The 119,048-nt window shown below is 38.5% G+C and overlaps 1 protein-coding gene and 2 long non-coding RNA genes across 4 annotated transcripts; 2 read left to right on the top strand and 1 right to left on the bottom strand.

The window, feature by feature from the left end:
• The first annotated feature begins 12,494 nt into the window (after window positions 1-12,494).
• On the top strand, window positions 12,495-101,734 carry LOC125236345 (proline dehydrogenase 1, mitochondrial). 2 transcript variants are annotated; one of them, XM_048143120.1, is made up of 12 exons: window positions 12,495-12,808; window positions 41,211-41,332; window positions 42,141-42,227; window positions 66,386-66,567; window positions 67,478-67,542; window positions 67,941-68,119; window positions 87,908-88,031; window positions 90,863-91,018; window positions 91,603-91,740; window positions 93,042-93,152; window positions 93,453-93,621; window positions 98,123-101,734. In XM_048143120.1, the coding sequence occupies exons 1-12, from the start codon at window positions 12,602-12,604 to the stop codon at window positions 98,326-98,328; spliced, it is 1,746 nt and encodes a 581-aa protein (XP_047999077.1). In that variant the 5' UTR covers window positions 12,495-12,601; the 3' UTR covers window positions 98,329-101,734. The 2 variants fall into 2 exon arrangements, with proteins under 2 accessions (XP_047999077.1, XP_047999078.1); XM_048143121.1 differs by lacking the exons at window positions 12,495-12,808; window positions 41,211-41,332; window positions 42,141-42,227; window positions 66,386-66,567 and adding an exon at window positions 66,678-66,744.
• An 8,352-nt stretch (window positions 101,735-110,086) lies between these two features.
• On the top strand, window positions 110,087-113,013 carry LOC125236357. The gene is made up of 4 exons (XR_007178198.1): window positions 110,087-110,451; window positions 110,549-110,788; window positions 111,397-111,575; window positions 112,393-113,013. It is a non-coding gene; the product is annotated as an uncharacterized LOC125236357 (long non-coding RNA).
• Window positions 113,014-113,541: 528 nt separating this feature from the next.
• Window positions 113,542-115,718, bottom strand: LOC125236358. The gene is made up of 4 exons (XR_007178199.1): window positions 115,405-115,718; window positions 115,071-115,318; window positions 114,352-114,505; window positions 113,542-113,673 (listed from the first exon to the last, which is right to left on the bottom strand). It is a non-coding gene; the product is annotated as an uncharacterized LOC125236358 (long non-coding RNA).
• Window positions 115,719-119,048: the final 3,330 nt, after the last annotated feature.

Raw genomic sequence — 119,048 nt, 5'->3', positions numbered from 1 at the left:
ACTATACGAACCAAGACGCGCGTTTTGTGTATGGCATGTTTTATACTGCTGGTTCTATTTTGTATTTTACGATGCTAAAATAAAATGTTAACTAACCGCGAACAAGCAAAACTTGTCATAATATAATGATTAAAAATACAATGAAATACCCAACTAGCAAAATAGTCTTGGATTGCGCACTTTATAAGAGTAGTGCGCTTATAGCACTCTAATATTTGTTTTAGAAAATGTTATGCTCTTATATTAGCCTTAGACAAGTTAGTACGCACTCTAGAACTCTCTGTCTCATTACTTAGTCTCATATGTGTATATAAGCGCATTTTATAATACTATTATAAGCCTCTTACTCTTACAATAACATTTACGTAGATTCATTGTTCTTGAGAGTAAATGTTCTTATAGTCCCCTTCTCTAAGTTTATTTGATTTTATAATGGTCCTAATAAATGCTCTTGTAAGAATGTCAGGCTAATATCTGCATAACATAAAAACACTATAAGTACATGCCTTTTTCATCTTATTCAAAACTATTATAAGATCAAAAGCAGTAGTTTAGTAAGATATTAGAGCGATATTGGATCATTTGATGTTATAATAGCCTTAATAAATGCTTTTGTAAGAACTTCAGACTAATATCAGCATAACATAAAAATACAATAGTGCATCTTTTTGTGACCTTATTTAAAGCTATTATGAGATCAATAGCAGTAATTTAGTTCGATATTAGCGTGATATAGAATAAACATACGTAAATAAACAATAGATGAGATCAATATAAAGTGATTAGACCTTAAATCGATTTTGGGAACACAATTGTAAATATACAACCATTTCACATCACCAACATTGCCATTTGAATAAAAAGTAAAAACAATAAGTATATTTGTTTTTATAGGGTCAAGTGATATAAAATCAGGTCAAGATAAAGAAAATGAGGTTTTACATAGGTAAAAAAAGGAACCCTAAATTAATTAAACATGGCCGTATCATTGGTATTCAAGAATGCTAAGCTTAAGTAAATGATCTTATAATAGTCTAATAGCGCACTGAAAAAATGCAACTATAACAATGGCGTCTTTTTACTGCAAATATAGAAATAAAATAATTACCTAACGAGAATACAAAATACTATTATTTGAGTGGGCGCATGAAATTTGAAGTGTAAATAAGGGTCCATTTTACAGTAAATAATATTTTCCAAATACTTACTGCGCAATATGAAGAAGCACCAAGGATAATAAACACGCTATTATAAGTTTATAAGTATTAAGTACCTACTAAATGGTAATTCGTACCTTCAGTGTTTATTTTGTCACAACATTTTTTTTATATTATCACGCTACAGACCAAGCGTACCGTGTTGTCGTACAAAAATCAAAATAAGCTTGTTTAGGCTCATAAGAGTCTAACGTTGGACCAAAATAAGCCTATGCAGGTTTATAAAATACTTACCTGAAAGCGATATTAGCCTAAGGAGGCTTACCTAAATTAGTTTTGGCATGATTACTGTAAAAGCAAACAGTATGCAATAAAAGTGATATTAGAACGATATTAAAATAAATACGCTTATAATTGTGCCCAAATCCAGGATTATACGATGATATAGAATCAATATAAAACCAAAAAAATGTAGTCTTGAGATCGTTGTAAGCGCGACTTTTGCTAGTTGGGTAGAACGCCTTTTTATTGGGCGACTATGTTATGTTTTAATATAACACGTTCGCTGCGGCAACGGGTCGATTCGGCCCCATGCAATATAAAAAAGCCACAGCGAAAGTGTTTCAGTATATTGTTGGCATCTCTAGTGTTGTTCCACTGTACACATTTATTATGAGAGAAATAATAGTAGAATTCATGTACGTCACTGTTATACTGTGAGGAAGAACACCACAAAGGAGCAATAGCTAGCTTGTAATTATTATTATGTGTAACTGACATTGTATTCTGATGTTTTTTGCGAGATATTGTACTGGATTGCTGTGTTACTTGTGATGAAATGGGCTTGTAGAAGGGCTTAAGGTCCTTTCCATCTGGAATTACATTAAAAATTCTGATTAAGGACGTTTTCCACATGAAGTATGAGGTACCGTAATTGCCTAGTGGAAAGTCTCATGTGGCTCCTAAATTAGCCTTTTATATTTAAGGATTTGGTTGGACATTACTACTCTTTTAAATTTCCGTTCGTCGATTTGATTTATTCAACTTATGTAGATTTGAATTGCTGTAAGTTTATCGAAGGCAATTTACGTAATACCGTATTATGCCAATTTGTCTGTAACAATCGAATAAGGCAAAAATCATGGGGTACCGGTCATAACCGGTACCCCATGATCATAACCCGCGTCACCAATTCCTGTGTATTTAATTATTCCAGGCCATTATTTATTTGTTCAACTTTTAAGGTCGCCCCACAGAAGTGTATTTGAACCATCAATACTTATGAAAAATAGTATCTCTGCGTAGTTGCGCCCATTTTACGTTACGCCATAGAGTTGACTAGACGTCGAAACTCTAGATATCTTGGGTCTCCCTTAATACCTTAAGGCCTTCTCTACCTGTCAACGACTGAGCTAAAAAAATCCCTATCGTAAGAACTTGTAGATTTGTTAGTTGTTACACAGCAATCTAGTACGATATCGCTTATTAGATCGATTATTTTACCAATGTATATATTCGGCTTTGAGTAAAGAAAATTCTAAATTCGAGATGTATATACGTAGGCGTGTGTCGCGGGTAGGCTCGGTGATAAGCTGCTATATTTATTTGCAATAAGTTTTTTTTTTTTGTAAAAAATACAGTCTCTGGGATGTAGTATGCCATATTGTGATTAGTTTAGCTACACGAAGTATTTTTCAAATAAAAGTATCTATGTATACATGATATAAACTTTGTTGTTTTATTCATAGGTTTTATTATTAGAAATTAGTGATATCTTCTTACCTCTTTATTATTCGTGTTTATAGATTTACAGGTTGTGACTTGCGGAAATTTTTTTATACACTGAAAAGTCCAGAATGATGGTGTTTTAGAATGACATGATGTTTTATAGTTAGTTGCTGTTCTCAAAGAAAGCTCACAAAAAATCCAATGTTACATTTTTTCATGCACAATTTTCGAAACTTGTATTTTCGCTAAACATATTGGTCCCCGATATAAATATGGACTAAGAGAGCTGCCAGATCTTCCTAACCTTTTGGCCGAAAAATAATCGTCGGGCCGAACCAGCTGATATGCAAACATTAAACGTCGATATATAGCAGGGGGAAATTAGCTAAAATTACGGCATAATTAATGGAAGGTTTTTTTAAATTGAAATATGTACGTTATAGACCGAAGTTATTTTTCATCAACCCTCCCCACTCCTCCCTCCTCTGCGTCACCCCTCTACCCTCCCTTAAAGTACCGAAAATGCGGTTTTTCTCGATTTCTGACAAAACTGTTGAAGATACAGAAAAAGCGCGTAGAAACGAAGTAATCCTTAATAAATTTACTACAAATCATTCATTAACACTTTGGTTCTAGCACTTATAGTTTACGCGTGATCCGTCACGAAAGTTGGTCCTTTGCTGCAATCTTCTTTAGTGAATGTTAAGTTTTCGCCCAAAATGCATACGAAATCGTCGAAATTTGTTTGATATAACTAAAATATTGTAACTCATGACTAAAATAAAATTAAGGGGGAAAAATCACTACCATGGGTGGAATTTCCAATATGTCTTGGAATTCCAGTAACTATTTAAGACGTAATATTTTCACGGTAGTAGTCGCTAGGAGTACCATTGATCTATATAGTGTATCTATGACTGGGGATGAGCTTTTGGTAGCTGTTGGTAGCCCTGGAGTATCAATCCAGTAGCCGTGAGTTCAAGTCCCACCCATGGTAGTGATTTTTCCCCCTGAAATTAATTTTCAGTTTATAATATTTTAGTAATATCAAACAGATTTCGTAAGCAATTTGGGAGAAAACTTAACATTCACTAAAGAAAATTGCAGTAAAGGACCAACTTTCGTGATGGATCACGCGAAACCTATAAGTGCTAGAACCAAAGTGTCAATGAACGATTTGTAGTAAATTTATCAAGGATTACTTTTTTCCTACACGCTTTTTCTGTATCTACAACGGTTTTGTCAGAAATCGCGAAAAACCGCATTTTCGGCTATTTAAGGGGGGGAAGAGGGGTGACGCAGAGGGGGAGGGATGGGGAGGGTTGATGAAAAATAATTTCGGCCTGTAATGTACATATCCCAATCAAAAAAAATCTTCCATTAATTATGCCAACATTTTCATACATAACTTTCCAGAAGCAACGGACTAATATACTATCTCTAGACTTTCTGTCTAAGGAAAGGAATTCCCTACATGCTTTCCTTTTTCAAATTTACGTACAGAAGTTTTGTTCTTACTATAAATACCACTTATCTCAATTACTTTCCCGTGAATGAATGAAATTAGATACTTTAGTCATATTGATAATGGTAAAGTACGTACTTCATTCGAGTGTTTGGGTAATCCAAACACGAGTGGTCGGTTTTACATAATAATTTTAATGAATCAATGGGTTTTTGGGCTTTTGAAATTGAAATAATACAAAACTTGCTTCAAATATGTTTTTTATCATGCAGAAATTACATATTTTTAAGTAAAAGGAAAAATTGAAAAATTCACACCTCCGGCGGGACTCGAACCTGCGACCTTTGGCCCCGGCAAGGCCAAAGGTCGCAGGTTCGAGTCCTGCCGGAGGTGTGAACTTTTCCATTTTTCCTTTAATTTAAAAATTTGCTCAAATAATTATAGTATTTGAGTTAATTTTCGGTTACATAACTTTGCTAACAATTACATATTTGCGGCACTTGCATTTGAGACATTTGGACCATGGTCATCAGACACCAAGCAGTTTTGAAGGAGGTTTCCACCAAACTTGTCTCGGTGTCTGGTGACTTACGCACGGCCAATTTCCTTGCACAACTGAGCCTAGCCATACAGCGAGGAAACGCGGCACGTCCTAGGGACGATGGCCCGGGCAAACGTAGAGTTACTATAATATTGATATAAGCTGTATTATGGGAATATTCAGTAGATAAATAATTATATAGGGTGAATCAACTTTTTCTTGCCTGTTATTGCCATGGTTACGGTCCCCTGAGTCACGCTGGTTTTATGCAAAATTATACTACTGAAATTATGAAAGCATGCATGTAGTCCATGTTTGTAGGTGGCAAATTAAGGAAAGGGCTTGTTAATGTTAACACCAGAGAAATGCATGATTGCATAGTTTAGGTAGCATCATTTTGCAAAAAACCAGCGTGACTCAGGGGACCGTAACCATGGCAATAACAGACAAGAAAAAGTTGATTCACCCATATATCAACATTTCGGAAAGGGGGGCGCCAGTTGTATCAACCACAGTAACACACATCAACGTCACTCATCAGGTGCCGTAGCCGATGGCATTTCTGCGACACGAAACGAAAACGAAACGCCGCGAAAGGTAGTCTGGCTCTGTCGCGTCGCGCCAATACGCAAGAGCGATAGAGATAGATAGCTACGAGCGTTTCGTTTCATCAGCGTTTGTGCCATTCGCCTACGCACCCAGAATCAGAAGTCTATAGAAACCATACAAAAACTAAGTCGGGTAACTTTGGTGTAGAGATGGGCCGAATATGGACTTTGCCGAATACGAATATTCGGCCGAACATTCGGTTCAGCTCTTACCGAACCGAACATTCGGCCGAATATTCGGTTACGCCATATTTTTAAAGCGAATGTTCAGATTAAAACTATGAAATGATTGATAATGGTTCTACATACTACAACTATGTTCTTATAATTTAGTGGATAACTAAAACTTAGTTAAAACAACTCTGAACTCTTAAACTATTGTTTTTTAACTTTATTACAAAACAATTGTGTTTATATTTTGACGCATTTTTAGTAGTTCCTTAGAATAGAAAGCTACTAAAATAGGAGCTTACTATCCAATGGAATACGTAAGATCTTCATAAGTTATTTACTTTGTTTATTCGGTAAATATTGCCGAATATGCCGAATACCGAATATTTACCGAATATATATTCTCTACTTTGGTGCAACCGATCCTTAAAAACATTATTGGTATTACATAATATTCATTTTGGAATATAGTCCAATTAAGGTTTAATTTATGTGTATTATTCTTGATGACAGAAAATGAACTAAGTGAATAGGTTAGGTACTCATAACTTCCACACCACAATAACAATGTGTTTCAATCATTTCATGTTATGACTAGATGTATGATATCATCTAAGAGAAACGCAAAAACCATTTACACACTTTTAGTCTGAGACTTGTATGTTAGCATCCATACTTACTAATATTATAAATAAGAAAGTGTGTGTGTCTGTTTGTTTGTCACGGCAAAACGGAGCGACGTATTGACGTGATTTTTTAAGTGGAGATAGTTGAAGGGATGGAGAGTGACATAGGCTACTTTTTGTCTCTTTCTAACCCCCCACTTCCCTAAAATGGGGGTTGGAAGTTTGTATGGAGCATTCTGAAATGTTCGAACTTAACGCGAGCGAAGCCACGGGCGAAAAGTAGTAAAGGAATAAATCAGGAAACATTAGTAAATGCGAGTTATTTGTAGTGACATCGTAGCTCGAGTTATTTGTAGCGTAAAGCACGCGTCAAATAGCGTAAATTATCAGTACTGCTACTTGTCAATAGATGTCGCGACGAACGAATAGTTTAATGCTCAACAATTTGTAGCTCGTATTATGTACAATACCTAGTATTCATCAGTAGGTATTCTATTTCAATTCCTTCTGCTTGTTATATAAGTTGTAAACTATTTTAATATTACATATTTGGCAGACGAGACACTTGACACCTAGTGTCGAGTAGTGGTACTGATAATTTACGCTATTTGACGCGTGATTGACGCGTGTTTTACGCTAGATGTCACTACAAATCACTCGCATTTACTGATGTATGGAGTTAGGTACAACTTTTTCCTTACCTACTTATTCCTTTAAGATGTTATGTCAAGAGCGTAGCTTGTGATTCTAATACAGATTCTGGGCATAAGTAACAGTAGACTCAAAAAGTAAGACTTAATTCTAAACTGTAAGCAACTGATAGAATCATAATGAAATGCCTAATTATTAATACAAATAATAGATTATCTACTATCCTTGTGGATTACATGCGCGGATCCAGGGGGGGGTCATGGGGGTCATGACCCCCCCCCTGGAGCCTAGGTTGGCCATACAAATAGACCACGTGACCCCCCCCTGGGGCCTGGGCCTTTACCACGTGACCCCCCCTGGAGACGAAGCTGGATCCGCGCTTGGTGGATTATCTCAGAAAACTTTGAACATTGATGGCCGAATAACCTCAAAAGAAACTACACCGGGGCCACAGAGAACCTCCTATAGAGTGGCAGTCTTGTATATTTGGTTCGCGATACGAGTCACCAGTGTTTGGGGTGCGAGGAGCGGGCGGGGAATGTGTTAAGCGCGCTGTGATTGGCCATTTCAAGGACGGCGGGCAGTCGCGCCAGATGAAAAGGGACAGAAGTATGACTGTCCCTCTACTGACGCGTAAGTGGCCAATGTAAGTTGACCTATGCCGGCTCTGAATAAATTATAAATATGACTTATTTGTGGAATGTAATGCCGTCTGTTTTTAAATTTGAGCTTCTTGTTACCTTTCCATACCATTTCACCACAGAACACCCCACTAGAAGCCAAATGCAAGCGATATTGTTCGAGACGCAAATCACCAATCCTTGCGGGGTGAGGCGGGCGCGCACGGTGCTGCCATTGGTCGTTTCAAATAATGGCGCGCCTTTATGATTAGCAGTAGGGATGGGAATGGGACATGTCTATTATAGACAATGGTACCGGTACCAGTACTGTGGTGAATTTGTTTTGCAACAAATTATAATATTATAATTAAATTATAATAAGGCCTAGTTACCCTTCGGGTTGGAAGGTCAGATGGCAGTCGCTTTCATAAAACTAGTGCCTACGCCAAATCTTGGTAGTAGTTTCCAAAGCGGACCCCAGGCTCCCATGAGCCGTGGCGAATGCCGATGCCGGGATAACGCAAGGAGGATGATAATTGTGATAGCATCTCAATAAAAATCATTCTAGTAACTAATAACTAAACTGTGCATTTTTACTTACGTTTACTAAGTTAAATAACCAACTAAATATTCTATACAGAATAACTAAATATACAGACTATACAGATTCTAGATAATTATTCACTATTACAAATCTGCTTTCTTTTATATTTCATAAAATGGTAGCACATGGTACGAACGGCAGTACGAAGTTCCCGCAACAGACATAAACTAACATGGCCCCATGCCTAGTCGTTTACGTGAAAGGGATAGCATATCACATTGTTAACTCGGTAAAGAGGGATGGACGCGCCTCGGCGCCGCTCAGCACAACCATATTGACCAGTATAAATGAACTCCGCGGACAATAAACAATATTCAACAAAATAATTAATTTGACTTAACCGTGGAATGTTGTTCCATCTTTTTTACATGTAGAAGTGTTAGAAGACTTGCCACACCACTTTATGCTGTAAGAGACCATTGTTTGCAACCAAAATTGATTATTTAAGATTTTTTCCCGAGCGGACACGGACACTGTTAGCGGGTCGTATACTTGGGCGCTACTGATCGGTGTCGCACGCGTTCAAACTTTTATAAACCTGATTTGTCGTATGCTTGGTGACCGCGAGTCGCCCTGTAAGGGCCATCTTGTTGTATTGATCTGTGCATTTCACACTACAGGTGGACATCTTTAAGGCATCAAAATACCCTTTTCCAATTTTTTTGTGCGAAAAACACGCGCTGCTTTCGGGTCTGTTACTTGGTCGATACTGATCGGGCACGGCGAGCGCCCGCGCTTATATCAGTGCAAATACTAGGAAGGCTGGCGACCGCGAGTCGTCTTGTAATAGATGTCTATAGGGGTTGGTCTGTGACCGGGGCACACAAAGATATCCCTAGTTTTCCTGTCTAATAATAAAAAGTAAATAATCTAGGTCAAATTCATAATTATAGTCCTGTAAGTTATAAAAAACTCACCGAGAAAGTAAAATGTGTCTCAGTAATGATGATTAATATTTATCGATGTTTCATTGCATTATTTACTAAGTACTTACTCTCTAGCATTGTCATCGCGAAGACGCGAAGTGCCCCCATCACGCATACCTAAAGGAAAACCATGATATTTTATGATATTAACCTCGCTTATGAAACTTATTTTATAATATTAGTTTTAGAATGATTCTCGATTAGCTTCACTAGACTTATATTGATCGGGATATAGACTAAATTTTAGAGCGAATGAGGGTAGATCGCGCGCTGTCTACACATTTGACATCCACCCGCCATCTTCAGTTTTCCGTGATCATGTCGATGCATGTAGCTGCCTCTAAATATCGGGCGCTCGACAACAATCTAAAGAGTGAAATAACATAATATCCGATATAAGTTCTAATGGAACTTATTTTTCCCCTCACTAGCTCGGAAACACGTGTTTTGTCCTTTAATACCAGCGGGTAAAAACGCATTTTATCCACTAGTGGGTAAAGTAATTTGACCTTGAATAAAGTCAAATTAAGTGCTTTAAAATTTATAAAAGTAGGTGAATCTAGTAATGAAGATGATTTACCACCTGTGCAACTACTGGAAGCAGTGATAAACGCATTTTTTGCGTTGTAGTTTCCTCGCTATAGTGAGGAGAAAAGTTTTGTGTTACACACGGGTGCAAATGTATTTTACTTCTCGTGTGTTAAAAAACTCGCAAGTTCAGGATTCTATTCTCGAACCACTCGCTTCGCTCGTGGTTCAACTATAGAATCCTTTCGCTTGCTCGTTTTTCAATTCCACACTCGGCGTTAAAATACAACTTTGCCCCCTTGTATAACAAATAACTATTACACACTTACTCTGAGACTTGTATGTTAGCATCCATACTTACTATACTTACTAATATTATAAATGAGAAAGTGTGTGTGTCTGTCAGTTTTTCACGGCAAAACGGAGCGACGTATTGACATGTTTTTTTAAGTGGAGATAGTTGAAGGGATGGAGAGTGACATAGGCTACTTTTTGTCTCTTTCTAACCCCCCACTTCCCTAAAATGGGGGTTGGAAGTTTGTATGGAGCATTCTGAAATTTTCGAACTTACGCGAGCGAAGCCGCGGGCGAAAACTAGTAAAGGAATAAATCAGAAAAGAGTTGTAACTCCAAACATTAGTAAATGCGAGTTATTTGTAGTGACATCGTAGCTCGAGTTATTTGTAGCGTAAAGCACACGTCAATCACGCGTCAAATAGCATAATAATAAAAGTAGGTGAATCTAGTAATGAAGATGATTTACCACCTGTGCAACTACTGGAAGCAGTGATAAACGCATTTTTTGCGTTGTAGTTTCCTCGCTATAGTGAGGAGAAAAGTTTTGTGTTACACACGGGTGCAAATGTATTTTACTTCTCGTGTGTTAAAAAACTCGCAAGTTCAGGATTCTATTCTCGAACCACTCGCTTCGCTCGTGGTTCAACTATAGAATCCTTTCACTTGCTCGTTTTTCAATTCCACACTCGGCGTTAAAATACAACTTTGCCCCCTTGTATAACAAATAACTATTAACTTTCAGTCATCTTTAAATACAATGGTTATAATTAGGGATGTACCGACTAGTCGCCGACTATCCGGCCATATTTGTAGTCGGCGATTAGTCGGCGACTAGTCGGCAAAAAAGGCCGATTAGTCGGTACTTGATAAGTAATAGGAAAACAGTACAAAAATAAATTAACGGATGATTTATGGTTATATTATGTACGTATTCGTTATGCCTTTGTTTGTCAAAAGAACAAATATCTGTAATTATAACAGAAATAAATGTCCTACCTAAGTCTATCGGTTTTATAGGCAGGATCACTATTTGAGGAGTGTCTTTTCAAAAGGGCTTATTTCCATTTTTTCTTTTTTTTAAACTATGAATGCAGTTTTTCTTAGTATAGAAAATTACGCGTAGTTTTGAGAATAACATTTACGCTACAAGGCCACAACAAAAGGGCTTAATTACCAAAAGTTTGCATCAAAAGTGCTTATTTCTCCAAAACATATGGTAATTAAATAATAGTTATTTAGGTACACATGTTACGTTTGATGTAATCATAGCATTAACGTCAACTTACAATATTAAAATTTTGCAAATTAAATATTAATTTCAAAATCAATACCGTGGAATTATGTTTTTCTCGATTTCCCAAAAAAATTTCAAAGTGGAAATAAGCCCTTTTGAAAAGACACTCCTCATTTATATAAAGCTAAACCATGGAAAATGTGTATAAATATTCTCATAAACCTTTGAACCTGAAAAAAAAACATTAAAAGCGCGAAAGAACCAAAAACGTCATTCAAACATTCTGGTGAATTTAGTCGAAAATTATGTTATGGCCGACTAGCCGACTAGTCGGCCGACTAATCGGCCATCCAGGCGCCGACTAGTCGGTAGTCGGCCTAGTCGGCCAAATCACTAGTCGGTACATCCCTAGTTATAATACGTTAGGGTAGGTAGGTTTAATTTATACTACTTCGGCGGCAAAACTGGCAAACAAAAGCATACAGCCCTCTTGAAGGTAATGAATGAATGCATGAGTCTCTGCTGATGCCTTCGACTCCTAGATAAGTTGCATGCATGTTTCCGACCCTAACGGTCCATAACTCTGGACCCTCGTTGAGCTCTGACAACCTTATTCATCGGCATAGATAACACTCTCAGGTCTAGGGATATTTGGTTGTGGTTTTCTATGAGGAGGAGATACTTCTACACTCTGAAGATATATAGAAGGTACATCGGCTTTGTTGTGCCCTACCACACAAATTGACATGGCATTTTCAAATAGAGGTATCTTTTGGACGTGATTAGGACATAAGCAATTAAGCACCCGGGTATAAAACAAGTCTAAAGTAGGCCCTATCCAACATACGGATTAATTTCTTATGGTGAAAAATAAGATGGTCGGACTTAGGTAGGTGTCTAATGTCTATGGAAAAGTAATTCGCCGTTTTAAAACGGTAGTGAAGGCTTCACAAATCCCTGAGCTTATCACGAACTAATCTAATTGTAGACAATCGCTACCGCCGATGCGAAGGATCGATCGGTCTAGACCACCGGGTAATTAGATTTGTTCCCCACCAGCGATCCAGACTTCCAGTGCATCCCATCCGGCGCCGACCGGTTCAAGAACCCGTTTATGTAATCCCCAAAAGATTTAGGTTATGGGCACGTTACGTAACCATTTTTGAGGTTAGTCTTTATACGGAGGCCGATTTTAAAGGTTTATTCGACCGCATAGGAAGTTGAAAACTTCATGGTGTTTTAACAGTTTAATTTTTTTGCGATACTAAGCGAAACGGCCAATGGCAAAGCGCGCCGTTGACACACCTCCGTGGGATTTATAATTGGAACGGCTGCGCGCGCCGGCAGTCGCGTATCGAGCGCGCGTCAGTGTCAGTTGAAGTCAGTTGTCAGGTGTCGGCCGCAGAGACCGCGCGTGTGTTCAGTGCAGTGAGTGGCGCTCCACCATGGCTCTGCTCAGACGATTGGCCGTCAACGCGCCCCGAGGCGCCCGCGCGCTCGCCTCGGCGCCGCCGCCGGCGCGCGACGAACTCGACCTAACCTTCAGCAGCCCCAAAGATGCCTTCAAGAGTAAAAAGACGAGCGAGCTGGTGCGCGCGTACCTCGTCTACCAGATTTGCTCGGTCAACTGGATCGTGGAAAACAACGACATGGTAAGTTAAAGTTACGTAATCTACAACATAAAATTGACATATTGCATTGCAAGTTCGATGGCGTTTAGTTTTTTGACGTGTTTTATTGTCGATCGATCGTTAGGATTGGGAATTACCAGGATGGCTAGGAGGTGACGGGAGTGAATGGATTTTTGATCGGTAGAAGAGCGCATGCGTTGTGTCTAGACGTGGGTACCAGAACTGGGTTTACGTAAGACGGGTAACTCGGCAAGTTAGCGGTGAACAGTAACTTGTGTAAGATGACGTGTGCTGGGAGTCGCAGACACTGAATGAGCGATGTTTCGTGGTCCACGTGGCTATTGTTATGTAAAGACATTGTCGGACCGTCTGGGAACATTTTGCCGGCTTTACGAGCCAACTCAGCCAACTGCCAGACAAGCTGAATAATCAATTCACTAATAATGGATGTAGTTTTTCAATAATCTGCTTTATTCAGAATCTGTGAATGTCACATTATATATTAAGAGTATGTTATGCTATAGACTTTTATAGTCAGGCTCAGGCAGGCACTTATGGTCGCGCGATAAATGATAAAACATCTGGCCGTCCCTATCGCACTTACTGATAGTGCGATAGGGACGGCCTGATATTTTATCGTCTATCACGCGACCATGCTACCCGTGCTGCCGGCGTATCATGCTGTCAATTTTATCACTTATCTACGTGGATAAGACATCTGTCACTCTCACTCTGACATACTTGCTAAAGCGTGACGGATGCTTTATCCACTTGGATAAGTGATAAAATTGGCAGCATGATACGCCGGCTGCCGGTCTATCATGCTTCCAATTTTATCACTTATCCACGCGGATAAGACAACTGTCACTCTCACACTGACATACTTGCCAAAGCGTGACGGATGCTTTATCCACGTGGATAAGTGATAAAATTGGAAGCATGATACGCCGGCTGGTCATGTAATATCATGAAGGCACGATGATAGTTTCAGTGAAAAACATTTAACACTTCTTTTTGGCACAGTAGAATAACAATTTTAATATAAAACATTCTTTATACAGTTAACTACTTACCTATTGGTACATTTGAAAATAGAACCTAGACTTTCCGTTTACAAACGCCAAAATGGTGCGATTTGAGGGTAGTCAGTAGCCCTCATCTGTTATCATTGACAGACACTAAATACTCAATGATAACAACGAAAACATAAGAGACGATTTTTTTTTTATCTAGCCTATAATGGTGTCCCACTGCTGGGCACAGGCCTCTCCCCTTAACCTCCATGACTCCCGGTTTAGTGCCTCTTCCGGCCAGTTGGTAAGGAAGGTGTCCAGGTGATCCCTCCATCTTCTTCTGGGCCTGCCGCGTCCGCGCTCTGTTTGTGGCATCCACTTGGTGGCTACACTAGCCCATCTGTCAGGATGCATGCGGCAGACGTGACCAGCCCAGTCCCATTTGAGCCTGGCAGTCCTCTCGCCGACGTCGGCAATGCGGGTTTTTGAACGCAGCGTGGTGTTCCGGATACGATCGGTCCTCTTCACACCTAGAATACTACGCTCAATAGCCCGTTGGCAAACCTTCAATTTGGACTTCTGACTAGGTAAGTGACCACGTTTGAGCACCGTAAGTCAGGACGGGCAGGATAGCGAAGAGACGAATAGCAATTCAAAATATGACGCAGTTGATTCCATCATAATTTGAATATTATGACCACAATCCACGATACAACATTTAAATCCTGAACAAATCTCCGACATATTGGACCGATTTTCATCAAACATGCCTAAGAACACTTCTGACTAATTCAGCTTTCAAAAAAAAAAAACGAATTCTAAATCGATTCATCGGTTCAAAAGTTACGATGCCACATACTGACAGACAGACAAGTCAAACTTAAAACACCCCGTCGTTTTTGCGTCAGGGGTTAAAAAGAAACAGCGTATGAATAAATATACATTTTACCCAAGCCAATTGCAAGCCATTGCCAATTTTTTACTGCAAAATTTTATATTCAGTCATAAAATTTTGCAGCTGGTCCATACAAGTCGATTCTCATCGGCTTGCCTAAAATTGATTACTAGTAAAGTATCTAATGTTAAATAGGGTAGGTCTCTTTTTGCTCAATGTTGCCTAGCAGAAATTTTCACCAGCCGCCACTGATATCTACCAACTTCTTTCAGAGAATAGTTCAGATTCACTTCACTGAATTAATAGGATCATTAATATTCAATGGCACAGCAAAAGAGTGTCGACCTTAAAAATGTCAATGACCCTAGTTTAGAAGGATCTAGCGATATTACTTCCGCAAGTTCTGCTCAAGAATTTACCGTAGGTACCACTCTATAATTATGTAAATAGTACATTGTGCAACAAGGGGAGGAAGTTGAATATTACTAACGAGAGTAAGTTAAATCGCGACGGCTTGCCGGAGCGATTTAAAGACTCGAGTTAGTAATATTCATACTCCCCGAGTTACACACAATGTTTTTCATCACATTCGCAATGTAAAAAATACGTAAATAGATGTAAAAAAGTTAAGTACGGTACAAGAAATTTCATTATTCCCTTGGGAGAACGATTTTTCTATAACTCACGCTCCGCCTGCGTGCAATAGCACATTTAAAGTGCGGGTGTGATGAAAAATTATAAATAAAGTAGCTAACCCGGTGAACTTCGTGTCGCGTAAAATATCTATCAATACAATAGTATTTTGGTGAATCAATAGTTATTTGTTATACAAGGGTGCAAAGTTGTATTTTAACGCCGAGTGTGGAATTGAAAAACGAGCAAGCGAAAGGATTCTTTAGTTGAACCACGAGCGAAGCGAGTGGTTCGAGAATAGAATCCTGAGCTTGCGAGTTTTTCAACACACGAGAAGTAAAATACATTTGCACTCGTGTGTAACACAAAATTTTTCCCCTCACTGTAGCGAGGAAAGTACAACGCAAAAAACGCCTTTATCACTGCTTCCAGTAGTTCCACAGGTGGTAAAACATCTTCATCACTAGATTAACCCACTTTTATCAATTTTAAAGCAGAAAATTTGCCTCTATTCAAGGTCAAATTACTTAATCCACTAGTGGATAAAATGCGTTTTAAAGGACAAAACACGTGTTTCCGAGCTAGTGAGGGGAAAATTATATTACAGACACTGAGACTACTGAGAGTAAAAACCTGATATACCCTTTCCACAATCAAATATATGAAAGAGGCGCGTTCCTAGCACACATTCTAAGCTCGTGTAGGTAAACGCGTACCATGCTTGTATGAGTGAAATATGACAGGTCGACTGTTCGCGCTTTTGACAGGCGGTAACTGTGAGGCAACCGAGAGGAGGTGGGCGGCACTTTCAGCGGGGAGCGGGAGTGGCCATACTGTACGATAGTACTCTTTATTGTACTGTGGTAGGGTTGACCGCTCTTGAATGTATTGTGCTTGTGCTAATGGTTAGAATTGTCAAATCTGCTTGCCATATTTACAACTAGGAGAACAGATCGATATAACTTAATATTTGACGATAAAACACCAGGGTGGCTAGCCGAATGGCACAATCGCTCACGAAACGCTCACGAAACGAAGCGCTAGTAGATATCTATCTCTATCGCGCTTGCGTATTGGCGCGACAGAGCCAGCGGCGTATCGCTTTCGTTTGGCATCGGAGAAATGCCATTCGGCTACGGGGCCAGGCAGGCAAGTATGGTCGCGCGATAAATGACAAAACATCTGCACGAGTAGCATGGTCGCGCGATAGACGATAAAATATCAGGCCGTCCCTATCGCACTATTAATAAGTGCGATAGGGATGGCCAGATGTTTTATCATTTATCGCGCGACCATAATTGCCTGCCTGGAGCCCGTTTCTCGAAAGGTACAAGCCTTGTATTACAAGTGCGCGAACTGTCAAATCGTATGGGTTGTCATGGAAACACTTGTAATACAAGGCTTGTACCTTTCGAGAAATGGGCCCCTGGCCGTCCCTATCGTACTTACAAATAGTGCGATAGGGACGGCCTGATGTTCCTGCTATTCAAAGATAATGATGCTAATGGAAACAACAGGCCGCGTTGCCAAGATACTTAACACAACTGTCATTGACATAGGCCTAGAGAGAGCCTAGCCAACATGTGCTACCACAACGAAACGATTTGTCTCTCACTCTTCCATACTCGACAGTGGCAGTTGCGTTTCGCTACAGATCGGTAAAAATTGGCATGTTGGCTACGAGCCTACGAGGTCAGGTACTTCACACTACAAACGATACAATTGTATCAGAAAATCCATGTTAGCTCAAGTACTCTTTATGACGTCACCACTCATTGTTACCGGTAAATGATTATAAAATCGGTTGACAACAGTTATGTAACCTAAAGAATTGACTTATATATTACTTCATAAGGACGTGGCATACGGGCATAGACGGCGATAGAAGGGGCCAGCTAATATTGCTGTGGAGACCTCGACTTTCCCAGCTGAAGTGTTGAAATACGAGCCAGATGGTCGGACTGTAAAAACAGACGGCAGGGCTGACCTGGCACAGAACCGCCGCATTTAGAACGGCATGGAAATCAATGAAAGACGCATAAATATGTTCAGCAATGGACGCAAATATGCCGAGAGGAAGAAGAACAAAATACGGGCGCCAAAAAGAACACGAATTCAGTCTATGCGACAAGACACATCGCTCTCCTGACGTGAACTCAATAACCCGTCGCATTGTAAATTGTAACCTTCCACTGAGGCGCATCAAACGAATATGCAGAGTCTAAATTATATGAATTGCTTTATCCTTTATTATGAAATCTTTGATCTGAATTTATTGTTATGATCTCGGAGATTCTTGAATGGAAAATCGGTCCACCGTCTCGACAGTCCAATATAAAATATTAATAACAATGTCTCCAATAATCGTAAAACAATTACCACTATTACCACAACAAAAGAAAAAAGCGTACACCCATCTGAATGGCCGGCAACGCACCTCGAACGTTTCTGGCGTTTCGGGCCGGTCCAAAGCCGGCAGTGATCGCTTATATCAGGCGACCTATCTGCTCGTTTGGCTTCTATCGCATAAAAGGATTTAATATATATTTATGTTATTTATTTGTTTCAAGTTATTAGCATGAAATAAAGCATTATTTTAAAGATAAGACCTTATGGCATGGTTATTTTCGGTTTTCCTTATTTTTCATCCGTTCTAGATAACAAGGCAAAATAACTGAATAATAAGTCATGTACTTACAAAAAATTTTGACGTTGGTATTGCCCCTACGACAATCCAGCTGAAACGTGAGTAGTTTCATATTAGAGATGGGCCGAATACGGACTGCCGAATACGAATATTCGACCGAACATTCGGTTAAAAGCTGTTACCGTAACGAACATTCGGCCGAATATTCGGTTGAGCCATATTTTAAATTCTGGCTTAGAGTTAAAAAAAAAAACGTTTCAATGATTGGTAATAAGGGGTACCTACACATTTATCTTACTAAGGCTCTTAATGTCCCTATAATTTAGAACATATAATTATAAATTGCATAAGAAAATTTTGGTTTTGATACGTTATTTTTACTTTTGGGAATTTTAGTTAAATATTAAGTGTTATTAACTAGATTTATCGAAAAAAAATTGTCCATTAAGAACAACTCAGTCAACAGATATTTCAAAAAACCTTTAAAATCGAGGTTCCGCTCTCGACTCTTTCCTCCTTCAAAACTTGATTAATCGGAACGAAATTTGAGAATCTGAATAACAATGAAATAATCTATGTCGGATAGTTTAGCTTTTTTGGTTAATTGTTACTAATCTTGAGTATCACACCTTTTTTTGCGCCACAATGAAAAAGGCCGTTTTTGGAAATTTTTGATTGGCTCTAGTCTTAAAAAAGCAGAATATCAAAACGGTCCGACACAGATAAAACCGGCCAAGAGCGTGTCGATGTCGGGCCACGCTCAGTGTAGGGTTCCGTAGTTTTCCGTATTTTTCTCAAAAACTACTGAACCTATCAAGTTCAAAACAATTTTCCTAGAAAGTCTTTATAAAGTTCTACTTTTGTGATTTTTTTCATATTTTTTAAACTTATGGTTCAAAAGTTAGAGGGGGGGGGGACGCACTTTTTTTCCTTTAGGAGCGATTATTTCCGAAAATATTAATATTATCAAAAAACGATCTTAGCAAACCCTTATTAATTTTTAAATACCTATCCAACAATATATCACACATTGGAGTTGAAATGAAAAAAAAAACAGCCTCCACTTTACATGTAGGGGGGGTACTCTAATAAAACATTTTTTTCCATTTTTTATTTTTGCACTTTGTTGGCGTGATTGATATACATATTGGTACCAAATTTCAGCTTTCTAGTGCTAACGGTTACTGAGATTATCCGCGGACGGACGGACGGACGGACAGACAGACATGGCGAAACTATAAGGGTTCCTAGTTGACTACGGAACCCTAAAAATGATAACAATCTGTGTTGAAAAAATCATTGATCTATCTTCAAAAACCAGGGAGGAAATAGTCGAGAGCGTTTGTATGGAGAATTTACCCCTACCGTATCGTCTTAAAATATTTTCATAGGAAGATAATTTAACTTGTCAAATAGAATTAATACAGGCGTGCGACCGTGGGTTTATGTCTTTACATATGTAAATAGACTACAGTAGCACAGTATCATAAATAATACTATCGTACAGTATGACCACTCTCTGCTTCCCGCTGAAAGCGCTGCCCACCTCCTCTCGGTTACCTTACAGTTACCGCCTGTCAACAACGCTACCAGTTAGACTTATATTGACCGGGATATAGACCGTGATTACCTTTTTGATTTTTGTCGAGCTCCCGATATTTCGACGCAGTTGCATGCATCATGATCACGGAACACCGTGATAACCGTGAATTATTCAAAACTCTTATTAACGCAACCAGTCTTATCTCATTCATACAAGCATGGTACGCGTTCACCTAGACCTGGGGCCTGTTTCTCGAAAGGTACAAGCCTTGTATTACAAGTGTGTTTCCATGACAACCCATACGATTTGACAGTTCGGGCACTTGTAATACAAGGCTTGTACCTTTCGAGAAACGGGCCCCAGCTTAGACTGTGTGCGTAGGAACGCGCTTTTTTCATATACACTATGTAACATACAATACAATACAATACAATACAATACTCTTTATTGCACACCTCACATAGTTTACAAGTAATACACAAGAAACAAAACAAATTAAACAGAGGTAACAACACACACATTAAACAGAGGTAACATAATTGCCGAAGATAAATCCTACGGCTTATACATTACCTTCTATAGTACCTTTAATTTTCATGGTGTTTATTTTAAAAAAAGGAAGTGGTATTCGTAACCGCTATTCGATACCGGTTATGCTCTTAAATGGATCACCGGCATTAAGCTAGGAACATACTACGCGGACGTCCGTCGTAAATCGACCGCGACCGCGACCGATCAGTGTGCACGGAACAAAACATCCAGCGAGCCAGATTGCGATCGGACGTCCATGCGCTCAAGGCCACGTCCACGTCCGTCGACCGATAGTTTGCACGGTTATGTGTAATTTCATTGTCCAGATTCCCGTCCGCGGTCGATTTACGACGGACGTCCGCGTAGTATGTTCCTAGCTTTAATGTTACATCCTGTATTTGATCGTCATTGTCCGAGGTGTGACAGTAGCCAGTAGGAATCTAATGTAAAATTAGCGCATTTGGTTCGTGACCGGCAACTTTTCGGCGTGCCAAGTATCCGGCGCGTGGAACGACAATTTAAAACAAGAAAAATCCGGCTTTTTCCAGTTCAAGGAAAATTTAAAATTTTGCTAAAGTTGTGTGATCTCGAAATTTACAAGCTTACGCCGCCATCTTTGATTTTTTTCATTTGAAATCCTTCCTACATCGGATCGGATAATTTGAAAACGCACTAATACTGCCGATTTGCTAGCCAAGTCATGAAATAATGTCAGACACAAAAACGGTTTCATGGCGTTCTCAGAAGTATTAGAAGAATCATATTTCTTAAGGGACATTCCAGTGGAATGCCTGTGAAGCAGATACAACGTTTTTATTACGGATTTATCGCCTTCCCAAACGGGGAAGGCAGAGCACATAAAACTGATCAAGTTTCAGTGCCAATCTTGGCTATTAGGGTGTTAAAATTGAAAGAAAACGAATGTTAAAATTACCACAGATATTACTTTAGGACGATTGAAGCGCTGGTAGCCTAGCGGTAAGTGCGTGCGACTTTCGTTCCGGAGGTCGCGGGTTCGAACCCCGGCTCGCACCAATGAGTTTTTCGGAACTTATGTGCGAAATGTCATTTGATATTTACCAGTCGCTTTTCGGTGAAGGAAAACATCGTGAGGAAACCGGACTAATTTCAATAAGGTCTAGTTACCCTTCGGGTTGGAAGGTCAGATGGCAGTCGCTTTCGTAAAACTAGTGCCTACGCCAAGTCTTGGGATTAGTTGTCAAAGCGGACCCCATGCTCCCATGAGCCGTGGCATATGCCGGGATAACGCAAGGAGGATGATGATTACTTTAGGACGGTTACAGACTGAATTTCAAATCTTGTTTATTTAAACTTTATTGCATACCTAATTTAAAAAAAAATACATATGGTGGACTAAATGCCTAATGGCATTCTAGTCAGTCAACTATCCGAGTCTTACCGAAAATAAAATAGACTTACCGTATCTCTTTTGAGTATTTTGACGAGCTTCTACGCAGGTTGCATTTTCCTATATTGTTATGTCTACCTACCTTAATTATTCTACATATGCATAACCTATATTTACATTCATGTGGGGCATCGTTATCGCTTTTATATTATCTTGACGGATTGCAGGAACTTTCGTAGCTCGTCTAAAAATAACTTTGTTGTTATTGTCGTGCCTTTCATAACAAAATGGATAGTAATTTGGATATTTTCCGGCGTTGGAAATGTTTTGGTTTGTTTGTTAGAATAAAGTCATAATTTGGTACACTTTTAATGACGAAATTAATTTACCTATGTGTGCTTTTATATGATTTATAATCATTGAATTTTTAAGTCAAAAATCAATAATAATTATTATTGTATATATTAAGCCCATTTATAATTAAATAAAAGTCAATATTGATAATCGGAATAAGAGGAATTTGAGGTTCTATTACTAGCGCTTTTCCTATTAAATATTGTTCCATGACTCGGAGGAAATATAGACTGGAGTAGCCTTTCAGTTACTTACCCCTCTGCCAAAAAACTTGAACAAATGTTCATAAAGTCACGTAAATACAATTTCACAATCGATTCATGCTCATTCACAGAATCGCCACGACACATATCACTGGTAATTAAAAAAGCCCGCGTGTGCTGTGAACACTTGTAATAAGCAATTAAGCACTCAAATACCTCAAGTTTGCAAAAAGATGGCATAATATTCCATTTGTAAGTAATTTTAATATTGTTGTATTACTGTTTTTATTATCTAAATGATAATATTTTTGTCATACGTCATCGAATATCGATTTATGTGATCGAATCGAATGCAATCGATTTGAAATTTGTTGGTGGGTAGAAATTACGTCACGAACACTCCCCACGAGACTTCGATTTTTTGCTGTTTAAGAAGTTACCTAATGGGGTTTAAAATAGGGTCGATATTTATATATCAATTTATTCATAAAAAGACGCACTCCTCACGAGACTTCATTTATATATTTTGTAAGAATTAACCTAATTGCAATTAGAATAGAGCATATAATAATATTGACAAGGATAATTGAAAATTAGAAAAATCACTTGACCGAGACTTAGTCGTAGAGATGCGGGCATGGTCGATAAAATACCAACTATCGATAAAAAAGTATGATTTGCAAACCTTGATCACACAATTCATTTGAAATATATTTGCAATTTTCCGAAAGAGAATGATTTGAGTTTTATTACATGTACTTAATAAACTTTTCACTTTGAACCAGTATTGATAACAGTTAATGAAGACTAAACCATTTCTAGTTTATTTATTTAACCAAGTTTGTCTATAAAGATTTAGTACCACCAACCGCAGTAAACGTTGTTGATTAGTTAGTCTGGAAATATAAATTAATGTTTTGTCAAAATGTCAAATATTTCTTTACCTACTAATCCTATTATCCATCGCTAGTCCACCCGCGTGATACCTACTATCCAGGATTGTCATTAGTGAATCTTAATATGATTATAATAGTGCCAAACATTAAACAGATCTAGAAAAAACAACGACATCATTAAAATTATAATTTACTTGATTAATTATTATCGACTTCAGTTATCGATGCCTGCCTCATCCCTATAGTTTGAGACACACACGTGCGCATTTAGTGTCCGTATACACTGTGTTTCTACGAGGTATTTCCATGTGTGATATGTCTGTGTGCATCATAATGAGCATGTGTTATTTTTTTATCATAATGTGCGTGTGTATTGACAATAATATTTTTTGCATTTGTGAGTACTCCTTTACATGTGTTATTTCCTCACCTTCCGCGAATCTTGGCAGAATTATTTGTACGTAGACGCAACATGAAGGCTACTCCAGTCTATATTTCCTCCGAGTTCCATGATTGTCAGGAAGATAATATAAGAGACCCCATTTATCATGCATATCTCGAATGACAGCTTTTTTATTTCCATATTTTTAACGAATCGGTCTACAAAAGCCATCAGAAAAGATGTGTCTCCAATGTTATACCTACCATAAATGATCTGCGATAGACGATAACGCCAGCGCCAATGATGATGATCAGTAGATACCTACTTAAAAAGCATCTTGAATCTAGAGGTATTTTCGACTGAAAAAACTACTACGTAATATCAGGCGAATTCAAATGCTAAGTAGACATTTAGCTTAGTAAAATATAACGTAGATGATTGCATACTAATGAAAACTTTTCATCCACACGCCACTGTAATGATTTTGCCGCTTGACCTGAAAGTATTTTGCTAACAACATTAGTGAAAAAAGATAAAAAAGAACCGCCTGAATACAATATGTTATTTTTCCAAATGACCTGAATGAGTTCCAAGCGTGTTGCAACACTTGTACATTTAACACGTGCACACATTTTTTATTTTGAGAAGAAAACTTTGGCATAGAACTTTTTCTTCAATTTGGCTCTAGCGTTGCCTAGCCACCTCTGCAAATCTTGCCTTAGTAACCAACTAAATGGGTATTTTCGCTGAAATACCAAAGGTAGTGGCGTCACAAGACTGTCTGCCGAGTACCTTTTAGTTACTTCCATGAGTTATACACAGAGTTCCTCAGAATGAGAGAAATTCAGGAAGATCAGATCAGGTATCACACAAAAAAAGCCTGTCAGATATTTCAAAAAGGCTGCATAACTTTTTTTATACTACAATATTTTGTACTCTCAACAACCAAGGAACCCTAGGCCACTCTACAACCATGTCAAAATGACAAGCAGTAAGCGATTTCTTACAATCTGATTTATAACGTCACTATGACATAGTTCTACAGTGGCCTAGGGTGCCAATTGGTTGACTGTTGTACAATCGTCAACGATATCGTAGTTTATATCTTTCGCTCTTTTGTATTGAAGCGACAGAGCCAGTTAAGTATCCACAGACCAACAAACTGTACTCTTTGCTAAAAAGCTAGCATTCGGCACATAAAAAAAAAATGCAATAAAAAGAAATCATTTATTCAGAAAAAAATAACCTGGCTACATTTATTACGGTGCCCGTCAAACTGTAAAAACAATTTGTTGGCGGAGACATGACCATTTAACTGAGCCTATTTATAAGCTATTACAGGTTTATTATGTATATGTATAATAATATGTTGTTTAGGTAGGTATCCGATCCATGTCATGTCCTTTGGCTCTAAAATGAATCTTTTTGCAAAGCTGTTGCCTTAGTATTCAGGTATTTTCGCTGAAATTCCTTGAGCAAGGTCGCACTGCCGGCGAGTGACAAGACTTGAATAATTACGTAAACTGCTCAAAGTAATGTCTCATTTTGTTCAATGCCGGCGTAGGCAGGTGTACGTCAGTGGTTTGTCGTCGGACACCTGCAGGGTTAGCACGTGATTGTCGCGAGAGTATGTCGCCGCGACTCGCGAGATAGACTACCCATTCTAATGTCATTAATACAGTTAGAAAAACACGTGATCTATCTCGCGGTGACATACTCTCGCGTCAATTATGTGCTAGGCCTACTGGCACGGCGAAATTGGTTTCTTTTATAATAATATTTCGTGAACTTTGTCGTTATTTAGTTTTAATTTTTATACGAATAACTTTGTGATATACTTAGTGACATTTTTTGGAGTCTATTTCTTCTTTTTTTTTTTTCATATAACTTGAAGGTTGTGACTGAGTCAGGTCGTTGTTTTATGCCTATTCTGCACGGTTTTTCGCTATCCTAAACTCTGTGCTTACTACTTACAAAAATGCAAAAACAAGGGATTGTAAAAAAAGGTAGAATCTCGAACAAATCGCATTTGCAATAATGACGTATTTGTTCAACATTGATTAATGTCGGTATTTAGTACAATCCAGGCGTACCTGGATTGTACTAAATACCGACATTAATCAATGTTGAACAAATACGTCATTATTGTCTTTAATTCCACGATAATATTATACATTGATACTTACTTAATTCTGCGTGGCTGACAACCACGTGGCGGCCAGTCGTATCCGGTATCTTCCACACTTCCACATTGAAATAATACACGGTGTAAAAATGAACTTTAAATGAATTCCGATTGTCAAAGATAAAATGGTCTCCTTTTTAAAAATAAAAAATGTAAGTTTGAGGATCGTAGAAATACAAAAAACTAGTCAATGAATAGGTATTGAATGTCCGCTGAGTATGAAAGACCTCGAGACAACTATACAGTTCTCGTGTCAATGAACTTGGATTGCGTGAAAAAAATTAACCAAACCGGTTTTCTGCTAACTGGGGGAAACTGTTGAACTGACCTGCCATACCTATGTTAACTTTAATTTATAAATAATAAAGAATAAAATGGCACTGCGAACGCTCATGCAGTCTGAACTCGTGATCCAGTATTCTGACGTTGGTTCGTTTTAAAATTCGATTTAGAATAAGAATAGCCATTCAGGAGATGGAGTTTTGCGCTGGCAATTTTATACTCCATAAATTATGCTAATTTGATGATTATTTCAAAGACATTAAGGTCCTATTAGACCGCAGCAGTAACTATAGCGAAGCTCGAATCACGCTAATCTAAATCGGTTGCGAGATTGCTCGTCAAATTCCAGGATCGGAAAACGCGATTTGAATAAATTCTACTCATTACAATGCTGGTTTTATGACTCATTTCGCGGTTGAGTCCAGTTTTAGGAGAGCAATGTACGCTGTGACGCGATCGCGCTCACTTGGTGCCCGTTACGTAACGAATACCAAGTACGGGTGACGTCGGCGGACGTAATATGTGTAGGTACTACATATGCGAAAAACGTGGCCTCCCAAAAAGAGCTAGCGATCGTTGCCAGAACAATCTTCTGTATTTTTACGATGACTAAGAAACTATTTATACTTCGAGTTATACTTTTAAAGTCTATTAAAATGTATGGGATAATTTTACATAAATCAACATAGTCCACGAGACCACAGTATAACAAAGAGTACTATCGTACAGTATGGCCACTCCCGCTCCCCGTTGAAAGTGCCACCCACCCCCTCTCGGTTACATCACAGTTACCGCCTGTCAAAAACGCGATCTGTTGACCTGTCATGTCTCACTCATACAAGCATGGTACGTGTTCACCTACACGAGCTTAGACTGTATGCTAGGAACGCGCCTCTTTCATATATTTGATCGCCAGTGTCCGAGGTGTGACGAGACACTAGTCTAGACGTCGATATACCTAGATATAATACCTATGTCTAGAGGTATGTTGGTGAGTGCTAAATACAGAAAACACGACGGTCAATATTCCGAACCAGTATATGTATTGATAGCAAAACAACCTTCACGTAATAAATGTACGAATCTGTATGTCAAACTACTTTTTCAGTACAGATGGTGTTTTTTTTACGCACTAGTGCGAGAAGTGGTTCATTATATGGCAGGTCGAAACTTCGGAGGTCCATCTGTACTGAAAAACGTCGTTCGATACACATGCGAAAAAGGTATTCGTAACTGGTGTCGATTTAAACTCCCTTCGGTCGTGTTTTAATTTATCGCCACTCGTTTCGAACTTCCTTTTTTAAGCACTCGTATCGTAATGTACTAATTTAATACATGTGAAAGTTTCAATGAAACAGGTTTAAAATAAGACTAAGTATAACTTCATATAGTTTTACCTAAGTGCGTTTTCATTATCCGATCTGATATCGTAGGACCGATATCCCATACATTTAAACCGCCATCTTTGATTTTTGCCTTTGAAATCGTTCCGACATAGACCGACGACAATGTGAAAACGCACTAAGACTGAAAGTCTATGTCTATATGTATAGAGCGATCTATGTAAATACTCTTAGCTTCGCCCCAGATTACATCGCTGACTACTTTCCCACCCCCCCAACCGTTGACCTAAATCCTTGCGACACACGAGTTACACTTTTTGGGCGTCCCAAACGTAAAGTTTGCGCCCTTTGACTCTACATCTTTACCATGAGTTTTGACGTTTCAGACTACGTCACTCTATGTATATCATACATGACACAGAAAATGTATGCTTTTAATGACAAATCTATCGCGCGAGCTCAGTGAAAATGCTCCTCGTTACGGGGCGAAACATGTCGAGCTATTTTCGACTATTTTTACGTGAGTGACCCGATTTTACATGTTTAAGACGCTGACAGCACCCAATGGCCTTGACGCTAGCGTACACTGTCTAATCGTATGGGAGTAAGTGAGAGCGCGATGTCAATGTCACTAAAAGAGGGCGAATAGGTATGAAAAGTGCGGAAAAATATTAAAATAAAATAGAAAGATGCATTATTTGTGCGAAATGTTTCGTTAGTGTTTTAGATATGTATATATTTGTTATTATAATATTAACTAAACACAACTAAGTGAATAATTGAACGACACACAACCGTTTAATGACGAACTCGAGAGTCTCGAGACCAATCTTTGCAATTTTTTTCTATCGAGCCGATTTCATTAAATCGTGTATCGACTCGAGTACGGCTATGTTCTTTGAAATATAATGAATAATAAACATATAATTTACTTGCCTCACTAAGACTAATAGTTTGTCTTAGAAACTGCGCAAGTAACATCAATTTTACGCTATTGGGTGTTGTCAGCCCCTTAATAAACTATACATATTTAATATAATATTTTACAGTGTTCATTGTAGGTATCACAAAATGTAATAGTACTACTTATGTAGTCCCTAGTATTAATCAATCACCTGTTTTACGATTTCACACTACAATTCATCATAAAAAAATCTGCACGGTAACTATTCATTAACGAACCGTCTGCATATACATAGAATTACAGTGAGTACTTACAGTGAGGTTGATTCTAACTCTAAACAATCGGTTATTGTATTGAACGGGTTTTGACGCAACCTAGACTATCTTCGCGGATTTCACTCGCGTCCCGTCTTTATGCCACGAAGGCACAGTGGGGCAAATCCCCACTGGGGGCCAATTGTAACTGATATTCTTTTCCATTCCAGTGTACACTAATTAGTAATGCAAACATTGTAAAACATGGGAAAAATGGATCACTTGTATTTGCCCCCATCCCAGTCGAAATTAGGCACGCCACACACAGTCTTAAAATTCATAATCTTAAGAGGCCTTATTCCTAAAGACGAGCGTTTTTGGCAAAATAGAACCTTTTTCATTCAAAATTATAAAGAAACTATAAATGATTATTAAAAAAATGATAATGTTCCTAAAAGTACATATCTTAAGCTAGAAAGTCAACTGGTACTACTTTAAAATATGTCTTTTTATACTTCCGAAAAATCAGTTTTTTCGGAAGACGTTTTCAATTTTCATAGTGGGATAGCTCGTTTAGAATCGTGATTGTGCTGTTAAAAATGTTATTTGGGGTAATAAATGATCACAATCCTATTTGTTATATCCTGTACGAGTTAGCTAATACTTTGACATTTTAAGATTTACTTGAAATGGTGGATAAATAACCTTCCGTATCCTCCCCATTTTTTCGATAAAAAGAGGTTTACATTATGTATTTTTCCTGCGATTCCTGCATTTTTTGTAACTCTTAAATAATATTATCCTAAACTAGAACTTCTTATTGACCTATAAGAAAAAAATCATACATATAAGACATACCTTTCTGTCGATAGATATGTTTTTAAAACACCTAAAATTCGAATAAAAGACACTGTGCTAACGCGAGCCCGCTCAGTCTGCGCCGAGCGCTCGAAGACAACGGACCTGCGTTTGATCGTCCGGCGCACCTAGCTTTCGTAAGCAGCTCGATAGTTCCGAGAAGTGACGTAAACTGCGACTAAACAAATCTTGATCCTTTTTACACCTTATGCAATTTTAGCATTCGACATGCTTTTCATATGATTTTGGATTTTAAGTTATACGTGAAGTTTGTTGAGAGTTTGAATTATTATTATATTTTGGGACCAGGATGAGGTTCTGGTTCTCATAATGATGGAGTCAGGCAGGAGATGTTCAACAGAACTGCTATTCTACTTATCATAACTCCACCATGTTTGGGCTCATTAGATTTGGGCTGATGAGCACCATCGATCTAGATGAGGTCCAAGGTCTCATGATGGAGTCAGGAGGTGGTCAACAGAACTGCTATTCTCCTCATCATAACCCCATCATGTTTGGGCTCATTAGATTTGGGCTGACGAGCACCATCGAACTAGATGAGGTCCAAGGTCTCATGATGGAGTCAGGAGGTGGTCAACAGAACTGCTATTCTCCTCATCATAACCCCATCATGTTTGGGCTCATTAGATTTGGGCTGACGAGCACCATCGAACTAGATGAGGTCCAGGGTCTCATGATGGAGTCAGGAGGTGGTCAACAGAACTGCTATTCTCCTCATCATAACCCCATCATGTTTGGGCTCATTAGATTTGGGCTGACGAGCACCACCGAACTAGATGAGGTCCAAGGTCTTATGACGGGGTCAGGAGGTGGCCAACAGAACTGCTATTCTCCTCATCATAACCCCATCATGTTCGGGCTCATTAGATTTGGGCTGACGAGCACCATCGAACTAGATGAGGTCCAAGGTCTCATGATGGAGTCAGGAGGTGGTCAACAGAACTGCTATTCTCCTCATCATAACCCCATCATGTTTGGGCTCATTAGATTTGGGCTGACGAGCACCATCGAACTAGATGAGGTCCAGGGTCTCATGATGGAGTCAGGAGGTGGTCAACAGAACTGCTATTCTCCTCATCATAACCCCATCATGTTTGGGCTCATTAGATTTGGGCTGACGAGTACCACCGAACTAGATGAGGTCCAAGGTCTTATGACGGGGTCAGGAGGTGGCCAACAGAACTGCTATTCTCCTCATCATAACCCCATCATGTTCGGGCTCATTAGATTTGGGCTGACGAGCACCATCGAACTAGATGAGGTCCAAGGTCTCATGATGGAGTCAGGAGGTGGTCAACAGAACTGCTATTCTCCTCATCATAACCCCATCATGTTTGGGCTCATTAGATTTGGGCTGACGAGCACCATCGAACTAGATTAGGTCCAGGGTCTCATGATGGAGTCAGGAGGTGGCCAACAGAACTGCTATTCTCCTCATCATAATCCCATCATGTTCGGGCTCATTAGATTTGGGCTGACGAGCACCATCGAACTAGACGAGGTCCAAGTTCTCATGATGGAGTCAGGAGGTGGTCAACAGAACTGCTATTCTCCTCATCATAACCCCATCATGTTTGGGCTCATTATAAATATGTGGAAGGTCGTTAATAATAATAAATGTTTTATTAGGGTACCCCTACATGTAAAGAGGGGGCAGATATTTTTTTTCATTTCAACCCCAACGTGTGATATATTGTTAGATAGGTATTTAAAAATGAATTAGGTTTTACTAAGATCGATTTTTGATAATTTTCATATTTTCGGAAATAATCGCTATAACTTTTGAACCATATGTTTAAAAATATGAAAAAAATCACAAAAGTAGAACTTTACAAAGACTTTCTTTGAAAATTTGTTTTGAACTTTATAGGTTAGTTTTTGAGAAAAATACGGAAAACTACGGAACCCTACACTGAGCGTGGCCCGACACGCTTTTGGCCGGTTTTTATTTTATTTTAATACTTTTCTGTGCTATTCATACATAGCCACCCTAGGGGATTCAGTATTGACAGCTTCTTTTTTTTCTTTCTGCATATATTTGTTTCCGCTTTTAAGTTTATTGTAAATGAGACTGCTTGCACTTACATTGAGATTATAATTACATAATGCTATTAAATTAAATCTAATGAAGCGTTGTTTTATTTCCTAAATCTCAAAACCCTTTAAATCGAATATGTATAGTAATGAGCAAAAATTTTACCGCAGGCTTTCCAAACCGACGATGCTTGATCAGCTACTTTTAGAACGAACATGTACACCGTGTCCAATAAGTCCGAATACTCACATTTTACCTCAGTTCTAAAGATATAGGGATCACAGGGTGGCTAGCCGAATGGCACAATCGCTCACGAAACGCTCACGAAACGAAGCGCTAGTAGATATCTATCTCTATCGCGCTTGCGTATTGGCGCGACAGAGCCAGCGGCGTATCGCTTTCGTTTGGCGTCGGAGAAATGCCATTCGGCTACGGGGCCAGGCCATCAAATTCTTATTTAAACTGAAGAGTATATTCCTTTTAATAAAATACAAGCACAAAGTTCATGAAATTTCCGAAGTGTCTAAGAAAAACAAAGAGGTAAAGTGCCAACAAAATACTTGCTCGGCACGCAGGTGACGAGTTATTTTTTATAAGCAGAATCTGTATGTGATAAAACAGACGCCACGTGTCCAAAATAAACTATTATGGGTACCGAGGATAGATAACGTTCCGGGCAGCTAGAAAAATGTGCCTAGGTTCCAGAGCTCACCATCGGCCCAGGTGTGGGATGCAGTATGTAAGCGAGGTAAACTACCTTCAGTACTTACAGATAAAAGCGTTAAAATCAACGTTTTTTTCTTTAAAACCAAGGTTTTGGAGAAAAAAATGCCTTAAAGTTAAAAAGGATGCTTGGGAATGAGTATCATGTGTCCCAACAAGACGCACCTCTAGCACATTCGGCAAATGGTATTCTAGCGTAGTTTCAGACTAATTTGGCAGTTTTTTATCCGAAACATGAGTGGCCACCCAGGCCTCCAGGTTTAGGCGTATTAGACTACTTTGTATGGTCATACATGCTTTGAAGACTAAATTTTTATAAAATCATAAACCTCAAACCATTTCAAAAAGATTATTGAGAGTATTTGGGATGAAATGTGAAGAAAACGGTGCGTGCCGCGTGTGATCCGTTTGAGAAGCGTTTGAGGCTGGTAAACAAGTTAATGCTGGAGTTATTCCAAAACATTTGTTGTGAATGTAGTAAATAAGAGTGCCATTCATAAAATATAATAATAATGTAGTAACTATTTGTTCATTTTGTTTTATTGGCTATTTGTGCTGTATTCAAACTTATTGGACACGGTGTACATATTTTGATTTTCACCCTTTAAAATGTTTCTAAGACGCAACGTTTTGCAAATTTGGTCACGTCATGCACAGTTAAACTGTGGAATGAATTGTCGCCAGCGGTATTTCCGGACCAATGCGACCATCAAACCTTCAAGAAAAGAGCGTACATCCATCTTAAAGGCCGGCAACGCACCTCCAACACTTCTGGTGCTTCTGGTGTCCATGGGCGGCAGTGATCGCTTACCATCAGGCAGCCTATCTGCTCGTTTGCCTCCTATCCCATAAAAAAACGTTTAATATTTAAAAAAAAAAAAAACCGCCGCCTTTCGGGTTGTGGTGAAAGCCACTTGCGAATGTTGGATTATGTAGAAATGTGTAGGTATTTTTTAAAACTGCTTTTAATGCTTTAATTATTTGATGGCAACACAAATCAATATACGTATAACGCTAAGGTTTGAGGAGTTTCTCAATTCCTCATGAATCCGATTATAAGAAATCGAAGCTTGACAAACTTTGACTTGAAAACTCAATAATTATGCTTAACAAACATAACTAAATAAATGTCACTGTTCTGAACTTAAATGCATGCTTTTCTTACAAAAATACCAAAGTCACTATGAGTGTGCCGTTCAGATTTGAGGAGTTCGGTTCTGACCATCATCAGCAGTTCCACTGCACCAAATGTCACTGTTCCGGACGTAAGTGCATGCTGTTCTTATAAAAATACCAAAGTCACTATAAGCGTGCCGTTCAGATTTGAAGAGTTTGGTTCTGAGTGTTCTGACCATCATCAGCAGTTCCACTGCACCAAATATCACTGTTCTGGACTGGACGTAAGTGCATGATGTTCTTATAAGAATACCAAAGTCACTATAAGTGTTCCGTTCAGATTTGAGAAGATCGGTTCTGATCTGACCATCATCAGCAGTTCCACTGCACCAAATGTCACTGTTCTGGACGAAAGTGCATGCTGTTCTTATAAAAATACCAAAGTCACTATAAGCGTGCCGTTCAGATTTGAGAAGTTCCGTTCTGGCCATCATCAGCAGTTCCACTGCACCAAATGTCACTGTTTCGTACCTAAATGCATGCTGTTCCTTTAAAAACACAAAAATCACCATACGTATGCCTTTCAGATTCGAGGAGTTCCCTCGATTACTCCAGGATCCCATCATCAGAACTGGGTTCTGAGAAAAATGGGACCAATCTGTATTCATATACATTCAATATTTTTTTTTTTATCGGTCCAGGGTGGCTAGCCGAATGGCACAATCGCTCACGAAACGAAGCGCTAGTAGATATCTATCTCTATCGCGCTTGCGTATTGGCGCGACAGAGCCAGCGGCGTATCGCTTTCGTTTGGCGTCGGAGAAATGCCATTCGGCTACGGGGCCAGTAACAACGGAGATATCGAGGAACAAACATAAAAAAATGAAAAAAAAAAAAAAAAAACATACAGACGAATTGAGAACCTCGCCTCAAATCTCTCAGATTTGAGGCGACGGTTAAAAAGTGACACATCATGAGCAGTTCTAATGCACCAAATGTCACTGTTCTGGACGTAAGTGCATGCTGTTCTTATAAAAATATCAAAGTCAGTATAACTGTGATAATTTCCGAAAATATTAATATTATCAAAAAACGATCTTAGTAAACCCTTATTCATTTTTAAATACCTATCCAAAAATATATCACACGTTGGGGTTGGAATGAAAAAAAAAATCAGCCCCCACTTTACACTTTACACTAATAAAACATTTTTTTCCATTTTTCATTTTTGCACTTTGTTGACGTGATTGATATACATATTGTTACTAAATTTCAGCTTTCTAGTGCTTACGGTTACTGAGATTATCCGCGGACGGACGGACGGACGGACGGACGGACGGACGGATGGACAGACAGACATGGCGAAACTATAAGAGTTCCTAGTTGACTACGGAACCCTAAAAAACAGAAATCACTATTAAGGTCAGGTGGGGTAAGGGGGACTATGGGGGAAGGGAAACACTGATCGGTAACTCTGAATTCATAGACTGTAGCTGGGTCATTTGGTGGTCGGTAAGGTACTACCTAGGATTTAGTTCCGAAACAAAAACAAAAATAGCGCTAGCTCTAAGGAGTGTGCGTACTTGACAAAAACAAAAAATCAGTTGTCGTGCTACAAGACCACGAGTTGGACGAGTATTATTTGTGTAGTGATTTGGGTAGCAAAAAGTCATGTCCGAAGACTTTTGATATCTGTAAATATTCCTTTATATGTTTAATGTTCATGTCTGGTATTTGAATTTGAGAAAACTATGCTGTAAATATGAAAATTCAACGTGATTCATAACACAACCTACAAATGACATACCGGGGTAACGGGAACTACCATAGCCGGGGTAAGTGGAACATATGTTTCCTTTTCCCGATTTCAGGGGTCATGAACATTTTCAGAGACACATATTCTATAAGTACAGAAATTTTGTATTGATCCAAGCTTCAGTATTTTAAATACGAATAATTACTAATAATTAATAGTCGTTTTTTAATTTGCAGTACTGAAATTTGAATTTTCGAAAAAAACTTGTAAAAAAATATTTAAAAACAATTATAATTTTTAGTTAACCACCCCTGTCTCAAGTCCATATGTTCCCCTTACCCCGAATTTCAATTTATGTAAATATTTTCTATTTTAAACTATATGTCAAAGAACCAAAGTCTCCATTTGATTGGTGATGTTTTTTTTAATTTACATTACCGGTATAATCCACACTAGCAGCAATACTTTAAGATTTTAGCGAAGTGTTTCCCTTACCCCAAAACTCGGGAAAGGGAAACGGCAGGACCAGCCTAAACATTTTATAAATTTCCAGCTACATGCAATAAAGCTAGTTTAAAAATTAATTTCGCCCTAGAAAGCAGACTTAAAGAAGCATACTTTGTGTCGGTCAAGATGAATATACGACATTAAATAAAGTGATTAGAGCTCGATGTAAAATATAAAAACCGGCCAAGTGCGAGTCGGGCTCGCGCACAAAGGGTTCCGTAGCAGCAAATATAATAAACTTATTATGTCAATTTATACACCTGCCAAAATTACAGTTAAATCAACCTATCTCAAAAACTATAAGAGATACTTTGATCAAACCAAAAATCGTTGAAAGAGTTAATTAGCATGCATCACCTCTATTTTTTTTAGAATTTTATACCCCGTAGTTATAAAAATAGAGGGGGGGGACATACTTTTTACGACTTTGAGAGCTGATATCTCAAAAACCGTTCACTTTAAGAAAAATGTTTTTTAGAAAACTTTATATCATTTTAAAAGACCTTTCCATTGATACCCCACACGGGTATGTACATCGAAAAAAAAATTTTCATCCCTCAGTTACATGTATGGGGGCCCCACCCCCAATTCTTTTTTTTTTTACTATTTAGTGTCATAATTTTGTAGCGGTTCATACAACACATATTCCCATCAAATTTCATCACTGTAGTACTTATAGTTTCCGAGTAAATCGGCTGTGACAGACGGACAGACGGACAGACGGACAGACGGACATGACGAAACTATAAGGGTTCCGTTTTTGCCATTTTGGCTACGGAACCCTAAAAAATGAAGTATGTTTCCCTTACCCCACCTGACCTTAAACTATTCTCTAATTTCAAGTTCCTAACTAAAATTTTCCTAATAAAAAAAAACAAATTGATCCCGCTACAAACTTTCACCCCCTTTTTCCCTCTACTAGGGTTGTAAATTTTCATAATCGATTCTTATCTCTTCGAAATTTTGTTAATGCAATCTATACAAATTTCGACTTTCTAGCTTTCGTAGTTTCGGCTCAGTGGTGTTGGTTGTTGAATCAATCAATTAGGAAACCTGAATTTATATATGTACATGTAGACTAATACTATACTTTTACTACATTCATATACCTTATTTACTACTACCATACCATGAATATGAAATTAAATAAAGAGTCCCCATATAAAATTGAAAATTATGTTATTAGCAATTTAATTCAAAACTATCAAGATTATTCGTGTCTGCGTTGAAACGCGCGTTGAGTTGCCGGTGCTCGCGTACCGAGCGCCAACGCCATCTATCGATGGCCGTTTCGTGAAATTGATGAGCGCTCTAAGGAGTAAGGGGTCTTAAAAAATCATAATCTTACAAAAATCAGATGGAGTGCACGGAGTTCCGTACAATTTCACGACTGTCCACACACACTCTTGTTTTTTAAGATTATGAATTTTCAGATTGATCTGACAGATTGCATACAAGTATTTTTTTTAAGATTATGAATTTTAAGACTGTCTCTTGCCGGCCTTATCCCGCTGTACCAAAAGATATGTGATCTATGTCACAGCGACATAATGTCGCGCCAATCATGTGCTATCCCTGCTGTAGCATATTCGTAGGTATGTGCTTATACACGGTGATCCTGAGGAAACGGAATAATTTAACAGCGTATTCCCGATCCCATTTTAATACTAAAAGGCCTTATAAACTTTTCTGGATTTCGCTTAGTTTCAGAGTTATTACCAAATGACAAAAAAATAAAATGTCAAAAAGTGAGAAGTAAAACCTTTCAAAATGAGGTTTTTAGAAAAAACGTTTAAACTCATTTTAAGTGCCACTTTTATGAATAAAATTTACTTTTTATGTAAAAATACAGTTAAAAAAATTACAAAAAATATTTTTTTTTGGCTTGTAGATAACATTTCTTTCTTTCGTTTGGCATCAGAAATGCGTGGTTAAAATTATTCCATTTCATGGGCACATGCTATACATACACACAGTTCAATCTCCCAGCGGCCTTGCCCAAACTGATGAATCAAATCTACGGCCCTGCCCTTGACATTGTTTATGCCGATACCCTGCCTACTACGTCTATGGAATGTGACGTGGTAATAATGCCTAGATCGTAAATTCGTAATACTGATTGGTAGTGGTGTTCTAATTTAAAATGATTGTACCAATTTTCAACGTGTACTGAAATAAGTGGGGATTCGTTTAAGAGCGTATTCGGAATAGTCATATAGGAAAAAGTAAAAAAAAAAAATTTTTGATTCGAAAAACTTTTTTTAACGGCATTATTGGTTATCGAAATTTTGTATGCATAAAATAATACATTACGACACAAGTGCGTAAAAAAGGAAGTTCGAAACGAGTGGCGATAAATTAAAACACGACCGAAGGGAGTGTTTTAAATCGACACGAGTTACGAATTTCCTTTTCGCACGTGTATCGCGACGTTTTTCAGTACAAATGGCCATCCGAAGTTTCGACCTGACATATAATGAACCTACACTGCATACCTATTACCTACACCACACATGACCACGTGGGTATGCCACAGCTGTACAGTGTATTGCGAATCGCTATTATTACTTACTGATCATTCCCTTAAAATGGATACTCATATATTATGTTTTTACACCTTGTACCTTATAGTTATGTAAAATAATTATGTCGATAAGACTGCCACATTTTTTTTCTCCATTTTCTTGTAATATCAAATTTAAAACCTTGTTACTTTTACTTGTTCATTCTCCTAAATACTCACACAACCACGTGGGTATGCCACATGCCACAGCTGTATAATGTAATTGTATTCCGATTTTCGCCACGACCGCGGGCGCGTTGCTAATGCTGTCACGCTGTTGCTATGCGATGCTCCGGCATCACGAGACTGCCAATGAGGTGATTATGTGAAAAACTCGGAAAACCTGTATGCCCTTGACCAAACGTATTAATTAGTATATTCTTTATTTATTGAGCTGCTGCAAATAAGGACGGATAAAAGTTTTGAATGATCACGGTTATTTTCATTAGACTTAAATTGACACCGGGGATATAGACCGTGATATGTAATGATTTTGATCAAAAAGGTAATCACGGTGTATATCCCGGTCAATATAAGTCTATGGATGGTTAAAACCTATATTGCACTCGGGAGCGACCAAAACGAACATTTCACTTCACGAATGAGGTAGTCACTGAGCCACTCGACGACTAAATGGAATTGAATGCATTAATGTACCTAGGGAGTAGGTACGCTATATTCCAAAAACGTAGCTAAATTATCCATACTAATATTATAAATGGGAAAGTGTGTGTCTGTTTGTTTATCCGTCTTTCACAGCAAAACGGAGCCACGAATTGACGAGATTTTTTAAGTGGAGATAGTTGAAGGGATGGAGAGTGACATAGGCTACTTTTTGTCTCTTTCTAACGCGAGCGAAGCCGCCGCGCAAAAGCTAGTAAGTATATATTTTTCCTTTTTGGACTTACAGATATGGAAATACAAAACCCATGTAGACTTTCTTAATCTGCAAAAAATAGGATCAATATTTTCTGACTTGTTTCTTACTGGAAAAGTTTTATACAATTCTTAAAAAAACTATGATCAGGCGAGAAATATTTCCAATTTTTGAGCCAATCAGTTGCATTAGACATGTTTAAAAAGCAATATTCCACTGCAAGGCCACCGAGTCTCATGACCGGATAGACGAATCCTATTAGGTAACATAAATAGCTAAGGCTAAGGACATTTTGAGGACGTTCTGCCATTGACCTTGAGATGCCGCTTGGCAGGTGCTAGTATTACGGTAACACCGCGTTAGGCCGTTTTCACATTATCCGATCCGATATCGGATGTCGGAAGGATTTCAATAGAAAAAATCCAAGATGGCGCCTGTAATGTATGGGATATCGGTCCGACATCCGATATCGGATCGGATAATGTGAAATGGATGGTTTTATCGACGTGATAAAATAACGGCAGCGGACTTCATTCAGCTTAGCACAACTTGCGCTCTCGAACCTGGGTCCATAGGTCCATACCATTGTATCGACATCGACTCGCGCACGAGAGCGCACGCAGTGCTAGACTGTATACTAAGTCATGTATGAAAAGGAAACTTTCCTTCTAGTCAAATCAGCTTCTTGTTAACCCCCGACGAAAAAACGATGTCTGTCTGTCTGTCTGTCTGTTTGTTTGTCTGTCTGTGTGTTTTTGTCTGTGGCATCGTAGCTCCCGAACTGATGACCCGTTTTAGATTTAGTTTTTTTTTGTCTGAAAGCTGAGTTAGTCGGGAGTGTTCTTAGCCATGTTTCATGAAAATCGGTCTACTATGTCGCAGTCGGAAGTTTTTTCAAAATTTTAATTTTGTGGTTAGGTTATTTTTAAGAACTGCCAAAACTAATGTGAACGATTTGCTAATATCGAATTAATATGAAATCGTGTTGAGTGATGTCACTCACATTATATATTTCTATCCGACTTATTAAATAGATAATATAATAATAAATAGACTATCTATATACTCAGCGACAGTCAAGCGGCACTCAAAGCTTTCACATCGCCCATCAGAGTTACCTCTAGACTGGTATTAAACGGCATCCAAGCTCTTAACAAGCTTGGAAGGCAAAACAAGGTGCAACTGGTATGGATACCGGGGCACGAAGGCTTCATTGGCAATGAAAACGCTGATGAACTTGCCAAGGCCGGATCTGAAGACAACTTCATAGGTCCGGAACCTTATGTGGGCCTTTCACAAGGAACCATTAGAATATGGCTATGAAAGACCAAACAAAGGCTAGTCACCAAAAAGAGTGGGATGCCCTGGTTGGTCTGAAGCACTCAAAGCTCTTTATGCAGAGGGTAGACTCTGGATGGAGCAAAAAGCTAGGGAAGCTAGGCAAAAGACACCTCCAAATTATAACGGGGGTGTTCACAGGCCATTACGGGGTCAAAGGAATTTTGGCCAAGATGGGACACGCCGACAACACTGATTGTCGCATGTGTGGCGAAGAGGAAGAGACCGTCAGACATTTAATGTGTGAATGTCACGCCCTCGCCAGACAAAGAATGAAGAACTTCGGAGCAGGCTACCTGGCACCGAAGGACTTCAGAGAGCTACCCATGAGCCTCATCATCCGATACGTGGAAATGGTCGAGAAGCTCCTGAATAGCTGAAGGATCTTAGGATCGTAGGGGGTAATTGCACAAAAGATACCGATGGGTCGAAGTGTATCCGTAAGGGCCCCCGCAGATTTAAGATAAGAAGATAAGATAAATAGATAATATATTATTGGATTTTATAATTATAATATCTGATGCTTTATTTTGTGCATCGTTTATAATATTTTAGAGCAAGTACAGGCAAAAGTTCCCTATTCATGGGTATTAAAAGTGATCAATATCTATTTAGGTATTTATTTACGGCCCGATTGATTTTAATATTCTTATCTCCTAACTTACCTACGTATTTTAGAAAGTAACTGGCATATTGCACACGGCACAGTATGAAGACTGTATATGTTTGGCATTGAACTTGGCTTTACGATCGCCAATGCCGGTTGGTAACACATGTTACCTAACTATGCGCGTTGAGCGTACAGTCAGCAGCAGAAGTAGCGTAGCGGGCAAGGTGTTCAAAATAAACTTGACACGATCTTATTTTTAAGGCAATAAGAGCTTATTAATATATGTAGGGAACAAATAAAATTATTTTATTAAATATATTTTGATTTGATTTTCGCCTTTAGAGTTGGTCAAAGGCGCCTAGCCTTCAGAGATAACATACACTAGATAAATTTCGACGGGTACCTCGGCGGTCGGGGTGGTGTAGCGGCTTAGCACGTCAGCCGCGATAGCTGGAGACCCGCGTTCGATTCCCGGCTCCGCCACCAGTAGGCTTCATCGCTTTTTCTGTAGTATATGGTATCTATTTCAGTTTATAGGTTAATGTTTGTCTTATGTGTTTAACGATGATTTCTTTGTTTGCGCAGCTGATGAAGCGGACGAGGCAGCTAATCGGCAAGAAGCTCTTCGAAATGATCATGAAAGCGACGTTCTACGGACAGTTCGTCGCTGGCGAAGACCAGAACAAGATCCGACCCACAGTTGACAGGTGAATACATAGACATACATACATATAATCACGTCTGTATCCCATAAAGGGGTAGGCAGAGCACGTGAACTACTCAAGTTTCAGTGCCACTCTTGGCAAAATGGGGTTGAAAGAAATCCAAATATTTTGTGACATTGCAGTGACAGGTTGCCAGCATCTCGCCTACGCCACAATTTAACCCATATCCCACAGTCGACTTCTCCGACACCCACGGGAAGAAAGGGGGTGGCGAAATTCTTAAGCCGTCCCCCGTGGCGTGACAGAGCCAGACTACCTTTCGCGCCGTTTCATTTTCATTTCGCGTCGTAGAAATGACATTTGGCTACGGGGCCAGACCAGTAAAAATGTAAGAAACAGAAAATTACGGTAATAGTTGCTCAATATCTCTAAAAACACAATTTTGCCGAGACAGCCTTGCAACTTGTAGGTATAGATACTTATTCAAAGGTCTTATAAGGTGGAGCAATTTTCCTTATAATTTTTCATGTGTGACGTCATATTATTAGGTAAATATCTCACCCTGAGCTCTTTTGATTATACCAACTTAGACTTTATCCGTCTATACGGACTACGGAGTTACATATCGTCACTACTTTGAAAAAAATCTCGTATCTCACGCTGCTCCTTAAAGTTAAAACGCAGTAAGTCTATATGCATTCCATAAAATTTCTTTATCAGTGACAGACGAAGATACAAGTTTTTTTAAAAGTAGTGGCGATATGTCTTTGATAATACACTCTTTTCGTTGTATGACACATTTTGATCAACTCTTTAAGATGTGTACTAAATTTTCTGTTTATTTTTCCAGACTTCGATCGTTCGGCGTCAAGTCCATCCTAGACTACTCCGTGGAAGAGGATCTCTCCAAGGAGGAGGCGGAGAAGCGAGAAGTCAGGTAACTAGTCTGATGGATGGTCTCTCGACCCTGCAGCAGGGTTAGCACATGTCTGCCACGAGAGTATGTCGTCCCGTCCTTATGTCATTAAAAGCTAGCCAGCCACACTTGTGCGTTTTGAGAGCATAGGCGGAGCGTTTGCGGAGCGCAATGATAGCGGTGCGCCGGACGAACGCTGGCGTTGCGATGACGTTTTTGTGTTGCTCTGCTAAGTAGTTCTCGCTCCCGGTCGGCGCAGTCACACACTCGTTCTCGTTCCGAACCGCTCGCGCTCGCCGATCCTATATTGAACTACGAGTAAATGAGCAAAGACTGATTCACAGAACACGGAAAGATTCAGTTCATTTCGGTCATTGATGAGATTTTATTCCAAACAATACATAGTTCGTGAACGACACAAGGCTATTCTACTAGAATAAGGGTTCGGCGTCATCTCTTCAACAGGGTCTGCTAAAGCCTAAACGGAAGGCTAGTCTGATATATAAAGAGAGCAGAAACCCGATAATTATGACAATTTCTCCTCGCGACATTTTTTGTGCGCCTGACTTTTTTTTAATAAATGGGCTTACTCTGGCCACAGACTATCCAAAGGCAAAGACGTGGCCTACGATGGAGTGAGCTCGCCCAGAAGATGCCTGTTCCTGCTCGTTTGCTGCCTATTTCATAAAAAAAAAAGACTGATCTATGAAGTCCAGTATAAAAAAAAGTAAAGTTCTGTTAGCTTCACCGTCATTCTAAATAGGCTAAAATATTACGACATCAGTTTAATAGGGCGTTGACCTTTTTTGAAACTAACAATGAGAGCGGGCGGGGCAGCCGCTACTGCTGAATCGGCAAAATCTCGCAAATATATAGCCCTCACGGACCATCATATTTTTGCGGCATTTGCAGTCGAAACTCTAGGACCGTGGCACAGTATAAAGCAGTAATAACTCTTCTAACAAACTTCACTCCGCGCGGTGTGTCGAAAACTACTCTCCATATGCACCAAATACATGCGAAACTGGTAAATATTGGGCTGGACAGTCGGGGCCTCGTTCGCGCGCTGTGTTGACGTGTTGAGTTCGGGAGAAAATGACGTCAGCACTGAAGACATATTTTCGTTACTGTAGTGTTTATGGGTGTATGGAGAACAGTTCTCAAAATGCGGAAATGTCAGAATGTTCTTTAGAATTCCTAGACACCCAGAAAAGTAAGTGGTTGTTATATTTTTGCAGTGTTAGGTACATTATTGCTTACGTAAATGGCGTAAAAGCAGGGGCGGCTCACTCCGCGATCCTTTCACCGCGCTACAAGTACATGCCGGCGGCCGCGAGTTCGCGGCCCATTCAGTGGCGACGACCTTCGCGCGGCGCAATAGAATTCAATGTCGTCTGCACGCGTGCGGTCCGTTTGTTAATATAGGTAATAATTTAGAATGGCGGCGTTTTGTGAACTTCAAAGGAGTGAGCCTTCTGTACTTGTACCTACTATTATATATTCTGTGGTAAAAGTGAGATTTAAAGCTAGAATGACACATTAAAATCAATAAAGATTTATCTGTAACGACATTTAGGTAGATGCTGCGATCTATCTAGCTCGAAAGTTTGGTACCTACTTAAATATTGTGCAAACATCTATTCAAACATTTTATGTAAATACGATTTCGTCAGTATTTAAGAAACAAACACGTACTTGAATCTTTATTAGATAAAAAGGTAGAAAGAGCGTTGGTACTAGCATAGCGCCATACACAGTTACTACGAGTAGGACAGTAGCACAGGTACAACCCTGCGTGACCTTGCGCAGTAGTAACGACCGCGTCGCCGCTGCCGGAGATTAACTACTGATTTATCCTTATACTGTGACCGTGGTGCCCAAGCGCTCACAAATTAATTAGGGACTTATCAAAAAAAATCTGTGATGTCACCGGGGACCGTAGGGCTGGCTCGTTCTTCACCCAACTAATTGGCATTGCGATGCAAAAGGGGAACGCAGCTAGCCTTATTGGGAACCTTACCGGCGGGTTCAGACCTCAGTGACCTTGCCTAGTTAATAGGTACTTTAAATTTATTTTCATATAATTTTTATATTTTTAGGTAACTATTAGTTTTAGTTTTGTTATAGTTTTACGTTAGTTTTTATTATTAAGTTTCCATTGTATTATGTAGGTACCTATAAATGAAACTAACATAATTATGTTTCCTTGTAGTAATAGCCTAATTAAACTTTCATAATCTTAATCAATGTACAGTTGTATTAACGTTGTTATATGCGATTGTTGCGAGTATTTTGAGTCATTTAGGGTCTGCAGGCGTATAAGGACTATTTCAAACACATAAGGTCGAAAAGTGGTAAACCACTATTTTGGCTGACTGGACGTTATTATTCGTTGTTCTACGCACCCAATTTTTATGGACAACCTTTGTAAAAATTATTACTACTTTCGAATTGTCTACAAATGCACGTGCTCTGTTTCTAAACAAACAAGCATTTCATCGGTATCCCCCTTTTATAATATAACTCATCTCATAACATAACTCTTCATTCGCACAAGTATGTAGCGTCCGAACGTTACCCGTCCGCAATTTTCTCATTATTTTTACTTGTCAAAGACACGCCGACTTACATATGTATGTATGTATGTGTTCTACTTTTACGTGTGTGTAGCTCGCCACAATAGAATCGTGATTCTAAAATAGTTGAGAGCTGAGCCGGCCTTCGGTTGACAATCATGAAATGCGAGTAACGGCCATCTCTCTAGTTTTCTTTTGTTTTTAAGGCCACTGGCCAATGTTTTATTCTTATAAATTGCATAGAAAAACTGATAACGTACTGGCCATTTGTACGAAAGAGTAGCGTTGCCGGGTTAGCACATGATTGGCGCGAGATTACGTCGGTGGAACGACATAATTAGAAAAAGACGGGTGGTATACGTCGCGGCGAATACTGTCGCTCTAATCATGTGCTAACCCTTCTGTCACGGATACATCTAATCTTATGGGCATGTCAAATATATATAGCTAGCGGAAGTCTTTGGAAATAATCTGGCTGTATAAGGTTTAGGATTGAACATTGGAAAGCACGACACCAGTCTTGCACCTAGCGAATAGTTCATTACATCTATTTGGCATGTTACTGTTTGCAATCAATACAAAACAAGACAAGTAAATTTAAAAACGACGATTATCTTACTTGAAACGATAATAGTTATTTGTTATACAAGGGGGCAAAGTTGTATTTTAACGCCGAGTGTGGAATTGAAAAACGAGCAAGTGAAAGGATTCTATAGTTGAACCACGAGTGAAGCGAGTGGTTCGAGAATAGAATCCTGAACTTGCGAGTTTTTTAACACACGAGAGGTAAAATACATTTGCACCCGAGTGTAACACAAAACTTTTCCCCTCACTATAGCGAGGAAACTACAACGCAAAAAATGCGTTTATCACTGCTTCCAGTAGTTCCACAGGTGGTAAATCATCTTTATTACTAGATTCACCTACTTTTATCAATTTTAAAGCAGTTAATTTGACTTTATTCAAGGTCAAATTACTTTACCCACTAGTGGATAAAATGCGTTTTTACCCGCTGGTATTAAAGGACAAAACACGTGTTTCCGAGCTAGTGAGGGGAAAACGATATAAACGTATTTAAAAGTCAATAACCTCATTTTCTTCCTTCGTAAGTACCTATAGGTATAAAATAATTTCTATTTCATGTTGAACCATATTGTCGATATATCCATAATATTTAACGATTGTTAGATTTATCTACAGGTATTAAGTAACGAACGACGTATTCAAGAAAATCTATTATTATAAAACTCGTTAAACATACTTTGTGTTCTATTCTTCCTCCTCCATTCTTAGCGATTTAAAACACTAGTTTGGTTACAAAATTATCCTCATACGAGTGTGGTTAGGTATAATGATTTTAAGCTGCTCATTTTAGCCATTAAACTTCTATTTGCACGACGCGAGTACTTCTATAGACTTTTAACCAAATCTTGGCACCAAAAAATGGCGCGAAATTAAAATCTTCTATGACAATTCAACCTCCGCCTTTTTTTTGACGGAGTGGAAATGCAACGCACGATGTGTGGGACTCGCCGTTTCTTTCCCCTCCCCTAGCGAGAGGGAGGAAACTTGGTCCTACCCACTAAACCCACTCCGGCGTTTCATCCTCTTTGCCGCTCGTGAGGGCGCGCTGGGATCGATGTATGTCATACACCACGGCGCCCTCTGGCATTGCCCGGGCTTACGGTCAAGGCACCCGCAAATGGGGGATCAGAAACGCTTGATTCCCCTCGCTGGCATCGGGGGCGTACGCTCTTCGCCTTCGACCCTGCCGCCTGCGTCGTAGCGGAAGAGCGTCTGCGGCTGCTTCTCGCTCCCTCTCTGCTTCTTCCTTCAACGTCTGCCCCTACATTTTCAATCAAGTGTTATGGATTCCGCCAAACGTCAAGGTTTGGGAAAGCACGCGTTTTATGAAGAATTGACCGCTGCTTATTTTAAGAATTTGCCGCCTTTTTTAGTGCCAAGACACAGTATAATAAAGAGTATACTATCGTACAGTATGGCCACTCCTGCTCCCCGTTGAAAGTGCCGCCTACCCCCTCGGTTACCTCATAGTTACCGCCTGTCAAAAACGCGAACAGTCGACCTGTCATATCTCACTCATACAAGCAAAGTACGCGTTCACCTAGACGAGCTTAGAATGTGTGCTAGAAACGCGCCTTTTTTACATATTTGATCGCGTGTCCGAGATGTGGCCAAGATTTGCTTGACCGTCACTATACCTAATAGTACCTATACAATAAGTATTCGTTGCATGCTGTTTGGTCCTCCTATATGGGGCTTACATAATGTGATTCACTTCATCTACCCTACACTTATATAATTTTACGCTAAAGATGTAGCTGCTAATAATTTTAATAAATAAATGGGTTATTATAATTATGTTGTAGAGGTACTAATAAATAGGACATTTAATTTTATTAAGCTTTCTTAATTTGATATTTAAGTGCCTTTGTCTTAGATTAATAACGCATAGATAGTGTGTCCGAACACGCCTAGTGAAGCCATTTCTGGTATGACCGCTCGACACAATCGTGTTGTTTTCGAACGGCCCTCGCAGTACTCAATGTCAAGTCGGTCTGAATACGTCTCCCAAAAAAATACCAGAAGGATGATTTGTGCAGTGAATGGGTGTTACAAACGCAACATACATAATATTAAAAATAAACCGCCCGATATTACAGTAAGTATAAAGTTTAATGTGATATTTTTACGAATTCGTAAATACTCAAATTTAAATCCTCGTCACGTCCGCCGTTTCTAATAAAATAAATGTTGCCAGTGAAATTATTTTATTTCCGCCAAATGTTTAAATACACTGGTGTATTTTGATTGGGCAGCTATGAGATCCCGTGGACATACGCGAAAATGGTCTAAGGAGACCTTCCCTCGATTTCAAATTGATGAAAAATGGCATTTACAGATTTTGGAAAAAACATACAGGGTGCGAGAAAATGGGCATTTTTGAAAAACTTTTTTTTTTAACGCCAATCGATTCCACTCCTATACAGGATCAAAAGCTTGTATGAGACGAAAACAAATCCGGCTAGAAAAGTCACAAGTCGCGAAAAACTTTTCCTATACAATTTGTATGAATATTTTTCACATGGTGTTTTCCTGTGTACCTATATTTAAAAATACATTTTATTTTTAGTTTTTAACCCCCCATACAAAAAGGGGTGTCTTAAAAAACTTTCCATACATTTTTGTAGGGCATGTCATCTAAAACACGATATAATAAAATAGGGCTCCGAGCTGCTCGGTCGCCCAGGTACTTATAGCATAATGTTCGTTTTAGATTTCCGACTGATCCGCTTCTGTCTGCGAGATGGACGGAGAAAATTCGACAAAACAGGAACGATGCAATCTGAAAACCTACTAAATAAAGTCGGGTATGCTCGCTCTTTTATTTCTACTTATCATTTGACCAAGTAACTAGACATAAAACTTTGCCTTCCTTTCATATGGGTAATTTTATATAATCAATTAAAAATAATAACACTTCCAATTAGTAGAGATTAATGATTTTCTTAACTATTGTAGATTTCAAATGTCGCATTAGTAGTCCTCGAGATATTTATAAATGTGACAGATAGACAGACGGACGGAGTCGTACCTGTTTAGTACGGAACCCTAAAATCGTCTTTTTGCATTCCCGGTTATCGCACTAAACATTATTAGTAATTCATTATTACTACCAAGTATAACGACTTTGTAAAAATATCACAACTTTGAGGGAAATAAATAAACTCTGGCAGCATTTTTATTATCATTGTGTGCGTGGGGTGAGTGTAAACGTTCGTTCCACGCACACATCAGACGTGTTTCGGCTTTACTTTCGAGATTATAGGTCTATGTGTTATGTCAATGGAGCCAAATTTAAAGCGTACTCTTCCATTATTTCAGGAGCAGTATCACAAGTTGTCGCTTACAAGAATTGCTAAAAAACGGGCCCCGAAGCCTCCAAGACATTGCCGTTGCCGGGTTTTTGTTTTGTTTCTTTTCTTTTTAGCGGCCATTTTGAATTCATCTGTAGCGCATTCGAGTAGACTCCATTTGAAAAGTAATTGTCTCATTTTTAACGCCTTTCAAGTTGTAGTGTTGTTAATTAGTTTTCTTTTAGCTCATTAGCGGAGTACGTTTGTAATTATTGTAATGAGATTTAGCAGTTAATTAGCGAGTGCTAGCGAGCAACTGTGTAGTTTGTAATACTCTTAAAAACAATTATCGGTATTATTAGGCCGTTTTCACATTATCCGATCCGATATCGGATGTAGGAAGGATGTAAAATGTAAGATTTATGCGCTTCCAGGTCTTCATTTATGTATTCAATAAATCGTTATGACTAAAAAACGATATAAAACGCAAAAATTGCGGATTTAATGCTGATGGCACTCTCCTATAACAGTTTTTGTTTGAGGCACCATCGAACTGCCGATATCGGCAGGACGCTTCCGACCATTTTTAGCATGCCGGACCCCCCGCCAGTTGTCGGCCGATAATATTTTGTTTGTGTGCGTATATAATGTAGGTATAAGTTTGTAGTAGTGTGCGTGCCAAAAATGGCGTCTATTAACACTTTCGCTACCAAGAACCCGACTGTCGGGTACACCGCTCGTAGAAGCGTAGCCGATTACATGGGTTTCCCCGTATGTAGCGAAAATGTCGTAGCGCCGCGTAGAGCCCGGTTTCGAAAGTGTTAAACAGTTGTTAATGATCGAAATTCAAATTAGTTGACAGTTTCCATTGAAAAAAAAAGGTTGTAATGCATCGGTCCGAATTGCGGATACTAGTTTTTTCATCTTTTAGTATATATATTTGAATGTAAAATTATTTATTTTGCCTGACACTCTGAGTATTTTTTATGCTCGTTATTTTAATTTTACAATATAATATTTGGAATATTAGTGCTTATAATTATTAAATATAAAACATTTTTTATTTATTTCTTGATACAAAATCATACTTCATTGATTTGGAACAATGCGTTTTATCGGACCTACATCCGACACTAACGGAAGCATTTACCGGATGTAGGATGTCGGTCCGACACCCGATATCGGATCGGATAATGTGAAAACGGCCTTACTGTAATAAGTTTAGTTAACTATCTTTATTTTTAATTTTACTACGTCTTTTTAATTTTTTTTACAGGTCTGGGATTTGGATTCTGTTAGTTGATTTTTCAGACATGGCTGCGAGTTGCTAAACAAGTAGTGAAAATCGTTTACTATGCGTTTACTATTTTATCACTATTTATGTCATCGCGGATTTAATTTTCGTGATAACATTCAATGGTTTAGTTTATGTTATGGTGCGACTTTTATTACACGACACGAACCTACATTTATAATACTTCTAAAAATGTTGTTGTTGTAAACAGTAGGGCAATGCTCTTGACATTGAGTGTTGTGTCTATTTTGATGACGACTAAATAGAAGAACCTGATTCAGATTTACCCATTTGTCTTGGATTTGAACTTGTTTTGACACGACCTACTGTCGTTACCAATGTTGTTAGCTAATTACGAACACTACGCCCATGGAACCGAACACTTATGCCCGACGACGGATCTGCGAAAGATTTCAAAGATTCGAAACGTGTCGTCAATAGGTCAGCAATTCCCAAAATCAGATTTATATACATACGTATTCTGTAACAAGAAAGGAAAGTTTCATAGGAACCGGCAACCTTCAAATCAAGAGTGAACAGGCATCTTCTGGGCGAGCTCACTCCATCGTAGGCCACGTCTTTGCCTTTGGCTAGTCTGTGGTCAAGAGTAAGCCCATTTATAATAATAATAAAAAAAAAACTACCTGGGATTTCACTACTAGGTATAAGGAGCATATGGCATCATACAGGCACAATCATCCAGAGAGATCCAATTTTGCAAAGCATTTGATAGAGAGTGACCATACTGTATCAGAGAATCATTCTTTTGATGTTTTACATGTATGTGAGAAAGGGCTGCGTTTGGGGGTTCTGGAACAGTTGGAGATAATTAGGTACAACAATAGGGGGTTAATCCTTAATGAGCAGTTGAATGTTGCGTCATCGCCGTTATTACGAATTTTTCCATCTAACTTGCTTGGTAGGGGGGGTGGACAAAGTATAAATATGGCCGACCATTCTGGGGACGATCAGTCAGTTGCGGGACTTCGGACCGTCAACATCAGCTCCTGAGGATGCCTCGTAGAGAGGCGAAACACGTGTCGAGTTTTGTATTTTTGGTGGTGGGTTGTTATATTTATTTGCGTATTTATTTTTGCGGTGGGAGGGTGGGAAAATTAATTGCATGTAAAAAATACGCAAGTAATTATAACAGGTTAGCACTGATTGACTTGCACGTTATCTATTCGCGGATTAGCAAAGGAAAGTTCTAGTTTACGATTACCTGGGATATTTCGGGAAACCTGGTGGATCTTGCATCATGAACTCTGTCATCCTACAAACTTTTTGGGAATTACTCAGGAAAACATGACTGGGTGCACCAAACTACAACGTTTCTTCAAAACACTCAAATATATTCCATATAGCTTTATCTGAATATGTATTAGCTATAGACTGAATCCCGAAACTGCAAAAAAGGTTGAATTTCTAATGACGCGTAGGTGGTCACTAGATAGATGTAGGTACTATGCCTGGAAAAGGGTTTAAACATGTCTCTAGCATCTTCTCGTCATCTGTACCTATCAAAACCCTGGACAATATACTACCAAAACAATAGCGGCTGTGCGGATAGAGAAAGAACAGTCAAAATGCACCCAAAATCCCATAACCAGTTCTAAACCATTTCAAATCATAAATTTTGAATCCGGCGCACGTTTGACATAGTATGGCTTCTCATAAATGAGCAACGTACGTCATCTCTCAAGTCCGTATATCGTGCCGCAGAACGCTGATTGGTCATGAGAATTGGTGGTCATTGATTTGATATTTGGCTTCTTGATGCTTTAATAGATGACGTCTACTAGGGTCGTATAGACGGTCAACCAAATCACACCTCGGTCACTAGCGATCAAAAGTATATGAAAGAGTCTCATTCCTAGCACACAGTTTAAGCTCATGTAGGTGAACGCGTACTATGCTTGTATGAGTGAAATATGACAAGCCGACTGTTCGCGTTTTTGACGGGCGGTAACTTCACGGTCGCCGAGAGGGGGTGGGCGGCACTTTCAGCGGGGAGCGAGAGTGGTCATATTGTACGATAGTACTCTTTATTATACTGTGACCAAACCTTGGCACTAAAGAAGGCGGTGAATTTGAAAAGTGTGGGGCTCCCCGGCCTTCATAAAGCACTTGCCTTTCTAAACCTTGTTGGTGGAATCATTCAACGAGTCATAACACTTTGAAAGTTAACACTTTCGCTACCAAGAACCCGACTGTCGGGCACACCGCTCGTAGAAGCGTAGCCGATTACATGGGTTTCCCCGTATGTAGCGAAAATGTCGTAGCGCCGCGTAGAGCCCGGTTTCGAAAGTGTTAATTGAACATTGAACAGGGCGAAGGTCTAATTCCAAAGAAAATTTGAATTACGCGCGTTTTTTAGTGCCAAGATTTGGCTGTCCCTCTATTATTTACTCCCGTAATTCAATGTCTGATAAAAATTGGTGAAATTAATCGAAACTAATGTGAAGACGATGCGTGACACACTATACACATCCACAATTTACACATACTGAAAAGAAAAACTGGGGATTATGATACACCAAGCGTGAATAGTATCTTAATTTGGGTTAACTGAATAGTTAAGATTATTTTCCTTAGGCTTAGTTTTATTACAGTTAAAATGCTTAGCCATTGCGTAAAAAAAATTAGGTTTTCGTCTTATCTCATTTGTCATTGGATTATGTATGTAACAGCAAAACTAGACGCGAAATCACTTTATATTATCATCTTTTTAGATTTATCCGGTTTCGGTTATCTCTATTTACCTAAGAAGTTTAACGCACTTAAAACAAACATATTACAGCTACTTTGTAAATCCACGAAAAGATACGTTACCTAGTCAATTAGTTGCTAACTTGTTATACTTACTTCCGCATCTTTATATGCCGTACCAACATGCCAATAGCTGACGCTCTGTAGTGTACGACTTCTAAAAAAACTAAATCTAAATCGGTTCATCCGTTCGGGAGCTACGATACTACAGACAGACACACACACACACAGACAGACAGACAGACAAACAGACAGACAGACACACACACACACACACACACACACACAGACTGACACGTCAAACTTATATATGGAAAAACAGACACAAAGCGTTTTGGTTGTCAAAGCTGGTCCGCTGACCAAGTCCGGCCTGCCAAGCGTTCAAATCCGGCCCGCGGAGATGGAATAGTGACCTGCTTGAAATTTTCTGTTTGCAATATGGTCCTGAGGCAAAAAAAGTTAAACTGTTGTTATACACGGTGGGCCTGAATAACCCGAAACATTTTAAACACACATTTTTTGTCCATTTTGTCTGGTCTTTAGCATCGTCTGGTGTGAGTACGATCCAGGGACCGGCCCGCTATCCCTTATACGGGGTTTTGTATGGGTATTTCGTTAGGCTTAACTTACCCTACCCTTTTGACGCGATACCCTTTCATTTTGCTTTTAAAGCCCTAACGAAAGCGCTTACCTAAAATAACCCAATACCCTTTCAAAACCCTTATCATCGGCTCAGCCTAACGCCATAAGGGTAAGCCTTATATTGGGTTTTATTTGCTTTCCCTTATAGCATATCGTGCGAGTTTAAATCCTGTACCTCGCTCATAAAGCACACATTACTCCGAACGAAATAACATACGATCGTTACCTACGGCGGCACTGTGTGTGATATTTGCGCGTTTCTGTTTGATGGAAACGGCTGTAGATAAAATAAGGTTCAATTTTCAATACCAAATACTTATAGTTATGATAGGCTCCTGCTTTGCTCAGGTGTAACACAGGCAAACGCTGCTTTTTAGGGTTCCGTAGTCAACTAGGAACCCTTATAGTTTCGCCATGTCTGTCTGTCCGTCCGTCCGTCCGTCCGCGGATAATTTCAGTAACCGTTAGCACTAGAAAGCTGAAATTTGGTCCCAATATGTATATCAATCACGCCAACAGAGTGCAAAAATAAAACATGGAAAAAATGTTTTATTAGGGTACCCCCCCTACATGTAAAGTGGGGGCTGATAATATTTTTCATTCCAACCCCAACGTGTGATATATTGTTGGATAGGTATTTAAAAATGAATAAAGGGTTTACTAAAATTGCTTTTTGATAATATTAATATTTTCGGAAATAATCGCTCCTAAAGGAAAAAAAAGTGCGTTCCCCCCCTCTAACTTTTGAACCACAAGTTTAAAAAATATGAAAAAAATCACAAAAGTAGAACTTTGTAAAGACTTTCTAGGAACTTGTGAACTGTTTTGAACTTGATAGGTTCAGTAGTTTTTGAGAAAAATATGGAAAACTTCGGAACCCTACACTGAGCGTGGCCCGACATGCTCTTGGCCGGTTTTTTTTATCGGACTTGTCTTGATGAGTACCCGAAGTCTAGCTGATGCTGAACCCTGGCTGCACCTAGGGGAACTCGGGTTTAGTGTAATACAGGCAAACGCTGTTTTCATCATCGGACTTGTTTGATGAGTACTCGAGTGAGCAGTACCCGAAGTCCAGCTGATGCTGAACCCTGGCTGTACCTAGGGGAACTCGGGTTTAGTGTAACACAGGCAAACGCTGTTTTCGTCATCGGACTTGTCTTGATGAGTACTCGAGTGAGCAGTACCCGAAGTCCAGCTGATGCTAAACCCTGGCTGTACCTAGGGGAACTCGGGTTTAGTGTAACACAGGCAAACGCTGGTTTCGTCATCGGACTTGTCTTGATGAGTACTCGAGTGCGCAGTACCCGAAGTCCAGCTGATGCTGAACCCTGGCTGCACCTAGGGGAACTCGGGTTTAGTATAACCCAGGCAAACGCTGTTTTCGTCATCGGACTTGTTTTGATGAGTACTCGAGTGAGCAGTACCCGAAGTCCAGCTGATGCTGAACCTTGGCTGCACCTAGGGGAACTCGGGTTTAGTGAAACACAGGCAAACGCTGTTTTCGTCATCGGACTTGTCTTGATGAGTACTCGAGTGAGCAGTACCCGAAGTCCAGCTGATGCTGAACCCTGGCTGCATCTAGGGGAACTCCGGTTTAGTGTAACACAGGCAAACGCTGTTTTCGTCATCGGACTTGTCTTGATGAGTACTCGAGTGAGCAGTACCCGAAGTCCAGCTGATGCTGAACCCTGGCTGCACCTAGGGGAACTCGGGTTTAGTGTAACACAGGCAAACGCTGTTTTCGTCATCGGACTTGTCTTGATGAGTACTCGAGTGAGCAGTACCCGAAGTCTAGCTGATGCTGAACCCTGGCTGTACCTAGGGGAACTCGGGTTTAGTGTAACACAGGCAAAAGCTGGTTTCGTCATCGGACTTGTCTTGATGAGTACTCGAGTGCGCAGTACCCGAAGTCCAGCTGATGCTGAACCCTGGCTGCACCTAGGGGAACTCGGGTTTAGTATAACCCAGGCAAACGCTGTTTTCGTCATCGGACTTGTCTTGATGAGTACTCGAGTGAGCAGTACCCGAAGTCCAGCTGATGCTGAACCCTGGCTGCACCTAGGGGAACTCGGGTTTAGTGTAACACAGGCAAACGCTGTTTTCGTCATCGGACTTGTCTTGATGAGTACTCGAGTGAGCAGTACCCGAAATCCAGCTGATGCTGAACCCTGGCTGCGCCTAGGGGAACTCGGGTTTAGTGTAACCCAGGCAAACGCTGTTTTCGTCATCGGACTTGTCTTGATGAGTACTCGAGCAAGCAGTACCCAAAGTCCAGCTGTTGCTGAACTCTGGCTGCACCTAGGGGAACTCGGGTTTAGTGTAACCCAGGCAAACGCTGTTTTCGTCATCGGACATGTCTTGATGAGTACTCGAGTGAGCAGTACCCGAAGTGTAGCTGATGCTGAACTCTGTTTGCACCTAGGGGAACTCGGGTTTGGTGTAACACAGGCAAACGCTGTTTTCGTCATCGGACATGTCTTGATGAGTACTCGAGTGAGCAGTACCCGAAGTGTAGCTGATGCTGAACTCTGTTTGCACCTAGGGGAACTCGGGTTTGGTGTAACACAGGCAAACGCTGTTTTCGTCATTGGACTGTCTTAATGAGTATTTGGGTGAGCTGTACCCGAGATAGAGCTGATGCTGAAACCTGGCTATACCTAGGGGAACTCGGGTTTGGTGTAACATAGGCAAACTCTGTTTGCGTCATCGGACTTGTCTTGAGGAGGACTTGGGTGCGCAATAGCCAAGACAGCGCTGTAGCTGAGCCCTGGCGGTATTTAGGGCAATTCTGGTTTCGGTGCATTATAATATAGAAATATTTCATGCAATGTCAAGTTAGGCATAAAACATAATATTAACTGAACAAAAATCCTACCAGAAGTGAATATTAACATCAAGTAGTTAGAACAAATTTATTAATTTGCCATACATAAAACACTTTATTTATGTCTAAAAAAATACTTATGTATATCCATTTGAATATCAAAATTAAGTACAGTCGATTTCATTAATAGTAACACAGGGAATGAAGAGAATACTGGAGTTCCAAGCGTCCATAGACTGTGGTAACTATTTACTATCAGACGGGCTGTATGCTTGATTGCCACCAGAAAAGTATTTCTGTTTCAAACGATCTTCATAGAATTCACAACAATCAACAGAAATAGTTTGACAGATTCTATGGTACTACTCAACTCAACCAAGTACCAGTCATAAAGACGAGTCTAAGATATTTCACAAGAAACATACTATGAACAGAAAACAGCGTTTATTTATATTGCACCGAACCTGAGTTCCTCTAGGTACCACCAGGTCTCAGCTACAGCACTGGCTTGGGTACTGCGCATCCAAGTCCTCATAAAGGCAGGGCCTATAAGAAAAACCGGGTTTGTCTATGTTGCACCAAACCTAAGTTCCCCTAGGTACAGCCAGAGTTCAATATCAGCTTTACCAGTACTCATCAAGACAAGTCCGATGACAAAAACAGCGTTTACCTATGTTGCACGAAACCCAAGTTCCCCTAGGAATAGCCAGGGTTTAGCATCAGCTCTACCTTGGTTACTGCTCACTCAAGTACTCATCAAGAAAAATCCGATGACGAAAACAGCGTTTGCCTATGTTTCACGAAACCCGAGTTCCCCTAGGAATAGCCAGGGTTCAGCATCAGCTCTACCCTGGTTACTGCTCACTAAAGTACTCATCAAAACAAGTCCGATGACGAAAACAGCGCTTGCCTATGTTACACCAAACCCGCGTTCCCCTGGGAAAAGCCAGGGTTCAGCATCAGCTCTACCTTGGTTACTGCTCACTCAAGTACTCACCAAGACAAGTCCGATGACGAAAACAGCGTTTGCCTATGTTGCACGAAACCCGAGTTCCCTTAGGAATAGCCAGGGTTCAGCATCAGCTCTACCTTGGTTACTGCTCACTCAAGTACTCATCAAGACAAGTCCGATGACGAAAACAGCGTTTGCCTATGTTGCACGAAACCCGAGTTCCCCTAGGAATAGCCAGGGTTCAGCATCAGCTCTACCTTGGTTACTGCTCACTCAAGTACTCATCAAAACAAGTCCGATGACGAAAACAGCGCTTGCCTATGTTAAACCAAACCCGCGTTCCCCTGGGAAAAGCCAGGGTTCAGCATCAGCTCTATCTTAGGAACTGCTCACCCAATTAACTCATCAAGGCGAGTTGGATGACGAAAAAGGCTTGTTTTTATGTTGGCAATTAACGTTTTCAATGTGTAATGTTAATGGTTAATTGTATTGATTTTCGGCCAACACTGTATATTTACATGCATACATACATATTTACATAATTATAGTAATACATACATACCTACATACATTCATACATACCTACATATTCATACGTACGAACATACATACTGATCTATGGGCGACGATGATCATTTACCATCAGGCGATCCATCAGTCCCTTGTCTCCCAGTTCATTAAAAATAATTTCTAGCCGTGTTCTACTTTTATCCAACGAAAACATATTTCGTTGCAAAATTAAAAATGGGGCGCATAGTGCGGAGTGGCAACAGCGCATTTTCCTTCCTGTTCTTACAATAGCTTAGATTCATAATCCTGTCTCTTTTACGCAACGCTCGACTACGCTTTAACAAAAGGGAAAGCCTTATAAATCAAAATCAAAATCAAAATCAAAATAATTTATTCAGCAAATAGGCCACAGGGGCACTTTTACACGTCACATGTACATAGGTATTTAAAAAAATATTTAAAATTGAGTTGAAATTACAATTGATACTATTATATACTAATTCTAAGTTCTAACTAAAGTTAACTCTATACAATTAATTAGAGATGTAGAAGGTCTCTAAATGTCGAATTACAACCAAGAACTACACTAAATTTTAATATAAAAAGTACAAATACAAAAAAAAAAAAGTCTAAAATTACTTTAGAGGTGCAAATGACTCTAAATGTCACAACTAAAAATAAAATGTATATCTACTTAATCTAATTCTCCTTAGAGATGTATATGGTCTCCATGAGTCAAAATCATATATTTAAAATATTCACTAAAAGAAAGGAAACAAACGACAACCGAACAAAGTGTCCTAATTTAATAAAAATTAGAATTAAAGTTACTAAGTTATAACAGCCCCAGTAAGCTTAAACAGACCGGTCTTCACAGACGGCACCCGTTCACGAGTATGACGCGTATCTCAGCCATCGCCTCCCTCAACCTTTATTCGGGAAGGTGGCGACCCGATCAACGACGCCACCGCAGCAAAGACTTTTAAGTGTGCATGACATGTTCAAGCTGCCAGGCTAAATTAAATATTCAAATAATAAAACATAGCTGTAAGACACTATATTCTGTGCTCGTATGTTACAAAGGAAGGAAATATAGATTTATACAATAAAATTAAAGTAAGATAAACATTAAACATTAAACACATAATCTTGGAGATGTATAAGATTAAGGTCTCCAAGTGTCCACAACTAAACTTAAATAAAAACAATATAATCAGACGAGAATATGTTCTCATACGTCAATTGAACACTAGTATGCTTAATTACACAATGCAGAGAAAATGAAAAAATATATACGACTTCATTCATCTATTGACAAGCAACCACCTTAAAGGCATCCCTATCATCTATAAAATCCTTCACAGTGTAGTACGCCTTACATAACAACAAACGCTTAATGCGTGCCTTAAATTTGTCAAATGGCAAATCCACTATATCGGTTGGTATTTTGTTATAAAAACGTGTACAGTTCCCGACGAAAGACGTACCAACCTTACGGAGACGGTGGGCGGTCACAGCAAGTTTATGTTTGTTCCTTGTGTTATAGTTATGGATGTCACTGTTAAGCTTGAATTCGTGGATATTTTTCCGAACATACATAATATTTTCGTATATGTATTGAGAGGCAACGGTAAGAATGTTCACCTCTTTGAATTTTTCTCTTAAAGATGCTCGACCGCCCAATCCGTAGATTGAACGGACTGCTCGTTTTTGCAGCACAAAAATAGCCTGAATGTCTGCAGCTTTTCCCCATAACAGGATCCCATATGACATAACACTGTGGAAGTAGCTAAAGTATACCAGCCTGGCCGTCTCTACGTTTGTTAGTTGTCTGATTCGCCTTACTGCGTAAGCTGCAGAACTAAGTTTGCCAGCTAAAGTGGCTATATGTGCATGCCATTGCAGTTTTGAATCCAAAGTGACTCCAAGGAAAACCGTTCGATCTTCAAATTCCAGCGTTTCACCTTTCATTTGGATCTTACTGTTATTTACCTGCTTAACGTTCGGAAGCGCAAATCTGATGCACTTGGTTTTCTTGGCGTTTAGAAGTAAGTTATTCGCCGTAAACCAGTCTGTTATGCTAGACAGTGCATCGTTGATGTTATCGAAGCTGCTTTCCTTTCTGTCAACTTTGAATATAAGAGAAGTGTCGTCAGCAAATAACACTATATCATGTTTATCTTGCACTAGTTTCGGTAGATCATTAATGTATACTAAGAACAGGAAGGGACCGAGAATTGAACCTTGAGGCACTCCAAGTGCTACCGGTGAACCTGCTGATTGAGTCCCATTGATAACAACTCGCTGAGTTCTGTCGGAAAGGTACGATGAAACAAGGTCAAGGGCAGCAGCTTTAACCCCATAGTGGCTCAATTTTCTCTTTAAATTCTCGTGATCAACGCAATCAAAGGCCTTTGATAGATCACAGAAAATTCCAACAGCATCTTGAGCTCTTTCCCAGGCGTCAAAGATGTGTTTTAGAAGTACCACACCGGCATCAGTAGTTGAACGACCTCTGGTAAAACCAAATTGATTATTGTCAAGCAATTTATTTCTGTTAAAGTGAGACAACAGTTGATTAAGAATAAGCTTCTCAAAGACCTTACTTAGCGCTGGTAATATTGAAATAGGTCTAAAGTTGGTCGGGTCTGATTTCGTTCCTGATTTAAACAGCGGGATAATTTTGCTGTGTTTCATAATATCAGGAAAAATGCCAGTTTCAATACATCTGTTGAAAATCTCAGCTAAATAGGGTGCGATTGATTCTACTATTGAGTGTAATACTTTAACTGACAAGCCCCATAGATCTTCAGTTTTCTTTAAATTTAAAGATCTGAACGTTTTAATAACTATGGTCGGAGTAACATAAGAAAATGTGAATATTTCTGAACATTCTTCTACATTAGCTTGCAGCATTTCTTCAGCGACAATTGGCGATGAGTTAAGAGACTTTGTTGTCTCTGCGCTTAAAATAAGGGTAACCCTTATTAAAGGATTGCAAGCCGTATCGGATAGCGCTAAGCCAATGCACAGGGCTAGCTTTATTGTTTTGCTTAGTTTTTAGTAAGGGCTAGTCAAATGAATGGGCTTGCAGTTCGAAAGGGAGAGTCTCTCGATTGGGTCGTCCTTACGTTAGGGATTCCCAATGAAAGGCTTGTAGCGCGGAAGGGGTTGTCCGGTCCCTGGTACGATCTCTTCCACGTTTCTACATATCGAAACAAATAAAAAAAAATCTTTACTCTCAATATGACAGTACTGAGCTTTCTCAATGAAAGTATTAATATTACCTACTATACAGAACGTACGAAAAAAGTTAAATGCTATTACTGTAAGTAAGTACACGTGTACTTATAACCTATTTTTTGCGTTCAGCCAAGGCTAGCAAAAAGTATCCACGGACGAACGAAGATGAAAGCGAGAGGCCTAGCGGGTCATGAGACTGTAACTAACCGTTCTGTATTTTTTATATCGCTACAACGCTACATACTGCACGGGTAGCATGGTCGCGCGATAGACAATAAAATATCAGGCCGTCCCTATCGCACTATTAGCAAGTGCGATAGGGACGGCCAGATGTTTTATCATTTATCGCGCGACCATAATTGCCTGCCTGGACGAGTGCATTGGTATGTGACGTAACGAGGGAAATATGGCGGCCCATTAGTAATGTAGCCACACTAAGGTTTATCCCGCGTACCTAATCTTTAAACACAAATGTGTCAAATTTGGGTAGAATTAAGTGACAAACTGAGGAGCGCGCCGCACTTCGGACATAGTCTTCGGCGTACGTTGAAGATTTTGAATTTCGAATGAAAATTATAAAATGGTTTGAACTTTTTAAAAGATTATCCCTGTCTTGCTTTTCTCGCTACTTCCCATACCATTTTTTTTTTAATTGTAAATGGGCTTACTCTTGTGCTCTTGACCACAGACTAGCCATAAGCAAAAACGTGGCCTACGATAGAGTGAGCTCACCCAGAAGATGTCTGACATGCCTGCTCATCCTAGATTTGAAGTTTGCCAGGTTATATGAGCTCGGAAATATAATATCTGAAATACACCTTTGCTCAATGTGTGGCTTCTAGGCGTTACACAGATGCTGATGACTTCAAGATGTATATATCAAGGAATGAGAAGCATCCCACTTGATAACTAGTTAGATAAGGAAGGAGATGCAACTTTAATCTTTAGACAATCAAGAGGCTATTGACACGATTATAAATAGTGACAATTACAATGTATTAGAGAAAGTAATCCAGTTCTAGCTCGTGCCAAAAACGTCCGTCACCCAATATGACGGTGACCTACTTGCGCGATTCTTTCTAGACGAAATTTTACAGTCTGAGCAGACCACGTGCTCGCAAATATCGGAACGCGCTTTAAGACGCTACAGGAGCGAAAGAGCTAAAATAGAAATGGGCCCCCCTTTCAATTTGGGAATTTTAGTTATATGTACTAGTGTTATTAACTAGATTTATCGAAAAAAAAAATTGTCCATTAAGAACAACTCAGTTAAGAGATACTGCGAAAAAATCTTTAAAATCGAGGTTCCGCTCTCGACTGTTTCCTCCTTCAAAACTTAATCAATCGTAACTAAATTTGAAAATCTGAATAACAATGAAAGAACCTGTGTCATCACCTTTTTTTGCACCATAATGAAATGGCCGTTTTTGGAAATTTTTGATTGGCTCTAGCGTCTTTAAAAATAAAAATTTCAAAAAAATCAAAATAGTCCGACACGGATCAAAATAATAATAATCTGTGTTGAAAAAAATCATGACTATCTTCAAAAACCAGGGAGAGCGACTGTATGGAGAATCGACCCCTCCTGTATCGTCTTAACGCTTTGGTAATAGGGGCGTGTTCAGATGTTTCTGAGCACATTGCCCGGTCCCATATATGTATCTGAAAAATACTGTACAAAAAATATCAAAAATACACCTTGATACGTTTCGACAGATTCGAAAATGCTTTGACATCATGTTGGTTAAAGCGTGCTAGACTATTGTATTGTTAGCAACTTAAATTAGATCTTACTAGCTTTTGCCCGCGGCTTCACTCGCGTTAGAAGGAGACAAAAAGTAGCCTACGAGTAAAGACTGTATCGTTAAGTATGAGGACAACTTTGAGTAGCCGTATTTATTTGCTATTATATTTTTTTCTTAAAACAAGACATAGGCTTAATAAGGCACATAATAAGGTTCACATTTTGTCCTAGAAACTCGACGTAAAGCAAGTGGTTTAGACAGTATTGACTTAATCCTCCCGAGTAACAATTACGATTCCGGACAAATGCTACTAGAAAATTCACAAAGTGCGTAAAAAACGATACGATTGCGAAAAAAAATTGTACTGTGTGAACCTCAACGACATATGATCCACTAAGCAGAATATCTGGACATAGTCTAGCCATAGTTATTTTTAAGAAATAAAGTTCAGGATCTGTGTATGGCGGCCATTTAGAGAATGTGGCATGGTGCTTCCTCTAACTCCGACTTTGATGTCGAATTTAACTATCATACACTGTTTATATCGATTTGGTTTAGGCACTGTTCAAACACCGTGAATGTCAATTAGACTTTCGCCTATGGCTAATTTTTTTATCTGTTTCTCTCATCCTGCTTGCATCAAAAATTTACGACAATCCGGAACGTTGCTCAAAATAGCGTTTTTTTTAATTATATAAATTCACCGCATTTATTCTGCAAGTACCCAATTGAAAAACCATGAAGAGGACTCTTAAAGAATATATTTTGGCAGCATATTAACCTTTGTTTGTTGAAATCGTGCAAACAGTCATTGAAATATTCTCAAATTAAGCCAGATAGGGGTTGTCCGAAATTTATTTGCTAGACCTTAATGAAAGTACCATAAAGTCTCTAAAATAAAATAAAAATTAGACTTTCTTATATCAAATAGTGCTTACCAATACCTTCAGATCATACTCTCGGAACATAATAATATAAAATTATGCACATGTCAACATTTAGACGAGGTTTGTTTTGTCCTTATACTTATCGATAATATCGATCCCTTCAACTATCTCCACTTAAAAAATCACGTCAATTCGTCGCTCCGTTTTGCCGTGAAAGACGGATAAACAAACAGACACACACTCTTTCCCATTTATAATATTAGTATGGGTGGTGGTTGGTTTAACAAGATTGTTTTGGACTTTTGCCAAATTTTATACATAGAATAGACGTTCAGATCGATTCTATTGCTTCCTATTTGTATAAAGATTAACAGTGATTTTTTAGCTCTTATCTCAAACGGATCTTGGTTTACAATGGTTTACATTTAGATTAAACAATTTATTAGGCATGTATAAATTCAAGAACGCTTTGTGTCGTTGAACTGAACTGAAGAACTGACGAGCGCGTGTATTGAGAATGAAAATTTATTAGATCGCGACATCTTGGAAGCCCTTAAAAAGTTTACGTTTGAATTGAACATTATTAGAAGTAAGGCAGTTAATGATTTGTAATATACACCGTGTTTTTATTGAATTCCGTTAACTTCGGCATATATGTAGTTAGGTCCATTATAGGAAACAGAATAGCATAGTTAGTTTTTTTTAATTCGTAACTTTTTTCTATACACCTGCCATAAATTGCTGTTAAGAAACGGGCTTTCTGTGTTCGATATGCGACTACCATGTCATAGTTTTGACATTTACTTAGTGTGAGTTAATTGTAAAGCCCGTTTCTCAACAGCAATTGAAGTTAATATCTATCGCAGGTGTATGGTTTTTTTCTAAACACGAATTTAAGAAAACTAACTAGGTATTTTCACAATTTCGTTTTCTTTCAACCCCTTATTTGCCAAGAGTAGAGTAAAACGAGTAGTTTCATGTGCTCTGCCTACCCCTTCATGGGATACAGGCGTGATTGTATGTATGTATATGTATGTAACTAGGTATGCCATTCTGTTTCCTATAACGGACCTAACTATATGCCAAAGTTAACGTAATTCAATAAAAACACGGTGTATATACGGTCAACCAAATCGTGGCACTAAAAAAGGCAGCAAATTTAAAAAATGTAGGGCTCAGCGGACAATTATCTTCATAAAACGCGTGCGTTACTAAACTCCACTTAAAAATTTATTGAAAATGTAAGGGCGAAGGTTTAATTACCTTAGAAAGTTAGATTTACGCGTCTTTTTTAGTGCAAAGATTTGGTTTACCGTCTAATAGTTATATTTTTCGTAATTACATACGTTTTTAAACTTCTTAAGTTCTTACTTGGTTCATTGACTACGAACTGGTGTAATTTTAAAACCAATGCCTCAGATTTTTGTTAGGTACCATCAACTGGGGCACACCTCGGACACTTGCGATCAAATATATGAAAGAGGCGCGTTCCTAGCACACAGTCTAGGCTCGTGTAGGTGAACGCGTACTATGCTTGTATGAGATGACAGGTAGACTGTTCGCGTTTTTGACAGGCGGTAACTGTGAGCTAACCGAGAGCACTATCAGCGAGGAGCGGGAGTGGCCATACTGACGATAGTACTCTTTATTCTGTGACTGGGGTTACTTTGGTTCGTGGGGTAAGATTGATCGTTAAATTTTGCAGGTTTTCATTATCTACCTATTCCTGTTACGCATGTCAACCACATCATACATTGTTTAAATTCGCGTTTAAAACTCATCTCCCTATTTTTCAAATATCAATGATCAATGTTACCCCGCGGATCAAAGTAGCCCCAGTCTACTACTTAATTTTGTATCACCAAAAAACCTGTAAGAACGTGAAAGTTCAGAAACTTCTAGACTGGTCTAGCTAGACATTACATTATTCGTGGTTGCCAAATGCAATTCGTAAATCGGCGAACACGGCTAATCTAAAAAAAAACCCGATATAAATATTTATACGCGCTGTTTGTCTGTTTCTACCATCTATTTTGTACAAGTAGCATTGACTACATATATTATATGAGATTACTATTAGGGTGTTACCACACTAATCAGTCGACTGTCTAGGTAGGAACTTGTGTTGATTTGTGTCGACTGTTATTTATTTATTAATTTATTTATTGAATACATGCATCTACCATAAAATTCAGATTGTACAGTAAGGTTCAGCGGGGCAAATCCTGACTGCAGGACAATTGCAACTGATACATTTTTTCCATTATTACACTATTTCTAGTTGGTATCCACTGAAGACGCGTGGCATATATAACCAGTGGACACTCTAATTAATAATGCAAACGTTGTAAAAGATAAATTGAAATAGATATCATACACGAAAGAAAAAACGGCAAGGCCCACTGGTAATACTCAATAAAATAATTTGATTTGTTCCCTAGTTGTTGTAAAACATGTAAAAAATGGATCAGTTGCATTTGCCCCCCAGGCGAAATTGACTTGCCTTATGTAAAACTGAGAATCTATCATCATCCATCATCTTACAATACCGCAGACGCAGAACACACAATCATCCGACTGTTAAGGTCTCCCCGAACTTATGGACGCGGAATCTGCTTTCGCCTACCAAAAATCGCTCGTTAGTATATGACATATGCACATGTGTACGCATGCGTTCAGCGCCGACTACGCGTAATCGTCGTCATAGTGTCTGCATACTAACGATTTTTGGTCGGTTAGAGCCGTTTCCGCATCGATGCGTTTGGGGAAATCCTTACCATGGATCGATTGGTATGGTTTTCGTTACGCTTCCCTCCCTTTTATTCATTACGCTTTAACTAATTCTCCTTCTCTTTTCAGCGCTTCAATCTCTCAAAGCGGAGATAAGAAGGAGGAGGGGCAGCTAAAGCAATACCACGTGGAACAACGATTTGCCGATCGCCGGTACAAAGTGCACAGTGCGAGGACGTACTTCTACCTCAACGAGGCATCGTGCGAGAGGAATATGGAGGCATTCCTTAAGAGTATCCAGGCTGTGGCCGGTGAGTCTTTTTCACTTCTCTTAGACTAGCTATAAGGGGGACAAGAATGGATAGATAGGGATGTGGTTTGACTACTGCCGGAAAAAATTAATAGTGCGAGATTCTACTTCTACCTCAACGAGGCATTGTGCGAGAGGAATATGGAGGCATTCCTTATGAGTATCCAGGCTGTGGCCGGTGAGTCTCTTTCACTCCTATTAGACTAGCTATAAGTGGGAAAAAAATGGATGGATAGGGCTGGGGTATGAATAAAGCAGAAAAAAGTGCACAGTGCGAGGACGTACTTACTTTTAACTCAACGAGGCATATTCCTCTGGCACGAGAGGAATTTGGAGTATGGAGGCATTCCTTAAGAGTATCCAGGCTGTGGCTGGTGAGTCTCTTTCACTACTGTTAGATAAGTGGGAAAAGAATGGATAGATAGGGATGTGGTTTGACTACCGCAGAAAAAATTGCACAGTGCGAGAACGTACTTCTAACTCAACAAGGCATATTCCTCTGGCACGAGAGGAAAATGGAGGCATTCCTTAAGAGTATCGAGGCTGTGGCTGATAAGTCTCTTGAACTCCTCTACTAGCTATGTGGAAAAGGAATGGATAGATATAAGAGTACATTCATGAAGAGTATTCTGAAGTGTGTAAAGTACCGTTATAGTTCTACGTCTATGACGGATATTATTGTCACGGATTAGGATCGGATTCGGCTGCTGTCAAAAACGCGACCAGTTGACCTGTCATATTTCACTCATACAAGCATGGTACCTACGCGTTTACCTACTCGAGCTTAGGAACGCGTCCCTTTCATATATTTGATTGAGGTGTGGTCCCGCGGACTGATAGTCTGTGAACCCCTTATGATAGTTTATAGTTCTATTTGTAGTACCGAAAACTAATATTCTTGATATTTTCAGAAACCACTGATAGCACCGGCCTCATGGGGATCAAATTGACAGCGTTGGGAAGACCTCAGTTGCTGGTGAGTTGGGCCTCTTACTCTAAGTAACCTAGCATTAATTTATTCATCATCAGAAACAAATAAGTAACGATTAATTTTGGTCTTTAAGTAGCTCTTCAAAAAGTGAACTAAAAAGTTAAAAATAAATTAACTTCATAACCTGAAACTCAACCAAATCTTGGTACTAAAAAAAACTATTTTTCTTGGGAATTAATCCTTCGCCCTTACATTTTAATCAATACATTTTTAAGTGTTTTGTCTCGTCGATGATTCCTCCAACGTCAAGGTTTAGGAAAGCACGCTTTGAGCCCTACATTTTTCAAATTTTCCGCCTATCTTTGATGACAAGATTTGGTTGACCGTCTAAGTATATTTAAATCCGATATGGTATCTTTAATTCCGATTTTCTAATGTTTCAGCTGCAACTGTCCGAGGTGATAATGCGCGCGCGCAGCTACATGCATCAGATGGTCGGTGGCACAGGCAACGTGCTGACCCACCACAAGACCATCGAGGACCTGCAGCGGTACTTCGGGGACCACAGCTCTAAGCCTGAGGTCCAGGAGTTCATGAAGCAGATCACTTCGGATAAACAAGGGTAAGTGTTGACACAGGCAATTGCTAACCCACCACGCTACTGGCCTTAGCGTCTATTCCAGAAGATTTATGGTACAATGTCCGAGAGACATCGCTTTTGGCGGCTAAACTGACCTATGCGAGAGCGACATACTTTTCCACATAGCTGACAAGGAAGCTTGCAAAGTCTTGCAACCGATTGCGACGTTTCGGCACGGCGCTGTCTTTCCCTTTTGTCTGCAAGAGCCCAGCCAGCACAAGGCTATTGAGAACTGGATGGAATAGGCAATGTGTTGACATTGGCCATAGACTAAACTAAATAAAGGAAGACATCGCTACGCGGCCTACTTAACGCGAGTTATCGTCGCTGGTACCTCTTAGTTTTCGAGTTATTTACAGATGGCGCTATTTTGCTAAAGTGCCGTCTAGTGAGATAATAATTAAGAGGCCTTATTCCTAAAGACGAGCGTTTTTTGCAAAATAGAACCTTTTTCATTCAAAATTATAAAGAAACTATAAATGATTATTAAAAAAATGATAATGTTCCTAAAAGTACATATCTTAAGCTAGAAAGTCAATTGGTACTACTTTAAAATATGTCTTTTTATACTTCCGAAAAATCAGTTTTTTCGGAAGACGTTTTCAAATTTCGTAGTGGAATAGCTCGTTTAGAATCGTGATTGTGCTGTTAAAAATGTTATTTGGGGTAATAAATGATCACAATCCTATTTGTTATATCCTGTACGAGTTAGCTAATACTTTGACATTTTAAGATTTACTTGAAATGGTGGATAAATAACCTTCCGTATCCTCCCCATTTTTTCGATAAAAAGAGGTTTACATTATGTATTTTTCCTGCGATTCCTGCATTTTTTGTAACTCTTAAATAATATTATCCTAAACTAGAACTTCTTATTGACCTATAAAAAAAAAAAAATACATATAAGACATACCTTTCTGTCGATAGATATGTTTTTAAAACACCTAAAATTCGAATAAAAGACACTGTGCTAACGCGAGCCCGCTCAGTCTGCGCCGAGCGCTCGAAGACAACGGACCTGCGTTTGATCGTCCGGCGCACCTAGCTTTCGTAAGCAGCGCGATAGTTCCGAGAAGTGCCGTAAACTGCGACTAAACAAATCTTGATCCTTTTTACACCTTATGCAATTTTAGCATTCGACATGCTTTTCATATGATTTTGGATTTTAAGTTATACGTGAAGTTTGTTGAGAGTTTGAATTATTATTATATTTTGGGACCAGGATGAGGTTCTGGTTCTCATGATGATGGAGTCAGGCAGGAGATGTTCAACAGAACTGCTATTCTACTTATCATAACTCCACCATGTTTGGGCTCATTAGATTTGGGCTGATGAGCACCATCGATCTAGATGAGGTCCAAGGTCTCATGATGGAGTCAGGAGGTGGTCAACAGAACTGCTATTCTCCTCATCATAACCCCATCATGTTTGGGCTCATTAGATTTGGGCCGACGAGCACCATCGAACTAGATGAGGTCCAAGGTCTCATGATGGAGTCAGGAGGTGGTCAACAGAACTGCTATTCTCCTCATCATAACCCCATCATGTTTGGGCTCATTAGATTTGGGCTGACGAGCACCATCGATCTAGACGAAGTCCAAGGTCTCATGATGGAGTCAGGAGGTGGTCAACAGAACTGCTATTCTCCTCATCATAACCCCATCATGTTTGGGCTCATTAGATTTGGGCCGACGAGCACCATCGAACTAGATGAGGTCCAAGGTCTCATGATGGAGTCAGGAGGTGGTCAACAGAACTGCTATTCTCCTCATCATAACCCCATCATGTTTGGGCTCATTAGATTTGGGCTGACGAGCACCATCGATCTAGACGAAGTCCAAGGTCTCATGATGGAGTCAGGAGGTGGTCAAGAGAACTGCTATTCTCCTCATTATAACCCCATCATGTTTGGGCTCATTAGATTTGGGCCGACGAGCACCATCGAACTAGATGAGGTCCAAGGTCTCATGATGGAGTCAGGAGGTGGTCAACAGAACTGCTATTCTATTCATAAGACTGCTTGCAGTTACATTGACATTATACTTTACATAATGCTATTAAACCTAATGAAGCGTTGTTTTATTACCTAAATCTCAAAACCCTCTAAATAAAATATGTATAGTAAGGAAGGAGCAAAAATTTAACCGCAGGCTTTCCAAACCGACGATGTTTGATCAGCTACTTTTAGAACGAACATGTACATAATTTGATTTTCACCCTTTCAAATGTTTCTAAGACGCAATGTTTTGCACAGGTCACGTCATGCACAGTTAAACTGTGGAATGAATTGTTGCCAGCGGTATTTCCGGACCGATGCGACCTTCAAACCTTCAAGAAAAGAACGTACATCCATCTTAAAAGCCGGCAACGCACCAACACTTCTGGTGCTTCGGGTGTCCATAGCCGGCAGTGATCGCTTACCATCAGGCAACTTGTCTGCTCGTTTACCTCCTATCCCATAAAAAAAACGTTTAATAATTTTTAAGAAAAAAAAACCGCCGCCTTTTGGGTTCTGATGAAAGCTACTTGCGAATGTTGGATTATGTACAAATACATACATACAATCACGCCTGTATCCCATAAAGGGGTAGGCAGAGCACATGTAGAAATGTGTAGGTATTTTTTAAAACTGCTTTTAATGCTTTAATTATTAAATTTTTTAAATCGGTCCAGTAACGACGGAGATATCGAGGAACAAACAAAAAAAAAAACAGACGAATTGAGAACCGTCCTTCCTTGAGAGATTTGAGGCGATGGTTAAAAAGTGACACAACATCATGAGCAGTTCCACTGCACCAAATGTCACTATTCTGGACGTAAGTGCATGCTGTTCTTATAAAAATATGAAAGTCACTATAACTGTGCCGTTTAGATTTAGGGAGTTCCGGTCTGACCATCATCAACAGTTCCACTGCACCAAATGTCATTGTTCCGTACGTAAATGCATGCTATTCATATAAAAACACAAAAATCGCTATATGTATGCCTTTCAGACTTGAGGAGTTCCCTGGATTTCTCCAGGATCCCATCATCAGAACTGGGTTCTGATAAAAATGGGACCAATCAGTATGCATATACATTCAATAAAAAAACAGAAATCACTATTAAACTATTCTCTAATTTCAAGTTCCTAACTAAAATTTTCCTAATAAAAAAAAACAAATTGATCCCGATACAAACTTTCACCCCCTTTTTCCCTCTACTAGGGGTGTAAATTTTCATAATCGATTCTTATCTCTTCGAAATTTTGTTAATGCAATCTATACAAATTTCGACTTTCTAGCTTTCGTAGTTTCGGCTCAGCGGTGTTGGTTGTTGAATCAATCAATTAGGAAACCTGTATTTATATATGTATATGTAGACTACTATACTTTTACTACATTTCATACACCTTATTTACTACTACCATACCATGAACAGGAAATTCCCCGTATAAAATTGAAAATTATGTTATTACCAATTTAATTCAAAACTATCAAGATTATTTGTGTCGGCGTTGAAACGCGCGTTGAGTTGCAGGTGCTCGCGTACCGAGCGCCAACGCCATCTATCGATGGCCGTTTCGTGAAATTGATGAGCGCTCTAAGGAATAAGGAGTCTTAATTACATTGCCGAGTAACCATATCTGAATATGATTCAATATTTTGAGCCGGGCGGCTCCTTGTTGTTTGGCTTAGGGGTTAGTGTATTTGACTTGCACGTCTATGATCCCGAGTTCGAGACCCAGGTCCGGATTTTTTTTTAATATGTTTGAAAAACAGTTATATTGTTGTTTTTTACTTTTTTTTATATATAATTGAATATTAGAAAAATAAGTATGATTTGAAGTTGAATCATAGAAAAGTGAATATTTATAAATTTATAAATTTTATAAATTTATAAATTGTAAATATATTTATTTATAAATTGTGCGCGCCTATTTGTTGTCTGTTTATAAAAACCATAGGTATAGGTCCTATACCTACTCGACTCTCTAATCACTTGCCGCCGAAGTCAAGAGGACGGAATAAAACAATAGGTCATATGAATTATTTAAATCATGAGTTTACCGGGTGAACTGGGAACCGGGATTTACCGGTTCTTTCCCAGTACCAGAAATATCAGTCACGGTTCTGGGACTGGTACCGGTTCTGCATTCCCTAGTAGTGAGGTGTTTTATGAAAATGAAAAAAATTCTATCTTTTTATTGTATCGTCCAATTTTGACAAAACGTATCTCAAATGAAAGGTATTGCTTTATGTAATTGAAAAAAAAATTAAAAAAAAAAGTAAATTTACGTCTCGCACTGAATAACTTCAAAGAATGACAGACAAAATGTACAATGTCGATATATGAGTTTTTTTATATCAAAGACAGATAAATTCATAGTTGAAAACTAAAGACCGCATCGAAATCGGATTAAAGCATTTTTTAAGATACAAGTTGCCAAAGTTGGGAAAATTTGCTTTATATGGCCACTTTGAAATTCCTTCGCTAGAAAGTCAGAAATAATATATTTTTCTTACTCAGAAAAGTACATAGTGACAGTACAACTCAAAATAAAATAAAAAATTCCGAGGATATCATAATTTCATCCCTTAGGACGACGAGCGTAGCGAGGTCTGTTACGAAAACCGAAAAAAAAAATTTGTACGTCGTCCGATTTTGACAAAACATATTTCAATTGAAAGGTATTGCTTATGTAACTTAAAAAAAATATTGAAAAAAATTGGAAAAAATGTAAGATTAAAAAAAAACTTAAATTTTCGTATTACAAAAAACGGTAGTTACGATGTATAATATCGATATATATTTTTTTTAATTAAAGAAAGATAGATTTATGATTATAATCAGTACTAAAAATCGAATCGAAATCGGATCAGTAGTTTTTAAGATACGAGTTGTCAAAGTTTGTTTATTTTTTTTATTTTTTATTTTCTTTATTAAGGAAAACAAACAGCATTATATAATACATTGTAAATCGTACATTTAGGTGGATCATAAGCCAATGAAGTTTTCACTAATAGGTAACACTTATGTGTAAAAGTATGCACAAAGTTATAAATTTAAGCTAGTGTAACATAAGTTACTTTAGTACAAAACGTTACAAAATTATTATTTTTTGATACAAATGCATGCAAAAACTTAATTATAAAGTATTTCTAATCGTGTTTACATAACTAGTATACTTTTGATAAAAGATATCGGTATGGCTATACATAGTATTATGGGTGGAGCAGGCTCTTATAGTAAAACGATTTGTTGAGTAATTATTCCTACATGGCTTTACAGCAAAGGTATTTTTGGAGCGAGTACGCAGACCGGAGCATTTAAGAGATATGTTACTTAATAGATATGGAGAATCAACAATATTATTGATAATTTTATAAAGTAAGATCTGGTCACTATGTTCTCTACGTTTCTGCAAGGGTACAATATCGTTGAATGTAACATTCTTAAATTTAGTTTTCAGACGATTTATGAATTTCTTTTGAATGCGTTCAATTGAGTTAATATAACAATGATATTGTGGGTTCCACGTCGTAGATACATATTCTAATTGAGACCGTACAAGTGTTTTATATAAAATTTTAAGAGTATTACAGTTTTTAAAATCACTTCCTTGTCTAAATATGAATCCCAACATTTTATAAGCTTTCGCGGTAATTTTCTGAATATGAGATGAGAATAGCAATTCCTGATCTAGTTGTATTCCCAGGTCCCTGATCTCAGTTACCTTTCTAAGTTTAGTGTTTAGTAAATTATAGTTATAAGTAATAGGTTTACGTTTTCGAGAATAAGAAATAAAGGAACATTTATCAACATTCAAAACCAGCTTATTGTTAACACAATATTCTCCCAGGCGGTTCAAATCCTGTTGAAGTTCTAAGCAATCTTGTTCGTTCTTAATTATTTTAAAGATTTTGGTGTCATCTGCGTAAAGTAGAATTTGAGAGTTTAATATACAATTAGTGACATCATTTATAAATATATTAAACAGCAGGGGTCCAAGGTGGGAACCTTGAGGAACACCTGAAGAAATGGGAACGAAACTAGATAGGTAACCCTTCACCGCTACAGCTTGACTTCTATTATGTAAATACGATTCGAGCCATCTCAGAAGATCGCCATGTATACCGACCGCTTCTAGCTTTTTTAATAACAACAAGTGGGAAATTTTATCAAAGGCCTTCGAGTAGTCGGTATACACTGCGTCCACCTGATAGCCGTTACTCATGGCTTCAAGGACAATGTCAAGAAATTCACACAAATTAGACTCTGTCGAGCGACCACTCACAAAACCATGTTGATGGGGAGTCAATAAGGGTTTAACAGCTGGAAACAATTGATCGTAAACGATTTTTTCAAAGAGTTTGGGAATCACTGATAATTTAGAAATACCGCGATAATTCTTGACATTGTGTTTGTCTCCATTTTTGTGGATGGGTACAACCAGAGATCTCTTCCACGTATCTGGTAAGATTCCCTGTTTAAACGAAAGTGTAAATAATATTGACAGTGGTAAAGCTAATTGCTTTGAACATTTTTTTAGAAATACGGGATGAAGTCCATCGGGGCCCATACCTTTTGATACGTCAAGTCGTGCTAAATATCTTTCGACGGTGCTAGGGCTAGTGTCTATTGTACTAATCAAAATGTTATTACTTTCCGATACAGGTTGCGGGCTATCAGCAATATGAGTAGTATCGTTTTCAAATACTGACTGAAAAAATGTATTGAATACGTTTGCCATACTTTGACCATCCGATGCTACGCAACTATTCAAGTATATTGAGTCAGGTATATCGTTGTTACCCTGCTTGGATTTAATAAATGACCAAAATTGTTTAGAATTGTATTTTATATTACTCTCTGCGCGCGATATGAACAAATCGTAGCAAGCTTTTTCAAGATTTTTGACTTCACGTCTCAATGATGAAAATGAATTGTAATCACTCTGTCGGTTATAAATTTTCCATTTTTTATGAAATTTAAGTTTTTTCTGTATTAATTTAATTAATTCTTTATTAAACCAAACCGGGTATTTATGATTATCTGTAATTAATTTTGAGGGTATGTGTTTATCTAACACGCCATCAATGACGCGATAAAAAATTTGAACTGCCTCTTCTACGTTTTTTTTATTAAGTTGCGAGTCCCAGTCTATTTCGGACAAATCTAAATTGATATTGACATAATCGGCCGAATGGAAGCGTCGAGAAGTACGTTGTGCAGGTTTTAAGAAGACTTTGGTGCACCCAAGAGTTGTTTTTAATACTAATGATGGATGATGAGGGTCTTCTGGGTATGAAAGTGGATTCGTGCGTGAAACCGAACAGGGATTGTTAGTGATAACTAAATCAAGACATCTGTTATTAGTATTAGGCGTATTATTATACTGGTTCCATCCCGTAAAGCACATAAACGCAAATAATTGAGAGGTCAATATGTCAGAAAGAGGGTTCTGTAGTATTAATTTCTCATCCACCGATCCAAGCTCCCACACAGCGTCTCTAATATTGAAATCTCCGACCAATATGAAACTGTCATTTGAGTTATCTAAATATAGGTTAGATAAATGTTCAAAAAACATTAATTGAGATTGTATTTGATGATGGTTCTGTGGAAAATAACAACAAAAGATATGCAAGTTCAATGTTACAGGACTCCGTCCAAGCGAAATTGTAACAGTAGTTATATCAGCGTCGGGAAATGTTGGTAAACTACTAGTTTTTTGCATATTCACAATAAATGGCCGGCGCACGGCTATAAGCGTACCGCCTCCCAAGGTCATACCTACACGCTGATAGTCGCGGTCCGTCCTATAAACGTTGTACCTGCTGTCAAACAATTCGGTGTCATAAATACCGGGAAGCAACCAAGTCTCACTTAAACAAATGACGTCATAATCGTTAAGTAAAACATTTCTAAAAAACATCTTACTTTTTGTTCTTAGGCCACGGACGTTTTGATAAAACACATTAAGTTCCATTTAATAAAAAGATTAAAGTGTCAATATTTATCCTGGATAGTAATTTAGTTTCAAACACTTTATTTTTTATGTTCGTAGGTAAACGAGTTCCCACAATATTAATGTTAATGCAGTTATAATAATATATGGCTAGCAGTACAGGCTCCAAAATTATACCATTCAAACACTTATAATTATTTGATGTTATGTAATCGCAATAGTAACATGTAGTAGGCAGTAACAGTAATGAAAAATTTGCAAGCTTAAAACATAAGAAAATTATCATAATACCTTTTATGCTAATAGTTTCCAACTCTAACAAAAGTATTGTAATCATAATGTTAAAACAGACAACCATATAATAAAAAATAGCGCATATCAGACAATTTTTTTAAACTTTCTTCAGACGTGATATGAATAACCGGTGATTTATCCGAGCGTCGCACCATGACGGTGCAGTTTCGCACCCAGCAGTAAGCGTAGTTCTTCTCTCTCGCCGCGTTCTTAGCTTTCTGTAGTAAAGACTTGTTGAAGGCAGACAAGTGGTCATTGACATAAATACGATCTTGGGCCCTGCTCCCCGAGAAACCCAAATCTCCAGCTTTTAGATTTTTAATCTTGCGAATAGACGATAAAAAGTCATCTTTTTTATATCTGGCTTGAAATTTCACTATAATTGGCTTAGGTTTCTTGTTATCAGAGTCATTTTTGACAGCGACTCGGGTGACAAAGTCAATATCCGTTTCGGTGTTTAGGACAAACCCTGTTTTATTTGCAAGGTTCCGTATCACTTGGAATAAGTTTTCTCCTTCACTCTGTGGCACTCCATTAATTTGTAGATTGGATCGACGAACCCATTGTTCGTTACGAGTATTTTCAGCCCTAATAGACAGAAGTACATTTTTCATCTCGTCTAACTCGCAGCGTAGGGTGTCACGCTCAGACTCCAACTGGTTTACCTGGTCCGTCACTGTGGTTAAAGACGATTCGAACTGCTTGATTTTTTCATCCCATGTATTCACTGTGGCTGATAAATTGTTTAACCGCTCCGTGACATCCGATTTAAATGCCTCAATACTACTCTGTAGCATATTAAACCTTGAATCAATATGAGCCATAATTGTCTTAGCCTCAACATTCATAATCGAATGATGGTCGTCCATGCAGTCATTGTCCTTACTAGAAACTGGGCTGGACTGATGATTGTTTCCCCGCTTATTTTGTTTGCAAGAAGGACACTTCCATTTTAATCTGTTCATTGGTAAGATTTTTTTGAAGTCACTATCTGTCATACCGATGCATGAATAATGATACAAATACGAACAAGCCGTACACTTCATCAGCTCATCGGTTTTAATGGGTTCGGAGCACTTTGCACATTCCATTTTGGTATTGTAAGCAGCTAGGATTGTCAGTAAAACTAACTAAATTCAATTGATTGTATCACACAAAACACCACGTTAACTATGCGTATGTGGCCAATCAAAAAAGCGTAAGCGCCATGCGGATCCCGGCGCTTATGACTTTATTTGTTTTCGATCTGCACTCGTTAACTTTGCTGTTTGCGTTGTAGGTAAACGTATGTCCGTTATGAAAATATCACTGTCCATTCAGAGTTTATCACATCACAAACACTGTCCGTAATAGATTATTAGATTTACTAACTTTATGCATAAGTTTCAACTGTGACAGCAAAGAGATACTAATGTAATAATTTTAAATAACACGGAGTTGCATTTCGCGCAGTCACTCGCGCCGCGCGCGGAGGGTAGTTATATGGTCGCTTATAAATTCCTTATCTAGAAAGTCAGAAACATTATATTTTTCTTACAGTTATAAGTATGCATTTGTAATAGACATCATACACACATATACAGTTACATAAAACAATACCTTTCAATTGAAATATGTTTTGTCAAAATCGGACGACGTACAAAAAAATAAGATTTTTTTTTCGCTACGCTCGTCGTCCTAACCTAAGGCATGAAATTATGATATCCTCGGAATTTTTTATTTTATTTTGAGTTGTACTGTCACTATGTACTTTTCGGTGTAAGAAAAATATATTATTTCTGACTTTCTGGCAAAGGAATTTCAAAGTGGCCATATAAAGCAAATTTTCCCACCTTTGGCAACTTGTATCTTAAAAAACGCTAATCCGATTTCGATGCGGTCTTTAGTTTTCAACTATGAATTTATCTGTCTTTGATATAAAAAAACTCATATATCGACATTGTACATTTTGTCTGTCATTCTTTGAAGTTATTCAGTGTGAGACGTAAATTTCCTTTTTTTAATTTTTTTCTTACTTTTTTTTGTAATAATTTTTGTTTAATTTTTTTTAATTACATAAAGCAATACCTTTCATTTGAGATACGTTTTGTCAAAATCGGACGATACAATAAAAAGATAAAAAAAAATTCATTTTCATAAAACACCTCGCTACGCTCGGTTTCCTAAGGGATGAAATTTCAATATTTTCGGAAAAAATCGTTTACTATGATGTCTACTATCACCATGCAAAGCGGCTTGCTTCCATCCAAAAGTGCAGCTTTTGGCCAGAAATTCTCCATTACAAGTATGACTATAAAAAAGCTCGTGTTATTATTTTGAAGTTTATTAATAAACGTTACGAAAATAGTAAATAAATAATTTTATTTTTAGCAAAGTGCCTTTCTTTTTCTGTATACCTCATGTTCATTTAAGCAAAGATTTCTTTATTATAAATATTATAATAAAGAAAATTTGTTACCTTTCTTAATTATAAATATTATAATAAAAAAAGTAACAGAGTAAAACAAGAAAAAATACAAAAAGATATGTCATTCTTGGAATTGGAACCGGGGACCTCACGTTTGCGAATCAGACGGTGTAGCCGCTACACTAACTATCCTCTTACCGACGCTGACGAAAAAATGTAACGCTTACACATGTCATTTCCTATGGAAGGTCCTTTACTCTGATGCGAACTGTACGAAAAATCCCGATTGGTAAAAAAATACTTAATTGTTTTTGTAAATTTCGGTGTTATATAATGATAATGTTGTATGATCAAGTTCCAAATTTTTAAATATTACGACTTGGGTCATTTAAATGAAATTATTTCGTGGATTGAACAATACCATTTGTCGCGAGAGTATAGTAATGCCATCTATTGTTTTACGAGTCAAACATATAAATTGGACTACGGAGTTCCCATTCTTTGTTAGTCTCTTTTCTCTGACATTGACACTATTGATATATCAGAAGATCATCGAAGATCTCCAGCCATAAGACCCATCAGTGGTATATCACAGATTAAAGCTTTGAGACTTCGAAGTATATAAGAGAACATGACATTAAAATTGAACGAATAATAGATTAGATATTGGGGACTCGCGCACACATTATTGAAAGGCAATAATCATCATCGTAAACTGTCGAGAAAAAGAAACAGCATGTAGGTAGTTCTCATCCTCCTATTTTTTAATTCAAAAGCTCTGATGTAAAGACTATGACAGAAATAAACGGACTTTGTCCAATCTGCGTCAGCTTAAGAACGTACGCAAAGTCTATTGTAAAAAAACCGGCCAAGAGCGTCACGTCGGGCCACGCTCAGTGTAGGGTTCCGTAGTTTTTCGTATTTTTCTCAAAAACTACTGAAGCTATCAAGTTCAAAACAATTTTCCTAGAAAGTCTTTATAAAGTTCTACTTTTGTGATTTTTTTCATATTTTTTAAACATATGGTTCAAAAGTTAGAGGGGGGGGGGGACGCATTTTTTTTTCCTTTAGAAGCGATTGTTTCAGAAAATATTAATATTATCAAAAAACGATCTTAGTAAACCCTTATTCATTTTTAAATACCTATCCAACAATATATCACACGTTGGGGTTGGAATGAAAAAAATATCAGCCCCCACTTTACATGTAGGGGGGGTACCCTAATAAAACATTTTTTTCCATTTTTTTTTTTTGCACTTTGTTGGCGTGATTGATATACATATTGGTACCAAATTTCAGCTTTCTAGTGCTTACGGTTACTGAGATTATCCGCGGACGGACGGACGGACGGACGGACGGACGGACGGACAGACAGACATGGCGAAACTATAAGGGTTCCTAGTTGACTACGGAACCCTAAAAAGTCTTCCATTAATAGCCTTGCGTCGGATATCCCGACCTCAGTCGCATAACGGTTGCATAACAGTCGGTTCACACGTCTGCCAAAAACGCAAACTATTTCAGTTGTTCGAAGTACTGAATCACCCTGGCCGGCTTCCAATGGACGTCTTTTTCTTTGTAATATGGTGAAAAAGGAGTCACTGGAGCCTTTTTTATGGGTGGGTGGGCCGTTATTTCTGTCTAACTACTTATTCCTAGGGACTGGGTCTTCCTGTAGACATTTGTAACAAAAAATACCTTTTAAAATTGCATTTGCAATACAAATCTACTGGGTTATTCTTTCAAACTCTGTGCTTTTACTCCTTTGTTTCTAATTGAACTATTTAAACATCAATGGTGATATTCGAGACAAAAAGCGACGATCTTGGGGGTTACCACGAAGTACTAAAGCCGTTCAGTTTAGGTCAAGAGAAAGGGACACAGCTATACCAGTTAAAGATTTGTCCCTCTCTCTCAACATGAAATGAATGATTTAGTACTTCATGGTAACCCTCTCGGTTCAGAATCTGATCGAAGTATCAGACGGTGCGCAAACTCATACGATTGATTGACATCGGACTGCGGGCCGATTTTTGAGTCTCACGCGTTCGAATTCAGAAAATTGTCACTGAAAATAATAAGCAAGTCACCGTTTTCAACCGGTATTTTAGTGACAAAATCCCGTATGCGAGATTCACAAAATCGCCCTGCTGTTCAGGTTCATATAATTCAGCACACGATCTAATACCTCAATGTACCGAAACTCTCACACTAGTGGGCCTTTACATATATGCCTACACGTGTTGTCTTGTTACATGTGTTTTTGCTATTCATTTTAATTAAGACATGCGCAATGTCGATAGTCCCTTGTCATTTTTGGTGACAAATCGGATCGGACTGCCAATGAAGTCACCCGTTGTACTATTTGGCGGTGATAAACACATCAAAGGGGTCGCGTCCGGTCATACAGCCGTTGGTCATTAGTCACTAATGAAAACTAGATCTTGCTCACGACTTTGCTTGTGACGATCTTTATCTTTTATCCTTCCTTGAGAACTATCTCCATACCAAATCCAATCTATTTAATCCCATATCGTAGTTTAAGAGTAGATAACAGACAACCAGAATTACATTCAGATCTGCAGCGTTTCATACTTTAAGAATGTTTCAGATGCAATAAGGACAATTTTAATTTAGTTTGGATGGAAAAGACCTTATGGCATAAGGACATGGATAGCTTCATTAAAACTATTATCACTTACCTGGGCGATCGAGCCTCGCTCGGAGTTCGAAATCTCGAAAATTCGCCTTTCCTAGGAGCTAAGACTATGTGGCCTACTCTACTCCACATCCTCAAAAGTGCGTGTCTTATTACTAACTATCCACGTAGGTTTAACACCACAACTACGAAAGATCGATTTTCACCCTCGAAAACCTTTACATAATAACATCACAAAACCGATACATGAATTGCTCGTTTAAAGGTATTAGATTATGCTGACTCAAATATGGTTAGATTATATACATACATACAATCACGCCTTTATCCCACGAAGGGGTAGGCAGAGCACATGAAACTACTCAAGTTTCAGTGCCACTCTTGGCAAATAAGGGATTGAAAGAAAACGAAACTGTGACATTGCAGTGACAGGTTGCCAGCCTCTCGCCTACGCCACAATTTAACCCATATCCCACAGTCGCCTTCTACGACACCCACGGGAAGAAAGGGGTGGTGAAATTCTTAACCCGACACCACACGGGCAATAGATTAGAGATTATATAAATTTATTATATGTCTTATTAAATTTAATAAATTGCCGGGGCTGCTATGAAATCACAAAATATATAATGGTTTTCCAGTAGGTGTGTGCTTTAACAAACGTAGTTCAGACGTGTGTTTCTATTTCTTGTACTCTTGCCAAATGAGAGGGTGTGACTAATTGGCAACTGTTATTAGTCGCAAGCAAATCTTTATTCTAAAAAAATGAAAGACAATTTTCGTATCGACATAAATTTGATCAAGAAATTAAGGAATCAATCAGTCTTCTGAAAAGTTCCCCTCATTTATTTCTCGCATTGAAATTCAAGAAAGGTCAGTTCAGCGAAAAGTGGTATATTAATAGCTTTTAGCTGTCTACTCGTATGTCTAAACCGTTTCAATCATGTAAGACAACATACATGACTTGTCATGTTTGATTCCGGGACTCTGCCAAGACTGATAAATCTTGAGATTATTAACTGTATTAGTTAGGCATTTAGTTCACATTGAAAATAGTTTAACAATTTGGCGCTCTTTTCTATCTCAAATGTGAGGTGGTCGTGTTTACAATAGCGGAAAACAGTTTTTCCAATTTTTTTACTAAATAAAAATATAATCGAACAATATTTAAGATATGTTAGCAGCAAAAATATTGTAAATCCCTTTTTCGTTCTTCGATCCTTGTACCTTTGTCAAGTCGTCGTTGCGCTTTCCAAACCTTACATGTGCATTTTTATGATTTTGTTTTTATTTGCTATTTGTCAATATTTTTAAAAGCCGCATCTAATACAAAAACAAACAAGTTCAAAATCGAAACAGAGGCGAAGATCACAATTTTAGTATGTGATATGATCAATAAAAAAAGTATACAAGTGTATACAAAACACTTAACAATGTTTTTAAATCCAGTCAATTAACACATATCAGTATTGGTTTGCACATGTCACATTTTCGTTTTTAATGCATTCTGGCGGTAGATTGAGTTAGCGAAGGGTTATCGAAGTGTAAAATTTGAAATAAATTGTGATAAAGTGTGATTTTTCTGGTAAGTTTAATACTTTATTAGTAGCTAAAACAATTATATCGTCACTACTTTTAAAAAATCCCGTATCTCACGCTGTTCCTCAAAGTTAAAACGCAATAAGTCTATATGCATTCCATACATACTTACTACAATATTCGTTTCATTGACAGACGAAGATACAAGGTTTTTTAAAAATAGTGACGATATACACTTGGTAATGAGGGTCTTTAAAGATGTATGTATTTTTTCGAAATTTTTATAAGTTTACAACTGTTTCGATGTTTGTTGCATTCCTAGAACGGAAAATATATTTCATTTGTTTATTTTATATTCAAAAAGGCTCGTTCTTTCTAGTTAACGCAGTATACAAATGTCCTATCAAGTATACACCTAATATGTACAGTCAACCAATTTGAATCATAGGCCACTGTAGAACCTTTGCACATTAAACGTCAATGTGACTTCTTATGGCAAATAGAACACGACTTAAATGAGAGAGGGTTCTAGAGTGGCCTAGGATTCAAATTGGTTGACTGTATGTATATTATAATATTATTAAATTGAAATGTTTGCGTGAATGAATATTTAGTTTCACAGTATTTAAGCGTAAAAAGCTTTATGTAGGTATTGTATCTACTTAGTATCAATACAATACAATAACCTGGCATGGCCTGTTACATCTATGGCAGATGATTTAAAATTATATTTCCACTAAAACAAAATAGGACATTTACTTAATGGTAAAAATAAATACATAAATGATAATATAGATAACTATCTAAATGCATAAAAAATCTGTAATTGACTATACAATTTAGGTATATGACACAAAACTCATATATTTCATAATGTACATCTACTTTATTGTTAAATCATATAATTTTAAGCACCACAACCATCTGAATGTTAGAGGAATGTATAATATATATTATTAATTATTTCCAAAAAAAAAAGTAATAATTATTTTATTTATTTATTTTTAATATGAAAATTTTCTTGCGTTTTACTTATGATGCCCTAATTAGGAAATGTATGTTGATTGTAGGTAATTAGAATTCGAAGAATCAGTGGAAAACCCAGTAGAAATGAGTTCAAAATTTAAACGTCGGCGAGGAAAACTTCTCGTGGATATGAGTACAGGGAATATTAGTAAAATTGACGAACCCGATTTTTCATCGGATTTATTCCCATCTACAATTTATGACCCAACGAATTCCCACAATATTATGAATGAAAGTTTACTTTGGTTATGGGAAATAGTTCGTTGCTTCAAAATTCACGTATTCCCTCTATAACCTTTATGGAAAATTCTGACATTCCATTGGACTCCTACATGTTTGACGTTAGCTTAATACATAATTTTGAATATGAAACTGTTTATTTTGACTCGCTTTTTTCATTATAAATAATTTCCAACTATACTTAATTGTGTTTCACTAAACTAAACCACCACTAAACAACTACCAGTAAAAGGGAATACCATATTGTCCACTAACTTATTAGGTTATTACCTTACTTAATTTTTGTTTAGTATGTACAGTGCCGGACAAAATGCATCATACACCGACATATAAAATAACCTTTCTATCATAATTTCTTTACCCTTAAACTTATCATCACAGTTGTATTGGAAAACTTTTAGCTAATTTCATGGCGTATAATATATAGACAATGATCTTACAAATATTTTTTTACATGAGTATAAATATAAATATCAGTATTTTAGGCTCTGGACAAATTTGATCATACAGTAATTAAAATACGATGAAATGCAATGTAGTAGTGTGTATGGCTTTCATCTGCTTTAGATATCGCTGATTGTCTCGGAGGAACATTTTCAGTTAGAAACTGAAGGTATTTATCTAACCCAAGCTTTTTCCTGTGTGTCTACTAAAGTAGGCAAGTGGGTATAATTCAGAATGACATTTGATATTTTCTTCATTTTTCCAAAAACTTCCTTAACTTTTGGCTTGGATTGATTACATGAGACTGTGTTAGCCATCCAAGCTATTCATTCCTATTAATCATAACAAACGCATGAGATATACATACTGGTATTGTCTTTCAGCCATCGCCCGTCTGAATATAATTATATGATGTGTTTAATAAAGATGACTGAAAGAAAATACTAGTACGTCTATTTCATGCGTTCGTTGTGATTCATAGGATTAAGTAGCTTCAATCGCTAACATAGTCTCATGTTATCAATCCTAGCCAAAATTTAAGGAAGTTTTTGGAAAAACAAAAAATATATCAAATGTTATTCTGATTTATAGCCACTTTGCCTACTTTAGTAGGCACACAGGAAAAAGTTTGTGACTGAAAATGTTCCTCCGAGACAAGCAGCAATATCTAAAGCAGATGAAAGCCATACAAACTAATACATTGCATTTCATTCGTATTTTAATTACTGTATGATCAAATTTGTTCAGAGCCAAAAGTACTAATATTTATATTTATACCCATGTAAAAAAATAATTGTACAATCATTGATATGTTATTGTCTGTATGTTGTACCTACGCCATGAAATTAGCTAAAAGTTTTCCAACACAACTGTGATGTTAAGTTTAAGGGTAAAGAAATTATGATAGAAAGTTTATTTTATATGTCGGTGTATGAAGAATTTTGTCCAGCACTCTATAGGTAACACAATGAACACATTCCCGTTCAATTTTTTTTAGTTATACACAACGTGACAATTATTATAGGTAGTTTGTATAATTATTAAAAAAATAAAAGCAAACACCATGATTATTAATTTTATTCAAAAGTTGTATGCACATAATGCATATAATGTTACCCTTACCTTCAGAAAAGTCTTTAGAACATTATCTTACATGTGCACGATTTGCACATACTTAACTTTAGTGGCACAAACCAAACCAGAGATGTGCACAAAAAGTAGTAAAACGAATATAACTACAAAATAGGTCACAATTATGTGTTTGGTTAAATATTATAAGTATAATTATATTTTTTTACAAATTATTAGCATAATTTTGTAGGCTTTCAGCCCGCGACGTTTCGATAAAACCGTTTTTTTCGTCTACTGAAAAGTCATGTCGACACACATGTACATTTTGGAAAGCGCAACGACGAAGTATGATCGATCATCGATGTCAATAATGGGAAAATCGTATCGTTTATCTACTTGAATGTGTAACATAACAAAATTGTCGACACATTTTTGTGACTGTGTTTCTATGACAATAATAAAATTTAAGAAGTATTTTCGCTTGGTTTAATATGATTTTAACGACACCTACAGAGTTTTTATATATCTAAACAATACGAGTAACCGTTGGTTGACTATTTGCGACATTGGCACGGGTAATAACGCTTCTCGGTAAGCTATTCTCGGTCCATTGTGTATTTGTATTGTATTCGTTCAAACGTGTAATGAGGGTATTTTGTCTGAAAGCGAAATATTAACGAATATCGAATGTGATTTGGATTTGATTCGCTTGTTAAAAAGAAAATAAAAGAAACTATTTTCGTAAGATCGTAACAAAGTACCTAATGTAATAGTTAGGCTATTTTTTATTTTATTACTTACCTTTTACAGGAGGATGTTAAGCGTTTCTATACAGATTCTTAATAATGTACTTACTTAGTTTTGTCGAACAAAAAACATTTTTGTGCCAATTATTGCGCACCACAATAATTATATTAAGGTACAGCGGGGCAAATCTCGACTGGGAGGCAAATATAACTGGTCCATTTTTTCCATGTTTTACAATGTTTGCAATATTAAATAGAGTGTCCATCGGTCATATATGGTCTAGGCTTGTTCAGTGGATACTTGTATAGAACACAACATCATAATGTAATGATGGAAAAAATGGATTAGTTACATTTGCACCCCAGTCGAGATTTGCCCCGCTGTACCTTATAAAGATCGTTAAATCCTTGCAATCTCAAATGAAATGTGGATGTAAATAAAAACTAAATATATTTAAAGCGACATCTATCAATCGGTCTGGGAGTAAATAAAGGTGTGTTATTCCAGCGTGCTGCACATATTCCCGTGGGACCGGTCAGTGGCGACACCTATTGTCGTAACTCGTAAGCGTTGTCGCTAAACTATCGTTTACCGCTAGGTAATAGATGACGCTAGTAATTTCGCACATCATGTCCTGTTTAATTTTGGGTTACTTTTTAAAACGATTCCTGTGTATTCCGATTATTCTGTATTTGGTCCAAGTCAGTAAATGTGCAAGAAACAAACGACAGTGGTTGAATTTCTAAATTTGACACAGAATATTTAGTCGTTGTTTTATGTACCGAGGCAAAGTACAGAGTAGTTCTTCATCGATTTTATCATTCGTAAGCATTTCTGTGTACGTCATGGACATAACGAACAACTTACTTCAAACATCAACACCGGTCAAGTGTTCAAATGTGTTTCATAGCTAAGACAATGTCAAAAGTAGTTTTTCCATATCCAATATCATTATGAATATTCCTTTATCCATCTGTATAAGCTCGTGTTCGTCTTTTAAATCATAAAAAGCGTAGAAAAATTTTTTTTTGAAAAAAACCCCGACCGCGACATAGTGCACCGAATTTTATGACACAAGGCTAAGAACACTTCCGACTAACTCAGCTTTCAAACAAAAAAAAAAACTAAATCGAAATCGGTTCATCCGTTCGGGAGCTACGATGCCACAGACAAACACACACACAGACAGACAGACAGACACACACACAGACAGACACCTCAAACTTATAACACCCCGTCGTTTTTGCGCCTTGGGTTAAAAAGAACATTTTTTTTCATAGCAACGTGTCAAAATCTGTCAAAATAGTAGACGGTGCCGCCCCCTATTATTTTCTGCTCTTTTTTGCCAGGATGTACCTAACTGTTTCTATATGACTGTGTTTTGTTTTACAGCATCGTGCATTTGTTCCCGTGGTCAGGAATCCTTGACAAGGACATGGGCCTGTCGGACTCGTTCCGAGTGCCGGACCCCAAGACCGGTCAGATGAGGCGGCTCATCTCACAGATCCTGCCTAAGGTATGTCTTTCTTCTATTCTATACCTACGACCTAATACGGATACGTGAAATTGAGGAGTGTCTTTTCAAAAGGGCTTATTTCCATTTTTTTAAAACTATAATGCAGTTTTTTTTAGTATAGAAAATTACGTGTTGTTTTGAGATTAAAGCTCAAAAAGTCTCGCCTCGATCTTTAAAAACTCAAAAATACTCAAAAATATCTGAACACGCCTCTATTGCCTAGGCGTTAGAGGCGCGTTCAGATATTTTTGAGTACCTCGGGCGCTCTTATATATCTGATGGCGACTGTACCTAACATCAAAGTAGAACACATTTTGAAAAATGTGTAATGATGATTTATGTGGACAAACCAATGTATGTAGTACAACAACATTGATATCAACTAACTTAATACAAGAACATATAATCATAGTATTAACGTCAACTTACAATATTACGATTTTGCAAATTAAATATTAATTTCAAAATCAATACCGTGGAATTATGTTTTTCTCGATTTCCCAAAAAAGTTCAAAGTGGAAATAAGCCCTTTTGAAAAGACTCTTCAATATTGGTCTAAGGCACTGGTCCCACCGCGAGCTAGTAAGCTATGAGCTATCGGCTATAAAAACGAACAAAAGATAATTACTCCCGTGCAAATAAAAGAGACACGGCGATTTCGATAGCTCACCGCTGGGCGAGTAACTATAAACATCGCCGTGTCTCTTTTATTTGCACGGGTGTGCTTATCTTTTGTTCGTTTCTATAGCCGGTAGCTCATAGCTTACTAGCTTGCGGTGGGACCAGTGCCTAAATCAGATACGAGTGTCAAACATTACGTTCATGTTTGAAGAAACGGCATTTTTAATGTATATATTTTGCTTCTAATGAACACAAGTTAAATTATAATCTATTGAAAATATTTCAACTTGTGCTGTCTTAAAGTAGTCACACTACTATGTATATAAATTAAAACCGAAATAAATTACACATATGAAAGAAAAAGTGACCAAGTCCTCTGGTGCTCTGGTGCTCTGGTGCTCTGGGTCCTCTGGTTCCAGCCTCAGGCACCAGAGGACTTGGTCACTTTTTCTTTCATATGTGTAATTTATTTCGGTATATATTTTGTCCTACAGACGACAACTACTTTCAAAAACTGAACTGAATTTCTTTATGGATTTCACAAATTCCGTCCATGTAATCTTTTTTTTTGTTTTTCCCCTCACTAGCTCGGAAACACGTGTTTTGTCCTTTAATACCAGCGGGTAAAAACGCATTTGATCCACTAGTGGGTAAAGTAATTTGACCTTGAATAAAGTCAAATTAACTACTTTAAAATTGATAAAAGTAGGTGAATATAGTAATAAAGCAGATTTACCACCTGTGGAACTACTGGAAGCAGTGATAAACGTATTTTTTGCGTTGTAGTTTCCTCACTATAGTGAGGGGAAAAGTTTTGTGTTACACTCGGGTGCAAATGTATTTTACTTCTCGTGTGTTAAAAAACTCGCAAGTTCAACTATGGAATCCTTTCACTTGCTCGTTTTTCAATTCCACACTCGGCGTGGAACTTTGCCCCCTTGTATAACAAATAACTGGTGCTATATCCTGGATTTGACTTTTCCCCCGGCTCGATTTAATTTGGTGTTGGAGATAGTTGAAGGACCCACTTCCCTAAATTGGGAGGTGGTAATTTATATAGAGCATTCAGCAATATTCGAATTTAACGCGGGGAAGCCGCGAGCAAAGCTTATTTTATTTAAACATTAAATAAATGTCATATACAAAGAAAAAGTGACCAAAGCCTCCAGTGCTCCAGTGTTCGTTTCCAGCTCGGAGCACTGGAGGCTTTGGTCACTTTTTCTTTGTATATGACATTTATTTAATGTTTAGAACATAATAGTAGTGTTACTACTTAAAATAACAAGTTAAAATATTTTTCCCCTCACTAGCTCGGAAACACGTGTTTTGTCCTTTAATACCAGCGGGTAAAAACGCATTTTATCCACTAGTGGGTAAAGTAATTTGACCTTGAATAAAGTCAAATTAACTGGTTTAAAATTGACAAAAGTAGGTGAATCTAGTAATAAAGATGATTTACCACCTGTGGAACTACTGGAAGCAGTGATAAACGCATTTTTTTGCGTTGTAGTTTCCTTGCTGTAGTGAGGGGAAAAGTTTTGTGTTACACTCGGGTGCAAATGTATTTTACTTCTCGTGTGTTAAAAAACTCGCAAGTTCAGGATTCTATTCTCGAACCACTCGCTTCGCTCGTGGTTCAACTATAGAATCCTTTCACTTGCTCGTTTTTCAATTCCACACTCGGCGTTAAAATACAACTTTGCCCCCTTGTATAACAAATAACTATTATATGAAAGTAATTTAATTTGTTCTTAGAGTGTTAATGGCAGCGCTATCTCTCTTCGCTAGCTTGTAATCACCTGAGTTGATTCGGCTAGGAGGTCGAACCATACTGTTCTACCTCAGGGATGGCCAGAGGGCGCCACGAGCCTTCGGAAATGTCATATACTTAGAAATTTCGACCCTTGCTTTCGTGGACCGATAGCCGAGTGGTTCTGGCATTCGCCCGGTAAGCGGAGTACGCTGGTTCGTTTCCAGCTCGGAGCACTGGAGGCTTTGGTCACTTTTTCTTTGTATATGACATTTATTTAATGTTTAGAACATAATAGTAGTGTTACTACTTAAAATAACAAGTTAAAATATTTTCTATGAAAGTAATTTAATTTGTTCTTAGAGACTTATTTTATTTATATAACATAAAACAAAGATGATTACATAGTTGTTGATCGCTTTCATAATTTTTTGTAACGTGAATTTAATGACTGTTCCAGGAAGAAGAGATGTTCCGGAACATGCTCCGGCGGCTCAACCACATCATCCAGATCGCCAACGAGGCCGACGTGCGCATCATGATCGACGCCGAGCAGACCTACTTCCAGCCGGCGATCAGCCGCATCTGCCTCGAGATGATGCGCCGGTACAACAAGGTATACTTCCTTACAGCCTCTAGTTACCGAGACCTACGTAGTAGTAAGTGCAAGGGTTCAGTCTAACCGGCAATGTAGCCAATGTGCATCATAATCGACGCCGAGTCGTATAGCAAATGTCCTGAATGGCTGTGAGAAAAGGATGACAAGCCATGCGTCTTGTTCTATTTTACTGTGCGGCATAATTGGTTCCGAATACAAAGATCAAATCTTTTGAAGACCTCTGTGGTCTGGTCTGCCATCGTCACCCTGACTATACCACAGTATAATAAAGAGTTTTATCGTACAGTATGGCCACTCCCGCTCCCCGCTGAAAGTGCCGCCCACCCGCTTTCGGTTACCTCACAGTTACCGCCTGTCAAAAATGCGACCAGTCGACCTGACATATCTCACTCATAGAAGCCTCTTTCGTCCGAGGTGTGCTTATACTATATAAAGCTACAATGCATCGTCACGCTGAGCAGCCTCATTCCTCTTAAGACTAAGGGCCAGTTGCATCAATCACATTTGACAGACACATCATCGTCACACAGGAGACGACTATGGAACTTCCCATACAATAAAATGTATCTATGTTGTTTCAGGACAAGTTCCTCGTGTTCAACACGTACCAGACCTACCTGAAGAACGCCTACAACGAGATACTGACCGACCTGGAGCAGGCAGAGCGGCAGAACTTCTACTGGGGCGCCAAGCTCGTCCGCGGCGCTTACATCGAACAGGTTACACACACATCTTACTTGGAGCATAGAATATGTACAGGAGGACTGAGGACTGTACAAGTTTCTAATGGGTTGGCAACGCGCACGTGACACACCGTGAGTTGCAGGCGGCAGGTTACGGTGATCGCTTTCCATCAGGTGGAACTATGCTTGTTTGCCGCCGACGTAGTATTAAAAAAAAGTACAGAAGGCTCATGCCTTCTGTAGGTACTTGTACATTTTCTATGCTATCAAAGCAATGATGCTTTGATGTTCACAAAATGCCGCCTTTCATAATAGGCTAGTTTCCTACTGGTCAAATCAGCTTCTTTTTAAGAACTGTCAAAACGATTTGCTACTATGGAATTGCTATGAAATACTGAGGAGTGACGTCACGTCATCTTTCTCTTTGGCTTAATAAATATAAATTATGTTTAAAATAACGACTGTCCATATTCTTCTTCTAATTATGTGGTGCTTTATTTGAGCACTGCATAAAATATTTTATTTCAAGTATAGGAAACTAGCCTATATCTACAACAAACGGACCGCACGCGATCAGCTGGCATCGACTTCCATTGCGCCGCGCCAAAGTCGTCTACTCGTCACCACTGAATAGACCGCGAATGCGCGGCCGCCGGCATGTACTTGTAGTAGTTTTGATCTGAATTTGTCAACCTAAGGATCTAGGATTCATATTTCACTGAAGTCGAATTTCATTTGTATATATAGGTAATATTGCTGATTCAAGTACCTTCGTCTTTTCCCTCGGTACCTCATTGCTGAGGACCGCGATCATATATGCTGGGACTTTATAGTGTCATGCGACATGCCGCCTCCAGCCGCCCTCTTCGCAGCTTCCGACCATCTCATACTATGAGCATGCTTGCCATCCATTTACCCCACAATGATCAGCTTAGAGTTCATGCTTATTGGAGCGTATAATGTGCGTGTTAACGCCATGACTGGCAACACTGTCCAGGACAGCCAACCGCCGGTCACCCCGCTGATCCAATGAGCGGCGGCCAGCGCCTCGACCTGCCGGACCAATAAGAATGAAGACTGAAGCGCCACAGTTTCCCCTTTCGCGTCACTATAAAAGCAAGGTGCACGGCACCAGCGCCCCTTCTTTTCTAACCAAAATCTCTCTCCGTTACGTGTCCTAGACTAGAACCTCTCACTGTACTAAAAATCCGTTAAAAATGGTAATATTTTAAAAAAGCTGTGTCATTTAATGTTTGGGTTCCGGCTCAAACAGAGCATGTGTAAGAAATACCTAGTAAATAAGTAAGTATGTAATTCATGTTGTTTGTTCTGTGCAGGAGCGCGCGCGAGCGGCGGCCATGGGCTACGAGGACCCGACGTGCGAGAGCGTGGACGCCACCACGACCTCCTTCCACAAATGTATCAAGGAGATCCTCTCCAGGGTCAAGGTAATATTTTATAACATTCCTCTCACATGTTTGCGTAGGAAATCCCCTCGGGTCGAAGTGTCCAAACGGTCCTCTGAAGTTTAAGGGTTTCCCCAAACCTATCGACGCGGAATTAACTTTCGCCGACCAAAAATCGCTCGTTGTAAAATCCTCATTTTCCTGGGTTCTGATGTAATGTACCTACTATTAAAGCTCACCTTATTACTAATAATTTGGCCAGAACAAGGACATATTTTGGCCTTTTCAGAATTGTATCTAGTATCCAAATTGAAAGATTAAGATGATTCTCATTTCCACCAGGGCCGCGAGGGCAAGGGCTCACACCTGGGCATCATGGTGGCCAGCCACAACGAAGACACGGTGCGCTTCGCCATCGAGCTGATGAAGCAGCACAACATCCGGCCCGAGGACAAGGTCGTTTGTTTCGGCCAGCTGCTCGGCATGTGCGACCACGTCACCTTCCCGCTTGGTAAGCGTCTGAAACAAATCTGACTTCTTTAAACCATCGTTGTGACTCATAGACGCACTCATGACTAACTGGGAATCATGAACACGGCCCGCTTCGTGTGACCACGTCTTCTTCCCGCTTGGTAAGTGTCTGAAACAAATCTGTCGTGTCTTCGCCATCGAGCTGATGAAGCAGCGCAACGTTCGGTCCGAGGACAAGGTCATTTGTTTCGGCCAGCTGCTCAGCATGTGCGACCACGTCACCTTCCCGCTTGGTAACCATCTGAAACAAATCTGACTTCTTTAAACCATCGTTGTGACCCATAGACGCACTCATGACTAACTGGGAATCATGAACACGGCCCGCTTTGTGTGACCACGTCTTCTTCCCGCTTGGTAAGTGTCTGAAACAAATCTGTCGTGTCTTCGCCATCGAGCTGATGAAGCAGCGCAACGTGCGGTCCGAGGACAAGGTCGTTTGTTTCGGGCAGCTGCTCGGCATGTGCGACCACGTCACCTTCCGGCTTGGTAAGCGTCTGAAACAAATCTGACTTCTTTGAACCAACGTTGCGGCTCAAATACGCACACGCAAAACACGTTCGAAAAGAGAGCGGGGGGCCGAGTCACCCACGTCCGTAGGAGAATACCCGAATTATGAATCCCTACACGTGGTCCCCGGGTGGTGCTAATCAGGTGACAAAAATGGTGGTAGGCTTCGGCCGCGGCTCATGACCACCCATCGATCTAAGACGTGTCGCCAAATGGCCTAGCCGTGTTCCGGCACGAAGGTTGGTGTTGCCTTAAGTGAGGAGGACGGGTCGAATTGACTGCTTGTAGCTTGCAAGCCGGTCTGACGTCCACTGTTTTCCCCACACTGTGCTACTGGTCGCGGAGGGTAGCGGGATCCGAGGCACGGTTCACCGCTGGCCGACCGCAGGTAGTAGGGGCCCAAGTACCAAGCTAGCCCCTTGGGAAAGGCTGCCCCGCCAACTAGCGAAAAATCCCGAGTTGCGCCATAGTGCCGGTTGGCGACCGGACGAGAGGGCCCTATGGACAATTTCGGGGGCTCGGGCGTCCCCGCAGTCTCCAGACCAGCCTGCACTTAGTGTGGTCCCGCAGTGTACGTCTCAAAGGTAAACAGTTCAAGCCCTAAATTCACTGCCATCTTCCAACATACCTAATCCCTCAAAAACAATGAAAAAGAGAAAAAGAGAAACGGTAAACAGCGGCTGCACTCCCTCTCACTAAAAGTGCACCTCTCAAACATTCGAGGTTTGCACTCAAATCTCAATGCAGTCCACCACCACCTTGAGACTGAAAAACCCGCCCTCTTATTTCTCTCGGAGACGCAGATAGGGTGTCCGGCCGACGTAGCGTACCTTTGCTACCCGGGGTACTCTCTGGAGCACAATTTTAAACCCCGTGCCGGCGTGTGCGTGTACGCCCGCGATGACATCTGCTGTCGGCGTCTCCGATGCTTTGAAGACCGCAACTTTTCCACCTTATGGGTACTGGTGGACACAGGCATGGAAAGGATTCTCTATGCCTGTGTTTACCGGTCGCACAGCGGAGATCAAGAGACGACCAGGCTCACGCAGTACCTAAGTGATGCGGCGGAAGCCGCTCAACATAAATACCCGACTGCCCAACTAGTGATGCTGGGGGATTTTAATGCCCACCACCAAGAGTGGCTATTCCCATACCAGCACACTGACCATGCCGGGAGAGAGATGCGGAAACTCGCTCTAGCTCTGAACCTCACCCAGCTGGTCCAAGGGGCGACGAGGGTTCCCGATGTTGACGGCCATACAGCCAACTGCCTAGACCTTCTGCTGACTACCGACCCGGATCACTACGCAGTGTCAGTATCGTCGCCTTTAGGTAACTCTGACCACTGTCTAGTGAAGTCTGTGTCGGTATATTCCCCACCCGACCTTAGCCCAACAGGCACTAGGCGGTTGTGGCGATACAAATCAGCAGACTGGGATGGGATGCGGTCGTTTTTTGCATCCTATCCTTGGCGGCCCTTGTGCTTCTCTACAGGTGATCCCTCAGCGTGTGCGGATGCTATAACAGATGTGCTGCGCCAAGGGATGGAATATTTTATTCCCTTTTCCGATGTAAGCACATCTAGCAAAGCACAACCCTGGTTTGGGGCCGAGTGTCGACGTGCTGAAGCACGGCAACGCGAGGTTTTCCTTGCCTGGGCTGATGCTCGAAACCGCAAAGCTAGCGACATACCGGATAAGAAGAGAGCCTATAATAGGGCAACCAAGTTCAGTAAGAAGGCTCTACAGAAGGCTCGATTCGACCATATACGCCGGACCGGGAACAAATTAGCTGCCCACCCGACTGGTAGTAAAGCGTTTTGGTCCCTAGCGAAATCAGTCGAGTTGAACTTCTGCCGTCCCTCACTACCCCCACTGCTGAAACCAGATGGGTCACTTGCCCACACTGCCGAAGAGAAAGCGAATTTATTTGCATCTATCTTCGCAGAATCTTCACGTCTAGATGTATGTGGCGCAAAACCTCCTAGTCCACTAGTTTGCGAGACTTCAATGTTGGACATACGCATTCGTCAGACGGAGGTTCGCAAAGTGTTGCAAAATCTGGACGTGAACAAAGCAAGTGGCCCTGACGGTATTTCAGCCATAGTTCTTAAAACCTGTGCACCTGAGCTATGTCCCATCTTAACGCGCCTCTTCCGCCTTTCTATGACTACCGGTCAGGTTCCGAAATCTTGGAAGCTTGCTAATGTGCAACCAGTGCCGAAAAAAGGTAGCCGAGCAGACCCGGCCAACTACAGACCGATTTCGGTCACTTCCATACTCTGTAAGAGTATGGAACGTGTACTGAATAACCGACTCCTGGCATACCTCGAAGCGAACGACCTCCTCAGTGACCGACAGTACGGCTTCCGCCGTGGCCGGTCCACTGGAGATCTGTTAGCGTATGCCACACACATCTGGAGTGAGGCCATCGAGAAGAAAGGAGAGGCCTTGGCTGTCTCTCTTGATATATCGAAGGCTTTCGACCGAGTCTGGCACGAGGGTCTTATTAGCAAGCTACCGTCCTTCGGTCTTCCCACTAGTCTCTGTAACTGGGTATCTGACTTCCTGAGGGATAGATCGATTCGGGTTGTCATTAATGGCTGCTCGTCCGATCAATTGGCAATAAACGCCGGAGTTCCTCAGGGATCTGTGCTTTCAGCGACCCTCTTCCTGCTCCATATAAACGACCTGCTGAAACCAGGTACGTTCGGTTATGCAGATGACACGACGGTTGTAGAAAGCTACATACCCGACTCACGAGCTAGTGGAGTCCAGATTCAGTCACTCAGGAGGCAATGGTCGAACGTATGAACGAATCACTGAAGGCAGTCTCCGATTGGGGTGAAGCCAATTTGGTTACGTTCAATGCTAGTAAGACTCAGGCGTGTCTTATTTCTGCTAAAAGGAGTCCATTCCACCTTACTCCTACGTTCCGAAATGTATCCCTTCCGATTACCGACCATCTTGAGCTTCTCGGAATCTCACTGACTTCGAAACTTAACTTCGGCCCGCACATTGAGTCGAAAGCTCAGTTAGCTGCAAAAAAGCTGGGCATCCTCAACAAGGTGAGGCATTATTTTACACCTAGGCAGCTGCTCGACCTGTACCAAGCACAAGTCCGGTCGTGTGTAGAATATTGTTCTCACCTGTGGGATGGTTCAGCGAAATACCAGCTTGCGGCGCTCGAGTCAGTCGAGAGGAGGGCCAAGAAGATCATCAATGACGACGAGCTGACCAATTCTCGACTACATAGCCTGCATAGAGCATCGTCGGAAGGTTGCCAGTTTATCGGTATTTTACAGGATACATTTCGGAGACTGCGCTGAGGAACTGTACAACCTTGTTCCTCCGTCCCCATTTCACCATAGGACCACTAGACAATCGGCAATGCGGCATCGCTTCATGGTCAGTATTCCAAAAATACGCACTAAGCGTTTCGCTTCGACATTTCTTTTGCGAACCGCCAAGGAGTGGAATGCCCTGCCTGAGTCTGTGTTTCCACACAAGTACAATCCAGGTCTCTTTAAAGCAAGAGTAAATAGGTATCTCATAGGTAAGCGTGCTCCACCGTAGACCGCATCATCACTTACCATCAGGTGTGATCGTGGTCAAACGTCTACCTATCCATACTAAAAAAAAAAAAAAAAAAGAAGCTCGGTCGCTCAGGTACTTAATCTCTGAAAGAGACTCCACAAGCAATTTTATACGGTGACGACCGGTCTGGCTCAGTCGGTAGTGGCCCTGCCTGCTAAGCCGCGGTCCTGGGTTCGAATCCCGGTAAGGGCATTTATTTGTGTGATGAGCACAGGTATTTGTTCTTGATTCATGGATGTTTTCTATGTATATAAGTATGTATTTATTTATTTAAGTATGTATACCGTCGCTTAGCACCCATAGTACAAGCTTTGCTTAGTTTGGGTTTAAGTTGATCTGTGTCCCCAATATTTATTTATTTATATTAATTATTTGTAGGTCAAGCCGGCTACTCTGCCTACAAGTACGTCCCGTACGGGCCCGTGACCGAGGTGCTGCCGTACCTGTCCCGGCGGGCCAACGAGAACCGCGGCTTCCTCTCCAAGATCAAGAAGGAGAAGAGCTTGCTGCTCAAGGAGATCGTGCGCCGCGTCTTCACCGGCCAGATGTTCTACAAACCCGTCGGCAACTACAGACCGGTGTAAAAACAAAAGCGCGCTGTAGTCTTTTCCTTTGCGGAGTGCCCGAGTGTAGTGTCTCGGAGCGGATTGTGATATGGATCATCGGAGTTGGTTTGGGATACTGGCCGGTTGGAATGTCAAACGTTTCGAAATGAAACTGAAATGAGGTTAGAAGCGAATGTTTCTTGCAGTTGGCAACACTGATAATTATTTCTGAAAATAGCACAGACTGCTGAAGTGTGCGAAAGAGAGCTGTCACGTATATGAACATCCCACACAAATAAACGTGACCATTTTTGAGTTCGACAGCGGCTGCTAGCGGCCTACTCAATTTAAGTTTAACGGATTAATCGCATTATTCGGTACAAAGGTTGTATTTAGAGGATACAGTGGGTTATTTCCGCTTCGATTAAACAATTACAAAAGCAAATTATTCACGTTTTATACTCCCAATGATACTTGAAATTGTTCTAGTTTTGGTCTCACTTTCGATATTTGGCAGTTCTTCTTTGTCATTCTACTTCTATTGTTCTTTCTGAGAATTGAACAGCGGTGCCATCTATGAGAGATTCGTTGACTTGGCAAAATTACTAGCGCCATCTATGACTTTGTACCCTCATTAAAATTGCATATTTTCAAACGTTTGACGTATTAGGCCTACCGAGAACGTTATAAGTGAGATACACATCTCACTCACGAAAACGACTTTAATGAATTAGAATGAGAAAATTGGTGATCGACACTGGCAGTTCCATTTTTAATTTTGTTACTAGTCAATGGAATGAAACGGTCAGTATATTCGAATGTCGCCTATCGTCAATGTGCGTGTGAACGGGTCAATTCAGCAGTAGGAGCTTTTCATGAAAAAGTAGGCATACTGATGTCCCATACAATCGCAAATTTTGATCTTTTTCTATGTTGTGTAGAATTATACACAGAAAAATGATCACCTTGCTTTAAACGCCTAAATAAAATAATGCGTTTGAAAGCGCGGAAAAAAATCGCAATGCTATAATGCGTTTGTACGGGACGGCCCATGGAATGCTCCGGTACACGAGTATAATATCTAAAAAAAAAGTAAAATAAGGTTTATGTCAAAATGGATCAAATGTTACAAACGTGAATGTATCCCACTTGTCATATTAGGAAATTAATTGTATTTATTTAAATGCTTAATTTATTGAAATAGAAATGGTAATCGACTTACAACGTAGTTGAAAAAATCCAAGTTAACTTAAATAGTTGTACTTGTCTAATTTACAGGCAATTACAAAATCAGCGTCGTTTTGTGCTATATTTATAGGAATTTTACAGATTCTATCAATTATGCGTCCTATTACTGAGTTTTTAAGAACTTGATATTGTGTTTTATTTTAATGGTTGGCATTGAAATTCGTTCCATTTTTTGTGTGATGTTTTAATCTGTATTCGAACTTATGACTCGTTCAAGCAAGGTTTTAGTTTAACACTCTCGAGTCTGGTGCATGGATGGACTTTGGTGACATAATAAGGCCTGTAACGTTATTATTATAAAAAAACGAATACTTATTTATTTATCTATTATTTTATATATTAATCATATGTACGATAAACTATATGGTTTTATACACACTCATACTCATCGTATAATATGTATGTTAATTAAACTACGTATACATATATTACACAAATTAATTATATAAATTATACATTGTCTGTTATATCGGACATTATGTAAGTTACTTGCCTTAAGATATCACCTATAAGTGTGTCTGTGTGTTACTAGTATATCGGAGAGATGTAAGATATTTAATTTAGACAATAACAAATTGCGTAGACTTTGATTGTTTTAAAATCCTAGATTATAAATAAACAAAATGAAAAAATGGAATTTATAAAAATGGTATTTCTATTAATAATATCTCAGACAGATGTATCTTAAAATATCAAAAATGATCTTTTTTCAAAATCTCGAAATTTTTAAATGTTTCTGGAGAGCGTCCATTATGATATTTTTGATTCAGTTTTGTTAAAAATTCACCTCGGTGGTATCGTAGAAGATATCACCGTATTGAAGTTTTGATGAAGCTGTTTAATTTGTTGTTACTATAATTGAGTTACTACAACTGTAATACTAAAATCCCAGATTGATCAATACTTGTACTATTTAGAATATAGTATCGAGTATTAATCTTTACGCCATATTTTCGCTGTCATCGACAGGAATTGCATAAGTCACAGAAAAAGCAAAGATTACAATTCACGATCGGAAAGTGGCGCCCTCTGTTATTCTGGCACGCAGTCGTAAGCTTCTTTGCAATATTAGGTTATTCAATGTCGCGTTTGAACAACTATTTACTTAAATCGAATACGAATGCATTTTATTGTGTTCCAGTTATGATATAAGTTAGGAATCTGAATTTTTCATGTTATTTATTATGTAATATAGATAGCTGGCCCACTGAATTGTCCTACCTCTTATATTATGGGCTGTATGTAAGCGAAGCTATGAACTGGGGTTATCACTACAAATATGACTGTAAATGGGGATAATACCTACTTTGAGCTGGATTTACTATTAAACCCATTTGAAAACAGGAAAGTTGAACCTTAGTACAAAACATGCTTGTTTTAAGTAGGTTTTGATCGCTGTGTATAACCCATATGTAAGGCGGAAGTCTAAGGAACGAATGCCACGCAAATTTTATTATTTGCATAGCACGTTGATAATCTCCTATTGCCACCTCAAATCAGTTCCTATTTAATTGATTTAGGTTCAATTTTATTTGAAATTATTTGTTTTTATTTGCTTTGTAAAAATATTGTTAAGTTGCAAAGCCATAAGATTCAAATAGTAACAAAAGCCTCGACGTAAATGACGACATATTTATCACATGTATTTGAACCTAACATATACATGATACTTGTAATTATGATGTAAGTATCTGGGTATAACATTTTAAAGAAAAGCGTAATAATGCCGCACATTTGCATTTGTACAATATGTGTCCTAAGCTACTTCCTTGGGGCACACCATACTTACAGTTTTAATGACAAATGGGAATCAAGTGTATACTTGTGTTTCTGACATACATATTAGAACAAGTATATAATTATTACATAAAAATGAATAAATATCTTCGGGGAGTAAACGTGTTTGATTTATATTTTTTAAGCTTTACTGAGTCAAATGCCTTGAATAAGTCTAATATTATTTATTGGTTGAAAAACATGTGCAAAGTATGTGAAATTGTAGAATCTCATTGCATTTTCAGTATTAATTTTTACGTCGGGGTTTTTTAAATTGTTAATTTCGTATTATATTGTTTAATTCGATTTATTTGTAAACGGTTTTACGTTCTTTACCGTCGCTTATCATAATTGTGATGCTATTTTTAGATTATTTTACGAATAGACATTTAATAAAGACATAAGCTCGTTTTTGATAATTTATTTTTGTTTTAATCCTTTCTACTTATTAACTTTCATTATTTTCATTACTAACCATACCTTCCATTTTAATACTTATACACCGTGTTTCCGGTAACACTCAAAACCTCAGACACCCCACCTGATTTTTATTTTTTAAACTCATCTATAGTATTCATCTTTTAATTTGATGGTTACTTTTTTTTTAATTGAATTTTTAATTTTTTGTACAGCTCTACTTGACTTTTAGCTCTACACTCAATAAAATAATTGCTAACTTCCACCATAAACCACAAAACTATTTACTTGTGTACGTTACTGCAACGACATAAGGTTTACCAATAGACAGCTAAGATGTCACTGTAAAACACTTTAAAGCTTTGTCACAGTAAACTTCAAATTGGACAGGTAATCAAATTTAAACCCAATGTTTAAAATGACAAGGTTGTAATTAGGTACGAGTTCAATTTGTTATGACTTATGATAAACATTAAGATTAAACTGACAAACAACGTCAAACTCGTAGCGCAAAAATAATCGTCCAAGTAACCAGCCAGTATTAATACCCCTAAATACTGAAAAAGGTAAACAACCTCTAGCAATGCGATGCGATATACACAATGTTGTCGAGTACAATAGAATAGGCACGTAAAAAATAACTAATAATACAAATTTAAATAAAAATATTACCCCCATCAAGATATAGCTGAATCGATTCTACTCTCGATTCTGAACAAACTGTTTTCAGGTTTTTAGTGTTAAGTGAAACACGGTGTATATGACTTGTTTCATAGTACCCATTGACTGTAAAACGTGTGCTCATTTCTACCGCATTTGGAATCCTTTTATGATCTCTTCCTAACTATATTGGTAAATCAAATATAAGTATTGCATTATAGCACTAACCTTGACTGATTCTGATCAATCTATGAAGTCTAACTGACCTTCTTGAGCCTTTGAGCCTTCTTGAGCTTACCGTGGGCCTTAGTCAATCTGTGTAAGAATGTCCTTATAATATTTATTTATTTATTTTATTTTATTTATTTAATTGTACCAATAAAGAAGCACAGTCCTGAACACCTTGATGTCCTATTATAACGGAAACTACTTGAGATTACCATAAATGAATAATTATTGAAATATCAGGGTCGGTAGGGAAAAGTTAATATTACTATTGAGTAACTAGGATCTACGCACATTCAGATGGCTCATAACATCTAAGTGACATAAATTAAAATTAATTTATATCGACTGTTTAGGAACTCAAAACCACTATAAGACTCGCTTTTACAGAATTGTCATCACATTATGATTTAAATTGTCAATGATAAGAGTCAAAGCAAAGTAAATTAACCCTTAGAAAATGTGTGAAAAGATTTAGACTTACTGTTAGGAAAACGCCTAAGTTTGTTTATGTAGGATTAAGAATTAGTTTTCTTCTGAAATGCGAAGAAAACCGAATTCACCAGACCGACCCTGCATAGCATAGCAATGAGTCATTATTGCAGACAATAATAGTAATATTTACTTGTATGTTATTGTCATTATCGGTCCATGTTGATTGGTATAACATATTACGCCCTTTTTCAAAACCGAAATAATGTAAGTTTGTTGTATCACAAAGAAGAGAGATTCGTTTTCAGGTTTAAGGCACTGGTCCCACCGCGAGCTAGTAAATTATGAGCTATCGGCTATAAAAACGAACAAAAGATAATCACTCCCGTGTAAATAAAAGAGACACGGCGATGTTTATAGTTACTCGCCCAGCGGTGAGCTATCAATATCGCCGTGTCTCTTTTATTTGCATGGGAGTGCTTATCTTTGTTCGTTTTTATAGCCGATAGCTCATAGCTTACTAAATAGCTCGCGGTGGGACTAGTGCCTAAGGTTGGAAATTATTGTTAAGTGTCACATTGCTTTATTATACAATGAAAAATTCTAGATATCACGGTATTTGGCTTACTATGAATTTTAAGACTAAGAAATCTAAGACTGGGTTAAAGCTTGGCGAGGAATTGAAAGAAAAATCCTTGGTAAAACAATATCTATTGGGAAAAATATATGTCATGGATGAATTGAATGAAATCTTCTCAAAGGTGGCACAGTATGTTTGAAACGACGGAAGTCGTCGAATACCAGCATAATAAACTTGAAGGAGACCATCTTAACTCAAAGCAAGGACTTGTGTTTGTATACATGCATCGCTTTGACATATAGTTAGAATGGAAGAACTATTTCTCTATCGACCTTTTAAGTGGAGTAGGTATTAATACAAACTCAAGAGTTAACCCTTAAATACATGGCCTTGACAAAGATTTCAAATTTGAATTTTGACATGCTGTTATTGGAGGCAAAAACAGATGATACATATATACATCACTATGCATTTAAGGGTTAAATCTGATGAAAGAGCAGTCGGCCCATCCGAAGTAACTATAACCCGGCAACCTTCAAATCAAGAGTGAACAGGCATCTTCTGGGCGAGTTCACTCCATCGTAGGCCACGTCTTTGCCTTTGGCTAGTCTGTGGCCAAGAGTAAACCCATTTATAATAATAAAAAAAAAACTATCGTTGACCGCTACTTCGCGATCCAAACACAGTCTGGCTCAGTCGCGCAACTACAGAAGAGCGATAGGGAAAGCTGGCTACGAAACGCTTACGAAGCAATCGTGACGTCCACTAGGTACTCTCATGAGAACGACGCAGATGGTCTCCAGTAAAATGACCTTGAGCAGTAATTTTAATCATTTTTTCCCCTCACTAGCTCGGAAACACGTGTTTTGTCCTTTAATACCAGCGGGTAATTTTATCCACTAGTGGGTTAAGTAATTTGACCTTGAATAAAGTCAAATTAACTGCTTTAAAAGTAGGTGAATCTAGTAATAAACATGATTTACCACCTGTGGAACTACTGGAAGCAGTGATAAACGCATTTTTTTGCATTGCAGTTTCCTCGCTATAGTGAGAGGAAAAGTTTTGTGTTACACTCGGGTGCAAATGTATTTTACTTCTCGTGTGTTAAAAAAACTCGCAAGTTCAGGATTCTATTCTCGAACCACTCGCTTCGCTCGTGGTTCAACTATAGAATCCTTTCACTTGCTCGTTTTTCAATTCCACACACTAAAATACAACTTTGCCCCCTTGTATAACAAATAACTATTAAATTGCCAAGGAAATGGAAGATATTGTTAAGCATTATATCACCTTATTCTATCGAAGCGCTTGCATTTAGAGTTAGGTCCGTAGCGACTGTAGGCTTCTGTAGCGTTAAATAAGTTGTCGGCTTTGGAAAAGGGCATTTATTAGGTATTTGAGAAATAAAGACGTTTAATGTTGATGTTGGCTGTTTTATTTGATCTTACCTTAGTTAAGTACAGTCACCGGCATAAAGAAGTGATGATTTCTGTACCTTGCCGCTTTGAATCGTTTGACAATTTCGTATGACATTACAAACAAGACGTTAATGCGACAAGGTACAAAAATCATCACTTATTTGTGCCGGTGACTGTCCTTACCTACTATTAGCTCTGTAAGTTGTAGACCCGGCGAATCTCTACGGTTCTACAATTTTTGAAAACATCTAATTATTTATTTTTATACGAGTACAAAAATGGTCAATGGAAATTTCATGTAGGTACCTTCAGGATAACATCACTCCTACAGCATGTTTGCGCAATTTACTTAAATCGGATCTGATGGGTGCATTAATTAGGTACCTTTGCTTGTACCTACCTACAAAAAATAAATTAAATCACTGCTCACAAAAACCTTTTCTGACAAGTTTTCTGACATATTTCAGCCGTCGTTGTATTTATTTATATACGCCGAACACTAACACTTGACCTGCCTTTAGGTACCTACACGCATTTTCGGATAAAATTCATATGAACAGCAAGTCCATTTTTCGGTTGACTGAGTTCACTGGGTGCGCTTATTTAAATACAGAGGCCTGTGAGGATCAAAAATACTGTTAAGTATCTGTAATAGTTATTAATATTATTATATACTAGCTTTTGCCCGCGACTTCGCTCGCGTTAGAAAGAGACAAAAAGTAGCCTATGTCACTCTCCATTCCTTAACATCTTCATTTAAAAAATCACGTCAATTCGTCGCTCCGTTTTACTGTGAAAGACAGACAAACAAACAGACACACACTTTCCCATTTATAATATTAGTATGAATTATTATAAAACTGAAAAGTTCCCCCGTATGCAGCCCCGGTGGCTCAGTTGGTCAGAGTGGCGGATCGGTAAGTCGCAGGTTCGAGTCCCGGCCGGTGCCGGAGTGCCGGTAGTGCGAATTGTTCCATTAATTTATAAATATATTTTTATTAGTATCGTCCGCAGACGTTTCTGCATGACAAAAAAAAAGTTAAAACTGAAAGGTTGTATTTGTTGTTGAAATAAATAGGTAGGTGCATAAAAACTCGTCTCCTTGAGGCACTGGTCCCACCATGAGCTAGTAAGCTATGAGCTATCGGCTATAAAAACGAACACAAAATATGCACTCCCGTGGAAATAAAAGAGACACGGCGATGTTTATAGTTACTCGCCCAGCGGTGAGCTATCAAAATCGCCGTGTCTCTTTTATTTGCACGGGGGTGCTTATCTTTGTTCGTTTTTATAGCCGATAGCTCATAGCTACTAGCTCGCGGTGGGACCAGTGCCTAAAATGAACAACATAGAAAATCCATTATTTGGTTGACTGAGTCCTCCCGGTGTTGACTCAATTTCGAACATACACAAGATCTGAGAGCATCACAATATTGTTATCCTATTATAGTTAGTTGTGACTTTTCACACAGAAGGGTTCTTTGATTCAAGTGAAATACGGTTTTTTTTTCACTTGATAAATAATGTATACTTACCTAATTACGCTCTGATAGCATAAAATGTATTATTTTAAGGCGCTACAGGAGCGAAAATGCTAAAATGGAAATGAGCCCCACATACAATTTGGGAATTTTAGTTAAATATACTAGTGATATTAACTAGATAAATCGAAAAAAAAACGGCTAAGAGCGTGTCGGGCCACGCTCAGTGTAGGGTTCCGTAGTTTTCCGTATTTTTCTCAAAAATAAAACATTTTTTTCCATTTATTGATATACATATTGGTACCAAATTTCAGCTTTCTAGTGCTTACGGTTACTGAGATTATCCGCGGACGGACGGACGGACGGACAGACGGACAGACGGACAGACAGACATGGCGAAACTATAAGGGTTTCTAGTTGACTACGGAACCCTAAAAACTCAGTTAAAAGATATTGCGAAAAAATCTTTAAAATCGAGGTTCCGCTCTCGACTTTTTCCTCCTTCAAAACTTAATCAATCGTAACGAAACTTGAGAATCTGAATAACAATGAAATTATCTGTGTCGGACCGTTTAGTTTTTTTGGCTAATTGTTACCAATTTTGAATACCACACCTTTTTTTGCGCCATAATCAATAAGACCGTTTTTGGATATTTTTGATGGGCTCTAGCGTCTTTAAAAATAAGAATATCAAAAAAATGAACACGGAAAATGAAACGGACACAACGGTCAGAAAAAATCAGTGCTCTATCTTCGAAAACCAGGGAGGAAATAGTCGAGAGCGTTTGTATGGAGAGTTGACCCCTCCTGTATTGTTTTAAGCTATTGCAGCAAATACAATGTAGGTACACAGGTGGATTATGACTGCTAAGTCAAACAGCATTCTCGATCCAAGCAAAGATAATCACAAAAGCTTTTTGTCGTCTTTGGTTTACACAATTAAAAAAAATACCTACGAATTTGAATGTGTAAATTGTCATAAAAACCAATCAACAATTAAAAAGACTGTCTATATCAATATCCAACCACAGCCTGTGGAGACAGATTTAATTGGAAGCTGAAAATTATTTTGGAGACATATCGTCACTACTTTGAAAAAATCTCGTATCTCACACTGCTCCTCAAAGACAAAACGTAGTAAGTCTATATGCATTCCATACATACTCAATACATTTTTCTCTTCATTTACTGAAAAAGATTATTATTATTTATTATTTATTATTCAAATAAGTTACACAGCATAACAGTAAAACCAATGCACTGTGAAACTAAAAAATAAAAACAATAGGTATAGCACATAAAACAGTAAAAATCAGACAAAAAAAAACAATATTCTATTTAGGCGACGACGTAACAGCGTGGCTCCGTTGCGTCGTCTGACACGGCGTAGGGTTCGGCAGATTGCCCCGGAACCGCCGAAACAGCACGCCCTTCGGCCAGAAGTCTGCACTCGCGATGGTGTCCTGCAGCGGCCGCGGCACTCGCAACACAAACGAACTGAAGTGCACGTAGTGGCGCGACTGTAGCTGGAACACTCTCAGCGTGTAGCCAGTCTTCTGGCGAACGTACTCCACCACCTCATCAGCCCCGGCGGAGTAGTGCAAGCGCGACACGTAGAGCGCCCTACTCGGCGTAGCAATCCGTAGACCTGAATTCACTGGTTCCGCATTGCCACACATAGTCTTACGAGGCGCCCTGCGCGCCTTGCTCTTCTTTTGCACCAATGTGAATCCCTCCTCATCCACATTGGTGTGGGCAGACTTTTCCACAATAGGAGCCCGTGATACCTTTACAGGTGCATTTACCCGGTTCGTTGCGACGGACTCACCGACAACGTCAGCATATGCACGCTGACGCGAGTTCGTTGATACAAGTTTGATTCAAATTAGTGCCGAATAATATAGTCCCGGAGCTGTAAGAACCTCTTTTTGACACATGACAGCGTCCACAAAACGTAAACTTGCGCAACCTAATGAAAATTTAAATAAAATCCCGTAATAATATTTAAGAAAATCAAGTACTTAAAAACAATATTTCGCTTACTTAACACATGTTGCATTTTTGCGGATCTTCGTTAGTGAGTATTTTACGATATTAATTTATCACGCAGGATTTACTTATTATGTCATTTATCATTCATTTTTATTTTTAAACTAGTGCTGTGGCAGAGTCTGTCATTTCGATTCAAATGACATTTCAGTAAGTTTATAGAAATCGTATATTTGTTTAAAAAGCGCCTATTGTACATAGGGCCTAATCGATTCAACCAATTCGAAATTAATCGTTAGATTTGGCAAACGATACGTCTTAGCCACATGCCACATCGCAACATACTTCAAAACAAATTGCTAAGGGAAGAAAATAGATGCTATAGTATAGCTGAATTAAAGAAAAAGTTAAAAAAAAAACGCTATTGGAGAAATTGCCCTATATTTATCTACCTAAAGTATTTATAAGTGTAATAGAGTAGTCCAGGAAGCATGAGCACATGTAATAATAATGCGCACAGTGCGCACTGCATGTAAATAGTTTTAAGTTAATTAGTGCCTAACAAACATGTAAGTACTTATATGTAAAAGTGAAACATGAGCGCTATCTCGCCAACAAACTGCAAGACAGTTTGGCGAGAAACATAAGTGTGAATCATATAATGTACTTATTTGTTAAATAAATTAAAAAAAAAGAATGTGTCAAAAATGTAAACTTACAAATCCGGGACAATAGGTATTCATTATAAAGTTCCCACAGTCTATTGTAGTATTTATATCCACAGGTGAGCCTGTGTTTAAATTCGCCGGCCTCCGCAACTGGGGCACGCATAATGGCCGACCCATTTACAGCGTACAATTAAATCTGTCCCCGTGGCTGGATATTGTTCTAGACAGTATTTTTTAATTGTTGATTGTATTTCTATGAACTTACCAAAATCTTAAAGAGTTGTTGACTAAAGGTTGTTTTTCAAAAGCTATTACAGTGTAACAGATTTCTTCTCGGAAGAATAAAGTAATTGTTTATTTTTCATGATTTCATGTTAGTAAAACCTGTATAAGTAGTATACAAATAGGAGAATAAGCAACCAAATGTCACCTATCACCCAAGACATTAATGTACTACTTACTTTGTTCTTATGTTTATGTATCATCATGGATGCGTTATCCCGGCATTCACTGCGGCTCATGGGAACCTGGGGTCCGCTTTGACAACTGATCCCAAGATTTGGCGTAGGCATTAGTTTTACGAAAGCTATAACTGCCATCTGACCTTCCAACCCGAAGGGTAACTAGGCCTTATTGAAATTAGTCCGGTTTCCACACGATGTTTTCCTTCACCGAAAAGCGACTGGCAAATATCAAATAACATTTAACGTGTATCTAAAAATTACAATGAGTATTTCTATGACATCGATCCATTTATGCATTCACTTCCAGCTTTAAAAGGACTTATTAGATCTAAACTTTTGTTGTTACAGTAAATTTATCATATGTTTTTCTCCTCGCAAAGACGCATTTGCATGTTTTTGATGTATACCCTACTTTTTAAAACATTTATGAACCTCCAGCAGGGCAATTATGGTCTGTCATTAAATATATCTCTATCGTCTACCGAAAGTGGAATTATATTGTAGCTCAAAGCATACTAAAGTTATAAATCGGGGTTTAATAAAATGAACGCGTCGATAGATAAATGATAAGTGTGTGAGTGACCACTGTTGTCTTTTATAAAAATCCGTTCAATAGCTGCCTTTATTTCATTGCGGGATGTGTTTTGGAACAATAAAATGCACGGATTTTTCAAATTGACAGTTGTGACACCTGTCAAAGTTTGATTTGACATTGACAAATGTCACATACACCCGAAAAACATAGAAGTCAAAGATGAAAGTAAGTTGTGTGTTGTAAAAACTAAAGGAATTCCACCAAAAATGGTAAGTTTAATGAAATAACAATACTTAGTATACTAATGGTAATATTTGGGTTCTTGTAGTTTGTTACATTATTAATTGCTTTTGTTATATTTTTCAGTTGATGCAAGACGGACAAGCGGGCAGGAGAATGATAGTGAAATATTTAAGAGGATACGTACCCGGGAGCACAAACGTTTACGATAATATCGTTATCTCTATCGCTCTTCAATATTGGCGCGACAGAGCCAGACTGTGTTTCAATAGGTTGTGTGACAAATTTTAAATGGGCTTGAATATATACTCAACAACAGCGGGCACTACAAGGCTCTGGCATAGAGTACCTAGAGCATGGAATGAGGTACATAAATTAAATATTTATAAATATTATAGGATGTTCTTACACATATTGACTGAGTCCCATGTTACGCTCAAGACGGCTTGTGTTGTAGGTACTCAGACAATGATATATATAATATACAAATACTTATATACATATCAACAAATCCACGACTTGGGAACAAATATCCGTGCCCATCACACAAGTAAATGCCTATACCGGGATTCAAACCCAGGACCGCAGCTTAGCGAGCTGGGTCACTACCCGCTAGGCCAGACCGGTCATCTCATGCGAGTACTATAATTTCTAATGGTTATGTAGCTACTAGCTGACCAATATAGAAAAAAAAACTGAATGACATTTCAAACAGATAATTCTTAAAATTTATAATTGAAAGAATGATAGCGCATAAAGGCAGTATAAACTTCCATAACTTAATTCTAATTAACACAAGTCAAATTATAATCTATTGCCTCAAGCACTAGAGGCCTTGGTCACTTTTTCTTTCATATGTATAATTTATTTCGGTTTTAATTCCATAACTTAATTGATACATAATAACTATAATAAATGTCTCTTGTTAATCATATATATATTTTCCCAAATCCAGTTTCTAATAATTGTTGCAGGCTACCATTGCATAGTTAAATATGATGTGGCTCCTTCTTGTCATACTTTCTACAGCTGCAGAAAAAGAAAAACAATGTGACACTGAACCATACTTCGGCCAGTGAGGTGTAATTGAACTAAATGCCATAAAACCAACTTGTTTGAAATAGTTTGAAATAGGTCCAGAAAAGTTATAAGTGTGAGTGTTACTTTTGTAATAATTAAGCCCTTTAGCGTGCCTGCGTGGTGACGGGTTAAGAATTTCACCACCCCCTTTCTTCCCGTGGGTGTCGTAGAAGGAGACTATGGGATATGGGTTAAATTGTGGTGTAGGCGAGAGGCTGGCAACCTTTCACTGCAATGCCACAGTTTCGTTTTCTTTTAACCCCTTATTTGCCAAGAGTGGCCCTGAAGCTTTAGTGGTTTCATGTGCTCTGCCTACCCCTTTATGGGATACAGGCGTGATTGTATGTATGTATGTTAAGTCCTTTATTCAACATCGTGAGGAAACCGGACTAATCCCAGTAAGGCCTAGTTACCCTTCGGGTTGGAAGGTCAGATGCAATCGCTTTCGTAAAAACTAGTGCCTACGCCAAATCTTGGGATTAGTTGGCAAGGCGGACCCCAGGCTTCCTTGAACCATGGCAAACGCCGGGATAACGCAAGGAGGATGATGATGATTCATAAACATTTAACAGCCCCTCTAGCACAACTTGCCCTGTCGCGCGCGAGTCCATACTTGAAGTCTCGTTTGATGTATGGACTCGCGCGCGCGACTAGGCAAGTAGGCAAGTTGTGCTAAAGGGTCTAATGACCAGTTTGGCTTAGCGCATAGTGACCCTACCTTCTAAGCAGATATTCTAGGGATTGTATATGTATGTTTGTCCCGGAACCATGGATGTTTATTTTGAATATTATATACTTACATCATATGACTTATTTAAGATGGTTATTCATCATTAAAGTTACCATAAAAGGTGACCTCTCTAATTTAATTTATTTTGTTTTTGTTTCAGTCATGGTATATTAGAAAACACTCAAGATATCGAGGAAACACAAGAAGTTGATGTCGATCTAATCAGAGATATTAATTATTTTCAATTTTAAATACTTTTATCAAAAACTATTTTGTATTTTATTTCAAATACTATAAAGTGGATGTGTTTTGCATTTTTTTAAACTTTAAAATACAAAATTCTTTTTCACCACACCAACTGGTAGAAGCTCTCTTCATTCTCCAAAAAACGGATGAGAAGGTTGAATTTTATCCGCAAGATTGCAAAGTTGTTTCATACAGATTTTAACTTGTCCTAAGCTGGCTGGTAGATTTTGCCTTTTAAGTAGGTATGGTGTTTTTGAATCATATCATACCTACTCGCATATGTTTAATAAATTGATGATTTTGATTTAGGTACAGTTAGTATTTTCCTCGTATTGCTGTGGTGAAAAAATTGGTGTTTCCCTCGGGGCAAAATTTGTATAACCATTGTGCCTTGAAACCCTCGCAACGCTCAAAACTAATAGAGCTGCACCTAAGAAAGGTTACTTGTTAGATTAGTTTGTTTGTTTTTGCACTTCTTCGTTAGGTACTTTATATAAACTGTATTAAGTTGTGACAATAAAGATTATTAATTCAATATTTTTATACGACATACATAAAAAATATGGAAATATATGGAGAATGGCTCTAATTTCCAGTTATCTGAACTTGTGAAAGTTTTAACAGTGCAGAACTTAATTTCAATGACCGAAGAGCTGGCGACTTCCTCACACAACTTATCAGCATTGCGGTACAGCGAGGGATACAATGCCTTAAGGGCCTATTTTAGACATTAGATTTAGACAAAGATTATGTACATTTCTATGATGAAAAATAGTGTACAAATGTCAGTGATAAATGGTACCTATTTGCTTTAATTTATATTTTTCTAGGTTTCGTAACACAACAGTACAGTACATTTTAACTCAGAACCCATATACAAATGTCTTAAGTACATTTCACACCTACTGTACCTGAAATTTACATACTAATGTTTTTTGTCAAATAAAAAAAACATTTTATTTTGGAAATTGTATTATTTACCTATTTCAATATTCTCGCCGGCACAGAGGTGACTATCAGATTTTATTAAGGCTGTATGCAGTGTGATAGTAAAACAAAATAATGTCCTAAATAATTGTTTATTGTGTACGCTCGCACGCCAGCTCTTGACAACAGCCAGCAGTTGCAGCATTGCATCATGCTTAGATAGGCCGAGAGGCACCTCTTCCATAGTTCCTCTTGAACCACGAATTTTCTGGAAGAATAAAAAAGAAACAGGTACAGGCAACCAATCTGAATCCTAGGCCACGGTAGGATCCTTTTACAGTAAAATTCAAACTGACTTATATAGCAAATAAAGCACAGTATCAATAAGAAGGGGTTCTAGAGTGGTCTGGGATGCTAATTAGTTAACTGTAAATGTAAGCAGCAGTTTAGAAATTATTGTCACACAAGAAGTCTATTTTTAGGTTGTACCTACTTGGTTCAAAAAATGTGGCAAATTATCAATATAAAAAGAAACAGGGACAACGTGTCTGGTGGGAGGAGAGAGTAAACTTGAAAGTGAGTTGATACCTTATATAAAGGGAACATGATGTTTGAATTGCCTTAACTGACCTAGATAATAACTTTATTTTCATAAAATAAATGATGGTATATTCTGTGAAAGTGTTAAAACTAGAGCATACTCCTATTCAATTGGAATCCACTGGAACAGAATAAACACACTGTAACAGTGTAAAATTAATCATAAATAGTTGTTCTCCATTGTGTGAGTTTGTCTAAATTTATATCTAATTTTAATTTAATATAAACAGTTTAATAATAACGCGCTGGTGGACTGGCGGTGAGAGCCTGCGACTTTCGATCCGGAGGTCGCGGGTTCGAACCCCGGATCGTACCAATGAGTTTAGTAGGTACTCAAATGACTTACTTGCCTTCTGTTGACAGCAGATATGTACAATGTCAATTGATTGAGATGCTGGGTCATATCACAGTAGTCTACCAAATGGATGAGCCATAATCTTGTCTAGTTTTGTGTTGGTAGTTGGCACTAGCTCTGCTAGGGTGGATAGGTAATTAAGAACCTAAAACAAATTAGTAAAATGTGTAAAATAAAATAAAAAAGCCTTGTACAAATACCAGTGACGGCTGGTGAAAATTTCTGCAAGGCAACACTTAGCAAAAAGAAACCTGAAGAAACATTAGGTACTTTACTATAGGCAAGCCGGTGGGAATCGGCTTGTATGGACCAGCCGCTGCTGACAAATACCTACTATTCTGGTAATTTGGATCCAATTTAGTCCCATAGATCTATCATTAAAACAAATAAGTAATCAGAACAGCTGCAATTTTTTCAAGTTGATATTTCTCCTTGGGATATGAATAAATAATTATTTTGCCAAAGTAATAGCTGATTTTGTGTGTTTGTTCAACAGATATATTAGAGTAGGTATGGCAAAGATACTTTTGAAGTGCTTTTGATAACAATGATGATGCTATGTGGGAGTTTTGTGAAATGATGATGTTTGTTTGAAGCAGCTCTGTCTGTCTCTAACATACAAACTTTTACATTAACATTAGTTAGGCATCAAGAATGTATTTACTTAACTAGATACACTGCAATCATGTCAATTTTATAAGTAGCTTTACCTCAGGGCACTAGGTAATCCATCATGGTTGTTAGATTTGTGATTCTCGGCGTTAAGTTGGGGAATGTGAAATGCACTGTCGCCTCCTTATGCACTCTGTAAATACTTATTTATGCCATTTCTTATGCATTTCTTCATCGTACTTATCAGACGGGTTGCGAGCGTCTCTTGAAGCGTCCGTGTATTGGAATTTTCGACAAAATTTTCTTCTACAGCGGCGTCGAGTAGGTATAGCATAATTTGACTTTCCTGCAAAGAAATTATGAGAATAGTATACATAGCCGAACTTTCTAACTAATAAACTTCCAATATAATCATAGAAAACGGATGCTTACCGGATATTTATACTTTAAAATAGATCGATTCACTAGTTTTACTTCGACGATAAAGCTTATCGTGACCTCAGAACCACTTAGTTAAAATTAACTCCCCAAACTGTCAAAATGGGACGATCTGTCAAATGTATCCAACGAGCATGTTATGCGAATTGACGTTTATCAGCTCGGTCACTTACTGCTATAAATGTATAACTAACTTCATACTCTAACGAGCCAGCATGTTAAGAGCGATATATATCGAAAATTACTGTCATTTTATTGAACCCTAACTGTCAAATTATCTCTATCACATTTCCATGCTTCGCCCGCAGGTCTTTTATCCCTTATACATGTTTGCTACCTATGTTATTTGATATATGACTGTATGTGTTCTGAACAATAAATAAAAAATAAAAAATAAAACATTTCGCACATAAGTTCCGAAAAATTCATTGGTACGAGCCGGGGTTCGAACCTGCGATCTCCGGATTGAAAGTCGCACGCTCTTACCGCTAGGCTACTATTAAACACTGTATATCCATACTTAATATTATAAATGGGAAAGTGTGTGTGTCTGTTTGTTTGTCCGTCCTTCACGGCAAAACGGAGCGACGAATTGTCGTGATTTTTTAAGTGGAGATAGTTGAAGGGATGGAGAGTGACATATATAGGCTACTTTTTGTCTCTTTCTAACGCAAACGTAGCCGCGGACAAAAGCTAGTAAGCTATAAACTTACGTACCTACTTTTCTTATTTCCCTGTAGCTTTACCAGTAGATGTAAATTGGCTACCGGGCCCGACATTGATGTATCGAAAATCTTGCGGTCTTCATGAATGCTTTATTTCAGGCACGTTACGGTCAGGAAAATCTTTTTATGGATAAATCTAATACAATATGTATACCAAGCAAGTTACCAAGCACATGTGAGATCGATTCAGCTTGGGAAAAATTGTTTTCCCCTCACTGGCTCGGAAACACGTCTTTTGTCCTTTAATACCAGCTGGTAAAAACGCATTTTATCCACTAGTGGGTAAAGTAATTTGACCTTGAATAAAGTCAAATTAACTGCTTTAAAATTGATAAAAGTAGGTGAATCTAGTAATAAAGATGATTTACCACCTGTGGAACTACTGGAAGCAGTGATAAACGCATTTTTGCATTGTAGATAGTTTCCTCGCTATAGTGAGGGGAAAAGTTTTGTGTTACACTTGGGTGCAAATGTATTTTACTTCTCGTGTGTTAAAAAACTAGCAAGTTCAGGATTCTATTCTCGAACCACTAGCTCGGGCACCTTTGCATCCGGTATGGCTCGCGGAGTTTTGATTAGGTTAGTATTTGATTTAATTTTCTATATTAGTTTTAATTTTTTAGGGTTCCGTACCTCAAAAGGAAAAAACGGAACCCTTATAGGATCACTTTGTTGTCCGTCTGTCCGTCCGTCCGTCCGTCTGTCAAGACCCTTTTTCTCAGGAACGCGTAGAGGTATGAAGCTGAAATTTATATCAATTACTCAGGTCTACTGTCCCTTGAAGCTGTGAAAAAATCAAACTTCTAAGCCAACGCAATCAAAAGATACAGCCGTTTATGCCGCAAATTTTCGACACTTGCAAGGGAATCAAAACCTACAGGGTGCTTCCCGTGAACTCAGAATCTTGAAATTTGGTACGAAGCAACGTCTTATAGCATAGATAAAGGAAAAATTACGAAAACCATAAATTTTTAGTTACATCACATAATATATTTTTTTTAATAATTTTAACCTTACTACCCATTTCCTCATAAACGCGTAGAGGTATTAAATTGAAATTCATACCAAATACTCAGGTCTATAATACCTTTAAGCTGTAACAAAATCAAACTTCTATGTCAACGCAATCAAAAGAAACAGCAATTTAAGCTGCATATTTTGAAACTCGCAAGTACTCGCAAGGGAATCAAAACCTAAAGGGTACTTCCAGTCGACCTAGAATCTTGAAATTTGGCATGAAGCAACGTTTTATAGCACACATAAAGGAAAAATTCCGAAAACCTTAAATTTTTAGTTACATTACAAAATATATATTTTTTAATAAATATAAACTTATTACTTTTTTCCTCATGAACGCGTAGAGCTATCAAGTTGAAATTCATATCAAATACTTAGATCTAATTGCCTTTAACCCGTGAAAAAAAAAAAATTCTAAGTCAACTCGATTGTCGTAATGAACGAACTTTGTAAACCTTGCAGGTTTGTACGGAACCCTCGGTGCGCGAGTCCGACTCGCACTTGGCCGGATTTTTAATTTTAAATGGACTTACTCTTGGCCACAGACTAGCCAAAGGCAAAGACGTGGCCTACGATGGAGTGAGCTCGCCCGAAGATGCCTGTTCACTCTTGATTTGAAGGTTGCCGGTTTTTCACATTATCCGATCCTATATCGGATGTCGGAAGGATTTCAGTGGAAAAAACCCAAGATGACGCCTGGAATGTATATGGGATATCGGTCCGACATCGGATATCGGATCGGATAATGTGAAAACACACTAAGTCGCTGCAACTAATTTTCAAAGATGCTGTGGGCAATGATGATGATGAGATAATAAAAATAAAAACACTGTGTATAGTTCAGTGTTGTTGACAGTTAACATTTATTATAATTTCGTTAACAATAACCACTAACTAAACATTCACTAAGTTATATACAAACATTATAATATCTTATATGTACAATTGTACAAACATCTTGTTCAACAGTTTTATATGTAGAGGTATGTGCAGTCAATGATGCAGTTTGCACCAGTTTTCAACCCTTTCACAGTAAAAGTCAAACTGACTTCTATAGCAAATAAAGCAAGGAGTCGTTACGACAGGGTTCTAGGTGCCTTAGCTTAGGATTGTAATAGGTTGACTGTACCTACATTTGTGTCAAAGAGCTTAAAGTTAGCAATGCGGCGTGGGTAGTAATAAGTTTAAAAATTTGGCATAAGTAATAGGATACAATAAATACTTATTTAGGTCCTAACACAATTATTTTACATTTTTGATTCAAATTATAATTGCACATCACGTTGGAGGAAAAGGATTTTTCCCCTCACTAGCTCGGAAACACGTGTTTTGTCCTTTAATACCAGCGGGTAAAAACGCATTTTATCCACTAGTGGGTAAAGTAATTTGACCTTGAATAAAGTCAAATTCACTGCTTTAAAATTGATAAAAGTAGGTGAATCTAGTAATAAAGATGATTTACCACCTGTGGAGCTACTGGAAGCAGTGATAAACGCATTTTTTGCGTTGTAGTTTCCTCGCTATAGTGAGGGGAAAAGTTTTGTGTTACACTCGGGTGCAAATGTATTTTACTTCTCGTGTGTTAAAAAACTCGCAAGTTCAGGATTCTATTCTCGAACCACTCGCTTCGCTCGTGGTTCAACTATAGAATCCTTTCACTTGCTCGTTTTTCAATTCCACACTCGGCGTTAAAATACAACTTTGCCCCCTTGTATAACAAATAACTATTTCTTCTTTAGGAGGGATCATAGTAGCATTTTTCTTCCCTACTACACAGGAAGGATTAAAATGGTAAAGTACTAGGTAATGCTAACTGGCAACCTTGTACTAAAAAATAATTGTACACAAAATTCATTTTAGCATGTCCGTTTTCACATTATCCGATCCGATATCAGA

The sequence above is a fragment of the Leguminivora glycinivorella genome, chromosome 19, assembly GCF_023078275.1.
Source record: "Leguminivora glycinivorella isolate SPB_JAAS2020 chromosome 19, LegGlyc_1.1, whole genome shotgun sequence".
Taxonomy (NCBI): domain Eukaryota; kingdom Metazoa; phylum Arthropoda; class Insecta; order Lepidoptera; family Tortricidae; genus Leguminivora; species Leguminivora glycinivorella.
This window is presented reverse-complemented; position numbering and strand designations above follow the sequence as displayed.

Excerpts from the sequence above, each read along its gene's own strand:
- LOC125236345 (XM_048143120.1), top strand. The coding sequence starts at position 12,602 with ATGGCTCTGCTCAGACGATTGGCCGTCAACGCGCCCCGAGGCGCCCGC. Across the intron at positions 12,809-41,210 it reads TCGTGGAAAACAACGACATG|CTGATGAAGCGGACGAGGCA; the intron begins GTAAGTTAAAGT and ends TTGTTTGCGCAG. Across the intron at positions 93,622-98,122 it reads CCACGTCACCTTCCCGCTTG|GTCAAGCCGGCTACTCTGCC; the intron begins GTAAGCGTCTGA and ends AATTATTTGTAG.